At 41.7% G+C, this 139,603-nt stretch overlaps 3 protein-coding genes across 5 annotated transcripts in view; all 3 read left to right on the forward strand.

Annotated features, from left to right (window-relative positions):
* The window catches only part of SMU1 (SMU1 DNA replication regulator and spliceosomal factor), a 13,999-nt gene extending 2,139 nt beyond the window's left edge, over positions 1–11,860 (forward strand). Inside the window, exons 4-12 of the mRNA XM_061558009.1 lie at positions 10–120; positions 1,369–1,497; positions 2,693–2,812; positions 3,814–3,930; positions 5,114–5,241; positions 7,572–7,698; positions 8,506–8,673; positions 10,448–10,600; positions 11,116–11,860. Of these exons, the coding sequence (XP_061413993.1) occupies positions 10–120; positions 1,369–1,497; positions 2,693–2,812; positions 3,814–3,930; positions 5,114–5,241; positions 7,572–7,698; positions 8,506–8,673; positions 10,448–10,600; positions 11,116–11,214 (1,152 nt within the window). The 3' untranslated portion in view covers positions 11,215–11,860. The remainder of the gene's footprint in view (positions 1–9; positions 121–1,368; positions 1,498–2,692; positions 2,813–3,813; positions 3,931–5,113; positions 5,242–7,571; positions 7,699–8,505; positions 8,674–10,447; positions 10,601–11,115) is intronic.
* Positions 11,861–16,367: 4,507 nt separating this feature from the next.
* On the forward strand, positions 16,368–42,737 carry LOC133346441 (TBC1 domain family member 2B-like). Of its 3 annotated transcripts, none has more exons than XM_061558010.1 (16): positions 16,368–16,586; positions 17,665–17,945; positions 19,529–19,742; positions 20,210–20,327; positions 20,847–20,938; positions 22,939–23,162; positions 23,946–24,098; positions 26,030–26,302; positions 26,711–26,821; positions 27,310–27,494; positions 29,004–29,141; positions 30,861–31,214; positions 33,118–33,235; positions 37,843–38,028; positions 40,258–40,379; positions 41,096–42,737. In XM_061558010.1, exons 1-16 carry the CDS (start codon positions 16,577–16,579, stop codon positions 41,301–41,303), a joined length of 2,787 nt encoding a protein of 928 aa, XP_061413994.1. In that variant the 5' UTR covers positions 16,368–16,576; the 3' UTR covers positions 41,304–42,737. The 3 variants fall into 3 exon arrangements, with proteins under 3 accessions (XP_061413994.1, XP_061413995.1, XP_061413996.1); XM_061558011.1 differs by having other exon boundaries at positions 22,942–23,162; XM_061558012.1 differs by lacking the exons at positions 40,258–40,379; positions 41,096–42,737 and adding an exon at positions 39,050–39,997.
* A 17,180-nt stretch (positions 42,738–59,917) lies between these two features.
* On the forward strand, positions 59,918–120,226 carry LOC133346443 (death-associated protein kinase 2-like). Its single transcript, XM_061558013.1, has 12 exons — positions 59,918–60,152; positions 65,512–65,662; positions 85,467–85,688; positions 100,280–100,418; positions 102,219–102,348; positions 104,309–104,357; positions 104,863–104,889; positions 106,264–106,416; positions 108,037–108,082; positions 114,036–114,125; positions 115,296–115,394; positions 115,808–120,226. Exons 2-12 carry the CDS (start codon positions 65,550–65,552, stop codon positions 115,943–115,945), a joined length of 1,206 nt encoding a protein of 401 aa, XP_061413997.1. The 5' UTR covers positions 59,918–60,152; positions 65,512–65,549; the 3' UTR covers positions 115,946–120,226.
* The last annotated feature ends 19,377 nt before the right edge of the window (positions 120,227–139,603 follow it).

The raw sequence follows: 139,603 nt of genomic DNA on the forward strand, positions 1-139,603 counted from the left end.
TGCTTCTAGGCATATCCGGATGGTAGCAGTAAGGAGAAGAGGAGGGCAGCCATCGCTCTGGCCCTCGCCGGGGAAGTCAGCGTGGTGCCTCCTGCTCGTCTCATGGCTTTGCTTGGACAGGTATGAACTTACAGCTGCTGCATGTACGTGTTTGTATTTATCTAGTCTTATGACTGATGTAGATGCAGAGCAAGTGCTCTCGTAGCATCAATCAAATAGATTTATACAATTCTACATATAAGCTTTACAAAATAAGAATAAGCAAGCATGCAGTGCATGTGATCTTATATTGTTCCTCACCACACAAAGCATGCATTAAATGTAGTAGAATATGAGAACAGTGTTTATCAAATAAAAAAGTAGCATTGTTGCCATGTTTAAAAGCTATGGATTGCCAAGAGGAACCTAAAACTACATAAAGTAATATTTTGAGCCTATCCTTATCAACATTCCGATCATGTCACTGGCAGACATGATAACATGTCCCAGCGTCTCAATTAGATTATCTATTGGCACGACAATCACACTTCACTTCCCAAGTGATCCCAAGCTGGCAGGCAATGAAAGTTGTCCCAAGTGGGAGAGAAGCATTGAAAGATGCTTTCTTTATTGAGCGAGTTGGATGAGTTGATTTTATTGCTGGGCACAGTTTCTGCACAACTCAAGTTGTGAAGTCCTCGTCATACTCGCAATACGATAATGTGTGAGTTTTTAACAAAACACTGAGTAGTTAGGAATTTTGGAAGTTTTCAAAGAACAAGAGGGACAATAAAGCAAACTGTCAGGGCATATTCAATGTCGTTTAAAATTACAAAATCGGTTTCCTTCCATTCATGCAAAAATACCTCTTATGGGTGAGGTAATCTTGTGTAACATCACAAAATTATCTCTGTTTAGCTGCAATTGTCACGTATCCAAGATTACAGAATTGATTGGCCACAAAATCGATGTTTGAATTGTTATGTTTATGCTTTATTTGTATTACATCTGCTTTATGTATTGCATTTCTCTGTTATGTCTAGCGTATGCATAAGTCTTGAGTAACATTTTTCTATTATTTTTTACACATGCTTCTAATTGATGTTTTCATATCTAAATTAGATGACTGCTAATTTTTGTTTTACAATATATCTGGACAATGAGATATTTTATGCTTATTGCGTGAATATATTCGATCCCAAGATATTATGATAAATTATAAATTAATTCATTGAAATGTTCACCCTGTTGTAACACCATCCAAAGTTATTTTATTGTGTTCTGCATGGTGGACTGGTGTTGTAGACCACTTGATCTTCTGCATAATCTGAAATATCATCACGTAGCTCAGCTTATAACAGCTATATTTTGTGTTGATTGTCTAAACAGGCACTGAAGTGGCAGCAGCACCAGGGCTTGCTCCCACCTGGCACTACAATCGATTTGTTCAGAGGAAAAGCAGCTGTCAAGGATGAGGAGGAAGAGAAGTTCCCTACACAGCTCAGTCGTCACATAAAGGTATTGATACGTTTTGATTGGCTCTCCTTGAATAAATACATTAATGACCTTATAGTCTAGATTATAATTATAGTGTACTAGTTTTAGCCTACCAAATATGTTATCACAATTGCATAAAAATGTGTTTTTTCTTAATGTCAGAATATAATGTTATTGCAATAGCAATAACATTATTTGTGAAATAGCTGTGAATTATCGGTGCTTAATGAAGCTGGCATGTGCAAATGTAAATGCTTAAAATGTGGTTAAAGGGAGTTGCAATCAAATAACAAATATATGGATGAGCTATCAGATTTTACCTTGGAACCCATGAGCTTGGCAAACATTTTTATGTGGATCCACCTTGATGCTAATGTAAAAATTGTCATATTCGACTCACTACAAAGGGCTTTTCTGTATAAACTAAGCATAACAAAAAAATGTACCTCCGGTTCGTTGTTGATCTGTGGTAGTCACCTTTGGTTTAATTTGAGCATGGTGATCCCCTGCACCATGTCTTGTGTGCTCTGCATGGTGTGAGATGCATAATGTCCAGAAAAAAATACCAGTTCATTTTATGTTGCATATAAAACCAAAGAACAGTGGGGCATGGCCATCTTGAGAAAAGAAGGCATCTGTGTTTAGTTACAAAATATATATCAATACAAACATATGCAGAGCAAAAGTTAATGATCTTGAACCTGGACTTAATCAGCATCAGGAAGTCTGGCATAGATGGCTGGTGGAAGCGATTTTGACATCAGGTCTTGGTTGTTGGAATGAAGAGAGCCTGAAAAGTTTTATCATTTTATCTACTGCAGAGGTGAGCCATTGAGTTAATGTAAATAAGGGTCCTGCCCAAACAGCATAATCACACCTATAATATTTCCTCCCACATCCAGACACTCATAAGTGCCTCTTCAAAAATCTTGAGACTCGTTAAGGCTTTTCTAGCTAATTAAACGTTTGTATTCTAGAATCTTGAGGGTTCCTATCATTGTGTAAGCAGTTCATTTTGGCTGTAATAATACATAATAATAGACTCCGTTTTCTATTACAAAATTGACAACCTTATTCACTTTTACATTTTTAACAATTTTAGTTGATTAAGTGAATACATATTTGTGATTAACGTCTTTTGCTGATATGATGTATTGATGTCATACGTTTGACCCCATATCCTGTGTAAATTATATGGTTTATTCGATGTTTGCAGTTTGGACAAAAATCACATGTGGAATGTGGGAGATTTTCACCTGATGGACAGTACCTCATCACTGGCTCTGTGGATGGCTTCATCGAAGTCTGGAACTTCACCACTGGAAAGATCAGAAAGGTAATAACCGTCAGAATATGTATCCCATTGCATTATGGGTATGGAAGTAACTGGAAAGGTTAAATAAAAATAGGATTCCGCTTTTTATTTAAATCCCACCTTTTATGTTTAATGTTGTTAGCGCATTTTTTAAGTTAGTGCTGCTTGAATACCTGGCAATTGTTTGATTATGTAGTACAATGTATAGTCGCCCTCTGATGTTCTTGCAAGGTAGTATTTTTTTTTCCATAATTAAATATTGCTTAAATATGTTCATCCTAATATTTTTACAATTATAACTATCTATGTAAAGCATGTTATATTGACCAGTGAAGTCCAGCCAATAATAGTGAAGTTGGGCCTATTTGATATTTTTTGTGGTTTAGTGCAGTGCCCTGTACAAGCAATTCTTTCATGGCACTGCAATAGTCTCTTGTGCTGGAGGTTCAGTAGGGAGTTGACATTGTCATGTGCTATAGCTCATTAACTCAACATGTAGCAGGTTTCGATTTAAAGCTTTCGTGACTGCAGGGATTCATCTTCTTGGTTCTTTCGGTAAAGTCACGTAGAAGGGAAGTAATAAAATAATAAAAATAAAACATAATAATAAAATAATAATATAATAAAATAATTCTCACTGAAGGGAGGTAATAAAATAATAATAAAATAAAAAAAATAAAACAATTAAATAATTTTTTTATTTTATTATGTTTTATTTTTATTATTTTATTACTTCCCTTCTACGTGACTTTACCGAAAGAACCAAGAAGATGTAGCAGGTTATATATGAACACACTTGGACGAACAGGAGTCATTTCAAGCCCTTTGTATAATCACCCTGCAAACATGAATCGGTGTGCCATGCATTCTTAACGAGTACATAAAATAAGATTTCAACTATATAACACTTGCTTAAAGGGTCCTGAAAAATATAAAAAAATGAATTTCCACTTTTTGGAAATAGTTGCAAACAATTTTGTTTTCATATCACTTGACTTTGAATTGTATCATTGTGTGCGCAGGACTTGAAGTACCAAGCACAGGACAACTTTATGATGATGGATGATGCCGTACTGTGCTTGGCTTTTAGCCGTGACAGTGAAATGCTGGCATCTGGTGGTCAAGATGGCAAGATCAAGGTACTATGTTGTGCTGATATGTTGAGACAAGCTTAAAACCCATGAATAACAAGACGTCTGTCCCAGGATGGAAAAATTAACCCGTAGAAAAAAGTTTTTCACTATAAATCCTTTATATGCGTGGCGGCTAGAGTCCTCTCGTCCTCTGGCTTGAGATGGCTGCCACCTATGGGTCAGATGATTGTCTGCCAGTATTAAGCAATTGGTAATTAAATATTTAATTTGTTTTCCCTAAACAGTGTAAAATTTGGGAAAAAATTTTTCACGAACATTAATTGTCTCGCACAACTAGTCTGTGTGCAAAATGTCAGCTCGATTGGATCACGGGAAGTGGGTTAAAAAACGACCGAAAGATTTGCACGGTCGTAAGCAAGCAAGCACGCAAGCACGCAAGCAAGCAAACTTAATATAAAGGATTTAAAAATAAATATTATCTTCTAATTGACTTAACATTGTTGTACTAGGAAGGAAAGTAGTTTTTTTGATTTTCAAATACATTTATTCGATCTTTCTGGTTACAATGTGACTGTTTGCAGTTTTCTATTGTTTCTGTTAAATTATTTCGTGATACTGTGTTGGCAGTGGTACACAAGCACAAAGAGTAACTCTGCCCTTATAGAAAAATATAATTGGCAATATATCTGGCAATGGCCGCTCTTCGTAGCACACAATGTAATGGAGTGAGGAGGATTTCATCCAGCAGTCAAAAAATGCAGTGATTTATTGCTCAAATGAGCATTGATGCAGTGCCCATCTACATTTACAGCACTGAGATATTCGCGAAAGTTGCACATACCTATGGCATGGGTGTGTCTTCATAGGAAAACTACTTTTGGCTTCCCCACAAAGAAGTTCTTATTTTGTCTACCCCAGAGGAATGATGGGCTAAATCAGCAACCTTCTAATTATGAGCTACTTGCTCTACCACTGAGCCACCTGGCAGGGGATAGAACCTAGCTTTTGACGATTTACAAAGACACCTGGTGACTTAATTGAATACTCCAAATTGTTTGAAATCCTTTGGGATTCATTCCTGTTCCTTGATAATAGTAACATGAATGGATTATAAGATGACGGATAAGACTGCTGTTAAATTATATTTTTTGTACAGATGTTTGCACATTAATTATGTTGATATAAGGTATGTTATTTAGGTACATGCTTTGTGTGTTTGTTGCTGTAGGTGTGGAAGATACAGAGTGGGCAGTGTTTGCGCCGTTTCGAGCGAGCACACAGCAAAGGAGTGACGTGTGTGAGCTTTTCCAAAGACAGCAGCCAGATTCTCAGTGCTGCTTTTGATCAAATCATAAGGTAACAAGGAAAATAATAAATCCTGCATACGCATATATTCTATAACACTTTCCAACATTCTTCTGCTCACAAAAGTATTTGCGGTGTAACAGTAGTACTCATGCAAGGCGTGCAGGAAGGAGTTGCATCCATAGGCAGTGATGAGACAACGGGTTCGGACAGAGAGCTGGGGGGAGGGCATGCCTTGGCTAGCAGGGCTGGAATGCTGAGGCAGGTCATATTAGCCCTTGTTTCTCAATTATTATGCAACCCCTTGATCAATTTGGCCAGTTTTCTTTTCGGTTTTATATTTCCCGCACCTCCAATTAGCACGGTTGGCGAGGTATGGTGCGAAAGAAATTAATACATACAAGTCCCGAGTAGCAACACAACTATAGAGTAAAGTTTCATTCATAACTCTCAAGACGAGTCCTTGGACTCGAGGCTGGCTCAAGCACGATAACTCTCGTATAGATGATTCCATAAGCAAGACATTTGAACATCATCTTGTGTTCCTGTTTGGGACTTGCCGGGAGACTATTTGCCAATTGGATCAAAGCAAAGGGTTATCCAAAACTTTGCGATTTAAGCAGCGCTAAAAGGAGGAGCCTTTTCGACCAAGACGATAACATAATTGCGTGTGGTCACCTTTGTACATCAGGCCAAAAGCCAGAAGGCTCAGGTCATACGGCTTCTTGAAATATCATAGCTCATAACTCCCCTAGGCACTACCTTGACATAAAGGGCTCCTGACCTCGCCTTGCAGCTTTTGTCTTCGACCTTGACCTCGTCATTGCCAGCCTTGAAAATGACTGGTTATTGCGTTACCTGTTGCAGTGTGGGAGTATTAATGCATACTTTTTCAATCTTAATTGGAAAGCCTTAAAATATTAAAACATACATTGTTTACATCTATGAGCATGCTGCTATCTATAATATGCTTGAAGTGTTTGCTTTGAATGAAAACAACATCTTCAATGGATTTAGCATGCTTATTTTGGGATTTATTCATTAACTTTATCGGTTACTTTCCTTTGAAATTAATATCAAGATGTGAACCTATACATTGTATAGGAGTATATTGAACGTATTTGCTTTTAAGATTTCAGCAAACAATGTTGATTAGCTTTGTTCATTCCAAGCAATAGATGCTACCCTTGATACTCCCCAGTGTTAAAGGCACAAAGTAGCGATAGCGTTCACTTTTTTGTCCGAGTAAATAGGTATATGTATTCTTTGGTTTTTTCGGTAAAGTCACGTATAAAGATAAAATATTAAATTAAATAATAGCATACGACGTTTCGATTGCAACACAAGCAATCATCATCAGGTATAATGAAATAGCGACATAGAATCTAACCAGAAAACTATAGACAGACATATAAGCAGACAGATATCACCAAGATACATAGAGAGAGCAACCCAGGTACAAAGAGGGGTGATCGTCTCTGTGGGGTGGCCTTAAATAGACAGAGGGGGGGCGGAGGCAGAGAGAGGGAGGGGGTAGGGAAAAAATTTACATGTCAATGAGTACGAAGGGAGGCGTAGTAAAGTAAGCAGGCTTAGAGGGAGACAGAACACACTAAATTAAATAACCTAGCAAAGTATCGAAATGTTATGTGCCGTACATAGCCAACCGTGCTAATCGGAGGTGCGAAACAGAATCTGTTTCCAGTTCACCCTCTGCAAAATAAAGACAACAACTCGTTGTTTAAAGCCTGGCCTATTGGAAAAAAAATCAACAGTAGCTTCTAAAGGTTATCTTTATTCAAATAACCATTAGCTTCTTTGTGGCGAATATCAATAACAAAACAAATAAGCAGACTGATCTTCACATGTCTGTCTCCACATGTATTAAAAGTATTTCTTTCACAAATCATCAACCGTCTGGGATTGCATAACTTCACCAGCATTGTTTAAACACAAGCAGACTGAACTAGTTTCAACCCACAGTGTACCATCAGCAGTTAGGCTTGCGCAAATTAGACAAAATACTGTTGTTTGTATGTGGAGAGACAGCTATTTGAAGGACACATTGCTTATTTATGTTGTGAGCCTTTTTCATATCACGTTCACTTTGAAAGCATATATACATTGGCAATAAGAAATTAAATAGAAATGTTTGCCTTGAAGCAGAAGCCTATTGTTGATATCGGTCCCTATTTATCTTTTTTGTACAAGTTAACTTTTTCCATTATTTAGCTTAAAACCCTAATTCTCTACTATTTAATGCCTAAATGTTCGCGTTGTGTTGAAAACCGGAATAAATGCAGTTTCTTCCAATGCTTGCATTAGGCACATTGTATTTGTTTTGAAGTACCTTGGACTGAAATCAATGTGTTTTGTTTCAGGGTGCATGGCCTTAAGTCTGGTAAGACTTTGAAGGAGTTCAGAGGTCACACATCATTTGTGAACGAAGCCATTTTCACCCAGGATGGACACCATGTTATCAGTGCCTCTTCTGATGGGACTGTCAAGGTACAAAATTTAACCTCGATTCTTTATAAATGTGGCAATGTTATGATGCTTCACACATTTTTACAGGTGATTTAACTTAAATGAATACATTGTACATTCACAAATAATTCGGTAATTGTTAAAATAATAGCATTACTGGTGACCTGTATTAAAGAAGTAAATAAGTTGTTTGGTAAAAAAAATACCCAATTTGGTGTAGCATTTATTATTGTGATTCATGCATGAAATTATGCAAAAAATCACAAATAAGGTCGCAACTAACTTGGGCACATTAGTTAATTCATGCAGATCACGATTGTAATGTTTAAAGTAAAAATTACAGTTGTCAGTCTAGATTACTGAGTACCTCTCTGGGCAGTTAATGTGTAATTTCCATCTGGCTCAGGGTTTTAATCATGTATTGAGCACTGCTGAATGCTCATGTTACTTGGAATTATTTGAGAAAACTAGATTAAATAATTGTGATCTGAAATCAATGTTTATACTTATCAAGTTTCTACTTTCGTGCAATGCATATAATTAAATTTAAAAATACGTTTTAATCAACTCAATGCGAGTAAAGGAATGTCGTGGAGTTTCAATCTGCAAAACTCGGCAGGCTTTACCCATTTAAGACTCCCTCGTTGTAAAACTCAATATTTTGCGGTTGTGAGATATTGCTGTTTTGTATGAACCTGTATTGTGTTTTGCGTGAAGATTGTGTCCACTTTGAGCATATTTCAATGCTGAAATAGGAGTGTACAAATAAATGTTCATGAGTGCTTTTTCACAAGTGATTATGCTGCATCATTTTAATTTTCATGACAGGTGTGGAGTGTCAAGACAACTGAATGTGTCAACACGTTCAAGTCTTTGGGTGGTACAACAGGTTCTGACATCACGGTGAACAGTGTGCATGCTGTCCCCAAGAATGCCGAGCACTTTGTTGTATGCAATCGCTCCAACACTGTGGTCATCATGAACATGCAGGGACAGGTATGTGCTGCTATAAATGTATTTTGCTTAATTCGTCCCGTGTGCCACTTGGCATTTGTAGTCTGATCTATTTGATTGAGGAAGTTCAAATGTGTACAAGATTTGTGACATTGTGTCATTTTGATGCTCGACTTTGGGGGGGCTGTGATACAAAAATCATGCAGTAGTCTGTTAATATGCAGGAAGATATTTGTAAATGTGTACATGTGGGATATGCAGAAGTCAACATAAGCTCTTGAGCTTTACAAAACTCCCTTGGGCTGTATAAGGCTCCTTCATTTACACTAGGATAACCTCTTATTCGTTTTTTTCCACTTATAAAACCTTTTGGTTGTGTAAATACTTAGGTCATAAATAAAACAATTTGTCGTCCCGTAATCTTAAATTTAAATATTGTTTTCTGGGGGCTATAGGATCAGCAATTTCTTTCTTTTGTGTGCAGACCGTTAAAGATTCAGATAAGTTGGACATTTGGAAAATTAATAGTGATGGAAATATGCACATGATTCAGTTTATGCTATGGTAGTGAATGGTTCCCATTATATTTTATGTATTTAGCTACTATCGCGGGTTACAAACTTTATGACGCAGAGCATAACAGGGCATCCCTGTGTGTCTAACAATACAGGAAAACGTAGCCAAACATGGCTTATCAAACACGTATTTCGGCTATACAGTAGGTCCTCGTTTAACGCAGTAGATGCATTCCTGAAAAGTACCGCGTTAAGAGAAATACGCATTAAGCGAAAATATTTTTTTTTATAAATAATATAACGATGAAATTTGGTGAGATAAGATGTACGTACACATAGTTAGATGGCAGGACAAATAACGGTGCTGCTGTTACTGTATCATTCCACGTATTGTATCATAACGCTCAGCCACGCAGCTCAAAAAGGTAGTTGCCCGTTCAGAAATGGCGTTATAACGCGCATTCCGCGTTATAACGGTGCACTTTCCACGTTGGCCGAAAAGTGTTCCCTCATGTAAGAAAATGTATTGTTTGAACATGCGTTAAGTGAGGACTTATCGTACACAGTTTACCTAACGAGGTCTGTTTTTGCGGAACACTGGGGTCATGTTCAGTTATACGCAATTTGACGCTGCTAAGATTCTCATTGAAAAAGTAGTGCTGTGAAAGTGCTGCATCCGTTGGATGCTGTGAATGAATCGACTCTGATTTTTTTAAGTGTTTTGTGTGATAATGTAACAATGGACACGCACATCTGCTTATCACAAATGTTTCACATTGCCGCATGCATCTAGCCATCATTGACATCAGGCATACGGACACCTAGATGGTGAATCATTAAAGTTCAAGTGACTGTGTCGGGGGCGAGCTTCGTGCTGGTAAATTAGTGTCGGGGGCGACCCTTGGGTGTGAGTGCCGTGGTGCGGGAAGAGTAATGGAGACGGGAGTTTTGTGTTGAAGTGAAAGCGACAAATAGTGTACACATGCAGGAAATAGAGAGCGTCTCGGCATTCATAAGTACAATAACAAGGGTGGAAACCATGTAGAATGAAACCGAGGGAATGGTTAATAATTTCAGACCCAGGAACTTAACCCAATTTTTCCCATGAGGTGCATTTGTTGAACGTGGTTTTACCCAACACAATTTCCCAGGAACGAAACCCCCGCGTTTGGCGAGGTATGCCTATATTAAGTAATATAGCCTGGACAAGAGGGTGAATTAGCTTTATCACTTCAGCTTATCTAGTATTTTTTTTTTAATCTCCCTTTTAAAATCTCATTGGACTGGCACCTGTGTTTCAGATTGTGAGGAGTTTCAGTTCTGGTAAGAGGGAGGGTGGTGACTTCGTATGCTGCTGCCTGTCACCCCGTGGAGAGTGGATCTACTGCGTGGGAGAAGACTTTGTGCTTTACTGCTTCAGTGTTGTCACAGGAAAGCTGGAGAGGACACTGACTGTGAGTATATACACATGGTCAGGAAATATAAATTGGGAGTTTTAACAACCAAAATTTATATCGTCAACAAACACATTTTGCAGCCTTTTATTTCATACATGTTTAAGACGAGGTTAACTTGTTAGGAAAACCAAAAGGATGGATATTGATAAAAATGTTATGGTTTTCTGGTAATGTTTTTTTTCTTTCTTTACCTACACAATACCTGAGGAACAATTACCTATCATTTAAACGATAGTAAGAGGAACCTCTTAGGGAAAATCAAAAGGTGACTTAATGACAACATAATGTATACCATTTTATAGAAATGATTGGATATTATGGAGAGCTTACTGATAGACTCTATAAACTGTAAATTTTCTTTGACACCTATTATGTTACTCGCTACATGGTTTTATATCCTTAAGTTTTAACCTGCTACTCGTAAAGCCTGTGCACGAGTGTTACACAAACACTTATAAACCAATGTTTGTATATTACCCGCATGTCTGACTTTCATGTGTGTTGCATTTTAGGTGCACGAGAAAGATGTTATTGGAATCACTCACCACCCACACCAGAACCTCATCGGCACCTACAGTGAGGATGGTCTTCTGAAGCTATGGAAGCCTTGAACATTTGGTTGTTTTAATGGTCATAGCATTCCCATTGTAATTATGATGCATACGGTAGTTCTTGTATTTACCATGTTGGTTAAAAAAAAGGTTTTCATTAACTCAACATGGGAAGTATTTTGTTTTGGAAGTAATATTTTGTCCACTATAAATACAATTGACCTTACTGGAACAGCTTAACAGGATTATTTCAATAAAATAATACAAACCAAGATTATCGTTAGTGATCCATTGCTGATGCAGATGTTTTCTATCGATGTTTTAGATTTTTCTGTAATGTGGAACACGTAAAGGATTTGTTTTATTCTTTGAAGATGTAATAAAACCAATTGGAATGTTGCGTTATGAAGCATTATTATTCATAAATGTTCTTTGCTGTAAAAAAACAAAAACTTTTTTACAAACGTGGTGTTATTTGCCATTAAAAACATACCAATTTTAAAAATGTATTTAAGAAGCAAAAAGAGACCCATACATGTATCTTAAAGTAACATGTTATTTTGTTTGTGGGAGTTGGTGTAATTATATTACAAAACTGACATGTTACTTTGCTCATACAGTAATAACATTCATGTCACCTAACACATTCATTTGGTGTGCAAAAAATATTGCCATTTCAGAGAAAAAATAAAGTTTTAAATATTCACTGTGTTGTGGCATTTGACGGTTTAGGTACCATGTGTAATGCTTCAATATTTTTTCTGAAAACTTGTGTTCATAATAGTATTAATGCAAGTTATAGCAATGCCTACTGAGTGCACACATGTAGAGACATTTCTTTGAATGCAATGATTATGTAACATCGCTGTAAACATGTCACCACTTATGGTACAGGTTTTACATTGTGCATCAAATGTTTGAACATATATGGCTACGTTATTGTTGACCCCATAAGCTCATACCTGCAAACCATTTAAAATGATGGCAACATTTAGGTTATACATTGCTAGTTACATATCAGGCCTACGGGGGATAAATTGGTTTAAAGAGCCACAATTAAACCAAAATCTGGTTAAGGAATATATACAGGACCTGCATTTACAGTACAGTATTTCAGGGGTTACATATATAGCTTTACGTTTGGCATGTATTTTCAACTAAAAATACAGGTGTGTCAAGAGGGGAAAAAAGTAGTAAGCCTACCAATTTTGTATATGGAGTCCTGTACTGGATATAAAGAGTCATTGTAGGCGCTCTATATTAAATTGCATTAAAATAGCGAAAAATGTTCATCACTGAATGCATTGTTGGTGAAGACATCTCCACCCCCTGTCGGTGATGGAGGTTGTACGATACATCGCCCACGCCGAATGGTACACGTTATGTACGGACTGTTTCGGATCACTGGTCAGTGATGTTATCCGTGATCACCGCTCCACACATTGGCATTTACACCAGTGTTAGACACGATGCAGTAACATGATACGTATGTTAACCTGAGTTCAACCAGGCACGTCCAGTATAAATACAATAAATGCCGTACCCTAACGCCACCTGAGTCATCAACACGAGTTTACAATCCACCCACTCTTGGTGCAAATCGTTTACGGACGTATACCGCACGCGATATAACGCCGGGTTGTGTTCAATAAATATGCAATAATCCTGTTGCGGTATCAAATCTAGACTTCACGCCCAACTCCGTCCGCACTTTGCCCCTTTGAGATGAGTGACTATTCACATAAAACTCAACACATGCGTCAGTCACACTGGCTTCAAAAGGAAACGTGTATAATAGGCGACATTTTGATCAATGGCCCAGTAACGAAGGATCGCAGTGTTATTGACGGATGCGTTGAGTGTTCGATGAATATGAAAGATTGGCACTGTCATCTCAAAAAGGAGAACTGGATTTGAGACGGCTGCGGCAAGAGACGTGTATGTTCAAAGCAAAGTCGAGTTCTGTATCGCGGACAGTATTGTCGGCGTTATTTGTGCCCAAGGACAATTACCCACGCAGCATCACCAAACAATGTTTCTATTCATACGCGCATGAAACCACTGCACGCACCCGATGTTTGGTAAACTGACGGAAAGCACACGTGGAGTAGAATAAGCCCCTCCCCCTTAACTTGTATTTAAGAGCTTGTCTCTTGGATTTTTCCTCACTTGATACAGTAAATTTAGCTGTGACGGTCCCACCTGATGACGGAGACTTGTGTTGCCTCCGAAACATCGTGATTTATGATTCTATTACTATTTCTATTTTAATTTTTACCTACGTGACTTTACCGAAACAACCTAAGAGTATGAATCCTTGCAGTCACGAAAGCTTCAAATCTAGAATTAATGTAGGTGAGCGGTCCACGTGTAGTGAGTGGTGGTGAGTGCGAGTTGTTGGTGAGCAATCCCCCTGGTGGTGAGTGGTGCACGTGGTGGTGAGTGGTGGTGAGCGCGAGTTGTTGGTGAGCGGTGCACGTGGTGGTGGTGAGTGCGAGTTGTTGGTGAGCGGTCCACGTGTAGTGAGTGGTGGTGAGCGCGAGTTGTTGGTGAGCGGTGCACGTGGTGGTGAGTGGTGGTGAGTGCGAGTTGTAGGCGAGTGGTCCACGTGTAGTGAGTGGTGGTGAGTGCAAGTTGTTGGTGAGCGGTGCACGTGGTGGTGAGTGGTGGTGAGCACGAGTTGTAGGTGAGCGGTGCACGTGGTGGTGAGTGGTGGTGAGTGCGAGTTGTTGGTGAGCGGTTCACGTGTAGTGAGTGGTGGTGAGTGCGAGTTGTTGGTGAGCGGTGCACGTGGTGGTGAGTGGTGGTGAGTGCGAGTTGTAGGTGAGCGGTGCACGTGGTGGTGAGTGCGAGTTGTTGGTGAGCGGTGCACGTGGTGGTGAGTGGTGGTGAGTGCGAGTTGTTGGTGAGCGGTTCACGTGTAGTGAGTGGTGGTGAGTGCGAGTTGTTGGTGAGCGGTGCACGTGGTGGTGAGTGGTGGTGAGTGCGAGTTGTAGGTGAGCGGTGCACGTGGTGGTGAGTGCGAGTTGTTGGTGAGCGGTGCACGTGGTGGTGAGTGGTGGTGAGTGCGAGTTGTTGGTGAGCGGTTCACGTGTAGTGAGTGGTGGTGAGTGCGAGTTGTTGGTGAGCGGTGCACGTGGTGGTGAGTGGTGGTGAGTGCGAGTTGTTGGTGAGCGGTCCACGTGGTGGTGAGTGCGAGTTGTTGGTGAGCGGTTCACGTGTAGTGAGTGGTGATGAGTGCAAGTTGTTGGTTAGCGGTCCACGTGGTGGTGAGTGGTGGTGAGTGCAAGTTGTAGGTGAGCGGTGCACGTGGTGGTGAGTGGTGGTGAGTGCGAGTTGTTGGTTAGCGGTCCACGTGGTGGTGAGCGCACTGCGCTGTGAGACCGGCGCAGACCCGCGTTGGATTCCCGGCCCCGGCTAACATTGGTGGAGTCCGGCAGCGATATCTGAACCAGTTTCAGCAATCGATTCCCGCTGGTGACGAATATCTGAGCCGGTCCTGCATCTCCCCTAGGTCGACTCGGCCTCAAATGAGTACGGTGCCCGGTGCTGATGTCTAGAGACAAAGGCGGTCGGGCGTGGTGCTGCGTGCGCCGACCTTAATCGGTGCTACTCGCTAACAACAGCACTTGCCCCAAATGTCTGCTTAAAAGGCTACACGGGGGATCTTTGTTCCAATGGGGGGGGGGGGGGGGGTAATCATCGCACGCACACGTGTTCAACAGGCACGTCGTATGACTCACAGGTACTAAACTCAAATATCTACCAGGTAAAGCCCCCTCTCAAGCAATTCGCTCTGTTTCGGAGGCGACCCGGCCCACGCACGACATGGCGAATCGAAGTGGCTTCATAATCGTACGGACAGGGGAATAGTTATCGGAGCAGCCAAATAATTTAAAGGTAGCGGGCAAACCCCGAAGGAACCGAAGGAAAAATCCACAGACATCGTCAGGGTTCGGGATCGAACCCATTGGGCGAGGGTGATGACATCTCGTCGGCCACTTTTCGGGCACACGTGAAATAGAATAAGCTAGGTGGGTGGTGGTGGATGGAGATGGGTTGGAGATGGGTGATGATTGGTGGTGGATGGAGGTTGGTGGGTGGAGATGGGTTGGAGGTGGGTTGAGGTTGGTGGGTGGAGATGGGTGATGATTGGTGGTGGATGAAGGTGGGTGGAGGTTGGTGGGTGGAGATGGGTTGGAGGTGGGTTGAGGTTGGTGGGTGGAGATGGGTGATGATTGGTGGTGGATGGAGGTGGGTGGAGGTTGGTGGGTGGAGATGGGTTGGAGGTGGGTTGAGGTTGGTGGGTGGAGATGGGTGATGATTGGTGGTGGATGAAGGTGGGTGGAGGTTGGTGGGTGGAGATGGGTTGGAGGTGGGTTGAGGTTGGTGGGTGGAGATGGGTGATGATTGGTGGTGGATGGAGGTGGGTGGAGGTTGGTGGGTGGAGATGGGTTGGAGGTGGGTTGAGGTTGATGACACCCCGGTCCTGCATCTCCCTTTCTGGTGTCATCTGGTCCAACACCAATGGGGACTAGGCTCTAAAGAAAGCCGTCTCGGGTGTGGACCAATCAACTTCAAGGACAGTGCATATTATTATCATTATCAGAGTTGCTTTTTTTTGTTTGCTTTTTTGACTACTTGTGTTGTGGTTATTGAAAACATGATGCCTTGAATAAAGGTGTCGGTTTTGTACCAGTTTAAAAGGGTAAAAACCTACTACTAACGTTAAGATTTTTAAGGGGCACGGGGGTGACCAATAAGGTCTGAATTGGTTTGTAACAAGGTAGGGCACTACTGATAAGGGGTCGACAGGTATGAGTACACACACACAAAAACGATTAGCTGATACAAAAAACAAGATTTGTTCGTGCCTATTCTGTTTGCGTATCTCCCTTGCGATGAGACTTTACAGGATGAACGTTGAGATGTATAAGGGGCACGGGTGGTGATCAACGCGCTCTGTATTGCTCTGTAACAAGGTAGGGGGGCACGACTGATACGGGCTGGGACAGGTATGTGTGGGTGTGTGTGGGGGAGGAGTGGCCGACACGTGTGAAGACTTGCGAGGATCAGTGCCAAAAAGTCACCGCAGTGACGACGACGACGCAGGAAGAGGAAGCGACACGGGGAGAGGAACGCGACCAGAAAGTGGCGACTCCCTCCTCGCCCGCCTCTTAGACGAGAGGCGGAGCGCGTCCAGGTACAGAGAACATCACTCGGAGGGTTCTTCACGCACGCAAGTCGCGCAACGACAGCGAGCTAATGACTTAATCGCACTCGCTGTGTAGGCATTCGCTTGAACTACCGGCGTAATTTGTGATTTTTTTGTAAATTAAAATTTAATGTACGTTGTTCACATCGCTTTATTGTCATCAACATCGCGCGTGCACAGCAGTCTGTCGCGTGTCTACGACTGGACATGGAACTAGGTTCGTATCGCCCCGCGCGCGCGTGCGCGTGACCGTGCAAATCCAACACTTTGTGTACACGCCGCGCGCACGGTACGTCAGACGCACACACACAGAGACACACACAGAGACACACATACAGAGACACATACAGAGACACACACACAGAGACACACACACATACAGAGACACATACAGAGACACATACAGAGACACACACAGAGACACACACACATACAGAGACACACACAGAGACACACACACATACAGAGACACACATACAGACACACACATACAGAGACACATACAGACACATACAGAGACACACACACATACAGAGACACACACACACAGAGACACATACAGACACATACAGAGACACACACACATACAGACACATACAGAGACACACACATACAGAGACACACACACAGAGACACATACACATACAGACACATACAGAGACACACACACATACAGAGACACATACACACAGAGACACACACACATACAGACACATACAGAGACACATACAGACACATACAGAGACACACACACATACAGAGACACATACAGAGACACATATACAGAGACACACACACATACAGAGACACATACAGAGACACACACATACAGAGACACATACAGAGACACATACAGAGACACACACAGAGACACACACAGAGACACACACACATACAGAGACACATACAGAGACACACATATACAGAGACACACACATACAGAGACACATACAGAGAGACACACATACAGAGACACACATACAGAGACACACACATACAGACACATACATACAGAGCCACACACACATACAGAGACGCACAACATACAGAGACACAGACACATACAGAGACACAGACATACAGACACACAACATACAGAGACACACAACACAAAGACACACAATATACAAAAAACACACATACAAAGACACACACACATACAAAACCACACACAACACAAAGACACACACATACCAAGACACAAAACATACCTGCGTCTATTGAATCGCCCTCCCTCGTCGCGCGCGTTCACAACAACTCACCTGGCTGACCCGCACGCATTGACACAAACGCAGGTCAACAACAACAACAGCAGCAGCAGCTTCCAGCGAGCCGTGAAGACTGCCAGCCTCGTCAATCTGCGGGCTACCTCTACAAGCTGGGCAAGGGGAGGCTCCGCGGCTTCCAGCTGCGTTGGTTCTCGTACGAGGAGGCGACCGCCGAGTTGGTTTACTCTCGAGGACCCGGGGGGGAGCCCCTCGGAGCCATCCCCCTGGCCGGAGTGTCTCTCATCCCGGCGGTGCAGGACGAGAAGACGTTCAGCGTGCGGACACCCTGGAGGGAGTACACCCTGAAGGTGAGATTCTTTGTGGTTTTTTGTGTGTGCGTGCTTTTAGTTTGGTGTACACGTCCGGGCACATCCGATTAGCACGGTTGGCTACGTATGTCCCATCTTTGGCCGTCTGGAACGCTCTTTCGTCTGATGTTTGGAAGCCACTGGAGCTTATGTACTTTTAAATTTGGATTGAACACGAATTTCTTTAGAACTGTTTCTTTAGAACTGTTTTGTGTGTTTAGTTTGGTGTCCTCGCCCAGCACTTCCAATTAGCACGGTTGGCTACGTACTGTGCGGATGTCCCATCTTTGGCCGTCTGGAACGCTCTTTCTTTTGATGTTAGGAAGCCACTGGAGCTTATGTACTTTTAAATTGGGATTGAAAACTAATTTCTTTAGAACTGTTTTTTGTGTTTAGTTTGGTGTACTTGTCCAGCACATCCGATTAGCACGGTTGGCTACGTACGGTGCGGATGTCCCATCTTTGGCCGTCTGGAACGTTCTTTCTTCTGATGTTTGGAAGCCACTGGAGCATATGCACTTTTAAATCTGGATTGAAAACTCATTTCTTTAGAACTGTTTTGTGTGTTTAGTTTGTTGTATTCGCCCAGCACATCCCATATGCTGGGTTGGCTTCGGACGGGGTGAAAGAAGTTAACATACATACATAGAAGTTCAACAGTTCAGCAGTTCCATTATCCGCTGTTAATTAACGCCGGTTAAAGAAAGTGGCGGGCAAGTTTAAGAACTGGCCAGGAGGTGGCTGTCGTGATAGATTGTTGTTTGTGTCATCAAATAAATACAGTAATGGTAATATCAAATACGCACTCAACCCACTCGTCAACAGCACTGCCTTTAAAATAAGAAATGTATCATCGGTGACGTTTCGAGCAATGGCCCTTCATAGCACTTCATGATAGAAGCACCAATAGAAGCCATAGCACAACGCATTAACACTATGTAACACGATTTTTGTTCTTGAGTAGTGTTATTTTCTAATTGCTTATGCCTCCAAATGTATAGAAAATGGAATAATAGCCATTTTCTGTACTTTAGAGCCATAAGCAATTACAAAATAACACTTACTTACCCAAGAGCAATTTTTTGTTACACAGTGAATTATCACCAAATAATTTGTCAATTAAAAAATATATATTTATACAAATATATTTACACGTGGTTTTAACAGCATGAGTTTAGTCGTTCGCGAAAAAATCAATTTGGAGTTCTTTACTTATATAGTACAGTACAATGAGATGTTTCATCATTATCTTGCAGGAAAAATGGAAAAAAATCCCCTTTGTTATTGAAGCCAAGTTTCATGGTCCTCCAAGTAGGCTCTAGCAAGACACTGTTAAGATAAAATAAAAACACAATGGCGGGTCTGAACCAAAACGAAAAATAAACTGTATTACAGTGTCCAACTACAAACGTGTTTACCCAGAAAACACATTTAGCGTAGGGCACGTCGCTATGGAGAATAGAGAAACAAGCCCGCCCTTACTATGCTTGAAAGTTACAATGATGCTCAAACTCTGGACTTTGAAAAACATGATGGAACCTGACCACACTATATGCATGTTACGTGTGTACTTTCTTTGTCAGGCAACAAGCAGCAAAGAGATGATGTCTTGGCTAAATTGGTTAAAAGAAAAACGAGATGAGATTCCTAGTGATATTGCGAGAAAATCGCTTCAAGAGCCAGCGTCTGATTCGGTGACAACTTTGGCCTCTAAACCTTTCATTGAAGAGCCATCGGAGGAGACAGAAACTGCTGAAACAATTACCGCATTGCCAGCGGACAATGCTGAATCTCTCGGTAAAGTATTTTTTGTTAATTTGTTTTACAACAATAAATGAATATAGTACATATGTATGTTGTGTCATAAAATCACTTTTGGCCCTGTATTGTTTCATATAACAATGAAGGGGAAACCAAAATGTTTAATCCACAATTGCCTGTGATGTTAGTTTTTGGCCAATAATCCTTCCAGGAATGTTAATCCTTATAATAGATACCAAGTTGTATTACAATCCTTATCCTGCTCTGTTTGAAAGTATGGCCCATTTGAATGAATACAAAAAAAACTGCCTTTTTTGGATCAGATTAGAGGTAATGTTAGCTTTTTTCTCTTGTCATGGAGACCATTGTTGTTGTACCTTTCTGACCCCACCCCTACTGGACATTTGTGAAAAAGAGCTTCATAGCTCATCGGATTTCTGCAGGATAAATACAGACTTTAATTCTAAGAAATCTTGTCAACTGTATGTATCTTCTCATTTCAGTTCGACCTGAGATTCACAGAATGCATCAGTGCTCAGATGATGAACAGACGGTCTCTATACCCGATATTTTCCTTCCAGCTGCAAGTGAAAATCAGGAAGAACCTGTTGTGGACGTCACGTGAGTTTAGTCACAGCTCATCGGATTCCTCAAGGATAAATACACATTCCGATTCTGGGTTCAGTTAGTCGATTGCCAGATTTTACGTGGTAGAATAAAGCGTACGTCCAGCATACGTACGTGAGTTAGCGTACGTGAGTGCTCCAACCGTACTCCAACCTCTTCCAAGATGTCTGACCTGCATAGAAGAGTAGGCCAAATACCCTCTAGAGGGCCGCTCGAAATGGACTTTTGAGGCCATTCTGGCAGCAGTGACATGAGCGATTAGTTGCAGGGCTGCATATTTAACTTACACCCTTTTATAGTGTTTGCTTTTTAATGAATCATACTCATTTACAACTATTTAAAGTTAAATAGACGTATGGTGCGAAACAAGTTCTACATACATGCTTAGTGATTGATATATAATTATATGACTAAGCTTGTGTTGGAGTAGAATAAGTATTGTAAAAATGTGGGGTTCTTTATTTAATAATGCATACTTTAATAATGTTTTTACACGTTTTTTTTTCCTATTAGGAATTCCAATGTTACAAAAACAACGTCCGAGAGTGACTTAGGAAATGCAGCTCTAGATGGAGCTGACAAGCGAACAGACAACAAAGCCCCAGGTACATTTCAAGAGCCATCCTGTCTCATCCTCGCAGCAGCTTTTGGCTAACCATCGAACGAAGATGGTCACTGCGTCGCGCGCTTTAAGATGCGTTTATGCGGCTTTCTGAAAAGCCATTTTAAAATCTAGATTGAAAACAAATTTTTTAAGAACTGTTTTTCGTGTTAAGTTTGTTGTCCTTCCCGCACCTCCGCGATTAGCACGGTTGCCTATGTAAGTTGTGAAAGAAGTTCAACATACATACATACTATTGGCAAAAGGCTCGCATGTATATATATTTATTTCTCTACTGTGGTTTACATAAAAAATAATTTTCTTATTTATGCGTATATGTAACTCTATAAAATGTGTTTGTAGTACACAATGAGAAAACATTTAATGTGTTGCTGCTAGCCTTCTCACATGCATATGGTTCATGTTTCGTCTCTATTTTATTTAAAACAGGCACACATATTGCCAAAGTAAAAATAAGGGTGTGAGAATTAGTGAGCCAAGGAAACTTAAGTGCTGATTACTATAATCATGCATTTTATAGAATGTTGAAAAAATTATTGCTGTGGTTTTTTCACCTGATGATGATTGCTTGTGTTGAAATCGAAACGTCGTGATTTGTTTTATTTATGAGTACTGACTGTCGAACCTTAAATGCAATAAAACTGCGTCATTGCATTTAAGTATTCGCTAACAATTTTGGGGGGTTTTACCTTACATATATGTGCATCTCAAGATACAGTTTTTGGCAATAGCTTGATTTGGGCTGTGAGAGGTGGCCAGGAAATTGTTGTAGGGAAACGGATTTTTGGATCTATTTGTGTAGAGCTTAGAGGTAGCGTTCTCCAGTATCTCCCGCGTGCCAAACACTCCGCTGCAGGACTGTTGTCAAAAAAAGTCTTCACACTCACCGAGGCATTATTTTACATATGAAGGGCAATATTATTGTCGGCTGTGTGGAACCTTTCTGTAAACGTGTTATGAGATGTAATCATGTAGCCCCAAATATTAACTATAAAACAACCTCGTTTTCATGCATAGGCTTTCACGACCAATATTATGATTTGTAATTACTTTCCTTCGTGTTAGATCATTTACGTATAATGCCAATTTGTTAAAATCTAAAAAAATTGTTTAAAATTGTAAAAATTTTGCTTGCTTTTCAACGTTTCGGTTTTATTAATAACCAAATGAATTGCCATATTTGCTCACGTGTCAACTTGATTTGATTGGCTCTAAATCACATTATACCTACACGATCTAAAACAAATTACTTCATTATGATGTACATTAGCATCACTGTACATTACAAATTGAAACGGCATATTGAAACAGGTGGACAGTTGTTTTATGAACATATCTGTTCTTGATAATTGGTTCTTTACCCTTCTATCTGGCAACAAAACTGACACCTTTTTACAAGGAGTCATGTTTGCATAGACCGCAATACCTGCAGTCATAAATACAAACAAAAGACATAACTCTGATAATGTGCACTGTCCTTGAAGTTGATTGGTCCACACCCGAGACAGCTTTCCTTCGAGCCTAGTCTCACATGGGTTGGACCAGAAGACGCCAAAAGGCGTCTTCTGGTCCAAACATGACTCCTTGTAAAAAGGTGTCAGTTTTGTTGCCAGATAGAAGGGTAAAGAACCAATTATCATATTTTTACTGGCAAATGAGGTCCCCATAGTATATCTGTTCTTGCTAGGGGTTGGTTTCATCTTGAAATGAATAACACTGTGAACTTAGCCTGCTCTCCACGCCCACGGAGACATTTTTATTATAAAATTCATGATGGGAATTGAATCTTGTTGTCACATTTTGATGACTGCTATTTACCACAAATGTGGCTTTCATGAGGAACTGCGAACAAGTGTCAGAGGATGCAAAATTGTTCTCAGGTCTAAGAAAAACAAATAAATAACACATGCCATTCTGAGACAAGTTATCCACACGTTTCACTTGTTATTCATTTAATTTCCCTTCCTTCTATCTGTGGCCCAGCAGTGGGAAACAAGAACGCTTCCCGTTGGACAACAATCAAAAAGGTGGTGTCTCCAGTGCCTTTGGCGACTCATCGCCCACAAGATATACAGGTGTCTGTTCCAGAAGGGCTGAGGCCAGCCTTTACCAAACTCCGCCTCGGAAAAGATTCAGATACACACAGCACTATCTCAGATCTGCAGATGCGAGTGGTGTTCCAAGAACAGGAACTCAAAGCTCAGCAGGTGAGATACTCACTTGGGTTATTGTTGCTCTGGCAGTGTTTTATAGTCTGACTAGCGAGAAGTACCCGGCGTTGCCCGGGAGAAAAAGACACACACACACATCGACTTACCCACACACAGACATCGACCACACACACAAACACATCGAATTACACATGGACTTACACACAGACATGGACTCACACACACACACGTAGACTAACTGATAACTGCTGTGACTGGCAGTCCCACGGTCCCTTCCTCCCCAGGTCCGTGTCTTATCCACTGTCCATATGACACTGAAAATAACTTCAGAGTGAATGAAATCAAGCATTCATAGCTTCTCATCAAGTTCACAAACTTTGCAACGAAATTGCTCGTACAATTTTAGTCATTTAAACATAATCTAGTTGCCTAGTTGATGGCCAGTTTACATTAAAGGCCTTCAGGGCTTTGCTGAGCAAATGCTATTAAAAAAAACATAGAGGGTTAATTTCTATATAGGGTTAACTTTTACTTAAGCTCAAAATTCGGGCTACTTTTATAAGTAGTTTTGTGGAATTGCTCATGTGGACAATATATGCACCTCTGATTCACATGTTTGGCTCTGCACAGTGCAAAATAAGTTCAATATACATACATGCACCATTGTTGATTGAAAAATATAACGGCCAGTCCAATGGCTCGGACTAACAGAGCTTGAGTTTTTTGCACGACAGACCATCCGCCGAGCAGGAGTGAATTCATCCCAATGTTGAGGCACTCTTGTCAAGCAGCATCTTAACCTTGGATTGTGCTGCACAGGAGCTCGTGCGGCTCCTTCACCACACTCTCCAACAAGCCCAGCAGGAGAAGAGGGCATCCCTCGCCTTCCAGGTGGCCTCGACCGAGATTGAGAGGCTGGAGATACTCCGGCATCGTGAACGGCAGATTACAGATCTCAGCAATCGGCTTCAGGCAAGCTGCGGCTGTTTTGCAGTCTGAAGATGAAGGGTCATCTCCAGCCTCTACCATTTGGCTTGCTTTATCCTTTGAATTGGTTTATGATCTGCTTTTGAAATCAACAGGCAATCCCTATCCACTGTTGGATGGAGGCTTTCTATGTTTGTGGAAATTTCCTTCAGGTCTTTGCGGCTGGAATCTGTTTCAATCTTGCATGTGTGGTGATTTAACAGCTTAAGCATGATATATCGCTTGGCTGCCATCAATAGCTAGTTCGGTAAATTGATTTTCATCGCTTCCACCAGTTTGTCCTGTGGAAATAAATCTGCTTGCTTTTATTAACAGTGAAGGTGTCTGTAAATGCACGTGCAGTATATACGCCCATGCCACTATCTTTCATCAGCATGTATGGCTTCTCTCCTCCGCATGCTCACCATAGAGATATCCTGCAAAAAGCACTCTTGTTTTTACATTCAGCAGCGAACCACCACGTGATTTTCTTTTCAAGCTGATTTTCACATCAGCACAATGAAGGTCAACCTTTATATATATAAATATATATGTCACGATGTCATGTATATGAGGGGGTTTTTGCCTATGGTACATAGTAGAGTTTAGGTAATCAACATGCTGCGTGGGTCGTGGGAGTTATTTGACCATACATCATCACGCTGGTCGGTGCGTGTTAGGTGATATTGCGGTGCATAGACAGGGGAGCATAGACGCAGTGTACAACAATAGATTTTGCTGCACTGCCATCTGCTGCCGACTATCTAGCCCTTTACAGCCCTGTGGCAACCTATTTATGTATGTGGTCAGCGATCCAAGCACTATGCAGGCCCAATTGTTCAGCTTAAATACCTCAAGCATTTGGGCACATTCCAGGTGATTTAGTCACAGATGGATATTAAGCATATATTTATTACGATAATAGAAGATCTGAAAATCATCCAGGTGTTGTAAGGGGTCCACAAAGCTGAAAAGGGTACATAGTTGATCTAAACAGCAGGGTCTATACACTCGCACTGGGTTGCCTTCATTCACTGCTGTAGCTGTGATTCCGTCATTCATTATGCAATTGTTCTGGGCATGACGTTAAACTGCATCCAGTGATGGTGTTATCTAAAATATACCAAGGAAGGCAAGAGGGGACCACCGCAATTCCCCTTTCTCGTTATGGCTCTACGATCCTCAATATGTAAGCTATGTTATGAGCTGTGCAGAGGGGGTGGAATGGTGATCAGATGGGATGAAGGGATCTTCAGCCATCGACATGCCCACTTATGAAGATGATTTCTGCATTTACAGTCAAATATGCCATGTCTACCAGGGCAAAAAGTTGACAACCACTCATCACTGCTGATATGAGGAGGAGCCTCATGGCTCCTGAGTGTGGCCATGTCTCCTGCCCTGCATTTTGACTATTGTAATGCGTTTCTTCAGTGCCTCTCGGCTGAGCAATCAAACAGTAGCAGTGTGTAAAACCTAGAAAAATCAGCATTAATGTATATTATATATTGGTAGTGCATGTTTGGCTGAATGGTGCTATGGTTCGAGCACTCTTCACAATTCCAAGCCTCCAACTTAAAATTCCCGGTAAGGGGTTGAGTCAATTCACCAGAAAAAAAACTATCTCTTTTTGGCAAGTCAATAGTGGTCATGTCTTGGAGAGAATGATTACTGCAATGGGGATGTGGAATATTTATCTCTGGCTCAGGACCACCAACAGTTATCAGCACAGACACACTTTGAGGAAAACACTTTGACTCATCGTGTTGGATTACAGTACTTTGCAGCAAGGTGAAACAGCCCGCTGTTTAGAGACCCCAAGACAATTAAAACCTGTTAAATCAATCAAGGTCGGAGAATATGTTGATCACAGCCAAGGTCGTAAAAAAAATCTATCATGGTAATTTAACATATTTTTGTGATGGCATGGATTTCAGATATCACAGCAACAGAATGAGAAACTGGAAGTGAATGTATCATCGCTGCAAAAGAAGGTGTCGAGCTTCAACGAACAGATGGGGGCCTTCACAGAGATGGTGCGGGCCAAGAATGAAGTGATCCTCAACCTGTCCAGCCGTTTGACCGAGATGGAGGGATCCCAGAAGACCGCCTCCGAGTCGAGCCCCCCCTCTGCCACCTCCACTACCACTACCATCACCACGGTCGACGCTGCTTCGGGGGAAGCGCGCCGAAATGTTGAAAGGCTTAAGGTTATTATCGCCATAATTTCCATCAAATTATTTTATTTTACTTCGATGAAGCCCCTCAAATTAGTTTTATTTAATAGAATTTTCATTATGTGGTTTTATTTTGTAGTGAACTAGCCTGCGCATTTGCGCGGGAAACGTAACCAGGATGAGGGGTAGGAGGTGTGATGTCAGCGTGACACACGAACCCTGGCTCAAAGCCAGACAGCAAAACTCTTTTTAAATAACATAGTATAAGACACCGTTTCCTGTTTCTCACATTGCCAAACAACTTTTGCGTTTGAAATTAGTTTGGTAAGGGTTGCACAAATACATATTTATCTCTACGATGTATTTTATTGAAACGGGATATTTTTTTTACGCAAAATTGAATGATTTATTCGGTTTTGTTTATAACCTGTTTATGTTTAGGGAGAGATTGATACTTGCAAGTCAATCATAAAATTTTTGGTGGAAGAAGTCACAGCACAGGAGAAACTGCGGATGTCAACCACTAACCAATTCATATTGATGCAAGAAAAGGTGAGACGTTAGTCAGATTTCCATTAATAGCTATTATATATTTTTTGTATAAAATGTATTGTTTACTGTACGTCTGGATATATTTCAATGAAAAAATATGGTCTTTTCAAACCTGACATGCATTTTGTAACATGGTTGTAAGGTGTAATAAGTAAAAAGTTTCGTGTTATATCTCGAATCGTAAAAGGAAGCATAGAAAAGCTGATTTGGATATTAGCCTTTGTAAAAGTTTGACCACAAATCATGTTTGCATTTGTCATTGCACAGCCACCGACCAGCAGTTTTGAATAATATGAAAATCTATACCTTGAAAACATTTATGGCACCTCATCCTGTTTATTCATTTGCATGGGAGATTTTTCTCTGATTGGATTTTCAGGAACCTGGTTCTTGTTTCTGAACACCGGAATACCTTCCAATCTGAGAACTTCTCAGCCTCAGTCCAATTGACCCTCTGTGATTTTCTTTGTCATATTTCACACGTTTAGTACATGGGGCTGAATGGCCTCTATGCGCAACTGGAGAGCAAGCTGCTGGTGCTGTTGCATCTGCTGCAGTCGCCAAGCAGTTCAGGTGGCGTTGGTGATGAACAGTTTTTGGCAATGCTCAAGGCAGATGTCTTGAATGCCAGGTTGAAGATCCAAGATGAGCCTATATCTCCGTCTATTAAAAAGTGAGCTACGCTTAACTTTGTACCGTTATAAAATATGCTTTTTTTTCAAATGCACAATTCACATTAAACCTTCAGGCTCATTTGGTTGACACATTTAGTTGTCAGTAAGTGGTTAAACAAAGTCGCTTCACCCATTCATTGTGTAATGTATTGTGATATTTTATACGGCGTTATACGTGCAAATTGCATCTTGCAACGCTGTACAATTTGAAATGTGCGAAGGTTTAAAAGTGAGGTGTCGGAAACCGGAGACTAACCAGAAGGCAGGCAGCACTGGTGCCAGCAACAGCTCAAGCTCATGATTACTCCCCAAAATTTGCCATGGTAGTCTATAATGTACGATTATGCACTATATGAGTATTTAACATCTCGACAGGTTCCATGCGGATGGAAATTTTGTATTTGCCATTTCATCACGAGTGGACAAGTATCATTTGCGGCCAATAAATTATGAAAAACTTTAGAACTGATAGATTTTATTTTTTTGTAAGTTAAATTGTGCAAAGCATTCACGACCGAATGATTGAAGGCTTTTTTTTGCAAAAATCTGTTTTGTAGTCTATTTATCTCCTTGTCCTGATCTTTAAAATAGGGGGGGGGGATGTTACATTGATTCCTCATTTAATATCAGTTCTTAAGCTTATGATACGTACATTAAATTACGTGCTTAAGAATGTTTTTCAAGTTGTGTATTTGTATGTAAGGGATTCATTTGTGTATAGTTTGGTGTCATTACCTCGCTTATCCAATTAGTGTGGTTGGCTACATATGGCGTGAAATAATTTCAACATACTTACATTTGATCCCTGAAGCAGCTAGAAGCGAGATACATTCATCAACAGGGTGAGAATATTTCGATTTAAAGCTTTCGTGACTGCAGGGATTCATCTTCTTGGTTCTTTCGGTAAAGTCACGTAGAAGGGAAGTAATAAAATAATAAAAATAAAACATAATAAAATAAAATATTTTATTTTATTATGTTTTATTTTTATAAATACCGAAAGAACCAAGAAGAGGGTGAGAATAATAACGATGCCCTTTATTTTTAGAGGAAAGCCTTACCTAGTCTCAAGACGTTTTCAGGAGGGTCCTGCAGTGTAATGAGGCAGGGGTGGTTTTGCGACGTGTAAACCCATTTGAATAAATGGCAAGTAATTTTTCACCAAAAGAATGTTTCAACGATTCTAGTCACATTGTACCTTTCTTTGGCTATGGGAGGAAACCGGAGGACCTGGAAGAAACTCCTGTAGAACAGGGGGGAAACATACAAACTCCACACAGAAAGGGGGCCCTGTCGGGAATCGAATGCAGGCCACTTCTTTGTTGTGAGACACAAGTGTTACCACTGTTACCACTACGCCATCTTGAAAGCTGTCCTTGAAAGTTGCCCTCTTAAGGAGAGCAGGACAAGTACATGAGCATATTCCACATCACTGATATTTTGCAACAACAACAAAAATGTGGGCTAGAGGCGTGATAGCACACGTTTCATTAATTTTTTCCACCCAGGAATGTCGACATATATGGATTTAAGCTGGAACAGAAAGGCGATGATCCAATGACCATCCTGGAACGAGCTCAGCTACTGCAGGAGATGTCTGCTGAAGTTGTCAGCAGCACAGCAACCAACCGAGTCGTCCTGGACAGGTGGGAGGGCACCCCTATTGGTTAATAGGGCGCCGCGGTGGCGAAATGTTAACTACCTTATCAGATATGCAAGAGGTTGTGGGTTCGATCCCAACCCTGACACCTGTATATTTGGAGTTTGCATGTTTATTCCCCATCGTCGCACGGATTTTTATCCCGGGTTCTCCGGGTTTTCCCTCCACATTGAGAATCAACATGCGTTTAGAGTATTTGGCTACTATACATTTCCACATAAGCCACTTCATTGAGCTATCATCTGTGTCCAGGTCGCTTCTGAAAAAAAGCTGTACAGTTCAGTGGGACTTGGTAAGGCAACATAGTTTCGTTTTAGTAAAGTAGAAAAACATTTTTATTCAATTGTCTGTTTTGCATGTGGTCTGATCATTTAGGAAGTAACCTTTTGAATTGGGCCTCATAACAATATTTGCATGCTTGGATTTGATTGTTCGTTCACCCCTAGTACACATTACGGTAGTAACATGTGCCAAGGTGAAAAACACTTAATGGGGAAAACCCCAAAATATTTCACGACCTCTGCACCTCTGTAGAGGATTGAAACTTAAACAATGTTGTTATTAGTCACCATTAAAATGGTAAAGCACCTCACTGCTGCTTGTTTGTATAACTCATCATTTGGGTATTTAAATAATTTCCAACCGTCTAGTAACTTATTAAAATCAAACGATTAGCAGCATTTTAACATACTATATGTAGCATACAGTCCTACCACTCCTGTGTTCTTTGATTGTGAGTTTATTTCTTAGCAACATTTTCACGATAATTTATTGCCAGATGGTTTATTTGGTCAGGGCTGACCACAGAGCTAATTCTCATAAACTCATTAGGCTGTAGTAGCACAGCCACCTAGGAATTTATTCAGAATATTATTATTATGTTCTTAGGGATAGATCAGAGTGTGCTAGTATCATAGTCCAGTTACTGAATTTATTTTTAATTAACATTTTCCAATTATTTGTTGCCTTAACACTGACATTTGTACCAATACTCTTTGGTTCTTTCGGTAAAGTCGCATAGGAAGAAAAATAATAGATCACGACATTTCGATCACAACACAAGCAATCGTCATCAGGTGGGACAACCACAGCAAGAAAAAACTGCTGAAGTAGGCGAGAGATCTGCCGTGGCACGAGGTTATATAGGCCTCGGCAGTAGGGGGGGGGGAGAGGGGGGGGAAGGAGGCAGGGCAGAAAGTAGCACCCGGGTCACTGGTGGACTTTACTCCAGTGACCCGGGTGCTACTGCGGGTGCTACTGCGGGTGCTGCTGCGGGGTCCACTTTCTGCCCTGCCTCCTGCCCCCCCTTCTCTCTCCTCCCCTGCAGCCGAGGCCTATATAACCTCGTGCCACGGCAGATCTCTCGCCTACTTCAGCAGTTTTTTCTTGCTGTGGTTGTTTCACACCTGATGACGATTGCTTGTGTTATGTGTGGTGGGGTAAAGTGTGGGTAATCCCACCTTTTCCAAGACACCTGGTCTGCATGGCAGAGTAGAGGCTATCCGGAGCTTTCTCGCAGTGGAAGTGAGGTAGGCAATTGCAGGGCTGCTCCTTTATGTTGTCATTCCCCCGCACCTCCGATTATATGATCACGGTTGGCTACGTAGGATGCGAAAGAAGTTCTACAAACAAACAATACCATTTATTATTACTATCATCATCATTGGCACTTTGAGAAACTGCATTTGTGCATTGTGTGAAGCAGATGGGAGACCTTCCTGTCGAGCCACGACCTTTGCGTGTCGCCGGAGCTAAAGCAGCTGGTGCGCGGCGGCGTGCCGCACACGCTGCGACCCCGTGTGTGGGCCTGGTGCGCGGGCCGGCGAGTGAGTGAGGAGCGGCGCCATCAGCCGCCCGGCTACTACCACGCGCTCGTGAGCCACGCGCAGAACGAGCGTACCAACCCCGACGCTCGGCACATCGAGCTCGACCTGGCGCGCACTCTGCCCAACAATTGCCACTTCGAGGCGTTGAGTCCCAAGGTCGGGCAGCTCCGCAACGTGCTGCTCGCGTTCGCGTGGCGCAATCCGGACATCGGCTACTGCCAAGGGCTCAACAGGTGAGGGTGACAGCACACGGCCCTTCTCGATCACGTGAACTAGCTGTCGAGACACTGAATGAATGGGTTGGTACCTATCGTCTACTCGCTTGGGTAAAGTCCACAAGCATGTACAAGTGTAGTGATATCTGGGATGTCACTGTATGGTGCCGGCCCGAGAGGGCCGTGGCGCGCAATGCACTGTCTGCGACTCAGTTGGACTCGCTACACAAGTATGCCCTGTAAATGCAGGTTCCACTTCGAGTTTCAGGTTATGGATCATCACTGTAGGTCACAGCAATGTTTTTCCCCACTGTACTGCCTTCATAGTACCAACGCGCAGACCTATATATGAACTGTGTCAGATTCATTGTTGCTTTGACCTTTACATCTGGTCTCACAGCAACTATAATAGTTCACAGCCTATAAAAAATTGCACAAGGGTGAGTCAACGTTTTTACCCTGATCATCAAGGAATTGTCATGCATCATTGAAAACTCGCCGCAGATGCGAGTCTTGTTTTTTGTACTTTCCAGACCAAACGGCACACATTTCTTCTAGAGGTGAATACATTTTCCGATTTCGTTGGAACAGTAGTCATATTGTTGGCTCTGGAACCAACATTTGACTGCAGTAATACCCTCTTGATCACTTAAAAATCTCTCTCTGTAAACATGCGGCTTCAATGCTTCACATCGTCATGCGTGGGGTGTCATCGCCAGGAACTGCATGCATTTCTGAATGGAATTCCAATATTTTATTTATCTGCAAATGCAACTCCCTGTAAGGAAGAGAAACAAACGTTTAATCTCACGTGAATACTTCAGAAAAACGATGCCACACATATACCAAGTTGTAGTTCCTTCACAGTGAGGAGAAAAACATATTTTAACTCCTCTTCGTAGTGAAATCTGTAGGTCAATTTGCCTCCCGGTCGTCTTGGTAGCTCGTGCGATCTTGCCGATCTGCTGGTTTGTACTCCACGTATTACCATGGTTCCCCGAATATAAACTCTGGTCCAGGTCCTCTCAAAAGAGATGTGCGTTGCCTTCTTGCTCATTTGGCCAATTGATTGGCTTATACTGGTAGGAACCTCCTGGTTACACCAGCCCACAGGGGATTATTGTGTCCGTCCGTCGTGCATCCGAAAAATGGGAGGGGTGGGGCTGGGTGGAGAGGGGAGGGGCTGGGTGGGGAGGGTGGGGCTGGGTGGGGGGTGGGAGGGGGGCTGAGTGGGGAGGGGCTGGTCACCCCGTGGTGCCCTTATAAAACTCAACGTTTAACCTACTCACGCTGGCTTGTGCCCGCCCTCACAGTCGGCCATATTTGCGGAATACACCACGCCGCTGTTGACCCTGGCCATTGACCGAGCAACCCAACGTTCCTACCAACTCCCTCCACAGGAATGTGTTCTCACGTCACCCTGCACGTGTGTTGGGAGGAAATAAAGGATGCTGGGCTGCCATTTGCGGTGCTCGTTGTGCCTGCAATGACAGAGTCGGTACAACAAGCAGGGTTCATACCTATATCTACCGATTTGAGTATTTTCATCTCGGGTGTGATATCATTGACTTCTACGACAAAGAATACTTAAACAATTATAAACATGCCAAAGGGGATGCTTCTGTTAAAAAAATACACTTTAAGAATATCACGATGCATTCAGAAGTCAAGATTAAATTATGTATATTTCACATTCAAAACTTGTATTCTTTTATGGAGTGGAGATTAATAGGGGGCAACAACCCTCCATCTTACAGAGATTGATTATATTTATTGTTGTTCACCTGTTTGTACGGAAAAATTGAATTAAACCTGCTCCATTCCCTTGCCTCGTGAAATTGAAAATCCTCAGCTCATGCAACAGTTGATGGAATGCGGCCTTATTGGTGACGTTGCCAACTGGGATTTGTGTTCTCTCCAGATTGACTGCCATCTTGTTGCTGTGCCTGGAGGAAGAGGAAGCGTTCTGGTGTCTGGTAGCACTTATTGAGTTCATCATGCCCGCCGACTACTACAGCAAGAAACTGATTGCTTCACAGGTATCCCAACACGCGCGCACACACACACACACACCCTTTGTAAATCTCTGATTAGCAGGGTTTCCTAGTCCGGTAACAGCAGTGTGCTAAGGAAGACGTGCAGGATTGCTTAGTTTGTGTAACATATGTGTACATATATAAACAAAGACACAGATCCCCCGTATAGCCTTCACAGACTATTGGGGCAAGTGCCATTAGCGAGCACTGATGAAGGCTGACATTGCACATGAGGGGGTGGGTGGTCAGCACCTCGCCCAGCTGCCTTTGTCTCCACAGCGACGATATTTACACACTTCACCAGGTACTCATTTGAAGCTGAGTCGACCTAGGGAAGGCCCATAACCGGTTCAGGTAATCGTCACTGGTATTGGCCATGAGTGGGAATCGAACCTGGGTCACCAGGTTCATAGCGCAATGCACTAACTGCTACACTATATACATATATATGTACACACACAGCTGGGGTTGAAGCTATGGTGCAGTGATGATTGCATTGCGCTATGAACCCGGCAACCTGAGTTGGATTCCAAAACATGGCTAATGTCAGTGGCGAGTGATATCTGAACTGGTCCCCAACCCGCAGTGACCTTGTGTGCTCAAGTCTGGTTACACAACTCCCGCGACTGACATGGCATAAAGAAGCCTTGATCCAGCAGTGGATTGACGGAAGGGCATTATATTACATACTATTTTATATAAAGCTGATTGCAGGTGGATGAATGATTGATGTTCATTATAATTTTGTTTCTTAACCCAAACATAATGTCCCTGTCTGTGGTATTTGTAGTTCTTTGTTAAAACATTCATAATCAACGTTTTTGGGTTTAGATCGCGTTATTTATAAATGTGTCGTAACCCTCCACCACCCGACATGGCCAATCAGTAAAAATGTGTCACGTTGACAAAGACAAATAGTTCACTGCTTTAGTTAAAACATGTTTTAAGTTCATCTTCATATTTGGAGTAAATTACAAGGTGGACAGAACCAAAAGGTAAAATCCTAAGTTGCTATACATGACCTTGGAGCCTTATATTTTGAGATGCTTGTGATACCATTTTCCAACATCAATTAAGTGTTCCTGTTTTGACATTATCTTCAGGGTAAAATGCAGGGAAACCCTGTGGTATTTTCACACGGCTCAACAGTATAACCATACTCCTAGAAATATTGGGGATAAATTTGAGATTGTTGACCCAAAAAAATTAGGTTGGCGAATGGATGATCTAAATTTGCATAATTATTTGTCGAAAACTTATGGTAGGCATGCCTTTAATTTTAACAATGAGCGTCTCAACGCACACCACAAGCGACTAACCTTAAAGTTAATCAAACATAAATATAGGGCATCATAAATAAAATAAAAATGCTGCTTCGGTAAACTAAAGAGGAAAACCTATTCTCAGATGTAGTAACAACAACATTTGTGAATTCGAAGAGTTTGTAACCATGATACGATTAAAATACACATATATATCTTCCTGATGACGAACGCTTGTGTTGCGATCGAAACGTCGTAGTTTTTTTGTTATGTTTTGTTATTTTCTTTGAACCTATCTACGTGACTTTACCGAAAGACCCAAAGAATAATACATATATCTGCGAGCCAAATTGCCTGAACGGCAAAGTCCCGAAGTCGCTATGCCCCATGCCAGACGCCACAATATGCAGGGCTGCCAACAGTTATACATTACATGCGAGAGGGAAAACTCGAGGGCCCTGTCTTTGGTTTGTTTGATTTAGTAGTGTTTACTGCATCAGGTGATGTAAAACAGGGGCAGTGGAATAAGGCTTTATTATGCAAGTGGTCTAACTGGCTTAAACAAATTTTGTAACACACGAATCTCTCTTTGTTTGTGGGCTGCACTTTACTATTATTGACCCTTGAACTAATTTTAAGATGCAAGGAGTCATGCCTCACTTGCTACGCAGCCATTACAAAGTCTCTTATCTATCAGTCTAAGCAAATCGCTGTGGGAATATAGATAAAATAAGTACATTTTTATACCCTGGCCTCAAGAATAACAAGATTTTCAGATAAGCGGACAGAGGATAAAGATAGGCTATTCTGGATTGCTGTTTTAGTCTTGCATGTGCGAGACAACATACGTTGTTTGTGATTTTTGTTTTTGTAACTCGGAAAGCTTGAGTTCAATAACCTTATTTAGGGTCATGAAGTAGCCCAGCAGTCGCACTGCCCATTTGCTGCTTCTTGCAGAAGGTTCACAGCTCGAATCTAGTGGCCGCCCTCATTAATAGTCTGCTTCACAGTGGATGTTCTCGATCCCGGGACGTCATTTGGTTAATCTCTCCGCGGTGGCAAGATGTTAACTCCCTCGCCTGGTATGCAAGAGGTTGTGGGTTCGATCCTGACCCTGACTCCTCGATGTCTGGAGTTTTCATGGTCACATGGGTTTTTCTCCGGGTCCTCTGGTTTTTCTCTCCACAATTAAGAATCAATGTGCGTTTAGAGTATTTGGCTGCGATAAATGTACATTGTGATGAGCCACTTCGTTGAGCTATGATTTGTGGCCAGGTCGCTTCTGAAAAAGAGCTACATAGCTCAGTGGGCCTTCTGCCATGTTTCAGATCTGTCTTGTGTTCGTGAACACGGTCCGAGACATGTCGTTTCATTTCTCCAATGTAACTGCTACCGCAGGTACAACGCAGTTTGTAGACTCCAGGATATTGCATGTCAGGAATGACTTCCTTCACAGATGGGATTAGATCACGGATTTTGTGTACTGTATTGAATCGGACCTGGATCTTGTGTTTGTTTAAGATTTTGGAAATATTTTTGGTAACACCTGCTATGTATGGTAACGTGATGGTTTTGATTGGATTCTCAGGAGATTGTTTCTCCATGGCTGGAGAAACAGCTTTGCGAATAATGTGGTCCGAGTACCCATTCATTTTGAGGGCTTGGTGTACGTTTTCCAGTTCACTGGCTAGGTGGTGTTGGTCGGAGATGCAGTGGGCCCTATGGTGTAGTGTTTTGATGAGGGAATTCTTCTGTGCCCGATGGGGGTGGGAATCAGGTTTTAGGTAGGAATCTGTGTGGGTGGCTTTCCTTTGGACAGTGTCCCAACGAGCCGTCAGACCTCTTCTCAAACAGAACCCCCAGGAATGGTAGCTTATCATCCTTCTACATGTAGAATGAGTGTCGATCTACTGCTGGATGAGGGTCTCCCAAGCCAATTGGCGCAGGTAGTTGAAGGCGGAAGCACCCACTTATACATAACAGCTCTGTGTCCAACACAACTGTCAGATTGCGTTGAAGGATTACTGCGTGTTATACTGTTCTTGGTGCTGTCAAACACGTTCAACAATCCTTGCAAATATTGTGGTCAGACTGACCAAGACAGATATGTAAATAAATACATGTTGTTATCTCCTTATGGTAGATATCCTGTACGACAAAGCCATCTAGAATGAGAGAGACTTTTCTGGTCAATGTGTGAAACAAATTTTCAACTGTAAGAACAGGGAGTGTTTAAACGAATTAACAATAGCGAACTTGCACGTGAGTAGTCCTCTGGTCCTCGTGGACATACACATACAGCCAAAATCACGTGCTTTGTTGTATGCAATCTTCCAACATGGTTGTTTAACCGCAAATCTATTTTATTTGTTTAGTTTACATCGAATCAATTTAGGTATCCCAACATTTTGTGATTTTTTAAAAAATGTAATATTATTACCACTCAAATATTGCATGTACAGCCCTTGGACAGTCCACTGCTGGATGAAGCCTCCCCATGCTGCGTCCATCATAAGGGTTGTTTGACCATACTTACCAATGCTGGTCAGTGTGGATTGGTGAAGAGACAGAACCAGCACGGTAATATATCACTCACCACTGATGCTGGCCGTGGCCAGGAGTTGGACTTGAGTTTCCAGGCTGATAGCATAATGCCCTTATATAGAACGAACAATTGTGGCATATTATAATTTATTCTCTGCAACCTGGCCTAACTGGCAAATGTTCTAACCGCCAGTGATATAAATAACTTCGATTAATGTTTGGAGTGGAGCCACAATGGTTAGCACATTGCATTGTGAATCCATTATTAATAATTTTTAAAGCTATTGCTGGCCATGTATAAGATTAGTGGAGAGTGATTTTTGAATGGGTCCTTGATCCCACCCCTAATTTTTCCAACCCACACTCACCAATTTGGTGAAGTATAAACTGTTTTTTATTTTACCAGGTAAAGCCCACTGAGCTATATAGCTATTTTTCAGAAGTGACCTGGCCACAAATGATAGCTCAAGGAAGTGGCTTATCATGTGGAAATTTATAGCAGCCAAATACTCAAAACACGCTTCTATATATACAGGCATCGGGGTCCAAATCGAACCCACGACCTACTGCATACCAGGCGAGGTAGTTAACATCTCACCACTATGGTATGATCAACAATCTTTGCGTGGAGGTGCTTTGATCATTCGGTTTATTGATAAAGGGCTGTAAATAATTAGTGTAGTTATTGGTCATAGACGAATTATGACAACGTACGAGCACTTGTCTGCTGTATGTCCTTTTGGCAAGTTGACGATCTCGAGGGGAAATACTCAAGTCGGTGTCGTTCTGCCCACTCCCGTGCAGGCTGACCAGCGCGTGCTACGCGAGCTGGTGGCCGAGAAACTGCCTCGCATGCACGAGCATCTGGAATCACTGGGCGTTGACCTCACGCTCGCCTCCATCAACTGGTTCCTGGTGCTGTTTGTGGACAGCCTGCAGAGCGACGTGCTGTTCCGCGTGTGGGACGCCGTGCTCTTCGAAGGGAGCAAGGTGTGACGCTCGCTCGCACGCCCCGTCAGTTTGATGCACCGGTGTACAGGGTGGTCCAGATGTCTTGTGAACCCCATTCAATTCTCGAAAACGTAATGTTTTTTTAAGGAAGGTTTATGTAAAACTAGAAATTAATATGCAAAGGGTGAAAAAAAAAATAAGGACTTAATTCATTGGGGATGGGGGGGGGGTCACAAGACATCTGGATCACCCTGTACATGGACACCTTATCACGTTCGTGTTTTCTGCTCACACAAAAGGGGTCCTTTACATGGATTCCCATTCACTGATTGAAGAGACGCGTCTAACCGGTCTTGCGTGCATTGCTGGGCGTTCTGAAGTATGAATCACGGTCAAGGAGACATAGGCATATTTCGTCCCGTGTCATTTGTGGTAATTGAGGCAAGGGCAAGGATATAAACTACAGTTTGACTCGTCTGCGATTAAATGTGGATTAATGGTTATCGGGCAGCTGCTGTGCTGTAACAGTTGGCATGCTGGACTTGCAATCCAGGGGTTGCGGTTACCACTCCATCGGCACAGCAGCTGAAAGGATATGGGCAGGTTTTTTTTTTAAACCCTCCCAGTTCTGTCCACCCAGCAGTATAAATGGGTACAGCACAGTTAATAATTGATTGACAGGTCGTATGTGGTCGGGTAAAGTGGAGGTGTTCCAAACCTCGTCAAGCACGAATGGTCGGCGTGGAAGAGTAGATGAAATACCCTCTTCAGGTCCCAGCATTTGGCATGTCTTTCCCCCCACACCTGATTAGCACTGTTGGCTAGGCACGGTGCGAAAGAAGTTCAACATGCATACATGCAAGCGATGTCAACGTCTGGACCTTCACCTTTGAAATGGTTATGGATAAATCATTTGCAACACTGTCCATGGTCCGTGCGATGCTCATTACAGATGGGTGTTGTCACCGATGAATGAGTATTAGGACACCATAACTCAATTTTTGTTTTGTAAACAGCAGTTTGTTGTCAATGGTTACATATTTTCTTTGTTTTCCCACAGATGCAGAGCATTTATTTGCAATTCATGTTATCGTATTTCTTTTTCGATACATGTGTTTATTTTTTAAAGGTATTAAGACTAAAAGGTATCTTAACAGTGCATTCTACCAAACTTCATGTACACATTCCACCCACAACAGCATCATTCCCGATTCCACTTCATCACTAACCACACTATTGCATAGCTCTGCACAATGTCCATCTGTGTTGTATTGTGTGAAGCAACGGGTAGAGCTGGGATAGTCCTTGTGTTCCCATTGTGTGTGTTTTAAAAATATAGGCTTCAATAAAACTTTTTTTACCATTGGCACACGACATGCAGGGAAGTAGAAGCAAGGATATGTTTGGGAAAATAAAAAGGAACGGGAATAAGAGAGCAGAGAGAGAATGAGAAATCAGAGGAATAGGATGGAAAAGGAACAGGAACATGGGACTGAATGGAAGAAAGAGGGAATGACTGAGCCGAGATGTTGTGGATAATAATCTCATTATATTGGAGGGATGAATGGTAGAAAGATGGAGTAAGCTGAAGTGAACTGCATGGAATAGCGTCTGGGGTGCTGCAGTGGTGAGATGTTAACTCCCTTGCCTGATATGCAGGAGGTTCGTGGGTTCGATCCTAACCCCCCACATCCTCTATATATGGAGTTTACATGTCTCTCTCCCCATGGTCACATGGGTTTTTCTCCGGCTCCTTTGGTTTTCCCTCCACATTTGTAAACATGCGTTTAGAGTATTTGACTGCTAGACATTTCCACATGATGAGGCACTTTGTTAAGCTATCATTTGTGGCCAGTTCGCTTCTGAAAAAGAACTATATATTTCAGTGGGCCTTACCTGGTAAAATAAAAAATAGTTTCGTTTTTCGTTTTTCATTTTCTCAGGGGACAGTGAGGGGAGGGATTCAGAGTGAGAGTGACTAACGAGAAGTCACGTGACTTACGGGATGCTTGAGCTGATCTATAGTATAGATTTATAATAAATAAAATATCAATTAAATTAATGTATTTGTGCATGCAATGGTTTATGTTGGTGTTCCTGACAACACAAAATGCATCTCATTCACTTGGAATATTTTGAAGGTTTCGTTTTTGTAACGGTCCTAAAGAATGCATTTTAAAATAGGGTTGGCTAAACTTCTTGAAAAGGATCTTCCTCAAAAAGCAGGTGCAAAGGAATGTAATTGTTATTGAATTTGAAACTCCACAGGTCATCTTTCGCTATGCCCTCGCAATTCTCAAGTTTAAAGAGGAGGAAGTACTCCAACTTCAAGACTACACATCTGCATTCAAATACCTCTGCTACTTCCCACGAAACATATACGACTTTAAGTACGTATGACTTTATTATAGTTTCGTGTTGACATGCAAAAATTCAAGTCTTAGTATATCATGAATGTCACAATTGGAATATAATAGAGCGAGATGCTTTCTTGGCTACAATTTTTGCCAACTAAATAACCTTGTTGAAGCTTCAGCAAATGTTTAAGCACCCTAAACTCTTATCTCCATCACACTTATCCTTGTAAAAAATAAACGTGGTATCTTAAGCAATGGTGTCAAAAGCTTGTCCTGCAAAAGGACTAAAGAGAGAATGAGTTTCTCAAGAATTGCAGGAATGCCCACGTTCTGAGCCTCATCTCATTGTGTCGGTGAAGCCCTGATCAGATGGGGTGCCACATTGGCGAGATGTTAACTACCTCGCCTGGTATACAGGAGGTTATGGATTCTATCCCGACCCTGACGCCAGTATATTTGGAGTTTGCATGTTCTCCCCGTGGTCGCGTGAATTTTTTCTCCCGGTCCTCCAGTTTTTCCCTTCACATTCAGAAACGTGCGTTTAAGAGCATATAGCTGCTATAAATGTCCACACAATAAGCCACTTCATTAATCTATCATTTGTGACGAGGTCGCTTCTATAGCTCAGTGGGCCTTACCTGGTATAAAAATTAAGAGTTGTTAAATAGCTTGTATGTCTGCTGGTATGTGACTGTGCCTGCGCTGCCCTTGTTTTATCCGCACCTGCTGGAACGTCTGTCCCTCGGCAGGAAATTGTCCCACCTGGCCTTCCAGGAGATGAACCCGCTGAGGAAGAGGAACATTGACAATCGTCGCGCCGTGCACATCGAGCGCCTGCGCGAGGAGCTGGGAGAGCTGCTGCGCATCCAGGGCGAGACTGTGCGATTCCGCAACAGCTACGTCCCCTCAAGGCCTGCCGCTGTCAGTCCCAGCACAGATGATGAGAAGCCAACGTGATCCCGAGGCCTTGTTGAGGAGGTGTCGTCCGAGCATTGCGTGGTGCCTGTGTCAGTGTTAAGGAGGCATCCTTAAACTGCGATAACCTCTTTCAGTGTTGTGCATGCAGTGCGATAGCAGTCACATACGGGTGTAACATGTTACGTGTTCAGAAACGAATTTTAAAAGACTCAACAATTGATCTAAATGATTCTGGAAAAGCCTTTTATAAGAGAGCACAAAGTGGACCATATGTAGTATCTAATGTGTTAAGCATACAGTCGCGTCGTAAGACTGAATAGCATGTAAACATATGGTGTTAATAAGAAATGTTGGTATTCATATTGGTGAACCAAACAAGGCGCCGTAACAGTTTGGTTCACGGATTTTTTTGTATGCAGACTTTTCAATAGGTAAGTCAGAAAAAAAAAACATCTTTTGTGCACATTTTACCATAAATATAAGTTGGAAGGCATTTTTATCAAATTTTTCATTAATTTAATTTAATAAAGCAACATAAAACTAAACTCACACAATTTAACTCGGACAATTTTAGTTTTTCTGTTTGTAATGAAAAAAAGTACACAATTATTGATGTGTACAGTTCTGCATACTTTTGTAAAATGTTACTATAAGTCATAGTTTATAATAAAGGGCATCCGTTAACTAAATACATTCTGATTATTTTCCAAAAATACACTCCACATGCGCACATGCGCAAACACAAACCGTTTCCATTTACCACGATAAGGGGTGATCGCGAAGCATCTTGGAAGACAGATGGCTGTCGAAACCTTTCTATCCCTCGATCATTGTAAATTTTAACAAAAGGGGCAGAGGGAGAGAAGTTAAGCGGAATTAACCAACGTAATAAACCAGTTACAGTAAACCCTTAGATTGCGAGTAACTTGGTCTGCGAGTGTTTTGCAAGACGAGCAATTTTTTTAAATAAATATTAATTTGATAAACGAGCGAGGTCTTGCAATACGAGTAGTACGTGTATACGCTTTGTCTGCCGAGCGTCACGTGATCACAACTGATATACGAGTGCTTTGGATTACAAGCACGTTTCCGGAACGAATTATGCTCGCAATCCAAGGTTTTACTATATATTTAAACAGGCGCATGTTGAGTGAGTACTCATTTAAACTGTTGCTGTGTCATTACGCACTGCTGCCAGAGCGGCAACGAACGGTGCCCCACGAAACAAGATAAAATCTCCGCAGGAAACGCGGCGCTGGGACACAATGGCCCTGCCACTCGTCGGCTGTGGGAAAGCACTATGGTTAACGTGATATCGTTTTTTTTCGCGGTACGATATATCACATTTTATTCCATGACTATAGCCGCGAAATCATTTTCCCACAACTTTGCAATTGTATTTCACGCTTTTATTATTTAGTTTCTGTGCTCTGCTGTACTTTTGTCGTGTGAATAAAGACTAATTTAACATTACTTAACTGCATTTCACTCAACATAAGCCTGCCCCGTCTTCAATTTATATTACAAATTTACAATGCACAATGCTCATAACGCACAAGCTATAAACTAACCTTGGTGAATCGCACAAATGTTGTCAAACTCCGTGGGCGTTGAAGTGTCATGCCCTGGCGTGCCAAGATAAGGCAGGACAGCAAATGTGGACACCATCTGTTCCATCTGTATTGGAGAGTGTTGTCCCTTCACATGCGTGGGATTTCTCTGGGTGCTCGGGTTTCCACCGACGTGGAAACATTCATCCATTGACAAATAACACCCACATATACAGAGGACTCCAGAGCTTGGGAGGCATTTGGCACCAGTTCACCGCCTGGCCACCTTTCCCACTCGTCCGTAGTTCCTCCTCGCGCCTCCAAGTCATTCTCTCCCTCTGTCTTCGAGAGTGAGTGAATACTGCATGACGCGTTACAAGTTTATTATTGTTAGAAACAAATAAATTCGCCAACTATCAATTGACATTCCTAGAATTTCCATGGTGTAATTTACTCTGAAAATCGTTTCTCAAAGCATCAATATGATGAATGCAGTTACTTATTTGCAAATTGAATGACTGAGGTTTGTTAGTCATACCATTTAGATTATTGGGAAATAGATTATTTTTCTAAAATAAAATGAGCAGTGAAAAATACGATATCTAACCATTTTGTGTAAAATAATAGGCTTATTAAAACGATAATCGTGGATCTTATATCTTGCGATATATCAGAGTATCACCATAAAATACATATCCGATTTTTAATTTAATATCGTATCGTTAATGCTAATTTAATCTCACAATCGCTGAGGAACCACAGACAAGCTGGAAGGCTGCCAGGCACTGAGCCAGTGTCAACAATTGCTCTGCAGTTTTCGCTCTAAGGTAAGAAGATGTGCTGAGCCAATGAGTGTTTATGCAAGTCGGAGGAAACCGGACCACCCCGAGAAACCCCCACGCACAATCGTATCACTAACAGAAGCGACAGATGATATCAATGCCCACTTTGCTACCACTGCATTCTGCTGACCAAGCCAGGGTTATTGCGTGTCGATGCTCACGGGAAGAGTCAGGACATTTTGTTGTCCATCTCTGATCAACGAACCCTCGGCTCCACGGTGCTGGATTACTGGCAACCATCGTAGACACGCGGTTGTCAGCGCGGTTGTCATCACATTGACGATGACCAACATGGTGACGTCACACTGCAGGTGCGCCCGTCTCGCCGTGCAGGTTCAGTGTCGTCAAGGTTCACAGCTGCACCTCCCACCCGAGGGTCGATGTCACGCTCGGCAAACGTGGTGAAGGCTTGCTGTGGGAAGGCTAAAGAATGGACTTGTTCGGGTTTAGAGGGCCGGCGTGGCAATAGTATCCACCAATCTCGCGCCTCCTGTTGGCTACGTACGGTGCGAAAGAAGTTCAACATACATTCAATCGCAAATTAAAACACTTGTTGTTGAGCTGTCGTAATGTAAGAATTGCACAGGCAGTGTGGCAGGTTCTCTACTTCCAAGTCCTCGCTGTTCCCAAACGGTGCTAATTTGTTCCCCTTTAATGAGTTTCGTAAAGTTTCTGACACTGGTACAAGCAATAGCTTGGTTATGCGTGCAATACAACACGCGTAACAAATGGCCGTGTTACACTTTACATAATCCGTAAACTTAAATTAAATCCTAGCATGATATTTTAGCCATGATCAATCCACTGCTGGATGAACACCACCAAGCGGTCGCCACCTCTCACGGTCCTGCAATGCAACACTCGGCAGCTCTGGAGCCGCATGCCGCTCTCTAAGGGCTGCATTGCGGCTCTTGAAATATTGAGAGGTGGGGGGGGGGTGCATTTACCGAATTCAGAAAAAATGGCCCTTCTTGAGCCATGGGAGTCCAGTTTACAGTGAGAGTGAGAGGCCAGTTTACAATGGAAGTCCAGTTTACCATGCAGGTCCAGTTTACAATGAGAGGCCAGTTTATCATGGAAGTCCAATTTAACCATGGAAAGCCAGTTTACAATGAGAAGCCAGTTTATCATGGAAGTCCAGTTTACAATTAGAGGCAATGTCATCATGGAAGCCCATTTTACCATGGAAGTCCATTTTACCATGGAAGTCCAGTTTACCATGGGAAGCCAGTTTACCATGTGCAGGAGTCTTTAACCTGCGGCTCTTTAAGGACTGTTCCGTGGCGTTATTTAATAAGGGCCACCGTCTCCTATTGACTTGTATTGCAGCGGCTCTTGAAAGGTTGAGGTTTTTTTCCACCGAATTCGATTTTGTTTTTACTCCTTTTGTTATTTTGGTTGCCGACCCCTGGTCGAGCACAACAACATACACGTGACCTCTGTGGTATGTTCCGTTCGTGGTTGCTACCAATCCATCATTATTCTTGACCATCGGCCATCACTCATTGAAGTGAGATTTGTCCTCTGCCCTAGCATATTTACTTATCTTAGCAGTCCATACGTCTCTAACTTGAATGATGTATATAATTATTTAATTCTTTCCATTTCGATATTTGCCTCTCAATGCACTTTAAAGATGTTTTGATTATGCGGGGTGTTGGTGATATTGCAAAACAATGCCTGTGGGGGTTTTTTTTTATACATTCAAAGCCACTTCTGCAACATTTTATCCAAATGCAACATTTTATCCAAAAGCCTCAAAGGCCACATGTATGTACTGTACTGCATTGGAGGAATGTAGTACCGTACATTTGTACAGTGAAGACCTCCCAGCAAGTCGTGTTTGCTTGACGTTGTTTTGCATTGACTTAGACACGTTTTTGATTTGATCCCTGTACATATATGAACATTCGCATTGCACTGAATATTTAGTACGTTAATTTTTATCGTCTCATGCATTGGCTTAATCTCACGTAAAACAACACCTTCGCGTGTTCTCCCCCAACAGAGCATCATCACATTTCCAATTGCCACGACCCTCCTCCTCCTCAATAGGGCATCAACATCATTGGCAACACAAGCAATTATTTTATTATTTCCCTTCTACGTGACTTTACCGAAAGAACCAATAATATGAATCCTTGCAGTCACGAAAGCTTGAAATGGAAAAATACAAAAAGTGTATCACTGGTTCTCAGGGCCCGCGCATCCATTGTGGGCATCTTGGTTTGTCCAGACACCACCAACATTATTTTGTATACGTACAGTATATTGTAAAGAAATACCTAAAGCAGTCTGTGACCTTGATCAGCACTAGGTTGACACACACATGCACAGTCGGCACACATTCACAGTCAGCACCCATTCAGAGCACACATTGACACAGTAGGGAGAGGCGTTGCGAGTAGGATACTCCCAATTATAATCCATTTAGTTAGTGCCCTCTGCTGGTGCCGGAACACCAACAGAGCTGAGCACTTGGCCAACCTTAATACAGGAATAATTAATTGTATGTATTGTCGTTCATGCAAAACTGCATCTCACAACGCTGCACAAGAAAACAAAAAGAAAGAAATAAAACATCGCAAGACACACAATTCACCTAAACCAAGGTGGCGAGATGTTAACTCCCTTGCCTGGTATACAAGACTTCGTGGGTTTGATACCGACCCTGACGCCTATTTGTAGTTGCATGTTTTTCCTGTGGTCGCGTGGATTTTTCTCCAGGTCGTTTGGTTTTTCGATCCGCATTTTAAAAAATGCGTTTAGAATATTTGGCTGCTATACATGTTCACACGAAAGCCACTTCGTTGAGTTATCATTTGTGGCCAGGTCGCTTCTGATAAAGAGCTCTATAATAGCTCAGTGAGCCTTACCTGGAAAAATAATAATGGTTTTGTTTTTAGTTTAAAGGCCGTAGCAAACAAAAAGGGTTTGCATTGGGACTTAAATCGTGGAAGGGACTTCATTCATGTCAATGGCTCCAAAATCCAAATTGCAAACTTTCACGAGTGAATATTGAACACGGTTAAAATGTATATCAGTCACGCAGCCATGTGCACCTGTGCAGTATTAATGTCCACGTGGTCATCATGATATGCATAAATAAATGAAAACTGAAACTGAATGTTATTGGCCTCCTGTTTACTTCTGTCCACAGCTGAGAACCTCACCACATTCTGCATACGCTCTCGTCTTGACCACTGCAATTGCTTTTGCTTCTCTAAAAGTACCTTTTCTGTGAGATATGCAAACCCAAAAGAGGAACGCAAGCTGGTGGATATATTTCTCAGATCCTTAAAGACACTCCCGCATAACTGCATACAAATTTGCCCTGGTACTTTTCAGGGTTCTTCGTGGATTAGGCCCTTATGGAGCCTTCCGGTCATCCTTTTGCATCACCCTGGTCGCCTATATCCCTGTAATGAATATCTTCCCATGGGGACGGAGGTCACCCTCTTCCTCTATGGAGCTCAACAATTTGAAACTGGCGACGTACGGTGCATAAGAAGTTCAACATGCATATCACATAAGTCAAGAATACTGCTCCCACAATTCAAGGCCAAACTCTTAGGCAGTACTCAAAGCTAACTATCTCTATATTCAAATTAAGTCGTATGATAAAAACAATAATCCATAAAGGTAATCGCTTTACAGGCTCTTTTTGGACTTATGTTGTCACTTAATGGCCTCTTTCCAGACATTATAAGTTTAATTAAAAACTCCGTACATGTGAATGTAACGTAACACATATCATATTCGTTCCATTATTTATAAGTTACGCTGTCATGAAATTCCACGCGTTGAGTTGCCGTATAACGAGGGATGACGATTAGCATGACGCTGAATACTTATTAAATTATTTCCATCTTTTTATGCATTTGATTAACGTCACCTATAAAGCCTCCTTTAAAAAAGTTGTTTTTCTTGTACTTCATGAGGAGCCCGGTTAGAGAGCACAAACCGTGACGCAGAGGTGTGGGGGGAGTACACAACATCCACGGACCTCAGTCCCGAGCACGATGCATCTGGGTTTAAAGCAGGGGGTAGGGAGGAAGTGGGCTCGCTGCTCCCATAAAGCCTCCTTTAAGAAGTGTTGATTAAGCAACGCAGCCGTCGCTGCTGTAGCAACTGCAGGAGGAACAGTTCATAACGAAATGCTCTTGTTTCCTGGTTGCGTCATATTCGTTTGCTTTAATAAACAAATCCCACGACTCGGTGTTCAACGCTGTACCAGGTTTATTTTAAACACAGTAAAAACAATTAAGCAACACTGAACACCCACTCAGTGGGAAGTTTTGTTTCTCTCCTCTGCCGAGTCAGGGGGGGTCAGACATTTGTGACGATGTGTGACGAGGGGGGGGGGGAGAAATGTGACGTCACATCAAAACGCGCAGCTTTAAATAAATTTAGACAACACGTTCTACTTAATTAAATAGACTTTTTAATAAATGTTTTCTCCTACAACATCAGAGTGCAGCGGCACATAAAATACGCACTACAATGACAATAGTTTATAGCGATTTTAAGCATGTTTTATTTGGGGGGGGGGGCAGAGCTTTGTGACGTAATATTTGAGGGGGGGGGGTCTGATTTTTTTGTGACGCCGTGTAACGAGGGGGGGGGGGGTCAAAAATCGTCCAAAATCGCGTGACGTCATTTATGGACGGCCCCCTATACGTTTAACGGTGGTATCGGTTATTATTCAAGTAAATAGTCAAAATTAAATTAACGTTGAGTTTTAACGTTTAAAACAAAAGTAAAAAAAATGCAATCGACTGTCTATCCAGTGCTGAATGAAGGCTTCCTCCGGCCATGAGGGTTGTTTGACCATACTTCATCAAATTGGTGAATTCGGGTTGATAAAGGTGGCAAAGTTCATACATCACTCGTCACTGACGTCAGCCGTGATTAACTCCGGCCGTTGGGTGAACTGTGCAGTGCGCTAACCACTGCGCCACCTCTCCATCCCCTTTAATCGTATGCCCTTTCGTAATAATTTTAATAAAGTTGTCGCTTCTTTCATGGATTAATTAAATGTGAATTGGAAAGATCTGATACGGTTAGCACTTCCTGATTAAATCTACAAAATGAATAAGCAAACAATATGCTTTCTTAATTCAAATATCTGTCTCAAAAATTCAAATTCTAAAAGCATTCTCCACACATATATGGGAAGGGGACGAATTGTCTGATTATTTATTTTGTTACTTATATTCTCCACGACGACATTAACGCATATTTTGAGTTACTGATTAATATACGTCATCTAACCAAACCAATTTCGTTAATGTATAACAGTATTTCAGGCAACTCCTTCATACAGTTGTAAAGGAGAGCTGACACAAGATTGCAGGGGTTTCGTCTTTTAATCCTTTTTAAATCCTTTATATTAAGTTCACTTGCTTGCTTGCTTGCGCGCTTACGACCGTGCAAATCTTTCGGTCGTTTTTTAACCCACTTCCCGTGATCCAATCGAGCTGACATTTTGCACACAGACTCGTTGTGCGTGACAATTTATTTTCGTGACAATTTTTTTTCCTAAATTTTCCACTTTTTAGGAATTTTTTTATATTTAATTACCAATTGCTTAATGGTGGCAGGCAATCATCTGACCCATAGGTGGCAGCCATCTCAAGCCAGAGGACGAGAGGACTCTAGCCGCCACGCATATAAAGGATTTATAGTGAAAAACTTTGTTTTTACGGGTTACTTTTTCTCCCATCCACACCTGTCCCCAGCCGTCCCAATCTCGTTCCCGCCAAAGGCCCCTCATATCTCCTCGATTACCCCTCCCACTAACCCTCCTATTGGTGGGAATCCTTCCCCTGACACCCCTACACAGTAATGCGGTGTAAGAGACCTAATTTATATACGACCAGCAGATGGAGACATCGTCTTGATAATGCGAACAGATGGCTGATAAAATTGTGGTTCTGCATCCAGCAGTCGTTTTAAAATGCAGGATGGCCCAAAAGTCAGGACACATAGGGGGGTTATTTAATTTATTTTAATATTGGCATTAAAACATTTATATTGTTTATTATTTAATTTAATTCTTTTCCCATTATCATTTTTATATCTATTTTTCTTCTTTCATCTCAAATACGTCGTTTACAAAACTCAACGGAGAACCCTCAATGAATTGAGACAAGCGATCATTGATGAATGTTATCTTAAAAGAATAATAATTTCAAAATAGAATGCATGCATTATGTTCATGAAGTTAGTTTGAACATTTGTTTAAATACATTAAATTACCCTTTGTGATTTGTAAACATTATATAAAAAGCCTGTGTGACCTGACTTTTGAGCCACCCTATATAGTTTTTTGCTGTTAGAAAACGCACTTGTAGAATTTAGCAGGTAACCAAATTTAACTGGGATTTATTGTGCAGTCATTGGTGATTAGGCTGTGAGCATTCACTTACTACTACATGGGCAACTGCCCATATTTTAACCCAGCATCTCAGTGGTGCTGGGCACTCTGCCAACTCAGCCACCTGTGACACGTAGCCACTGCAGTTTGTTTAAATGATACTGTAATGTTATAAAAGCCTGAGTATTTGGAGTTTACATATTCTCCCCGCATGTTCGCGTGGATTGTTCTCTGGGTCATCTGGTTTTTCACTTCACATTAACAAAAAACATGCATTTAGATTATTTGGCTACTATATATTCCCAAATGTGATGACAACCTACTTCGATGAGATTTCATGTGTGGCCAGGTCACATCTGAAAAATAGCTAATAGCTCAGTCTACTTTACTCGGTATAATAAAATCGTAATGAAGGAAATTATTACTGTAATGTTTGGGCTATCCCTTGCATCTGGAAGGATGATGGAGGATCACTGAGGCAGATGCATCCCCTTCTGCCTGTTTAGCCATGCCACCAAACCACACGTGTGCCTGCCCAGGCGACCCTCTCGGATGGCAGGTACCATTTCCAGCGAGGCCTGTGACATCACGCTCACCGCATGTGGCAGGATCATTCTTCTAATTGTCCGAACCAGGCCATAGCATCATCGTCCACAGCAGTGGTTCTCAATCTATGGTGTGGCAAGGCATTCGTGGCAAATTGTCTGTGGAACTATTGCAGATGCTACTGCATCAGCCGTTTCATTTATGCGAATAGATAAAAAGCAAGTTAATCGTTTTTAATGTTTCTAAATGTATAATTTTACAGCCCATTTGGAGTAGCGTTAATTCAGAAAATTGTGCTATTGGTGCCTGGTGGTCTGCAATCAAACTGAGGGTTGACATTGGACAACGGATCCATAAATATTGGGAACCACTGCTCTACAGTGTGGTCAGAGGGTAATCCTGCAAAATATGTTATACTCTGCGTCAGCGAATACTGATTCCAGTTCTGCTAGGATCAGAAGCTGCGGCTCCAACAGCTGTGGTATGGGCTATAATCCAATTCCATTCCTGCCCATTCAAAGGGCCCTAATCTCGTTCCCACCTGTTCCCTATGGGCTATAATACCATCCCCACCCATTTCCTTTTGCTCCAATTCCCATCCCACCTTTTCCCCTTGGGGTCTAATCTCATTCCTGTGAGCTTCTGTCCCATTCCCAATTACTTTTTATGTTTGTTCCCATTACCATTACAATGTCACTCTCCAGTCTATACAAAGTGGTGTCTCTACAGACCTTGTGTCTGCAAAGTATATATGCCGGTATCGCATTACACATCGTATGTCATCTTGGAATCAGACAATAACACGTATTATTATCGCTGTAGCAACTGCTAGAGGTACCACTTTAATATTCATAAAAAGGCAGGTGTCATTTACTTCATTAAGGCTCTTGATGAGAGCATCAGAAATTCAGAACTTCCATCCCAGAGTGATCCATCAGCCTGACCTCTTGAGTTTTAGCTGTGACAACGTTCAGCATTGATGCCACACGTATCTCTTTAATGTTTTGACCCTCGCCTCAACTATTTTTTATTACAGTAAAAAAACAGAGACTTTAGCAGATGCGGAGACTTGATAAAGCACAAATATAAAATATAAAAACTCTCCGGTGTGTGACTGTGGTCACCCAGCACAGTTCATGGAATGTAGAACGACTAAATGACCGATTCACAAATACGATGGAGGCATCATCACAGCGATGCACGACTCCACTATTCCTGACACAATCATCTGGCTCAACCAGGTAAGGAGGAGGGGGGTGATTTTAAAGTCGGTAAAAAACAATGCTCACGAAATTAAACGTACACTCGTAGCCTGCTGCTTTTATTCGCACCATACATAGCCAAACGTGCTATGTATGGTGCGAAAGAAGTTCAACAGACATACATATAGCTTTTGCTCTTCATCAACATCAGCCATACGAAGAAGAATAGAGATATTGTACTGCACCAAATAAGGCTATTGGTTTATTTAACACTACGGTCCTCATAAAAGTCTAAAATATAAATTTTAATCAGCAAATCTATTCATCAGTTTTTAATTGGCCCAGTCGCCAAGTTTGATGCGATTTTGAAGGTTTATTCAGTCGACTGAAACTTGATAAAAAAAAGGTCAATATTGACCCTTGATTTGGGTCCGTTGAATCGAGAAACCGTCCGACCAAGTTTAGGGCACGAGTCAAATTTGCCATTTGGAACTCGGAGCAGCCAATCGTCATCAGGCTGGCTGCTATACGGCAACAGACTGTGAAGCTTCGTGTTCAGCTGCTCGTAACATTTCGTCTTCTGACTGCTTCGATATCATGATAACTGATTTTGACGCACCTAGTAAGATTTTCTGATCGGGATTGCGAATCGCAGGAAAATAAATATATTGCTTTTATTTTTTGACCCAGCACCGGTGTACCGCCAATAAGTTCAAATGCTGATTCATGCAACAACAACAAAAACAAGAAAGGCTCCAGAAAGAGCGTTGCAAATACAAATTTGAAGTTCGCTGGTCGTGCGCCGATTGCACTAGATCTATTAGCACCGCATGACCAGCTCCCAACACGCGCTGCACATCGAAGTGCCAAGCTCCCACCTTGAGGATTGTCGGAGAGGTGGAGGCTGTGGGTTAGCTGACACGATCCACTTGACGCACTCACCGCTCAACAGACACTGAGCACTCACCACACACTCACCAGTCACCTGAAACTATTCACAAGACATCCACTGGACATTCACCACTCACGAGAAATTCGCCAGACACACTCCCCAGATGCTATTCAGTAACTAAAAAGACAAAGATCCCCTTTACAGCGAACACCTATAAAGGCCAGCACAGGGACATTAGGAGCCGTCCTATAAATGACTGTCACGCGATTTTGGACGATTTTTGACCCCCCCCCCCCCCCAATCGTCACACGGCGTCACAAATGTCTGACCCCCCCCCCCTCCCAGGTGCGTGACGTCATTTATGGACGGCCCCTTAGGGGTGTGTGTCCATCACCACGACCGGCCGCCTTTGTATCCCTAGTGTCAATGTTTACACATCGCACAATGTGCTCATTTGAGGGTGAGTCGACCTAGGGGAGGTGTTGGCAGTGAGCGGAAATCGAACCACTCACGTAACAATGCAATCATCTGAGAAGTCCCCTGGCTGCAGGGTTTTAGTCGTACATGCCATTTATTATGAAAATTCCGTCACTTCCTATGATTGCTTTTTCATTGCTTTCATGGCTTTATTTTGGCGATTTCGAAAAGTGTATTGGTTTAGCCATGTTTGTTTGTTGTAGTACAGAGTTAGACTGATGGCCTTAATCTAAGTTGTCTTGCGGTTGTTGTTGTTGTTTGACTTGCATCCCACTGGGATTTTTGCACACAGCGTTGGTGTACGGTGTTTTTTTCTGCAATATTTTGCTGTCTTTGCTTGGATTTTCTGTTTGCACTTAGTCACATATTCACTTTAAGATGTTTTTTGTTCATGTTTTAGTTTTTTGTTTGTTGTGGTTGCACCCGATTCAAGAGCCGATGGCTCACAGGGCTATACCTAATAAATGAACTTGAACTTAACACCACGCGCTTAGGCAGTCACCACTAAGAAGACACTCACCCAGCCCACTGCAGATACTCAGCAGACACCACCCACACACACAACGCACGTGTTCATCAGTCACACATCACCTGTTCCCCCGCGCGTGGGCTGTTTGCAAGAAGCTTGGGGCCCTCGAACGCCGGCATGCGATAGCGTTCGATAGACAGCAGGTGACGCACCGCTCACTGCGATTAGCACGTGGCAGCCCTGAGTCAACGTACAAATGTCTCCGATTCGTATTGAATTGCTTTCCCAATTTAACTGAAGTTAAATTTCATCTGACAACATTGCTGCTGCAATTGTAATCATATTTGTCCACGGCTTTGAATATATAAGATGCTGCCAGCAGCCTCGAGCGTGGACGTGTTAGCACTGGAGGCCTGGGGAGAGGTGTGTTGTGAAATCCACGAAGTCCAAAATACACCACGCAGAGGGATATGTATCAACCTATACTGAAACAGGCAAGAGCACTCCATTAGTTTGGCTTGGTATGTACGTATGCACCTCCGATTAGCACGGTCGGCTACATATTAATTCATTTATTTAACTTCTTTCGTCACCGTGCGTAGCCAACCCTGCTCATCGGAGGTGTGGGTGTGAAAGAAGTTCAATATCCATACGTACATGTTGAACTTCGTTCGCACCGTACGTAACCAACCGTGCTAATCGACGGTGCGGGGCGGGAATGATCATACTTATTTCAACTTGTAAGGCTCCACACGGTATTTGTCCGCTCTCGAAGACAGAGGAGGAAACACAGACAAGTGGGATTAGGTGGAGGGATTAGGAGAGAGCCCAGCAGAGAGCCGACTTCCCAGTTCCATGGCATCAGTGGAAGTATGCAGCACTGAAAATTACAATGAAGGGAAGACATATCCGTCGACATGATTGACATTTTCTACATATTCATGTTACTCACGGTGACACATGTATCAGAAACACGGACACTACCAAAGCAAATGGATCAAACCTTAAATATATATTTTTCAAACTTGATTTGGAGCTTTCGTGACTGCAGGAATTACTCTTGGTTCTTTCGGTAAAGTCACGTAAACAAAATATATATTTTTTTACTTGAGGGGATGTAATTACACTGAAACAAAAGAGCAGCAATAGGTTTATACTTTCACATGAAATATGAGGCCATGTGTACCACGATTAATATGGTGTACAGCACTACGTCTCGTGCAGACAATTGTCTTTGCGTGCACATTCGTAAAACTCAGAGAAGGCTGACAAACACATTCAAGAAACAACTGAGATGTGTAGCCGATTCCCAGATGTGTGGCAAAGCTATTTTTAAAAATAGCAGTTAGTATTCCACATAGCCCCATTCACCCATGCAGGAATGCAGAATGCATTCACCCATGCAGGAATGTCCAGGCTGTTAAAAAAATGGCTATATAATTTTTCACAATCCACTTAATTAATGTCACATTGGGTAAACTGTTAAGCCCCGAGGTGTCTTTTGATAGACTTAGAACACTCAATGCACTTCGGTCAGATAATCTGCACATTAACGCCTGGACTGCATTTTAAAGTGTTCAAAAGTCAGAATCAGATTATGTATATATACTGGAGGAATCCGATGAGCTATAAAGATCCTTTATAGAGATGTCCAGCCAATGGCTCAATGCACATCATGAGTCCACCATCTACAAACGACCACCAAACCTCACCTCCCAAGACTACTTCGTATTCTCTATGAACTTCAATCTTTCCAGAATGTCAGTCGGCGATAGTTTAAAACAATATAATAAATGTGTCCTTTTCGTTGAACGAACCCCTGATTGTATGTACGTGTGTATGGATTTATGGGTTGGTGTGTTAAACCTGGATACGTGGGCATCACGTGCACCGCTCACACCCCCGGTAACTCCTCACTCTGCAACCTGTACGAGCCACACGCTTGTTTGTGTTTTCATATTGTAGGTATTGGAACGTTTTGCTCGCTGGCTGGCTGGAGGAGGGAATGACGAGCTGTCATGTCCAATGGACGTGCAGTAATATCAAAAGTTTTGCTGGCTGACTGTCTGGAGGAACGTACAGACGGTCACGTCCAAATGATGTTTGGGCTGCTGAGTTACAGAATAAAACACATATCCTACATATAACCTTTAAGAGGCTGCTACTTACGCCCAAAGGTGTTGCTCACAGTGGGCGAGAAAGTTTTTAAATATCCATCAGCCACGATCAATCGACTCCTGGTGAAGGCCTCCCCCCCCCCCCCCCGATCCACCCAGTGCGGCACACGAGCTGATTTCATCGCTTCATCTTGGCGGTCGACGACATCTCTTCGACGCACTCACTTTCCTCGGCTGCCACTCTGCCACTATTCGTGACCAAAGGCCCTTCATCCCTTCTCACGACGTGTCCTATCCGAGCCCACTTAATTTAGGATTACTCCATATTTCAATTGTGCATATTCGCTAATTAAACCTCGTGAGTAAAAAAAAAACCCCACTAACATTTGATGGACCTAATGTAAAAACAGTTCTCATGGAGGGTTATAAAACGAGACAAAGTGCATAACCGTTACATGAATCAATCTAAAAATATTAGGGTGTACAAACGGGGAAATACAATGTGCGTGTGGGGTTTCGCGGTGGCACGGTGGTTAGCATATTTCCCTTTGAACGCCATTACCTTGAGTTCAATTTCCGGGCAGCCGCGGCTAAAACAACACCAAGGGATTATGAGAAATTAACCAGCCTTGGGAACCAACCCCCTTCACCCACACTCACCAGCATGGCTGATGTATGGTCGAACAAATCCTGCGTTACTGAAAGACGTGGGAACGCTTTCATTCGGCAATGGATTCACAAAAGCGCCATGCATAATACAACTGTGCGGAGAAACGAAGATTGTGGCGTTTAAGTTTGAGATTCTCTCTTGAAATTGCCCGTTCATCCCTATTGCACGCACTCATGCGGCTGCGTGCCAGGGCGGTGCGTCACATGCTGCTTGTTCATATGCAACGTAGAGGATGAAGGTGCAGCCCTGCAATTTCTTTGCTGGCGGAAGGGGCCTCCAGTAGAGAGCATCGAATCACTCGTCATTCGATGCCATTTTAAATGAATTCATGATCACCCAATCACTTGCGTATCCAAGAGCAACCGCAATCCTAACGCATGGAACTTTAAACACGTTAAATACAAAACACATCTCCTCCGTGAATGGGAAATTAAAGGCAAGCGCCACAGTAATGAGATTTGTCGCACACATTACACACAAAGTGCTTGCCACAAATGAGCCACAATACCTTTCTGATCTCGTCAAGGAGCAGAAACGAAGGCGCAAACTCTGGTCATCCTCGCAGCGGCTTTTGGCTGACCATCGAACAAAGACGGTCACTGCATCGCGCGCTTTCAGATGCGATTCTGCGGCCGTCTGGAATGCTCTTCCTTCCGAGATTATAAAGCCACTGGAGCTATGCGCTATTAAATCTAGTTCGAAAACTAATTTCATTAGAACTGTGTTCTGTGTTTACTTCGTTGTCCCTTCCCCCCCCCCGCCTCCGATTGGCGCGGTTGGCTACGTACGGTGCGAAAGAAGTTCAACGTACAGTGCATATATTGTGGCCATGCAATCCAAGTTATGGACTATAAACCGCTGCAGTCTGTGCTCCTTCAATGGATCAGGAGGAATAACACAACTCTAGCAACCGCTGAAGCCCTCTCATCGTGACTAAAGCAGACCTCGGATTGGCATTTAACTCCTGAACATGTTTGCCATATGCAAGAACATAAACACGACAGATATCACAGGGCGCAGACTGCACAATGTTTTCTTGTTTAGAATCTTAGAGGTGTTTTTCCGTGTGCTAAGAGTTATTGACCAAAATGACGTTTGTTTATCTGTTTAAGGTCCCTCTTTCTGGGGGGGAAAAATTACGATTGCTTCACGGAAACGCGTTGTTAGTCACAGGCTAACCTCCGATTGGCGCGGTTGGCTATGTACGGTGCGAAAGAAGTTCAACGTACGTACAGAGACGGGGTTACATCTTCGTGCACCTGGAGGTGATGGCGAAGCAGGTGTGAGGATTTCGAACGTGAGCACACTTACCTGACTGGCTCTAAACGTTGCATCTCTCCTGTCAAAGTGTGCAGTGCATTAGCATTTCCAAGCGTATGTGTTATATACTAACCGTGGATTGTTACAACATCTCTGCAGTTTGAAATATCGCCAAGGTGACGTGACTTGTTTGCTAAAAGGACCCCCCCCCCTCCCCCAGCAATCCGTGACAGCTGGAGGAGAGCGTGTGTCTTTGTTTTGTCACCGTAACTTGCCACAAAAGTATGTTAAGGCTACACGGGGGGGTCTTTGTCTGTGGGTTGTCACTCTTAAATGTGGGGAGCGGGAGTGCAACGGCCAACGCGTTGCCCTACGAACCTGGCGGCCTGAGTTCGATTCCCGCTCGCGGCCAACATCAGCGGCGATTATCCCGAACCGGTTCGAGACCTCCGATAGGTCGCCTCATCTTTAATCGTGATACACCAGTACTTGTGCGGTGTGTGTGTGTGTGTACATCAGCACCGGTGAGACAAAGGCGGCCTGGCGTGATGTTGTACCACACCAACCCCTCGTGTGCCGTGTCGGTCTTCATAGGTGCTTGCTAACAGCAATTGCCCCAACAGTCAAAATAGGCTATAACGGGGCTGTAGACCTGAACTCAATGTTCGTCATGTTTTCTGTCATCACAGATTACAATGCACGTATGTTGAACTTCGTTCGCACCGCACGTAGGCAACCACACTCATCGGAGGTGCGGGAGAAGGACAAATTAAACACACAAAAACGCAGTTCGAAAAAATTGAGTTTTCAATCTCCATTTAAAAGTGCATAGCTCCAGTGGCTTCTTGATATCGGAAGGAGGAGCGTTCCAGACGGCCGCAGAAGCGCATCCGAAAGCGCGCGACGCGGCGACCACCGTCTCTGTTCGACGGTTCGCCAAAAGCAGTCGCTGCGAGGATGACCGGAGTTCGCACGATGGGTTATGCTCCTTGCGGAGAGATCAGCAAGCGATTGTGGGCCATGTTTGTGGCAAGCAACGAGTGCGACTTTAACACATTCCTGCGGAGGGAGCTGGTAGGAACGTTGGGTTGCTCGGTCAATGGGCAGGGTCAACGGCGGCGTGGTGTATTCTGCAAATATGCCCGACTGTAAGGGCGGGCACAAGCCGGCGTGAGTAGGTTAAACGTTGAGTTTTATAAGGGAACCACGGGATGACCAGCCCCTCCCCACCCAGCCCCACCCCTCCCTCCCACCCTCCCCACCCAGCCCCACCCAGCCCCTCCCCACCCAGCCCCTCCCTCCTCACCCAGCCCCTCCCTGCACGACGGACGGACGGACACAATAATCCCCTGTGGGCTGGTGTAACCAGGAGGTTCCTACCAGTATTACAATTTTACATTGAAGTGCTTGAGCCAGAGGATTGCATCAGGAGTAGTGGAGTGACTTACCTGTCAGTGCCTACCTTACTACAGACCAATTCAGATCGTATTGGTCACCCCATACCCTCATCAACCTCAAAGTTCATCCTACAATGTCCCATCACAAGGGAGAAACACACAGAAAAATAGAAAACATATTTTAAAAAAATGCCCGTATTGAAACGGATGTACGCCGTATGGACCCGAAAACTAAATTCCCCTCTTCAAGAGTACGGCTAAACCGTATCGGTTGACAGCTTTGCTGCGACGATGCCTCCATCGTATTTGCGAATCGGGAATTGAGTCGTTATACGTTCCATTCGCTGTGCTGGATGACCACAGAAATTGATATGGTTGGGGAGGGGGGAGGGGTTGGTAGGTGGTATCTCTGTGTGTGTGTGCAGTCGCCCTCCAACAACAACGGAGGGCGGAGGAGCGACGCTCACAACAACGAGCGGAGCGCCGGATAGATAAAGCACAGCAAGTTGGTACAGTAGGGGGCACAGGTGGTGCATCAGCCAGTCATCTCGGTCATCTCGGTCAGTCGACCCGTGGCACCTGGGTCTGCCCTGTGACCTCTTGCCAGCGGGCGTTCGACACTTCACGTGGCCTCAAGGTGCACATGGCCTGGCACAAGCGTCGTGGTGACGTCACCGCCACTTAGTGGCGAATGGCGGTTGTTGTTGTTGTTGTTGTGTGTTTCTGTCACGACGTCGGCCCGGCAAGATGATTGTTACCTGTGGTGTTGGCAGCCACCTCCACGTGTCCGGTCTATGGGGGGGGGGGGGCGTGCAGGGAGCCGCTGTGACGTCACTGAAGCGGAGCTGCAGCTCAACGCAACGCGCACGGGGAACGCTCCCAACGCTCACTCAACTCTCCTCTCTCTCTCTCTACGCCGCTCCGTACACACACACACGCACACAGGCGCGGGGAGAGAGAGAGAGACGGCGAACAAACTCGCCCCGAAGTTAGCCGCATCACAGCAGCGCGGACGAGAAGCGAGTTCCCTGAAACTTCGGACCCGCAGAGGTGCGACACTCAACGCGCAAGTGTGCCCCACGTTCCGGTAAGGGGTGAGTCGGACGAACGGATGGTATTGCTCTGTGCCTGGGTTATCTTTTTTTTTATCGTGTTTCACCGCCCGCTCTAAAGTGCCTCTGTGTCAAATCCCGCATGGACCGGGGTGGTGAAGTATGGTCACGTAAACCACCACCACCACCACCAGGCTTGGAAGAGGACCTCTCGTCCAGCCAGGGAATTGTGACACAATGACTCGTGCCTGATGCAGTGGATACGCGTACGCAGACGGTCTTGCACAAAGACAAAGATCCCCCGTGTAGCCTGTAACAGACTGTTGGGGCAAGCGCTGTTCACGAGGGGGTGGGTGGCCAGCACCACGCCCGGCCGCCTTTGTCCCCCCAGCGGCGATGATTTGACACACCGCACCAGGTACTCATTTGAGACTGAGTCGACCTAAGGGATGCCCAGGACCCGGTTCAGATGATCATCAGTGGTGGTGGTGGCCGTGAGCGGCAGTCGAGCTGGGGTCGCCAGGTTCGCAGCGCAGCGTTGCGCTAACCGCTACACCACCACTCCCCACGTGCAGTCACACACATAGACAAAGATCCCCCGTATAGCCTTAACAGACTATAGGGGCAAGTGCTGTTAGCGAGCACCTATGAAGGCCGGAAAGGTACACGAGGGGGTGGGTGGACCAGCACCACGCCCGACCGTCTTTGTCTCCCCAGTGACGATGTTTACACACCGCACCAGGTACTCATTTCAGGCTGAGTCGACCTAGGGCAGGCCCAGGACCGGTTTAGATAATCGTCACTGGGTGTTGGCCGTGAGCCGGAATCGAACCCGGGTCCCTGGGTTCATAGCGCAGCGCGCTAACCGCTACACACAGACACACACACAGAGACACACACAGACACACAGAGACACAGACACACACAGAGACACACAGACACACACACAGAGACACACACAGAGACACACCACACAGAGACACACACAAACACAGACACACACACAGACACACACACAGAGACACCCACACAAACACACACAGAGACACACACAGAGACACACCACACAGAGACACACACAAATACAGACACACACACACATACAGAGGCACACACACACAGAGACACACACAGATAGACAGACACACAAACACACACACAGAGACACATCACAGACACACACACAGAAACACACACACAGAGACACATCACAGACACACACACAGAAACACACACACAAACACACACACAGACACACCACAGACACACACACAGAGACACACACAGACACACACAGAGACACACACAGACACAGATAGACAGACACACATACAGAGGCACACACACACAGAGACACACACAGACACACACAGTCCCGCAGCAGCACAGCGACGCTTACGCTGTTGAATGTCAGGCAATGTGACATGTGGGAGTCGTCTCGTGGCAATACAACCGATGAAGCAAGGGCGGTTTCTGCGTAACGCAGCGTGCTGCGCGTTGTAGTGGTATGCGCATGATGCGCACCAATTCATGTAAAGTCAACGCAATTACACAGGTTGCTCCCCCGCAAGCAATAAGCCCTTCGTCCCAGTCCGGGTCTTCTTCACAAGCCGGAGGGAGGAAGAGGCAAGGAGGTAAAGGGAATTGAGAAACAGCGCAGACGCCTGCTCATGGCTGAGAGCGCACGGGTTTAAGACGGGGAAACTCAACACGTTCGTGAAAGAGCATCGCTACTGGTATATGAACAAGGGCAATTACCCGAAACGTCGCCGTCCACTGTTTATTCTTCTCTCCCGGAAGCGTTCGAGTGACGAATGTATTGAGAGTTTTTGTTTGTTTGTATGTTAGTGGTGCACCACTGCCCAATGCAGTGTCTCAAAACAACAACAACATTTTGATTTAAAGCTTTCGTGGCTGCAGGGATTCATATTCTTGGTTGTTTCAGTAAAGTCACGTAGAAGGAAAATAATAAAATAATATACATATAAAACAATAAAAATCCTCACGACGTTTCGACTGCAACACAAGCAATTATCATCAGGTGTGAAATCCACAGCCAAGAATAACAACAACATTGTTTAAAAGTTGTGAAGCCACGTTGGTGTGGCACGTGCGTGCGTTGTGAGTGAGCCTGCAACTCCATCCCGTTGGGCTGTAAGATGATTGTCTGCTTCGCTAAAAGGGTATTCAACACGGGTATTCATCGCCGCAGGGAGGCTGCAGGTCTTTACGTTGTACTTGATGCAAAAATGCTTTAACAATAAAATAATTACGTGGTTAAATAAACTTGTCACCGCACCCTCAGACTTTGACATTGCAGTTCAAATAGAGCACCAGCCCTGAAACGTGAACGTCATGTTTGCCTCTAATGATGTTGCCGTACGTAATCGGGCAGTACGACGCGTTCTCATGAATCGCATGTGATGAGCAATGCAATGATTGTGATAATTGAGTTACGAATAGAGCAGTGCTGTTCGTGTAAACAGGGCACGTGTAAACAGGGCACGTGTACACAGGGCACGTGTACACAGGGCACGTGTACACAGGGCACGTGTACACAGGGCACGTGTACACAGGGCACGTGTACACAGGGCACGTGTACACGCACAAATCACCGCTGGATGACGCCGTGCGCTTGCTGGGGGTATGTTTGACCAAACTTCCCCGTTGCCCCGGGTCATGTGTGTCATAACTAACAAAAAAGTATTCGCTTACAAAATAGTAAAATGACCAAGTTGATCTTCTTGGTTCTTTCGGTAAAGTCACGTAGAAGGGAAGCAATAAAATAATAAAAATAAAACATAATAAAATAAAATAATTGAGAGAATTATAATAATTGAGAGAATTATTTTATTTTATCATGTTTTATTTTTATTATTTTATTGCTTCCCTTCTACGTGACTTTACCGAAAGAACCAAGAAGATGGATCCCTGCAGTCACGAAAGCTTTAAATCGAAATTTGACCAAGTTGAGTTATTCGCTCTTCAAAGTCCTACCATGGTGTTGGTGGTGACGAAAGGTCGACCTTTGTACTTTTGGGTCTTTGGGTCAGGGGGATTTGGGTGAGTTGAGTTATTCATGTTGAGTCACAATTGTTGGCAATGCAGTGACGTGCAAGGTGCATGTTTTAGTTGTCATTAATGGGAAATAAAGAACAGTCTGCAATGTAAATTCTGCGGTTACCAGAGGCAGACTACCGATCCAACACTTCCCCATCCGGCCGATCCGTTGGCTATATCACAAACATCCACCAAGCCTCCACAGAAGCTACTCAATGGCTCAGTAACCTCGAAATCCACACACGTATGACGTTGCTAATTTCAGCTTTCCATATTAACGAAGAAGAAGATTCCAGCTTCCTCTAAACATAACAAAAACGACTTGCTAGTACAAATTATCTCTCGTGGAATTTTGTTGTCTGTACGATAGTCTTGATTTTGTGCAGAGTGTATCCAAATAACTGTACTGGGTGCTTCAAAAAAACGTTAACACTTAGATGGGACTTGTTTTTAATGTGACAAAGAATGGATAATACACTGCAACATGATAGCAAATGTATGTTAATAGCTTCAAAAGGTCTCCACTTGTTCGCCATCATTGTCAACACGTGCCTGGAATCTTCTCCAGGTGGTCTACCAGAGCCCGGAGGCACATTTATTGTGGTATTGTTGCAAATTCTGAGAAGTGTTAAAACAAATGTAAGCACGTGAAAAAAAAACAAGAAACAATACGAACTAAAAGAATCAGAATTGTGACCTCGGATCGTGACAAATGAATCACTGGGTGGGTGTTGAACGCTTGACAAATGGTCGTGCTTTTTGTTCGCTCCAGTTTGTTTCTCTGATGCTAATGCACTTACGGTCTGCACAACAGCCGCCTATACAATCCCGCAGAAAGTACGATCAATGTTTGTGCCAACTTCCCCATGACTACAAAATTCAACACATTTTTTGGAATAAGGTGCATAATATAATACTGTGTACTTTGTCTAAAAAAGATGCGTATGAACGATATTTGACACTTAATTTTTCATCAAAGATGACTATCCTCCGCTTAAAATATTTTCAGTAAACTCACAACAGTTCCGCGGCAGTGAATAGGCATGGTTGACGAGTGTGTCATTAAGTTAACGGGACATTTAAATTGACATATGTATTATTCAACTTCACGTAAATGCGTACTTATACAAATATATAGTATTTAGAGGACGGTTTTCTTTAAAGAAAGACACGTCAAACTTTATTTTAGGGTTGTTGGTGTATTAATGGGGGCGGTAGTACATTCTTTAAAGCCTGCAATTGTTTTGCAATTGTATTCGTTTTACTAGTAGAAACAATGATAATACCACACATTTCGGCAGCAGAAAAATAAAACATTTTGATTAGGATGTCATTAATGTTGAACATTAATGTTAAATATTAATGTTGAACAATAATGATGTTAAATATTAATGTTGAACATTAATGTTAAACATTAATAATCTGCTGAAACATCATTACTTATTTATAATTTTTCTCAATTCAAAAGTCCTAGTTAACTCGAAGATAAGTTGTGCTGCCTTGATGTATAAAGAAATGGGCCACTCATCTCCTACAAATTGTAAATAAGTAAACGCTAAGAATTATGAGGTTGCACACATCTCTCTAGGATTCATAAACATCTTATTGAATTCGAGGCCATGGACTCAGAGATAAATTTTGCTCCGTACATATTTAGTCGTGAAATGTGATTGCCCTTTATGTTTTACTTAGCGTTGATTCTTCTGCGTGATACGGAAAGGTGTGCACACCATTTAAAAGGGGAAGTTTTAACTCTTGCGGTTGGCTGCAAAAGCAGTTTTAGTGGCTGTTATTTCATTTTATACTACTGTACGCATTTGCATTGTTTGGCATTGTTTGGCAATGCAAATGGAGCTTGCGAATACAGTAAATAATTGCAATTCATTAATCCATCAAACCATTGTTTAATTCTAGTACCCAGCGTCAAGCAAACCAGTGTCAGAGGGTGGTTGGCTACGTACGGTGCGAAATAAGTTCAACATACACACATACAACATACACACACACACAACATACACACACAACTTACACACATGCAACTAACAGTTAGTGAACTTTAGGGAGGTTGGTGGCTTGGGGTGAAGGGTGGGCAACACGTGGGTGGGTAGGTAGGAGGAGGGGTCTGATTGTAAACTGTGTGGTTGTTTAAAGCCCTCCTACACACAAGTCTCAGCTCCATGTTATTCTGTTCATGAAAAAACTGAAATGGGTCAGCGTGTGCTTCGGAACTGATCAAACTTTTCTTAGTTATGTTTGCATTTTCATTTAATTGTATTTTTCAAAGCATGTAGAAATGTTTTCCCCTTATGAATGATAACACGTTGTTTCTTTCAGTTTCAGAGTTAAACAAAATACGATGGAAATGCCGTGACATGGGCTGCAGAGTTCCCATATCAGCAGACGACAGTGAAGCCGGAAATGCGATGGCCGAATTCTGCCGTTTGAAAGTGGAGGACTTCTATGACATCCACGGGGTTCTTGGGAGGTAAGTTATTGTTTTTGAATTACCGTATATATATATATTTTTTACATTTCTTGTCTGATGCACATTTTTGCATGAGCTGTACGTGGCCCTGAGGGAGGCAAAGGTTTGAGAGCTGGACAATGAAATGTGTAAACTCACTGAATGGATTATTTTGACACAGGTTTACTTGTCATTCGCGTGTGATGACACACTAAATTAGGGGCGGAGTGGCGTGTTTAAATTCTGGCGATCTCAGTCTGATTCCCAGCTTTGGTTAATTTCAATTGGCGAGCGGTACGTGAACCAGTCCTGTGTCTCCCGTTCACCAACCCGCACTGATCAGCACGGTGAAGTATCATTCAACAGCCCTCATGAGCGCCACAGCATGCCATAAAAGGACCGTGTATTATTATTACTCCACCCGTATCGAAATACTGCTCCTGATGTGTAACGCTATGTACGAGTTACTGCTTTAATCTGGATTTTTCATGTGATTGTGACATCACCGATGCGATCAATGGTGCACCCTGTGTGACCTCTTTGGTCCGTGCAAACCATCGGCTGTATAGGCACGCAGTATCTGGGCATACGAACACGTATCATCCACCACAGCCTAGCATGCATGGCCAGCCATATCTTTCTAAAATCTGTCATCTTTCTTTAGTCTGGACAAATGTAGAACGGAATGCAGACGGGCCAGCTGAAAGGCTGAAGCTGGCAGAGATGTTCATGCAATTCGCATAAATGTAACGTCTCAAGGATTACCCGTGAGAAGGTTTTTTTTTCACCGCAATAGAATCTCACGCTGTGTGTTGTTTACCCGAAACTAAGTCACTCGGCACAAATTTTTTTTCCGAGCCTCGCCGGTAGCTGCTGCCAATTGTTTGTGCAGGCCTTATGAAATCGTCATCTTAAAAAGTTTCGTTTTTGCTTATGGCGGCCTTCCTATGAGAAACAAGTGGAAAACTAATTCCAACTCTCCAAGATGATGATGATTATTACGGGGTGTTCACTAAGTGGCGGACATTAGCCCCTGGCTGCTGGGCAAACCCATTTAGCCACCCGCCCTCCCATATTTTCTCCAACACAGTAGACTCACCCTTGCCTGCATGACAGTTACATATGTTCGTGCCTAAGTTTCTTGGGTTCTGTCTTAAGTTTCTTGGTGGTTTTCCTCAGGTTTTCAGGAGGTATTTTATTGATGTGACTCCTTTGTGGTTGACATGTATGCAATGGGATCCTGCACCTCCGATTAGCACGGTTGGCTACTTACGGTGCGAACGAAGTTCAACAAACATTACAATTGTAGACGGTTGTTGTCAAGACAGTTGGCCATGAACACTCAGAGTTTTGTGCGCAGTGACAGACCAGGTAGCTTGTCCATAGCAATGCAGGTAGCTTGCACATAGCCGGTCGATACATTAATTGCTGTAACCCGTCCAATACAAGCAGAGATGTCTGCTGCTTGCCCAGTCAGATATGATCAATAATCACTGTTCATTACTAAACAGTGGTGGCAATCACGCCAGTGACTGTGGAAAGTTTGGCGCATGGCAAATCCGTGTCCAGTGTTAAACATAAGAGAATGACCGGAATGTAATCCACTTTTGACAATCGTACTTTGCGTGCATTTGCACACACACACACTGATGCATACATACAGTGCTATGTATTACTGTCAACACAGCTATTCTCCCACGACTTTTAGCCAAAGATCCCTCCGTGTTGGTCTCATTTGTTTTGCACAGCCAAAATTCATCTCCCAACAGAATGTAGTCCTTGCGGGCTCGTCGGTTGTTCCAGCAGGGTACCCACCCAGTTTTACTGGTTCTTGGGGCACCGTTCATTTAATGCGAGGTTTCGCAGTGGACAAAGTGCATGTGCAGTTACTTTGTTGCACGGCGTAAGAAAAAAAAGTGAATGGCAGCGTGGAACCGTATTCACGCAGCATGCTTGAGTCATGCTCACTTGCTTCGCAACAGCCGACCCATTCTGGTTGTGGGTGTCCTACCCACATTGCATGACCCACACACTACTGGTACTGGTGACAGGCGATGTCCAATGCCTGTATGTGAGCCTTGTACAGAAAACAGTTCCAAAAAGCCGTTTGATCGATACTTGTAGCATGATTTAGGAGTAGAACATTGTTGGTGGCAAAATGTTTACATCTCAACAATTTAGGAATTCTGTGCTATGCAACAGAAAATTGCCCGCGTTAAGGAGGGTTGTGATATTTCTCTAAAACTGTGTTTGGGTTGATATATTTATTTTGGTAATCATTGTTCCTTTTGCAAGGATAATTTAATCATACAAATAAAAAAATACATAACTAAATACATCAAAGACGTACGTTTGGTATTCATGCCATTATTACGGCACAAAGGGTTTCATGAAGGCACTATCGTTATACTGAATATATCTCAAGACGGATAGACACAAAACACGGACAGTGACTCGCGATGAGTTCCACGTAGACAGGTGAGTGGCTGGGTAAATGAGTTGGTGAGTGAGTCGGCGAATGTGTAGATAGGTGATGCCGTAATACTGCAGGGGTGGGGGTGGCGTATCTTGATGTCTTGGTGCGTGGGATGATCAGGTGACCGTTTCCTGCTGTCTGGAAATGATGGCGTCCGGCATTTGGGGAAACTGGTGCTGTGCTCATATCAGCCAGATCGGGCAGTGCAGATTGTGTAGATGAGCATGCACAGTTTGTCATTGATCCTCTGCAGTCCGTCAACAAATGTTACTGTGCTGTAATCATACTTCTGCTTCTGTACTCATATAACAGAAGAATATATATAATGGAAATTCACGAAAATTTGTCATGGCCCATATAAATAGAGATAAAAAAAATGTGATAAGCGTATAAATGGAGATTAAAACCTTCCCATTGTGGTGCTATATATATATAAAACGTTGAAGATTACAAATAAACATATCTTAACCGGTCCACTAATATGTGGATGGAGTGGTGGCACAATTAATGGCACACTGCCCCATGCATCTGGCGCCTTGAGTTCAATTCCTGGTCAAGCCGACCATCATTGGCGGGTGATATCCAAGCTGGTCCTGGGCCACTTGTTCACCAGAATCTGAATATTTATTTATACTGGAGGAATCTGATGAGCTGTGAAGCTCTTTTTCTCCAGTAGTTTTCACAGATGTCCAGAAGCCATCCCACACTGACCAGCACGGCAGAGTATAATCAAATGACCCCCTTGACTAACACAGAATAAGTGGCCGTTATCCAGCAGTGGATTGACAAAAATGTATAAAGCACAAGTATTAAAGTACTGTATAAAATATGTTCATATAAGCAGTGTTAATGATGGGCGTGGTGTTTTTTTCTGAAAGAAAAATAGGGTAGACAGAGTTCATGAATTACGGCCCATTTTAATAAATGAGACATGCATGACACTGGCACGGAGTGCCCTGGATACTGTCACACGGCCTTTGACATACATTTTACAGCAGATGCCAGATTTGTGTTTATCGTTCCTCGGAAAAAAAAATACCTGATGGCTGCCTGATGGCTGCCTGATGGCTGCAAAATCTACTGCATACAAGGTTTTTCTACCTTTGTGGATGATACGCTAATCACTGAGCTTCCCAACAGCCATAAACCCCCAATCCTGCTCTCTCAGTTAAACATTTCCCCTTTTGAAGTATCTCTTGTAAATGTAGCAACATAGTACGCAGACAACTGCTCCACTTACAGCCATTTTAATTGCAGTTTCTGAGGAGTTAATCCACACCAGCCTCTAAAAATGCACTTTGCAATGCAATACAATATTGTATACCAGGAGTGACTGTCCTTAATGCTCGTGACGTCACGCCACATCAACCAGCCCCCCTGATTAATATTCATGAGCAGGTGACGTCCTCCATATGGACACTCCCCCCCCCCATTCATAATAATTAGCAGCTGACGTCACTCGACATGGGGGGCCGAGGCGCCTCCTCCTCCCTCCTCGGCGTCAACTCACAACCCTCACTACAAAGGCAGAAGCCTCACGTCACGCCATCTCCGTGACGCTACTGAGACATCGAAGTAAAAAGGACGTCATGATGAACAAGGGATTATAACTTTGAAATGAAATAAGTCTGTGTCACCGCGCCCTTACAAATGTAATGAATATCACGTCGCGGTCTGCTTTTCGCTTGCAAGTTTCCGATTTACTGCAATACACCCGTCCTTGGACGGGCAAAAGGCTAGTTTATTATATTAATATCGAAATGTAATCACATCTGAAGACACTGGTCAAAATAGTGCGACAGAAGGCATGTTTATTCAGATATTTATTCTATAGAGATAAAGAGACATCCAAATATAGGCAGAGGTAAAGCAAAAAGTCTTGAGCCTGAACCTGAACAGGGCCATGGAGTTGACAGCACTATTCGCCTGAGGAAGGGATACACAGACAATGCGAAAAGAGCAACCTCCCCTTGAGCAAACGGTGCAAATTTGGGTATTTATAATTGAGAGTTCATGGAAGGGAGTAGAGTGATATGAGAGGAGATAGGTAGGCACAACAACTTTATTTTAAGCATTTCAAGGTTACATTCCAGTTGCTTATGTATGTCCAACTTCGTTCACACCGTACGTAGCCAACCGTGATAATCGGAGGTGCGGGGGAAGGATAACAACCTAAACACAAAAAGCAGTTCTAAAGAAATGAGTTTTAAATCTAGATTTAAAAGTGCATCGCTACAGTGGCTTCCTAATATCGGGAAGGAAGAACATTCCAGACGGCCGCTGAAGCCCATCTGAAAGCGTGCGATGCAGTGACCGTGTTTGTTCGATAGACAGCCAAAAGCCGCTGCGAAGATAACCGTAGTTCACATGGTGGTTTATGCTCCTTGACAAGATCCGCAAGGTGCTTAATTTGAGAGAGGATTTATGTATGTTGAACTTTCATTAGCACAGTGCGTAGCCAACTGCGACATTATTTGTTAGTCCCGCCAGATGGTCCTCAGGCAGTCGTACTCAATCGGGTATTATAGTGATATTATTATTGATCATCTGGAGTTTTGGAGATGAGTGATATGTGGAGGCCATGGCTATATTGTGTAAACACACGCACTTCAACAACCACCCCTTGCATACAGCATATGCATCACAGTTCACACATTATGTTTCGTTTGTTGTCCTTCCCCCGCACCTCCGATTAGCACAGTTGCCTGCGTACGGTGCCAAAGAAGTTCAACACACACATAGATTACATCAGGGGTGGGGAACCTTTTTTCTGCCAAGGGCCATTTGGATATTTAAAACATCATTCGCGGGCCATACAAAATTATCAACTTAAAATTAGCCTATTATATTTGGTCAAACATTTTATTAACTCTCCCCTAATGTGATGGCTGGAACTGCTTCTCTTTGGCGAGGCGTGTGATGTTAGCTGGTAGTGATGAATGTTGCTACTCGCAACTGCTTTTCCAGGTTTGCTCCTAGATTTATTGAATTTCGAATCCCGCCTGCGGTTGCCTTGGCAGGGCGAGACTCAAATGATTTTGCGGGCCTTATACGGCCCGCGGGCCAGACGTTCCCTACCCCTGGCATTACATGAACGTGGTAGATGGCAAGAGGTTCAGGGGGTGTGAGTGGCTGGCGGGTGGTGTTAGATTTACTTGTGTTGGAACGAAATTGGAGGAAGGTGCTGATAGGGAAGCGGGAAAAGTGTACATGCGCAACTCCCCATGCCTCCGCACACTCCACCACGGGGGTTTGGGGAGGTTGCGAATGAACACGGGAAGCCGATGTTGTCTCAATGCTCACTCGTGAAGGTGTGAGACCAACGTTGGGGGGCAGAGGTCACTTTGTTCTCTGTATGAAATGTGCCGATTCCCACGCCCATGAAATAGAAGCGGTGCCTCTGCTGTGAGAACGGAGACGCGTGCCAAATGAATATCACTCGGGCAGGGCTGCTACATCCCACATGGAAACGTAAAGAGGACGTAATATTGTTCCTACAAGAGTATTTGTTTCGTATTCACACGTGGTTTATTGACTTGGAATCGCATTCCCAAGAACTGATTTAGAGTTATATCAGGACACGATTTTCACTGAATGTGATCGCCATTTGCTTATACTGTGTGGTGTCGTAACACTTAGAACCGTTCAAATGAATAAAACCACAAGCTTGAATTGTAATGTTTTCCCATCATTTGTATAACTTTTGTAAAAATTACTACTTAAATCTTTAACTTATCTCTGCATTTTTAAGCGTGAAAGTGTCTTATTTCTCGCGTGAAAACGTCCGGCGATAATGTATTTGCTCTCGAGTACAAACACTGCACAATGCTTCCCTATTATGGCTGCATTCTTCATTGCCATGTATTATATATTGTGCATTGTTTGCGGTTGCACTTCTCATGTGTCCCAAATTTGGACGAAATGTTCCTTTGTATAAAAAAATAATAATAACAACCGCAACGTAACATTCGCCAAACTCACAAAGATAAACTAAGCTCTTCTGGCATTCATCGACCACCATTACTAATCTTAATGATTGTCATTCTTTCAGCTTCACGTCACTTTCATAGTCGCTGAACCCATTATACTAACATTTTCATTTTAGTATATTATCCATTACCCTTTTAACTACTGAAAATTTTCGGGTATACTTTTTTTTATTTAATGTGATATTGTGCGTGCTAGTAAAACATTTTAAAGAAAATTTGCACGATTATTGAAAGCACATTTTACCCACAAATTGTACGCACACTTAAGACTGCTACATGGCCATTAGAATGACCGCACTTTCACAAAGGCATTTCACTCCGCCGCCGTAATATTTTGACAGTTCTTATCACGTCGCCAGATGTTTAAATTGTCACGTGAATTAAGTTCGACGGGGGGGGGGGGGGGGGTGTGCACGGAGCACTGTGCCATACATAGGCCGTGCATTAGGCTGTCTCTTTAACAAAAAATGGAAATGAGGTCATACCTTGAAATTTCAGGAAATGTCTGCAGAAGAATATCAAAACAATGGATAATTAAGGCGGGGGGGGGGGAAACACGTCTTCAACAATGTATTCACGTCGTATTTTTGGAACATTGTCCACAACTTGTGGCTTATTGTTTATCATTGAGCGGACCCATTCAGTTGTTTTGTGATTTGTCACCCAATGCACGGTTTCTCTAGATATTAAATAAAAGCATTAATTCAGTTGCCCCAAGAGTGAAATGGAAACATACCAGGCTGTTGGCCACCAACGATAATTGTACTCACAGTACTTGATTTGAGGGGGGGAAAAGAGCTGCGATAATCGAGATAAAACATTTGAACAAATATGATATGTTTGCAATGCTTTGTTACGTCACAAACCGGATTCTTTGGTTGATAAATTCTGCATGTAGTTCAACTTACGTCGCAATAATATCCGTGGACATATCCCACGTTTATCAAGAAATGTTGGAAAGTATGCAACGTTCCCTGAAGATTTGTGAGAACAAAAATGTTTTAATTAAATTCCACGACATTCAAAGCTTGGTCTTCATCGAAGTGTTAAGGAGCTTACACAAGTATGTTTAGTCGGCCACGACTTTTGGAATCACTTTGCCCTTCATTGGCCTCCGTGATATCACGTGCTTACACACCTCACCATTAAGGCTTGTAAAATTGATTTATACATGTGGATATAGCTGTGTCGGTAGCGTTATAAAATGTGCCGTAGAATAAGCAAACATTTGTAATTCGGTACAACGTTATTTGCTTTCGTTCATGTAAACATTAAATAACCATAACTTAGAAGTCCATACATCTGTTTCAAAACAGGCGGTGCTAAGCAGCAGTCAGTTTTACAATCGACAAAGGATAATAATAATATCGTCAAAAGATCTCCACATTGTCCAAACAGTTAACTAAACACATAATGTTAGTAATGGTGCATTTTATAACCGAGTCTCATTTGTCTGCAAATTTGATTTATCCACAATTTTGTCACGGCTGCAGAACATAAACAAACAGCATGCTGAGTGTAACCATATGCCTGTGTGATCTTTGATCAATTCTTGTGCAACCCGAGTAATTGATTCATTGGAATTCCGTGCCATTGGACTCGATGCAGTTGTTTATAAAATTGTAGACAACTTGACAGTCAACAAAAACGCAATTGACGTGGAAAAAATGTTAAAGTGTACAGTTATGGATCACAATTACACGTGTTTATTCACTACACGTGTTTATTTATAGATACTCTTCTTAATTATAATGGCTCAGTTTATTTCTTCTCAATGGGGGATTGTGAACATTGTGAAATCGATGGCTCCATACCTTGCACAGGGGAGTATTAATAGATATATAATACCTGTCTTGAGACTTGTGCGAGACGCGTAGAAGTTTCAAAAGTAAATATTGCTTACGCAAATGTAATTTCTCCCTGTCCTTTTTTGGTGAGATCAATTTGTGCAAATACTACCAACATCCAAGATTTCAAATGTTATACACTCTCTCTGTGGAGACAACAGTTTTGAAAGAAGCGGTGTGTGATTGAGTGAACTTGTGACAAGACTTGGGAGTTATGAATGTTACGAAAACGTAATAATATAACGTGAGCGTCTGAAACAGTTTGTTTTTAAGCACACTGGTAAATTGAGTTTGGAAGAGTATGAGTTTGGAAGAGTATGAGTTTGGAAGGTTTATGACGTTCCTAGTAATGCAGCAACGGCAGTTGTATGTGAGTTCCACATTGCATCCAGACATTAATAGCGTTTTTGAATGTTATTGCGAGATAAATATTTAAATCCCTTCAAGGACTGGCCTTTTATGAGTACGTGGTTTCCAATGTAATGTTTAACATTGGACTGCACATCGTTGAATCACTTATTTGCAGTGAATTCCTGCTTAGTTGCCATTGTATAAATAATTGAACGATGTGTGCACATCGTTTGCCTGTAAGTGACCTCTTTTGTCTTCTTGTGTGTAGTCTGCACTATTGATCGGGTGCAATGCATTGTTGGTGATGTATATTTACATTTTTATTGGACATTTTTATTGAGTGTTTCTTGGGAAACAGTGTGTTTTACCACTGACCCTTTTCATGGCGAATCTTTGACTTTTTGTGATTCCTTACTTGGCTCAAAACTATGAAAACATACAATTTTATATTGATGAAACCCGACTTAAGAGCTTGTTGGCGCACAGGGTACTTCAAAATGAGGTGAACTCAAGTGTGAACATCCCAGCAGCCTCTTGGAGCGAGGACGAGCATGATGGACGAGTTAAAATGTACCATTCCGGGGAAATCTGACCAACTCTGTTCATGATTATACCGTCTCGTTTGTATTGTGTGTGTGTCTCATGTCGTATCCTCTATCTGCATTCTTTTAGCCTAAATGTTTACAAAAAAAAACTGTGCATGTAATTTACACAAATCGTAAACGATCGATTAAATTGCATCTCGTTCGATGCGTGTATCCTTAAAGTAATTATCAGTTTTCTCAATTAATTGCTGAATCGCTGCATGTTAGAAACTGCAACGGCAGATAATCTTTGGCACCAAGTAGAGCAATATGTCTTTAAAGCACTAATAATGTATGTTCTGTTTATATAATTACATTATTGTGTTAGCCTTATGATTAGGTTCTGTTTATATAATTACATTATTGTGCTAGCCTTATGATTAAGTTGTTATGCAGTTATAGTATTAAATAGTTATGGTTAAAACTTAATTATAGTTAATATTCTAGCAATATCATGCATGTGGCATGAAGCATATAGAATAGTGGATAATGTATCGGTAACATCTTTAACTGTATAACGACAATTGTGTATTTGCCGAGCTAATCAGTACAGCCATATTATTAAGTATCTTCTCAAAGCAAAGGAACACCACTAAACGTCGGTACATTTTATTCCAATGAAAGCTAAATAAAACACGCATGGTGTTTCCTGTATTATGGACAAATTTATTAAATAGGATGTACATTTTTCCAAGAAAAGCTTACAGATGAAATTATCCTTGACTTTAATGTGATTAGGTAGCTAATGTCAGAATATGAAACATTCCAACATCGGGCCAACATGAAATCCCGTGGAATCATCATTCCTAGGTAGAGTAGCGCAACACGCAATGTTGCGAATAAGAGTGAAGACACTCAACCTGGCCACGTCGTTTGAGACCTCTCTTTTCAAGCGGTGTCTCATAAGGGTGGCACCTGATTCATTGACTCTATTTTTTTACGTAGAACGACGTCTATTTAAACGTCTGTCACTCTCGAATAGATGTGCGTGCATATTCGATGCAGTGCTTTGACACTGCGCGACAAAATCTATACAAGAAGCATACAGCAAATGAATCACAAGCACAATTAACAAATTTACTCAACACAATCGTCAACATCGCTGCCTTTAAAAAAACATATATAGAACACCAAACATCTGTTTCCTTCACTTCTCTGCTGTCATATTCTGATAAATTGATCCATGCTTCATGGATGCCAAAATCCTACGATTAGGCACTTGAGTGACACCATGCCTACGTCTGCAAATGATCTCACCCCACTGAAGACTCAGGGCTTAATTTCAGCCCTGATCATACCTCTTCAACAACAGCTTAATCTACTATATGAGCAAAACTATCATTGATCCTAGACTTGAGAGAAAGTGAAAGAAATATGGCCTTAAAATATACGACCAGATCTGGAATGGATATATGTTGAACTTCTTTTGCACAGTACATAGCCAACCATGCGCATCAGAGATACGGGGGAAGGAAAACATAGTAAACACAAAAAGCAGTTCTTAAAGAAATTGTTTTCAATCTAGATTTCAAAGTGCATAGCTCCACTGGCTTCCTAATATCAGAACGAAGAGCATTCCAGACATCCACAGAAGCGCATCGGAAAGCGCGATGCAGTGACCGTCTTTGTTCGATGGTTGGCCAAAAGCCGCGGCGAGGATGACCGGAGTTTGCGTGATAGTACATGTTCCTCGATGGGAACACATCAAGGGTCAAATCAGTCAGCTCTGGCAAGGTCTAACTAAATCAGACTTCTACTCTGCCATGGCTGCACCGGGTGCAGGGAACTCTATCTCCCTTCTTGGCTCGGTAAACTCCCTCGTGCGTCACCAGAAGCCGGCTTTATACACTACGTCGTCAGTTGCCAAATGTGAACAACTCACCTCCTATTTCCCTCAAAATATCAATGGGCTTTTGAAACCTTATCACAAGTGAGAGCAGGGGGTGAGAATGTAATTTGTACGTTTAGGTCGTAATGTTGCATAAGGATATTGTGAGAATTCGTTTTAGAAGACACATTGTTTTAGCAGAGCCCGTCGCTACTGACTGCATACTTTTGTCTTGAAAAGTAGAGAGGTCAAGTTTGGTGTTAAGAGACCGGTATTCGAGGCAGGAACAATGTTTTTGTTACTCTACAGGGCACAGACTTAACAAAACACACAAAATTAAGACTTCTGTCCTTTTAAGTAAAGGTGCATGCTGAAAATTGAGAGAGATAAAACATAGACACGGACACACAGACAGACACTCACTCAAGTTTAGCAATCTTTGGAAGAACGTAATCAACCAGGTGGGGTGTTGACTGTTTTGTTGGCCGACTCTCTGTGTTGTATTGCATTATATTTCCAAGTTTACTATGTTTGTTTTCTCATTCATTTGTACCTGATGATGGTTGTTTGTGTTGCAATCGAAACGTCGTATTCTATTATTATTTTATTTATTTCTACGTGACTTTACCGAAAGAACCAAAGAGTATAGTGTGGTTATTACACTCACAGTAATAACCAAGGTAGCCACCAGACCCGAACCGCTAACGTCTACAACATAACGTCGAACACCTTACCCCTCGGTCATGTCCACCACCTTGTGACTACTACATTTGGTATTCACATGGTCTTTAAACAAAAAAATCTGCAATGCCATACTTCTGAACTGCAAAATTAATTCTTGTACAAGCCTTTGTAAACTGTTAATAGACAAAGCCAGTTGTTTTCTTATACAAACTGGACCTGGTAGTATATTTTAGGATTTAAACCAGTGGGGGGAATGTTTGGCTGCAGATAAAAAACAAGTTTCCTGTGTGCTTGGCCTTGGAATGCAACAGTTGTTTCTTATTAATGCATGTCCTAGAGCCACATGCCCTTCCGTGGGGTATGTGTCTGGACTTGCATGTAAGTGCTAAGCCGTATTTTATTTGCCATTCAAAAAACAATCCTCAAAACGCTGGTGAATGTGCTTCTCCTTATTGTAGTTACCTGGTTTATTTTACACAAACACATGCCGTAGTGGCTTGCTGCTGCACTCATTATAGTATTATCTGAAACAATTGGTGTACATTTTCAAGAGCACTGGTGGCTCACGGAGGGTACATTTTTTGGTGATGCTGCTTACTTATTGACAATGGTACAGCCAACAGCCATGCTACTCTGGGGGGCCTCACACCATGTCGGAGCACTGAGCCAGTACAGCTGAGATCCTAAACCAAAATCCTGGTCACCAATAATTGAACACAATAAACCTCTTATATTTGGTTTGTCTCTTAATGCAGTAAATTGCAGCTCAAAGGACCAAAACATTTATTTTAATTGCCATGAAGGAATAGACTTTTTATGGCATGTAAAGAATGGGTTCCACATGGTGTGGACAATTGACATCGTATTTTTAAAATGTTCTGAAACATTTCCAAGGGATGTTCTCTGACAAAGGTCACTGGGATAATTCCAAAGATTTCAGTTTTTTTCATCTCATGACATAACACCAGTCTAGAAAACGCATTTCAAGCAGAATTATAATGAAATAAAATTATGCAGCCAGCCATATTTGCTTCATAGAAATGTATTGATCAATATATGTTCTGCTCGTTTGTCATGTCACATCTTATCCATGGAAATTGTTACGCCCATGAAGATAGCAACCAGCAAATGTACCCATCAGCACATCACTGGACTTGAATAAATGTGCAAATAATATTTTATTGTAAAAAAACCTTCCAAACAATTGTAATGTGATAGGAATCTACGGCCCATTTCCATTTAGCATTTCGTAATATGATCTTGCATATCATGGGACCTCCTTTGCCAGTACGAAAATATGCGAATAGGTTTTCTCCTTTGTTCTGGCAACAAAACAGGTGTTAAGATGTTAAAACACCAAACTGAAACCTTTCATAAGGAATCATGTCTGCATTAACCACAATACTTTTGGTCAGAATGCAAACAAACAAAAAACATACTCTGATAATATATGCATTGTCTTTGAAACTGATTGGTCCACACCCAGAGGCAGCTTTCTTCAAAACAGCTTTCTTCAAAACAGCTTTCTTCAAAACAGCTTTCTTCAAAACAGCTTTCTTCAAAACAGCTTTCTTCAAAACGGTGTGAGACCAGAGGACGACATTGGCGCCCTCTGGTCTAACACCATTTTTAGACGAGGTGCAAAAGAAAGCTGTCTCTGGTGTGGACCAATCAGTTTCAAAGACAATGCATATATTATCAGAGTATGTTTTTTGTTTGTTTGCATTCTGTCCACAAGTATTGTGGTTAATGCAGACATGATTCCTTGTAAAATGTTTCATTTTGGTGTTTTAACATCGTAACACCTGTTTTGCCAGAAAAAAGGGGAAAACCTATTCTCATGATCTTGCATGTCGTGTGATGTACTGTACCAAATAAATATGGCAATTGAGTTTTGGGAAGGATAATTTAATGTGCCTTATATTATACAGCTTTCCTATTGTGTCTTGCATTAGTTCCATGATTCTAGCCTCTAATGAATGCCCAACAAAAAACCTCTAACCGTTTTATTGTAAATGGACATGAAATTTAAACTTGGATTTACACATATATGAAAGTCCAAAAGACTTAAAGCATGTTTTGACATTCTATTTTTGCAGTTTGTGAGATGGGGAGGATATATTAATTACAATAGCTGCCTGTGCTTTTCGTGCCGGAAGGAAGACAACATCTGTTGTGCTAAGAACTTTGGCCTTGGCACTGGCAGCCAATGCACAAATAAATGGACGTTACGTGTGAGGCGTAGGCTGTCCCATCCTTCATCAGTTGACAAAGTGTAGGATGTTTATCAATGAATATTCACATGTACCCTGGCTACGACCCTACCAGTACATATATATATATATCATCCGGTTCTCAGGTTAATAGAGCAGATTTTTGTTTGTATTTGCATAAACCTATTTTTAATATTATGTTTATATCAATCTACAATATAAAAAAAAATCACTGAATAATAATACTAACAATTCCCCTTATTGAGCCAAATAAAGCCTCTGATTTTCAATACTTTTTTTCTGGAGGGTTCTGCATTGGACGATTTGGCCAATTTTATTAATGAGTGTTTAGCATGTGGACGGAAACCGGAGTACCCAGAGAAAACCAATGCGAACGAGGGGGTAACACTCAAATCTCCACACAAATCTCGTGAAAAATAACCATTTACATGCTGCTACATCCTGGTCACCTTACAATTCAAGTGTATGACACCTGGTGTTCTCAAGCAGTCTCCCAAAATGCCGATCAGGTTCAGCCGAGATTAAATCAAAATCACTCTTTCCATTCTCTGTCTATAGAGAAATAAGATTTCTTTCAAATCTGCCTCTAGATTTGTCTCAATCAGCAACATGTTATTTAACACGCAACCTCTGGAGTGGGTTTTTACCCTTCTGGGGCTCATCAGCAGTGTCAGGCATGCTAAACAAATACTGCAGCTTTACCAGATGTTCTTGGCAAGTCCCCCTTTAATAATAGGGTTTTTCCCTTTTTTCTGGCCACAAAACTGAAACCTTTTTACAAGGATTCATGTTTGCATTAACCACAATATTTGCAGTCAAAATGCAAACAAAAAACACACTATGATAATATATGCATTGTCCTTGAAACTGATTGGTCCACACCAAGGGACGGCTTTCTTTTGAGCCTCGACCCAATTGGTGCTCGACCAGAGGACGCCTTGTAAAAAGGTTTCAGTTTTGTTGCCAGAAAAAAGGGGAAAACCCCTATTATTATATTTTGGTACAGGCAAAGGAGGTCTAATGGTGTACGTCCCCCTTTCTTCACCATGGATCATCTGTACAAAAACATAGTTTAAATCGAAACCATAAATATTGTATAAAACCTCGCCAAGATCAGCTGAGCGGAGTCAGCACACTGACAACCACCTTTGCGTTGATAGACGCGTTTGTTTTCTTTCATGAAAATTAAAATAAAAGGTTAAGCAATAACATGCTGACAGAAATAGCACCATACTATATCTCAAGTTTTTCCCCGATCCATAGACACAAAACTTATCAAGCTGTTTGCGTACCAGGGTTAAACCTAAAAGATTATCGTAAATATTGTCCAATGACAGGAAATGAGAGCCATATGTGCGACAAGATCCTTTCCCTCGAGTAGATTTTTTCGTATCGTTTTAATTTAAATAGCTTACATATCTTCTTTATAGTCTTGCGAGATGCGATTATCGTTTACTTGGGTGTCAGTGCACTGAAATGACATTGCCAAATGAACACACACGCGCACACAACCCTTTATGGCCAAAGGCACTGGAGCAAACATTGCGTTGGAATAGGAAAGGTTGTGCCTTTGTACAACATGTGCTGGCATCCGCTGTTGTGGCAGCTGTCCGAGTGCTGGGTGAGATTGGCCAGTGGGTGTGCACCAGGCACCGTACTGGCTCCAATCCCTCGGTCCCAAAGGACAACGAGACTCCCACATGGGAGCCACTCCTATCTCTCTCTTTCTCTCGTTTGGCTGCTGTCGATTGAGAGCAACAACTACGATTTCACGTTCAGGTGGTCAAGCCAGACAAACGTGTCAGGAGCAGCAGAAGTGGATCGCTGCGATGTCTCCTTGTCCCAGGGCCTATCTGGCGTTTTGTTTGGCCCTGAAGATGGTCATTGGCGTGGCTTGTGTTGTTGTTGTTGCTCTGGAGACCGGGAGATCGCTGATCGATGTTCGGTATTCGTCGTGATTTCGCACTTAACAGTGGGGTGCTTGAAGGCTGCCATCTTCCACTCCCATGACCCAGCAAGATGCTCGGAGACCTTAGCACCTTCCACGCCACCACTCCCATGAGCCAGCAAGATGCTCGGAGATCTTAGCACCTACCACACCACCACTCCCATGAGCCAGCAAGATGCTCGGAGATCTTAGCACCTTCCACACCACCACTCCCATGACCCAACATGATGCTCGGATAACCTTAGCACCCATGCACACCAGGGGACACACTGGCACGGTTACAAATGGTGCAGTTAGAACACAAATTGTAAGTATTTTTTCACTAAACTGCGGTAACCCCTGAGAGTAACGTGGATTTATTTCCCCCCCTCAGGGCTGCGTGTTGTTTTTACAACGACGCTTTAAGGGAGAGTTTTGTGCTCCTGTTTTGAGTCACACTGAGTTGGGCTTTTGCACCACCTTGCACCGGACTTCAAAAGAGGCCACTGACATTTAAGGGTAGCTCGTTTGGATCATTAATTTTCAATAAAGATTTACTGTCATGATTTTATTATATGATCAATAAATAGGAAAACCCATGTAATCTTAAAGCACGATGCAATCACTTCAGGGTAAATGCTGAAGTTGTACAAAACAACTTTTCTATCTGGATTTTTTTATAATTAACAAAGCGAAACATTTAACGACGTCTTCAGTTATCTTTAATGCGACATGCAGAGACATGAGCAAATGATATGCGTGCTTAGCGAGTACAATAGAGGTTTTTTTGTAACTCATTTATATGAGTGGACTCCATGTTATGATCTGATAAATGCTATCTGTGGTACATTCTACCCATATTTGTGTTCTCACACTATGGAAACCACAGTTATACTTTAGTAAAATTAAATATTTCTCTTCTTGGTTCTTTCGGTAAAGTCACGTAGAAAGGAAATAATAAAATAATAAAAATAAAACATAATAAAATACAATTCTCACGACGTTTCGGCCACAACGCAAGTGGCCGAAACGTCGTGAGAATTATTTTATTATGTTTTATTATTATTATTTCCCTTCTACGTGACTTTACCGAAAGAACCAAGAAGATGAATCCCTGCAGTCACGAAAGCTTTAAATCGAAATTAAAATTTTCTCTCTCTTATTTATTCTACATGTTTTTTTCATCCTGGTCATGCTCTTGGCATCATGTCTCACAGAGCAGCACAATCCTTCATGTCAGAGAATAACCCACAGAAGTGGACACCACAGAGCTGTCTCTGAATTATCTTCAAGTCATCTCCCTTCCACAGGGTTGGGTAGCAGTACTTACCCACTCCTCTTGTCACTGTGAGTAATCTAGACTCTAATTGTATGTGATGGGTTCTTGTGTGCCTTTATTGGTGACCCTAGACCATAATAAGCATGTTATATCTTGAGAACCCGATTTAAACATTGAGCACTGCCTCGAATCAAAGCCCGGATTCCAACGGGGCCAGCTGAGCAACTCTGAAGTTTGACATCAGCTGACATGCTTCTGCGATGTTGTCTTTAACTTTCAGTGGGCTTTGCATGCACATGTTAAATTTGCACATCATTGAGGGGAGTTCTAGAAAAACATGAAAAGTCACATATACGTTGTAAGAAAACGAAAGATAATTTCAATGGAAGACTTACAATACACCTTTGATAGCTGTTTTTGTATCATGTCCCCTTAGTTGGCTACACAATTAACTTAATAATTCACTTTTTTTCCATCCACTTAACCCCCACCGTACTCTCATCATAAGCCTCCTTTCTGGATAATGAGAGTTTGTGGGTATGACCGGTTTTAAAAGACACCCCTAAATTATAGGTTGTCATCTATTTAACAATTAAGCACTGCATTAATTTTCTTCACTTTCTTCTTTTGTGTGGTGTTTGAAAAGAGCAGCAGTCTAGAAATCGTATGCTTAAATGTTGTGAGACATTCCACGGCATCCGAGGTGTTGGCTGAGTGGAGTCTGCGTGCTCCACCAGAATACGTGTGTTGTATTAAAAGTATTTTTGTTATATTACCAGGTAGGGCCCACTGAGATATATAGCTATTTTTCAGAAGTGACCTGGCCACAAATGATAGCCCTATGATGTGGCTTATCATGTGGAAATGTATTGCAGCCATATACTCTCAACACATATTTATAAATAAATGTGAAGGGAAAACCCGGAGCTCCCGGAGAAAAATACACGCGACCATAGAGAGAACATGCAAACTCCAAATATACAAGCATCAGGGTCGGGGATCAAACCCATGACCTCCCGTATACCAGGCGCAGTAGTCAATATCTCGCCACACCGCGGCACCCCAGAGTGGAGTCCGCTTGTTCTACCTGAACACGCGGGGCAGTCATCAGTGATGGTTTGCATCTCACCACATTTGCAGTTTGGTAAGTCCTCGATCTTCCATTTATGGAGGCAAAATCCAGATATTTAATTTGTTGTTGGACACGGTTGAGATTGGTCCCCACTGTCGTCAGGGCAAAGATAAAGCAGGTTGTTCACACACACTGTAATACTGTGATATATTGGAAGATTTACGATTTTATCTTACATGGCTACTACTGCTCAGCAAGGCCTCAAGCTATTTTTTGAGCAAATCGGTCTGGGAACATTTCTTTGTTTGGTGTCACATTACAACCTGCAAAAAAAACAACAGTTGGAATTCCAAGTATTTTATCGAATTGGCCAAATGGTAAAGAAACTGATGCACACATAGACGTCTGCAAGCTGTCAGACATGTTCACGACTGAATTAAATGTAAGGTTACACCTAAATCCACAACGGTGTACAATATCATTAGCTTCTTTGCAGCTGAACAATGATTGTCATATAAATAAATAAAAATATTCAGCGACTGCATTGGCAGTGGTACATGATTGACGTTAAAAAAAACCTCACCACACTCATTACCCCACTGCCTTACAACAGAAAAAATATATAATAGGATGACAATGTGGACAGCTGCCCTTTCTAAAGGGGTATTGTCCATTCTTTAATTGAAGGGAGATTGCCTGAAACATTTACCTATTTACATCGTTCTGCCTAAGGCGGTGCTAATAATTGTTATTACACTTGTTTACCCAGGAAAGCCTCATTGAGTCGCATTACTCGTTTTCAGAATAGTCCTGCCAATTTTATTTTGCAGTCGGGGGCGACGATTGCGATGTAGATTCCAATTGAGTCGTTTACGGGTCGTGTACATTTTTTTGCGTTTGGAAACATTTTTATGAACTATAAAAAAAAAAATCAGCCAAGGCCCACTGAGCTACATAGCTGCTTTTCAAAAGCGACTTGGCCACAAATGATAGCTCAACGAAGTGACATCATGTGGAAATGTATAGCAGTCAAATACTCGAAAATCATGCCTCTAAATGTGGAGGGAAAACCGAAGGACCAGGAGAAAAGTCCCCCGACAACGGGGAGAACATGCAAACTCCAAATATGTAGGCGTCAGGGTATTCATATCATAAATCAAGGCATTAGATGCTAAATTGTATACAATCCAACTAAGCTATTTTTAAAAAAACGTTACAATGGTATGTGCTATATATGTCCTAACCATATTAAGCGCTCATGAAAATGTGTTGGATTTAATAAGTAAAACCTCCTAAAATATAAATTATAAATCTAATTTTTTTAAATGTTTTATGAGCATAGGAATTCATATGAGTTGTACTTTACTTTTAGCCACTTTTCCTATCACCCTTTTCATCCATTCCCACAACTTGTATTCGCTCACTACTTATCTTAAATGTAAACATTTGTATAATGTGTTCTGAACTGCACTTTTACGTGGTGGTTCAGCTTTGAGCTCAAAACGTGTTTCCGTCACCTCCTGATCTTCGCGCAAACGCCTCCTCCCTTCCCAGCGGGCAGTTTGCAGTCGTGAAGAAATGCTGCGAGAAAAAGTCCGGCCTGGAGTTCGCTGCCAAGTTCATCAAGAAGCGACGGTCACGCAGCTCTCGACGGGGAGTGGTGCCCGAGGACATTAAGCGGGAAGTGAGCATCCTGAGCGAGCTGCGGCACCCCAACATCATCAGCCTGCACGAGGTGTACGAGAACGACACCGACGTGACCCTCATCCTCGAGCTGTGAGTCATCTGATTCTGTGTTTATGTCTCATACCGTTGTTGTAGGAGTAACCCGTGGGGCCCTGCCAGCGTTCGCAGTGGCCGTGCAGCGGGTTACACTCCCATTACTGTGTATACGGGGCGACGCAGAGGGTCATAAGCCTTAGTCGAGATTTCCAATCTCACCGCTGTCACAAGACAGAAGCCTCAATGTCAAGTGTAATGGCTGGGAGTCGGCCATTATCTGCCTTGGCATGGTAATCACAGCAGACCTATGGTATCCTTTGACGGCAAGGCGCAGTCCTGCATTAAAAACGAAAACTATTTTATTTTTTATTTTGGTTTAACACGTAGGCTTTCATGACCAACATTATTCATAATAAAGGTTTGGGGGTTTTGTTTACGTAACAAACCGTACTAGCTGTGTCGAGTGGTGAGGGTTACGACACATTTATACTTACACGATCTAACCCTAAAACCTTTATTATGAAGATTTGTTATTTTACTGGGTAAGGCCCTCTGAGCTATATAGCTATTTTTCTGAAGCCACCAGGCCACAAATGCTAGCTCAGCGAAGTGGCTTAAAAATGTGGCAATTTATAGCAGCCAAATGCTCTGAACACATGTTTCTAAATGTGGAGGGAAAAACCAGAGGACCTGGAGGAAAATCCACGTGACCACGGAAAGAACATGCACACTCCAAACATACAGGCATCAAGGTGGGGATCGAACCCACGACCTCCTGCATACCAGGCGAGGGAGTTAACATCTCGCCACTGTAGCAAGATGCCAATTTCTTGCCAATTGCTTGCTCATGCCACTGCTGGTGGAAGGGACTCCACTTGAGGAATCTCTCAAGGGTATCTTGGCCTACTCTTTCATGCTCATCATTTTAATTTGAGTTTAATTCTCATGCTGTTGGTGCATGTGAAATTTTACAAGTGCCCTTCAATTTTTTCTCAGAATGTGAAACACTAAAGTGCACTGATGATGTGGATACACCCACGGTATCTACTTGAAATGCCTTTAAATGCCAACTGGAGTTGCATTTTCCATTTTGCCAGACATTATCTGTTTTCAGACATTTTCTTGCATAGACAGTATACAATATATTTTATTCTATATGCCAAATTACATATGAGACTGGCATTTAGGAAATGACTTTTAATAAAGTCTATACTGTGTTTTCAGACTGGAATTTAGGAAATGACTTTTCATAAAGTTCACAGAAACATGGGTTTGCAGCATTCTTAATTGCTTTATGTGATTATATAAAATCGACACATGTAGCTGTAGCCTATTGTAAATCAAACTTTACCAGAGGGGAATTTGTTGTTTCGTGTCAGCTCATTGGTCCTCAGTACCCATAGCTACCCCAAGTAAAACAGAGCATATGTTTCAGGCGCTTTCATTTGTTACTGATGACATTAATTATTAACCTCGACAACATTTATTGAGCCTCATTGGCTTTGGGAATTTTAATTACATGGATAAATGAACAAAATACTTTTTTTCTTGGCATCCAAATGATAGTGTTGCAGGGCATCTAGACTGGACATACTACAACAAAAAACCTCCCTTGGGGTGCTTCGATGTATCTTATGCAACGACAAGGAATAGCAGCTGATATCTGGAGCATCATATGCTACTAAGTAGGCAATTCCCAACAGGCATAACATGCAGAATATAACATAAATAATCGCAATTCAATGAAATAAGTATAAATACATAAATTATGTTTTATAGCCTCACATTTTTCCCATTGAAGCATTGAACTCACCTTTGTGAGGACAGATGGCTTTGCCTGTTCATGTAACAGGGTTTTAACAGCACTAAAATATTGATAGAATACAATAAACCCATTGTCATTAAAAATCCTTTTTGGACGTGTTACTTAATGATACAATTTTCTTAAATGCTCCAGTTGGTAAACTGCAGCGCTTGTATAATAATTTCAGTATTGTTATAATTATTATCGTAACCCTTACAATTATTTAGAGTCCTTTGTTCAGTCGACTGCTGGATGATGGTTATCCCACATCACTTCTGACATGTGGATTGTATGACCATGCTTCATCATGCCGGTCGGTGCTGGTTGGTAAAGTTTGGTGGGTGGCAGTGGCAGGGCAAATTCAGATATCACTCACCACTGACGTATCTGCAAATACACAACGCCGATGAAGTATAATGTATTTGTTTTAGCACAGTGTTGATGAAGGAACAGTCATCTCTTGCGACCGCCTGCTCATCTGGCCATCGTGTATCGAGCATTTCAGTGTTTGTCACCGGCACCAGTTTACTAGATCCACTGTCATCTCACTTACAGGAATCGCGTAGAACAAACACATTTTCAATATCGCTTCTAAAAAAAATTAATCTATGATTTTGCCTTAATTTTTTTGTAAAAAAAAAATTCTGGCATGAATATTTCACAAATGTTTAGCATGTGCCTCTAAATGGCATGGGCATACACTCAATGAAAATGTGTCTTCCATAGTCCTGATTTCCTTGCACGCATTTGTTGGTCAACATTGCTGAAGCAGCTTAAGCATGAATTACTTTTGGTTGTTACAAATGTCAGGTGTTCTGTTATTTATCTGCGGCTTCTTAATACGTATTGACATTCTGGGCACTCATAGATATGCATGGCATACTGATGAGCCTGAATGAGAGTGAGGACACATCCATACACATCCATGTCTCTCACGCAGGCAACTGTTTAATGTGTTTCTCGAAGGCCTGCTGGAGGAATGATTGTGCAGTATTTCTGTCGGCGAGTGAACCTCATCTTTATTTGTTTATTTTAATCCTTTATATTAAGTTCGCTTGCTTGCGTGCTTGCGTGCTTGCTTGCTTGCTTACGACCGTGCAAATCTTTTGGTCGTTTTTTAACCCACTTCCCGTGATCCAATCGAGCTGACATTTTGCACACAGACTCGTTGTGCGTAACAATTTATTTTCGTGAAATTTTTTTTCAAAAATGTTCCACTTTTTAGGAATTTTTTTTTCATATTTAATTTAAAATACTAATGTGATAAAAATGAAACTCTTACTCAAGAAAAACGGAAATCAATAATAAAATAAAACCGATGCCACGCATATAAAGGATTTATAGTGAAAAACTTTGTTTTTACGGGTTAATTTTTTTTTATACTTTTGTAAACCTCACTGGAGCATTGATGGCATAATAGAATGTAACTTACATTTAAGTGTCCATCACTTCATTCACTTCGAAGTCGGATTTGAACTGGCGTGTCTTCTTGTCTATGAACACTGCCATAATCACGAGCCACAGGTGCAAAATCTCCAGTTGTCATGAACTCACAATGGGTGTATGGGCTGAAACGCCTTCACTGCATGTGGGTACATGTGCGGTCTTGCTCCCTGCTACATTGATCCACCCAGCAATTAGAAGGCAATGGGATGCAGAAAGCCACACTCCTCTTCTTCTATTACAGTGTCTGTTTTGCCAAGGGGTGTACTGCGGCCACTCATGCTGTAATGGCTCTTGAAATAAATTCACTCACTACCATGATCCTAATATTATTTCGCCTACTTAATTTTTTTGAGTGAAAACAAAGTGTGTGTTTATACCACACTGTAAGACGCTACCTCGTTTCAACCAACAATGTAATCGCACACGCATACATCCGATAACTGTGTTTAAATGATGGTGCAAACATTTTGATAAACCGAGCCCTTTTCTCACACATGCACAGTGTAAAGAGTTGTGGCCATCTGGACACCGGGGATGTGAAGGCTTGGAATTAAACCTCCCTGCGAATTATAGCTTTCTCCACAGTTTAATTCGCCCTCTATTCAAAATAGGCTCTTAAAAGGCCGCACAACAACAGCTGCCCTTTGCCTGTAAGTGGCGGTGACCTCACCGGAGTGTGTGCCAAGATAAATGTGCCTTGCGACCATGTGAAGTGGCGAAGGTTTGTTGGCAGGTAGTAAAAGCTCGATTACGGGACAGACCCCAGTTTTTTTAATCCTTTATATTAAGTTCGCTTGCTTGCTTGCTTGCGTGCTTGCGTGCTTGCTTGCTTGCTTACGACCGTGCAAATCTTTCGGTCGTTTTTTAACCCACTTCCCGTGATCCAATCGAGCTGACATTTTGCACACAGACTCGTTGTGCGAGACAATTAATGTTCGTGAAATTTTTTCCCAAAAATGTTACACTGTTTAGGGAAAACAAAATAATTATTTAATTACCAATTGCTTAATACTGGCAGACAATCATCTGACCCATAGGTGGCAGCCATCTCAAGCCAGAGGACGAGAGGACTCTAGCCGCCACGAATATAAAGGATTTATAGTGACAAACTTTGTTTTTACGGGTTTACTTGTTTATATATAGGCAAACAAGCTACGTTAACTGGAAGATGTACTATCTGTGCCACCTACTATGCCACCTTCCCAAATGAATTATCATCATGATCAGCCATGATCCATCCACTGCCAGATGAATGCCTTCCCAAGCTGTTACGCCATCTCAACAATCCATCTCGCTCCTGCACATGAGCTGATTTCATCACTGTCACCTCTGCTGTGGACGTTCTCTCAGGCACGCTACCTCCTTTGGTGACATTCCATTGTTGGTCTCAACCACCAGCCATCGTCCCTTACAGCGACATGTCCTGCCTAAGCCAGTTAATGTCATATCTCTAATTTGCTTTTGTTCTCAATTCTATCTCTTCCCGTTTTTGTCTTTCAGTATAAATCATTGCGTGAACCTTTCAGATTATTTTACTTTGTTAGTAATCAACGCCTGTATGTATAATCATTATGTCACAACAGGTAATATACATGGATTTAATTAGTTCTTATTTTGGCACATTGGTGCATTGCTTTTGATTCGTTTTTTTTTTTAAACGGCACTCCAACCTGCTCTCATCTGCTTCTGTATTTCACCATTTTGATCCTGGACTGCCTTCAATAACTGCCCTAGGTATACACACTCTGATATGTTTTAGCAGTTGTGTCCCGTCGACAGGAAATACATTCAGTTGCTCAGCGAACTTGTTGTACCTGACTTTTCTTGCTTCAACTCCCACGTGAATATGCCTTGCATTACCTTTTGAGTACTGACTTGAGAAGGTGTTTTTGATTTTTTTTAACGTAAACTTTTTGTGAACATTGCTCTGTGAATCTCTCCCGTTTGTAAACGTGTCCAATACACGAGGGAGCAACGCAGTTGGCACGACACCCAGCTTTCTCTGTCTTCCAGTTGCAAATGCTTTGACACCACCCCAAGTATTCTTTTTTTCCCTCCCCTGAATAAATCTAGAAAAGGCCAACTACGGGTTCATTTGCCAATTTCCAAATGCGTAAATGGTCAGCATTTGGAAGCTTGTGACTGGAATCGAGTTTCATGTGCACTGATACAAAAATCCCATACTGTAAAATGTTACACTGCGTGCCATAGTGCAAACATGCCCAGCTACTTTATGAAGAAATTTATCTTTTGTAATAAACTACATTTTACACCTACACACAGGTCCAGACTAGCCATAGGGCAGTCCGGGCAAATGCCCAGTGGGCCAGTCCATTCCGAGGGCCGGTGGGCCGGACGATGTGGCGAAATTGTGAATGTGATCAGAGTTAAATATTTAATTACCTATAATGTGTATGCTTCATTGCTTATTTATGCTTTCAGTTGGCATTCGGTCCCATATTTGGCAGCCCCAAAGATTCTTCCTCACCGGCCCATTTGTTTTCTGTACCAGCCCAAATGGGCCAATGAGATCACCTGGCAAAATCACACTAATACGTCACATCGCAAAACTAGTGCATGGTATCAAGTTTGTCATAGAACCCATTAAAAGAATATATAATTACCCATAGCCCGAATTTGGGCCCTTGTGTTTACAAATGCCTGGGCCGTTTTTTTGTCCCAGTCCGTCACTGCCTTTCTGCTTCCACCACTCTGGTGCTTGGTAACAACATGCAGCATCGTGTGCATGGCGTTTTCGTGCCCTTCTGTGTAATTGTATTCATTGGTGTGTATTCATGGCCTCGATGATAGAGCGACTCAGCTCTGTGAGATTTAGGGCCTTGCTATAACATTGTTGTGTCAGTTACATTTACAATCCTCCCTGTTCATCCTTTAGTTCCTTCACTTTACCAATCGTCACCAGTATCTCCAGGTTTTATCCATCACACTTGGCTATGTGTCCAAAATAATATAATTTCCATCTTGCTGTTATGTATGGTGCACTCGTTTTGTTTCAAACAACAATCTTTTGTAGGAGTACAATTGGTTCATCTTGCTGTCCATTGAATGCACAACGGCCTTCTCGAGTACCGTAATTCAAAGGCAGTGTGATCTTCTTCTTTGTCTGCTGCAGCTATTTGTAATTTGAAAGAAAAAAAGCATCTCGTTACCGTTTTATATGTGAAGGCTGAATATTCTCTGGAGTGCGGGTGCTCTGCACATGTTCGCTGTGTGATAGAGCAACAGCTGAAGTCATCTGTTGGGATCGTGGCCGTGGTTTTAACAATACAGTTCAAGGAGAACGGCAGCTCAAAGGCAGCTTCAAATGCACCACGTGAGCCACCCGGCCCACCCCTGACTTTCTGGCCAGTAGCTAGTATTGTGTCACAACAAAGGACAACACCTTTAAGCTGTGTTCACAACAGGTCTGTTATACATTGAAGTGGCCTGATCCTGACACACTGGATATTGTTACAATACATAAAGGCAATCCCTGCCCCCCCCCACACACACACATGGAGCCAACTGGTGGTAGCGAGTGCTGTTAGCGAATGCCTATTACAACAGCTTTATGGCCACCACATGTTGAAACACTCTTTGTGTTAACACACAAACTGTTCATGTAAGACTATAATATGAACATTTCTACGCTTTAACACGTGTCATTATTGAGTTGGCCAAATACACGTTGTTTTTTAGCATTGCCCAGCACTTATTACATGCTTAAAGTATAACTTTAAATTATATTTGAATTGCGTTTCCAAATTTGAATGACAACATAACCATCGCACAATTAAATTGTTAAATATCTCTAGAGATTATGTGGTGCCACCCTGGGTAAATCCATCTGAGCTTGTTGTGCGAGTCCACTGCTCACGATGACATCTGCAATACGACACGGTATCAACATTTTTGTTGCGGTTTTCTCGAGCTCGTGCCAACTTGTCCCACGCTAGTTTGAGTGTAATGACTCTTAAAATTAGTTTTATTTTAGGTCCGATCCAGGAACCTCCCCGAGCAGAACATGAAACAGCAGCACCGGTTGTGGAAAAGAGCCTTGTTGAAGAGGCACTGTGAGTAGCAGTTGTGTGATGCGATGCCGTGCGGTAACTATGGTGTCATCTTCTGAGTGCGGCGATACTGAGGAGGTCTGTTTGACATTACCGTGGTGTTATTCCACTGCACGGTCACTGTAACCAATTCCATCATCGTCAATCATGGTCCAATTTAGATGCCGACCAACCACATTAGCAAATTTCATTCAGAAAACTTGTTCCTGTCGTTGACCACATACGTTCGAACATTCGGATTCAGTGCAAGACAAGTTAACATCAAATACCACTGTGACTTGCGTTTTGGAGACCATAATAAGGATAGTGAAATGCATTTTTTGTTACAACGCTTAAATGCAAAACGTCGTGATTTATTTTATTTTATACCTACGTGACTTTACCGAAAGAACCAAAGAGTATGGATTCCTGCAGTCACGAAAGCTTCAAATCAAGATTCATCTCAAAGGGTTCATGGGGAAGAGCACTTGGCCATGGACCAGAAACAGAGCAATGAACAGATTAAAATACTGGTCAAAAATAAAAGTGAGTGACACGGTCTGCTTTTACTTGTTTAATATCACGATTGATCTCATTCGTCTGTTTATATATTAAAGAAAACAAGGTGGAATAAGAATTATTCCACTTTGCGGCATCTCAAATGAGGAGTTCAGGAGGATGACTCCTTGGGAAATGCAGGTGTTTGACAACAACGCCGCACGGTTGTTATCATTTTAGCACTCTGGGGAGCACTCGCCTCACTACTTTCCCCGATTGCATTCGCGTTCTTTTTAATGGACCTCACAGTCGACTCATTTGTTCCAAAATGTATAAACGAGACAACCGCAAGTACGTATGAAGTAAAAATGTACAATAGCGATTTCCGAACGGGATTACTTCGAGACTTGAGGACTGAGCGGGCAGCCGATGTCGCGTGCCTCGTCTTCGCAGACGGTTTCAAATGTAACAACATTCTGTGCGCATCTCCCCAGTGTCGTTCGTCTGGCACTACGTACACTCGTGGACACTGGAGTCCGGCGGGTCGCGAACAGGAAATTAGTATAAATTGAGTGACTCGCAAATACGCGAAACTCGCAACTCCAGAACTCGCACATAGCGATGGGCTCCTGCATTATATTACCATTGGGTCGAATTTGTAAAGATAAAGGTGCAGCCCTGCAATAGCTTGTTCACACGACTGAAGGGCCTCCACGAGAGGCAGCTCTAGAGCTCCTCTCTTTGGGGTATTTTTTGTCCTACTTTTCCATGTTGGCCAGAAACTTTGTAAGACGTAGGAGTACCCACACCTTAACCCACCATACGCGACCTACCGTTCAAGTAACTATTGTGTACCCCTGTTTTTTACTGCTAATTTTTACTACACTCTTTGGTTCTTTCGGTAAAGTCACGTAGGTGAAAAAAATAATATAAAAAGGTGAAAACTAATTAAAACATTTAATTTAGTTGTTTTCACTTTTTATTCTTTTATTTTATTGTTATTTTTTGTAATTTAATTTTATTATTATTTTCACCTACGTGACTTTACCCAAAGAACCAAAGAGTATGGATCCTTGCAGTCACGAAAACTTCAAATCTAGAAGTAATTTTTACTGTTGGGTGGAGAGGGGCAGGATTTAATAAACGCTCCGACTGTTCAAGCCGCCACGCCAGGAGTTTAAATTACCAATCTCTACTCTTTGGTTTTTTCGGTAAAGTCACGTAGTTAGAAATAAAACAAATCACGACGTTTCGATGGCAACACAAGCGACCTTCATCAGGTGGCACCGATACAGCAGGACAACCGCTGACATAAACTCTTGTTGTCAGCAGCTTATTTCTAACTATGTGACTTTACAGAAAGAAGCAAAGAGTATGGATTCCTGCAGTCACGAAAGCTTCAAATCCAGATTTACCAACCTCTGATTGCAAGTCTAGTGTGCTAACCATTTACACTGTAGCAGCGTCCTCGGTGGCATGACCGAAATGTCTACAAGAGACAACTTATGCTACGGGGAATGTATAACCTCACATTGATTTATATTTGTGCAATATTTATTATTTTTCATGTGACACTGTTCTTTTTGTGGTGATTTCCATTTGCTTCATTGCTGCACTTTGTTTTTCTTGTTGTCTAATTGGCAACCCGGGGTCGTTCTTGCGATTGAGACTCATGCAGGTCTCTTGAGTTCTCACCTGGTTCATCAAATATCAGAATCAGAATTGGTATTCATACTGGGGGAATCCGATGAGCTATAATGCTCTTTTCCAGTAGGAGCGGGTCAGAACGCTACATCAATAAACAATACAAAAACACGATTGGAGTGCAAAGTATAGGAAAGGCAAGTAAATCACACCAAAATATACCAATAAAGCTTAAACTATTTAATTTTACCAGGTAAAGCCACTGAGCTATTGTGTTTTTGTATTACTTGTTGTAACGTTCTTAACCGCCCCCACTGGACATCTGTGAAAAAGAGCTTCATAGCTCATCAGATTCCTCCTGCAGTATAAATAAATATTCTGATTCTGATCCTGAGCTATGAGCTTATTTTTCGGAAGCGACCTGCCCACAAATGATAGCTCAACGAAGTGGCTTATCATGTGGAAATGTATAGCAGCTAAATAATCTCAATAATCTAAACGCACGTTTATAAATTAACTTGACTTGACTTTTATGTTATTTGTTACATTGCTTGGCTCGCTATCGTCATCTCTAGCCAGTGGGAACACGGGAGGGCAGTCTGCTGGTGTAAGGGGCCTTTGGGGTGGTTTTACTTCATGATATTTCACAGGCGGTTTCAAGTTTATTCTTAAAATAACAATACAAGAATGCAGCACAATGTTCTACGTTTTGAATACACAAGGATAGACGACAATTTATCGATGATAAATCATTTGCCTTACAATAGGTTTTATATTAAAATCCATTGTAACAACATGAAACGAGTGTTTCCATGCATAACCCATGAAGGACGATTGAAAGAAAGGGGAGCAGTGGTGCAGTGGGTATCGCACAGTGATATGAACTCAACAATATGACTTTGATTCTGGATTTGACTTTTATTCCCGGCTACAGCTGCTAGAGCCATTGTCATTGCCAAGTGATATCTGAACTGGTCCTGGTCACCCCTGACTTTCTCCATCAAGATCTAACCAGTGTGGTGAAGTAAGGTCAAACAAGCCCTGTGATTTACATAACATGGGTAAGGCTTTTCTCCAGCAGTGGATGAACGAAGGAGCAGTTTATTTTACGGTATATTTATTGAATAAGTAATATTTGCCTGCTAAACAAAGTAAGAATGCGCAGATTCGGATGTACCTTCTGATTTAATATCACAGTATAATGAGATAAACGGGTCTCATGAGACCTCTGGTCCGAGGGGTGTGTGGTGCGTGTCAGATCATGTATGTATGGATGCTGAACGTCTTTCACACCGTACGTAGCCAACCGTGCTAATTGGAAGTGCGAGATGAGACAAGTGGTTCCTACTGATTTCGATTTAAAGCTTTCGTGACTGCAGGGATTCATCTTCTTGGTTCTTTCGGTAAAGTCACGTAGAAGGGAAATAATAAAAGAATTAAAATAAAACATAATAAAATTATTCTCACAAATGAGAATTATTTTATTATTTATATGGCTTCTTTTTATTATTTTCCTTCTACGTGACTTTACCGAAAGAACCAAGAAGATGATTCCTACTGCATCAGCAAAAGAAAAGAGCCGAGTTCTAACTGGGTCTAATGAAATTTACAATTTATGAATGTGTCTTGTGGATCTTTTGTTCATTTTTATGATTGTATTGTTTTTTCTGCACCAACACATGTATATAGAACATTAAAAGTTCCGTGTCAAATATTAACACCAAATTATTATTATGAATCGTATTAATACAATGCAGATTTTATTTTGGACCTGAGGTACTGGACGTATGATGTGACACGGAGTGGCATCGAAACACGGGGATTATTTCATGTGATCCGATTTCAACTCCCTTTATCCATAAATTGTCCTTGCTGCAACCCTATCCCCCCTTAAGAATGCTTCCTGTCTTGACCAGGTTAAACAGTTCAAATTGTTTGACTTGGACCGTGGGTTCGATCCCGACCCTCATGCCGGTATATTTGGAGTTTGCATGTCTCTCTACCCATGGTCACGTAGATTTTTCTCCAGGTCCTCCGTTTTTTTTCCTCCAAATTTAGAAACTTGAATTTAGACTATTTGGGTGCTATAAATGTCCGACGTGATAAGCCACTTCGTTGAGCTATCATTTGTTGCCAGGTCGCTTCTGGAAAAAGAGCTATGTAGCTCAGTGGGCCTTACCTGGTAAAATTTAAATAGTTTATAGTTTTTAGTAGTTTTTAAGTGCATTGTGCTTTAAAGAATAAATTATGCATATTAAAGACAATCTTACATAACAGGAAAAACGAACTATGATTGGCTCATCGTTCGGAGAGAAAAAAAGCCGTAGTTTAAGGAAATTGTTTACAACAAGATTTTTCTAGATGGCTTCCTTGGGAAGCCTCTGCCTGGATGGAGAGGAGGTTTGGCATATGCATTGTTTTCCTTGGGTGGAGGACTTGTTTTTACTGCTTGGCAATGTTATGATTGGTGTATTATTGCAGTTCAGCATAAGATTGTTCTTGCAATCGCAAAAAATTTTAATATACATTTGGCAGGGATTCACTGTTTTTTTTCTAGCTGTGCTGAATTGAAAACCTATTGCAAAGTAAATAATTTATTGTGTTAAATGTTGCTTTGAGGGCATTGTTATCTCATCCGTGTGCATTCAAGAGATACGCGGTGGGCAATAATGTGTCATTATTTGAGCAATTTGGTTGAAACTGTGAAATTTGTCCAGTGTATTCGGTGTAAGCATCCCCCACCCCCAAAGGCTCATGTACCAGCATGGAGTCTTTGAGCGTGATTTGTAATCCCAGGGCTGCCAGATATGTTTGGATAAACATGGGTCAAAACCCCTGGACAGAAGAGCCTAAAAGCAACCCTTTTTGCCACAGTGAAGCCCTGAAAAGAACATATTTTCGTTAAATATATTTTTTCTGAATTCCCCTGTAACTGTGGACAAATTTCCCAATCTGGGATTTCCTGTGGTTCAGACCTCACGCCGCCCGTTGCAATGATTCTCATGCAATTGGCCCACTACCCAACCACCTACCCCGGCTGTCGACCCCAGCCTCATGGAAAAACAAACCAAGCTCACAGAAATCATTCGGGTCAGGAATGGTCTATTGTATGGGTGTCACGGTTCCACACCCGTGAGCGATTTAACGAACTCGTGATTTTATTGAGGAGTCGGTTCTCCTTGTAAATACTGGTGGTTGTAGCAGCCTCTCTCGGTTGCATGGGTCACACGAACCCATTCCACCATCGATTATTACACAAGTGATTTAATGCATGCGTTGTGAGCTTAAGCATCGATGAATTAATGCATTGTTGGATTATTAATAATCAATGTTTATTTATTACACTATGTAAAGTAAAAATATGATGGAGAATGTAAAGTTTTCGTTGGCAATGATAGTCACCATTATCAAGCAGAATGTTAAAGTGTGTGTGGCAGCTGTGACTGACATGAGGTGATATGGCCTTGGCCTCTATTATCTCATGTCAGTCAATCAAAGACAGCTGATGATGCACGTGCACTCAATTATAATAACGATGCCAATTATGAACCCAATGGAAGCCTTCCTGACTCTCAAGTCTCTTTCAGGAGGGGTCCTGTCATTGGGACCGTTGGCCAGTGAGAAAGAGCTGCAGAGTTCATTGGATTCCTCCAGAATAAATAATGATTCTGAGTTCTGAGTGAGTGCTTGACTCCCATGTAGAGAAAACCCATGCAATACGGTGGTGTTGCAGCCCCACACAGACAACACCGGAGAAGCCCTCTGCTAGTCACTCATCCAAGTGCTCACCAGCCTCGACTTTGGCTGAGCTGAGACCTGCCAAGGTCGGGCACATTTGTGGGTGATTTCGTGAAAGGCAGTCGTGTAAAACAGCCATTACGTTTTATTTTTTATTGATAACATATCTTAAAATATATTGCTTGAATAAATATGAAATCTACGAATTGAAAATGTGTTGATAGTTTGATTGCAATTTCTTGAAACTTAATATTTCAATTCGCTGTACAGGCTAATTGTGGGAAATCATCTGAATGGTCAGCACCGTAGGTAAGGGAATAATGAAAGGTGTAGAGTTGACATCCACCAGTTGGATGGGCATGCGGATGGATGACTACTTATGACAAATGTAAGGACACATAAAACCATAATGAACCAATAAAGTAAGTTAATTTAGTGTTTGTGCCATTCTTATAGCACAGACGCTTTCACAAATGTGCTTTGGTTATGTAGTGTAAGCTTTACAGAACATTTTCATCTTGACGCTACCTAGAACTGGTTGAATTAGTGACAATACAAAATCATCCATTCATTCAACTGTCTGAGAGAAAAAACTCCAACCACTTAACAACAACCTTTTATTTAGGCATTACATTCTTATTTCATGATGTAAATAATGTTTCTAATTTATTATGTTAATAATTCACAGTCATGCCCGTGATGCTATCATTCGTTTCAACATTCGCATTGCAATGTTTTATTTTTAAATGTTGTACGTAACAGGCATTTGAAGACTAACATATGCAGTGTTATTGGCAGTCGTGGCCAGTCCACTGGTGGGGAATGGGGTAAACAAAGAGCAGCAATAGTCAAGTTTGCAATTCGATTATCGCTACAGCCATATGATTTAGTGTGATTTAGTGTTACTCAAATCTGATTCTTGCTGTTTCAGCATTCCTACAAAATATGTAGCAAGTAAAAAAAACAGGAGTTGTTTTCTTTCCGTGGGGGGGAAACGATATTTCAACAAAACCATTTAGTGGGAGTTTATGGATTGCACGAATATTTTTAAGATTTAGTATATAACAGTCGCATTAGAATACATTTTTTAAACTAACATTTTTTGACCGTCGGATGTTTTATCACAGTTTTATTTTCCTGCAAACTTCGAATTGATTCCCATAACATGTACCCCATGCAGTGTTGCATAAGACCAACGAAAGCCATATCACTCGCTGCTTGTGCCATGTAATACATGTGTTATGCATTGACTTTCTCACGTGTCACAATGATTAAACGCGTATCCTGCCATGAGCAAGTCAAACATTCTCACAATGCCCAAATCAGTGATGTTGTCTGACTGCGCCTACCCATGTGTACTGTGATGAGGGGTAAAGAGGGCCACAAGTAGGATTCGTTGTGGGTCATAACAACGGGCGGCTATATTTTTCTCACGCTGAGCTGCTCATGTCCTGAATGCCTTGCAGGGTATCTGGCGGGGAGCTGTTTGATTTCCTAGCTCACAAGGAGTCGCTGTCAGAGGATGAAGCCACAGAGTTCCTGAAGCAAATTCTGGACGGTGTGAGTTACCTGCACTGCAGGCGCATAGCCCACTTTGATCTCAAGGTGAGAGAAACGCACCGGAAATTAATTCTCAGTCGAGAACATTCGCCCATTCTTACTTGGCATGCAAGGATGTATCGATTAATCGAGTAAAATTGATTCCTACACTTATGATATACACATGGAATCATGCTTGCGAGAATCGGTTATTTATGCACAATGCAAGCGGTGTGCTCATGTTACATGTAGACTAACAGAGCAAATAAACCTGTAGAACAAGACGTATTTATTATTTAGTTGAACCCAGATTGTGTATGGGAGGTGTGGTGCAACTGTATATATCTCGATTTGAAGCTGTTGTGACTGCAAGGATTCATATTCTTAGGTTTTTTCGGTAAAGTCACGTAGGTAAAACATTAAAATTAATAAAAGTTAAATAAAATAAAAATCACGACGTTTCGGAGGCAACACAAGCTTCCGTCTTCAGGTGGAACCGTCACAGCCACGACAGCTGTATCAAGTAAATGAGAGATTGCAGGAGCTACCACTCCGTTTATATAATGGTATATAATATAATGGTATATAAACGGAGTGGTAGCTCCTGCACTCTCTCATTTACTTGATACAGCTGTCGTGGCTGTGACGGTTCCACCTGAAGACGGAAGCTTGTGTTGCCTCCGAAACGTCGTGATTTTTATTTTATTTTACTTTTATTAATTTTAATGTTTTACCTACGTGACTTTACCGAAAAAACCCAAGAATATGTACATATCTCGCTATTACCGAATCTCTTTGCAAAGCGAGGGAACTGCAATACACCCGGATATGTAAACCAGGCTTTCTTGTTAACCGCACATTCCACAAGATATTGGCCTTTGCAAAGACATTTTTAGACGTGAACTTATCATCATATGTTTACGTTATTATCAGTTTTCTATTCAATAGGACATTGATGTTATATCACTTACAATTCTCGATATTAAAATAGCAGGAATGTATCGCCCTTTGCCAATTCATTGCTGGATGAAGGCATCACTGTGCTAGGAGTGGGGGGGGGGGGGTTTGCCTTGGCCGGGAACTGAACTCACGTGGCTGGACTCACAGTACAGGGTGCAAACCATTGTGCCACCACTCTACCCCATGTTTCAAATTCTGTTAATCAAGTTAAGGTGTCACGGTTACGAGATGTTATCTTCCTTGTCTGGTATACAAGAGGTTGTGGGTTCGATCCTGAGCCTGACGCCTGTATAGTTTGGAGTTTGACTCAGCCAATCATTCCTTTGGAGTCGATTAAATAGTGAAACAATAGTGTAAGAGTGTATGATGCAGTTTAGTTAAATCATGGGAAAAAATATATGGACAGATCTCTTCTCAGCAAATCCCATACATTAACCCTATTACATGACTCGACTTGATGTCAAACCATATCACATTTTAAAATGCATTACAAACTCATTTGTCCAGTGTATTAAGAAAACATCGCCATGATTTTGTTATGCTATGGAGTTTATGTCTCTTTTGAAGAAGAAGAAAAAAAACTACACGTCTTGTGAGCCTTATAGCCCTGCACATGGGCCTTCAAAAATGCAGTTAATTGTATGGATATCAAGCATGTTACATATAGTCACTATGTTACACATAGTCACTATAAGATGTATTCTTGTTCATGTTTTTGTTTTTTGTTTGTTGCGGTTGCACCCGATTCAAGAGCCGAATGGCTCACAGGGCTATACCTAATAAATGAACTTGAACTTGTTACACTGTATAACACTGTGACTGAGTCGATTGATTTTAGTATAAGTAGGTGTGCTTTTGAAATAGTATTCATCACAGGACTGTGTGCTCCTTCTATCCTGTGTTAAGCCTGAGAACATAATGCTGCTGGAAAACCGTGCACCTAAAGCCAATGTCAAGATCATTGACTTCGGACTGGCGCAGAGCATTGTGGATGGTGTGGAGTTTAGACATATTTTCGGGACACCTGAATTTGTAGGTAAGGGTTTTAAGGATAAGGATTTACATGGCACTGAATGTTGCAGAATTTCAAAGTGCTGAAATGATGCACAAATATGCCATGCATATACTGCCCCTTGTATTGCATGTATGTTGAACTTCTTTCGCAGCATACGTAGCCAGCTGTGATAATCGTGCGGGGAATCGGAGGCGCGCATCCAGAGATTCCGATCTGACACTTTTGCCAATAAAATATTACAATTATGGATAAACCGCATGTATTCTCTAAAGCTGTACCTAAGTAAAAAAACAAAACCCTGGAATTATAATTTAATAGTATTAATAGGAATAAAACATGAATATAACATATCCAATGCAATGCTAACTAAAAGTAGAGTGGAACAAAGGCAACTGCAAAGTCAATGAAAGACGATTGCAGCCACGGCAAAGTTTTTAACTTGTTCAAAGTCATCAATGCAGTATCTTAGAAGCCTAACTTCAGTTGTGACTTTGCACACAGTTTAAGTTTTTTCAGATGTTGTCTTAAATACAAATAATATAAATACAATTGACTTATCACAGGCAACGCTTACTATAGAGTATAAGTACAATATCAGCACGAAGCATAATTCTAAGATATTTCAGAACATGATACGGAAAACACAAAGTCACACATTATCTGTAAGATAGTCACAGCAAAGAGCATGACCTCATTTCTAGTAACATTGAAATACAAGTAGATTTACGAATGTTCGGTTTTACAAAATGTCACGTTAATGCAATTGACAAATTCTGGACACTTTTCAATTTACGAAATCGAATTTCCACGTGAACGAAATTTCACACGGCACGCAAACAACGAGATCAAATGAACCACCCGGGAGGCTGCGTCATCCATCCACGACGGCGTCACGGTATCCCTGCAGTGCGACAGTAACGCCGCCATATCACCTTTCCAGTCATTCCAAAATGCAGATCTTTTGGTGAGGTCGCTGAAAACGTTGATATTTTTTTGTTTCAGTTAACTATTATTCAATCGTTTTAATATCTATGTTCTTTCTTATTATTTTTGTATTGTGAAAAGTGATATAGGTGTTATCTTTTTTTAGGTTAAGAGTAGTTGGAATGACTGTCCTATACACATCCCTGATTTTTCATATTAAATTAATGGGAAAAGCCAATTCGATGTACAAAATGTAGTTTTACAAGCGTGTTTTTTGAGGAACGCATCCCTATCGTGAATCGAGGGATATCTGTATACAGAAACGTAACTCAAGACAGACATTAGATATTCTTGTTTTTGTGCCTTGTTTGTAAAACGCTTTAAGAAATACTCATACATGCAGTGCCACTCTGATATTGCTGTAGGCTTTAATAATTATCCTGAATAAACTCGATGAGCTATGAAGCTCTTTTTCACAGATATCCAGGTCAGAGAGTTGCAACAAAAAACATTACATACAACGATAGCAATGCAAAGTTTCGGAAAGGTAAGCAAATCACTAAAAATAAATAAATAAATTAGTAAAGTATATAAGTTCAAATTGCACAAGTACACCAATTCTCAAGCTTGGGTAAGGCAGCAAAACAACAGCAAAGACAGTCCCAAACTATTTTGGCCCATGCCAGAATAACTGGGAAACTCCACCACTGGCTGAGGGCCATCGATAGAAATGAGCATGACCTGTGCCTGTTTGATGATGTTGACACTTTGACAAAATATCAAAATATATTTGGTCCTCACCAAAAATCCATTCCCTGGACATAATTCACCAGCACTCAGATGAGGAATACTAGAACAGCAGAGACGTTTCGTATGCATCTAATGCATTGCACTCGATGTGTAAACATGGCCACCAGGAAGACAAAGGCGGTCGGGCGTGGTGCATGCCTCCCACCCCTTCGTGTGCCATTCCGCCCTTCATAGGTGCTTGGTAACAGCACTTGCCCCAACAGTCTGTTAAGGCTATAAGGGGGATCTTTGTCTTTGTCTGTTACAGCACCAGAGATTGTCAACTACGAGCCTCTCGGAGTGCAAGCTGATATGTGGTGGGTTAAGATGGACAAAGTTCTACTTGTTAATACAACTATAATAATAGTTATTATTCTTTGGTTCTTTCGGTAAAGTCACGTATAAAGATAAAATAATAAATTAAATAATTGCATTGAATAATAGTTATGTTTTATACCTACGTGACTTTACCGAAAGAACCAAAGAGTATGTGGATCCCTGCAGTCACGAAAACTTCAAATCTATAATAGTTATAGACTTGCATAAATGTTAAAAAGCTAAAAACACGTTAAATGTAACATCCCAAAATTCCAATATTGAAAAATACCTTAAATTTCTCGGTAATTATACTACTATTGCAAAAATGTGGCAGGACCATCCTGAAAATTATTGAGATTCAGTGCGGCTTTCCTGGGTATATCATATTAATAATAAAAATAAGCACAACATTTGCAATATGAATCCAAATAGTTTTTACTGTACAGTTTTGTGTTCTATTGTGTTTGTCAATTTTAAAACCAACCAAACGTATTTTTTTTTCAGGAGCATTGGAGTAATGACATACATTCTGTAAGTATATATGGTCAACTGTGACTCTTCACAGTATTATTTTTAGATTATATCATGTGTTTATGAATGCACTTTTTGACAAAGAATCTGAATATTTATTTATACTGGAGGAATCCGATGAGCTATAAAGCTCTTTTTCACAGATGTCCAGTACAGTCGGTGCGGTGAAGAACGTTTCAACAATGTGAAGTGTATTTATTCGTATATCTTCCGAGTTTGTTGTCCCACTTTGCAGACAGTGCAGCTACGGCATGACAGCCCGAGACATAATGTTGGCGTACTGAACAGGACGACCCTGTAAAGTCCTCGATCTGGAATAAACTGCCGCTTAGTTTCCCATATTGCGTTACCGGTAAAAAGAATGAAGAGAACAACACACTGGCAGCGATTCCATTTTATTTAAAGCGAGTTGCTGTGCACAAGCACAGCCCATTTGTCAATCCACTGCTGGATGTGGGGATGTCTCCACGCCGTGCAGGCTGTGAGGGTTATTGCACCATACTTCACCACTATCCAATGTGCGGGGTGGGTAAAGGTGGCAGGGAGTGCAGAACGACAGTGGAGTTTGCTGCACTGCCCTCTACGCCTGTCCGCGAACATGTTGGTCACCCATCCGAGAGCTAGCCAGGCTCACCTCCGTTTTGACTTCCGAGGTCTGATGGGATTTGCGGCATTCTGGGTGATTTGGTCATAGAACTACTTTGCATATGTCGTACAATATTTATGTTGTCTTCAGTATCGTGTTTTTTTGCATAGACGCATCAGAGCATGGACATGTTTTAGCTTAGCATGCGCGTTTTATCAACAGTGGTTGCGGTGTGGAGGACTGAACCTTGTCATCAGAATTTCGATTTTTCTCGACTAACTTCTAAGTGACATGCCATAGATTTTAGTATAGGAGTACATTTACATTAATCAATGAGAACATTACAGTACTGTTCTAAGTACACTTGGTTAAACGCGTTCGCTCAAGCCTCAAGGTGAATTCATGACTTTTTTCTTTCGTTTGCAAATCGAGAGAGACTTAAGAGTGTGGATTGGTTAGTGGCAGGGAGATTTGCATACATGTTTTTTTAAAGTTACTTTATAACATTCCAATGGAACCTACGACTTTTCCAGCAAGAGGTTTGGCGAATTTGTCAAGTCATTGCACATCAGGGAGGCTTCAAGATCACATTAAGATTGCAGACCCTAGACAGTATAAACCATATCGTCAGGGTTCATCTCAGGCTGGTTACAGACACCCGTTTGGTGTCCCGGTGTGACTTATCTCATGTGACCCAACCCCCCTCCTCGTGTGACCCTGTCCTCGTGTTCACCCTCCCACACCTTCACCCCCCGTACCTGCATCGTTTCTCCCTTTCATCCACGCAGGCTGAGTGGGGCCTCCCCATTCCTGGGTGACACCAAGGAGGAGACCCTGAGCAACATCTCAGCCGTGGAATACCAGTTCGACGAGGAGTATTTCAAGCAGACCAGCGCTCTTGCCAAAAATTTCATTCAAAGGCTGCTTTTAAAAAGCCCCAAGTAAGGACTGAAACTCATGGTTGTTCGTATACGTTCTGCCCATACTTGCTGGTTGGTGGGAAGCATAGACACTGAAGCACAGGACAGTACAACAATGGATTTTGTCACACTGTGGTGACAATGTAGTCCAGCAGCAGTCTATAACGCCTTTTGTATGCACTGCAGTCACACATCCAAGCACTAGTTAACTCAGCTTAGCTTCTGATTCCGTCATGGGCAAATACAATATGTCCAATTCTGATTGCTACAAGCATTGGCCTGGGATTAGTTAGAGCTTGGTACACAAAGGTCCACCGTATAGCCTTAACAGACTGTTGGGGCAAGTGCTGTTAGCGAGCATCACCTATGAAGGCTGGCACGGCACACGAGGGGGTGGGTGACCAGCACCACACCGGTCACCTTTGTCTCCCCAGTGGCGTACCAGGTACCCATTTGAGGCTGAGTCGACCTAGTGGAGGCCCAGGACCAGTTCAGATAATCGTCACTTGGTGTTGGCCATAAGAGTGAAACATCATGTTTGTTATATATGTGGATATTAAGAATTTGTTCCTGAACAAATACATGTGTTAAATATTATACAGGGCTTGTAAAAGTTAAACTCACATTTTAGGTTTATAACATTGTTTTATTGTGGAAAATGTTGGAATGAATGTTTTTAATGCTAATAATTGAAAAAGTCACTAAATGCCTCAGTTATGTAATTATTCATTTACATCCAATTGGAGATAATTAAATCATTAAAAGATTAGTCGTGTGATTATATAATCACACGACTAATCTTTTAATGATTTAATTGTGAAATTTTGAATAGTTTTAGACGTTTAGCACATGCGTTGCATAGACAACTGATGTGTTTTCAATTATTAATCAATGTATAATTACTTGATAACAAAAAAGAGTAATACTCTCAAGGAATGTTATATTATTAACTCTGCTGTTACATTAAACAGCAGTTGTGCAGTTACCAAAATTATCAAAGGTGCATTCTATTTTCTTTATTTGAAATGCAATGTTTTTGCATTTAACAATATTTCCTTTCACGTAATAAGGCAAATTAGTTCATGAGTTAAATTTCGATTTAAAGCTTTCGTGACTGCAGGGATTCATCTTCTTGGTTCTTTCGGTAAAGTCACGTGACTTTACCGAAAGAACCAAGAAGATAGTTTATGAGTGTCATTTCAATTTGCTCATTGCTGCCTGGTGAGCAAGTAAAATAAACATTGTGATCTGCCAAGTGACTTCGAGCATGCTAGGCATCTGCTGTTGTCACCAGAGAGGGATGTGTAACCGTCAGACAGTGCCAAAATAATGGCTGGAAAATGAAGGTGCGAAAGGAGAGGATGTGCAACAGTGTGGATCAAACCATGTTGAAAGGGCACACAGCAATATCACAACAGCATGGCAAGTCCGTCATTAGATGCAAAATCAAAGTCTAGATGGTAATTTAGAATAGCAAAGGTGACATGCAAGCTTAAGAGCGGCCGACAACTGATAAGCATGCCTTCCAGAAATTAATAACAATCATCAGGGCCAGCTGCCACCTTATTGGAATATACAATAATCATAATGAGGTTCTGTATAGGTTAAGTGTGCACGGTAATGTATGATTTTCTTTCATAGAGAGAGAATGAATATTGAAGAGGCCATACACCATCCTTGGATTAAGGTATGCTTTTACGTCATGTATCCATGAGCGAACTGATCAAACATTTACGCTTTTGTTGTATGCACTCGTGCTCTCATGATGTACACGGCACCTAGTAATTAAAGTTACATGTCATATTGTTAATTTTAAAAATGTTGATAAACTTACTGTGTGTATACTTACGGCAAAAAACATGATCCTAGGGTGGGTACAGTGGTGCAATAGTCTGGGCACTCAGCTATGAACCCGACGACCTCTGGTGTTATCTCAACCTGACCTCGCCAAATCACCGTAGTGAAATATGACCAAACAACCCCAATGACCTGCACGGCATGAGGAGGCCTAGGGCCACTAGTGGATTGACAGAGGGCTCTCTCCATCTCTTCAGCAGCGATCTTCCTCTTGGGCATGTTCCCTTGGGAAAAGTCCGCCATCTCTAAAATGTTCATTACCTTCATGACATTTTCATAAATGAGTATATAGAAACACTCTTTGTTTTTTTTCGGTAAAGTCACGTAGGTGAAAATAAATAAATTAAATAAATGAAAAACAACTAAATTAAAGCACGACGTTTCGGGCGCAACACAAGCATCCGTCATCAGGTGGGAAAGCATGGCCTGTTGCTGATGCAGACTGTTTTAAATGGACTATATATAAAGTCATATTAAATAAATAGAAAATTATTGATAAAAATAGGACAAACACATTTAGGGTATTCGTCATATTCGTCATATATTTAACATATTGATTCATATGCATGGCTTTTCTTCCATCAAGCCTGTTTATTGTTAGCCAAGTCTGTTACACATTAAGGCTTTGGCTGCTAACAGATGTATTGGCTCCCTCTAATCCACGTATGCTTTGTGTTTTCTGGTCATTTATTCTTAAACATCTTCTTCCACTAAAAATGCTGTCATAACTAATCCCATCACTCTGCAACCATGTGTAGTTAAAGCTTATGTTACAGACTCCATGTACTTTACTCAATGTTCCCAGGGTTTGTTTTTTCACTTTATAAAATGATCAATGTCTATTGGTTGGAATTGTATTTTCCTTTCTTCAACTCTTTAAGGGAGTATTCTTACATTAGTTTTTGACGATGTGGGCGATGTGTAATGTTATGATAACTATACAGGGGTTTTTTATGACGATTTTAAAATTGACAATATATATACAAAGAAAACACTGAATACAATAGCGGCTTTTGTAGTTGTACATCACACAATACGGTAATTCATAGTAATGTACCAAACAATGTCTAAATGCTTATTACATAATTAGATGTTTGTCATTTGATATGCCATTTTTTGGCAAATATTATTTCATTATTTAAGTCTATGCAAGACACATCAATTGCAAATATGAGCTGCTATCGTGCATGTCTACTCAATTGTGAATATGTACGGATTAAAAGCTGCAATGTATTACACTGCAATATACTATAAGTGCAGAAACTTATTTAAGCGTAAATCCAATCACAGACAAACACAAAACATTTTTTTGTTAAAATGCATATGTTTGCTTGTTCGCAATCATATGCAGAAGCAAACACAACGAAAACTCAAAACATCCGTCAATAGCAATGCCATAAATGGGAAAAACGATCAATATACAGACAAAATCATGAAACTTTAACGAAAATATATATTGCCTTTTATGGTAATGCTAGAGACGAACGTGAAACTCTTCATATTTAGACAGGAATAGTGAGATTATAGCTGTAACATATTTACTCATGTTTTCTTAGATTGATAACTTTTACATTGCCAATAAATACATTTAAACCGTTTTAATGTAATTTTTTCCCTTAGATTTGAATGTGGCTCTTCGGTATATCTTTAACATGATATTTTTCTGTGGCCACCGTTATAAACCATCAAAGCCCAATGCACTCGAGTTAACATTTTGGGTGCTGACCTCAGCAATTACAGTGTTCGGCAGTTGATTGCAGGTTAGGGTAGGCTATCGAACAGGCCCTGTTGTACGAATAGAGAACATGAACAGTCACACCAGCTGGGGATGTAAAACAGTGATTGCAAGCTACCGGAGCTGTCAGCAAATCTGTCACTGTAACATTCCGTGTAGCAGGTGGGCACAACCTGTGCTTTCCATAGCTCCACATATTCGCTGGTATGTGCACCTGCATTAAGAAATGCTGCAATTTTCATATGCCTCCAAGAATATCTGTCTTTGCTTTCAAAGTCTATAAATTAAGAACTAACCTTTGCTTACCGCTGAACTATGGCATTTCCACTTGAATGTGAAGCTGTGTTAACATAAATATCATTTAACAAGCCACATATGCCTTGTGTGAAATCCAAACTTCATTATTCAGAGCAATATCAGTCGGCTGCATAATTCAGAATGCAGCTTGTAGTGCTCTCGCGAGCACATCATAGCTGATGTCTTGTCTTTGCATTGGCTACCAGTCATGTATCGAGTGGACTCTAAGATCCTGCTGCTGACCTACAAGGCCCCCAATGAGTTAGCCCCGCAATATTTACAGGAACTGATCAAATGTTTACTCTCCAACGAGGTCCTTGAGAGCTCTGGATCTCCTCCTTCTGAGTACTCAGAGGTCACGGATTATTTCCCGAGGTGATCGGGCTTATGCCAATGCAGCTCCCAAACTTTAGAACGCTTTGCCTTTGCTAATAAGACAATCAGAATAGTTATAAATGTTAAGTCTGTCTTAAAAAAAAGACAACTTTAAACTGGCCTTCATTCCTTAGTTCTGGTCGTTTACCCGGATTTGTTTATTTCATGCTTTCCGTACATGGCGCATTGGGATATACGGATGAATTGAGCCTTACTAATGGAAATTATTATTAAGGTAAAAGCCTAAATGTTAGGTAAATTTTATGGAAATATTGTATATCTCAATGGATTAGACCTAACTTACCCAAGCATTCCGTGAAGAAAATTTTCAGCTGTGTTCATACCTGCGTGCGAAAGCATTGAAACTGCATTTTTCTCGTAATTTTTCTTGACAGTGCGGTAGATGTTTCACAACCATAAATTGTTGCGTGTGTGCTTGTTACTGCCTGGGTTTGCCAAGTCCACACCTGACCGAATCTTGCCTGCTGGCACGATAGTGCATGTTCCTTCAAAAATGTGACGTGGTCAGAGAACAAAATGTCTTGAATGAAATTAATGTTGGTCCTGCAGATGAAATGCAAAGTAATTTGCGAAAGATGTTTGGAAATGTATTTTTTTGTGTGTTTCAGTGGAATCTGTTACGTGGCTTATTGCAAAAAAACATTAGCTGCTGACATGGAATGTTTTGCAAATCTTTAGAAGTCCTGTTACAATTTTTTAAGTAGTCCAAAAATATCACGTTGTGTTTGAAATATTTTTGCATTGATTGAATCATCCATGGACAATTATTGCATTCTTACATTATTGATAGTGACAATTTTTGTGAAACTAAATAAAGTAAAACAAAATAACTCCACTAACAATAGTGAATCAATGTTAAAAAGTACGGTATATTATTGAGAAATGCTCTTAAAAGCTGCCCTTTTGGGATAGCCGTGGCAAGCGCTGCTCCTTACTGCTTCGTGACGTTTCCCCTCCGTCGTTAGAGGCACTTTCTGCCTGAACATGGAGGCATCATACTGCCTGGAGATGGAGGCATCACACTGCCTGACAAAAGCGTGCGATACAGTTGCTCACATATCTCTGTACTGGAGAGCAATGTGCAGAGGAATGTATGATCTGGCGATTAAAGGGCAGAGGGCAGACACTAGAGATGGATTCCGTGCCTTCACAAGTATAAAACTAAGTCATACTCTCCCCGAACACCAAGCAAGGTGACTGTGTATTACTCATGTTTATTAGCAAACCTGGCAGAAACGAAATAATTTCTGGCCACATTGAGACTGCTTCCAAGAAGTTCATAATGCGACTTTCTGTATCAGAAGCAGCTCATGGAAGGCAGGCAGACAGAGAGGAACCAGCAAGGGCCACCACAGATGTGCTATGGCCAGCGAAAGCTGGATACTGCAGTGGAATGCTTTGAAGGAACTGGAGAGCAGAATGGCTGAGCAAAATGTTGTGCTGGGTTCAAAGTTCAGCTCCCAACTGAGCAGATATCTGTGCAGCTGGTTGCAGGAGTGTGTGCATTCAAGCGGATAGGGTGCTCAAGTAACACATGGCCTTTGGGTCAATAGAGCATTTATTATCCTGAGCATCTGTTGCTTTTCAACAACTACTTTTAAATAATGTAGGATAGTGCGAAGACGCAGAATGTTTAAGTGTGACAGTTATGCATTTTGGTTCACTATCAAGTTTTGACTAAAACGTAAGTCCACATTTGAGTTGTTTCAGTCCTTCATGTTTGAGATGTGGGCTGCTCCACCGAGCAGGGATGTAGCTTTCATTACGGGGTGATTCTTGGATTCCTCCACCGCGCATAATGAGTGATAGAGATGAGCAGGCATGCAATGATTCGCCCACCTCCTGATTTTTTGAATTGTCACGATTCGGTTCAACAATGACTTTTCGTCTGGTTTGTAAGTGTTGTGTTGTAATTTGACTTGCGCGCACGCTGTCTCGCTGCATTCGCCGCAAGGTAACGTTTTGTCATAATTTGCACAAACTCTGCAGGGATTGTAAATAATTAAGTCTTACAAGAACAACTCAAGGCATATATCATGAGTGTATAATTCAGTTTAAATTCTTGAATTGGTGGATTGCATCACACCTACAAACAAGATCAAGAAACAAGATTTGAAAAAATTTAAGATTACTGAACTTTAATCCTGAATTGTGGCAATTCACTGAATGGCGTGGCAGTAGAGGGGTTGGAGGGCCAGGATAGGGCCGAGTGACTCATTACATTCCTATAAAGTTACCCAAACAATGCAACATATATATTGGATTAGCACTGCAGCCTCACATTTTCACTCTCTTGAGCATAGACCTTGACTGCAGACATCAAAGTCCACACATTTTCTTTTATCACCCAGGGCTAACATACTTCGTGTAAATAACTGTCAGCTCTTTATCATTCTCTGGCTGGAATAGGGCCTCCCCACACTGTATTGGTCATGGGTGATATGTATTTGTCAATACATCCGCCATGCGATTCAGTATGGATGTATTAAAGGGGGGCCTTGGACAAACCTAGATGTCACTGATGTTAGCCATGACCGGGAATCTCAATCAACTCACGAGGCTCGTAATGCTACCCACTGTGTCACCACTCTATATGCAGCACATATGTGAAAGCAAATTTAAATACAGTAATCTCGAATAGAGCATACGTTTAATTTCTCATTACTAATAACTTCCTCTTGCTTACCTAATCTGTCATTTTAATACTTTTTGCATACCTCCTTATGTATTCTTCATCTTTGATGAAATGTAAATTAAAATATTATATTTGAGAATATGTAATTATGTACACTTGAATACACGTTTTTAAATACAAAAATCGCATTAATAAATCATTTGGAAAAAGTATACACGAAGCTAAGATTATTTCAACAGTAACTTTCATTGAAAATAATATATTTTGAATTATTTGACCTTTTCATGAAGCCAATTGATATCAACGTGTCTTTTGGGAAGGTACTGCATCGATACTTTAAGGCAACCTCGCTTAAATTCATGATGATCATCAAAATAATAACAAAAACATAGTTGAAACTCTCAATGTAGATTGCATTAAAGACCTGAAGATACACAAAGTTCAGTTATAACTGTGAATGTGCTTTAAATACAATATATTTTACTTGAACTTATTTTAACAGTCCAAATCATTGGTCCCAAGAAACACCAAACCATAACAACAACAAAAATCCCTCCCTGGCACCGGGTGTTGAGTCTCAAATATTTATCCTGTATGATTTAAAAGTCAATCATTGGAATTCTGCAACGTGCAATGTATTAAAAAAAAGTGGATTGTTGCTGCTTCGTGTCAATTTGACCTGTTTCATAATTCCTACCTCATTCTGATTTCATTTTCCAGCCAAAGGACAAACATCAACTGCTGCACAGAAAATTGTCCTTCATTAACCTGGAGAATCTCAAGAGCTTCAATGCACGCAGGAAGTGGAGGGTATGCGATTCATCACCTTCTGAAAGCTCTTCTTAAAATGACAAAAGCTGTTCTATATTTCACATTATTGCCTTGTAAACTATTGCATGTATGCATGCATGTTCACCTTCTTTTGCACCGTACACAGACAACCGTGCTAATCGGAGTAGCAGGCTATTCTTTAAATATAGCATGTGGGTTGATGTTTATACTCTTGCACATACAGGATAGCAACCTATTGCCATCATCATGTGGAATTTCCACAACTGACAAAGGATCTCCAATGGATATGGGCACCGTCACAATGCATGAGATGCATTGACTTGACTCTGAGGATGTGATGATGAAGCCATTCCTGTTTATTATCATTGGGAACTACTTTCATGCAAGAGAGTCACCTTGTGAAAATGTTTTATTTGTGTCAGCCCACATATTTTAAATGTAAAATATCCTCACAATTAATTTTATGTAATGACAACTAGATTTATTTGAAGCTGTCGTGACTGCAGGAATCCATACTCTTTGGTTCTTTCGGTAAAGTATTTAATACCTACGTGACTTTACCGAAAGAACCAAAGAGTATGAAAACTAGATTATTCATAATGAGGGAGAACATTATTGTTGTTGGGGACAAATATTCGTGGATAACGCTGATAATTTTCAATATTCATATCGCATTATGTCAAGTATAAACACTCATTGTAATGTGAATCAAATATTCAGAATCATCAGTGTAAATATTACTTTAGTCATAGAAAGGCTGTCTTGGTTAAAGACGGAATGATAAAGGGGTGTTCCGGTTTTTTTACAAATTGAAGTGGTAAGTGTAGCTCGCATTAAACATTATAATACAACAAGTAACCGTTTCTTGGATGTATAGATTTTCTAGGTAAGTAGCTCCCGGCCCTATGTCCCTTCTTTGCTAATTTACAAGTAGGGATAACCAATGTTATTTATCAACAAATTTGCACCACTCGTTGTTAACCGAATGAGTTCAATGTCCACGGAAACTGTGCTGTCTTCTGTAATGGGACATCATCTTTGTGATATTTAATAAGTCAAGCAATGCACAACAATTTACATGGTGTGGCTGGAGTTCCCCGGCGCAACATATAACATTTCACCGACTATCCAGTTTTAAATAGCAATGAACGTATTGAAAATGCGGTTTCCCCTTTTTTTCTCTCCCAGCTCTCATTGCGAGTGGTGCGGTTGTGCAACCAGCTCTCACGTGCACACATGCCCAAAGCTGGAACTGAGCAGAACCATGCTTCCTGCACTACCCACATGGTGAGCACACACACATACCACATACACACCCTAGATCAGTGCAGGCAGAATGTGTGACAGCCTCATTTACATGCGTCGTCGCCATCATTCCACAAACATTTTCAGATGGTACAATAAAATGGTTTAAGAAGTTACCTTTCTGAATTACAAACTTAGTTCCCCCCCCCCCCGCCCCATATAAACTTTAATTTCTCTGCTATAGGTTCCCCACCTGGGTGGGACATTGAGCCCAATCTACCCCTCTTCACCAAGCCCTCCCTCATCAATCTCAAACTTTTGCTTGTGTGACCTCTGCCCTCCACCTTCTTGTTCTGTGATCGGTCCTACGTACCGAGCTCGCATTGAGTTGAAATACATTTTTTAAAAAGTTTATTTCCTTTCTGTTTTCGGCGTTTGACATTTTTGTTTTGCAGGTGGACTCTGACTGCGGGAGTGGGGACGAGGACGGTTTGACAATGGCGCTGGACCGACTGCCCAGGGAGGCTCGTGCCGTCCACATGGACGCGTGCGACGAAGCCGTGGCCCAGCCGAGCCTGAACGGGGCTCACTAGACATTAACGGCTCACGCGGCCCCGGATTCGTGAATGTCTGAATTCTTTCATGCCTTATTTTTGAATGTCGGTTAGGAATAATTTAATAGTTGTATTATTTTTTTTATATTGTTGTTCATGCAAATACACATGTTTTTTTTTCTCTGAAGAAAGATATCTTTACTTGGTGTTGGCTTAGTATGTAGGCACTTTCATGCATTGGCAATAATTTTGATACCTCTTCATTAAATACAACAAACCTTCAAATTTGTCATACAGTTGACATCGAATTACTACGGTGATTGCAATTTGAGCTCAGTCGATTGTGCTTGAACGGTATCGTATAGAAGGCCACCACATGCCTGACTTTGTCCTGGACAGAGGATAAATTGTCTATCACATGTGGATGGCAGAAATGATGCAACTCGGATAATATATGATCCATCTGTAGGACTTCAGAAAAGTCACTTGCTTGGTTTATTGCCTGGACAACATCACTCCATCCCTTGGCACTCTTCCCCTCCACGCTGTTTGCAATAACAACAACAGCACCCGCCATTCGCCACTAAGTGACGGTGATGTCACCACGTCGCCTGTGCCAGGCCAGGTGCACTTTGAGGCCACATGAAGTCACATGATAGCAATACATCCAGTCGCACCCACGTACCCCCGAGGTGGCACGCTAACTTGAATGGTTTTGATTTAAAGCTTTCGTGACTGCAGGGATTCATCTTCTTGGTTTTTTCGGTAAGTCACGTAGAAGGGAAATAATAAAATAATAAAAATAAAACATAATAAAATAATTCTCACGACGTTTCGGCCACAACGTAAGCAGCCGTCCTCAGGTGAAGACCAGGTCTGTCGGGGAGACATGTTTTATTTTTCTTATTTTATTATTTCCGTTCTACGTGACTTTACCGAAAGAACCAAGAAGATGAACTTGAATGATATTCAAACATAAATGCACTCTATTTGTATTTATACTTTCAATCGAAGCCTAAGGCTAGCTTTTACTTGATCGGTTATTATGATTGGCCCACAGTGAGTAAGCAGCCTCTGGCGGGATTGTCTTTGCCTGGAAATTAAATGTACATGAGAAGAAGTTCGTTATTGTGCGCACGTTTGCCTTTGGAATTGTTAACGCCCCCGTATCCCAAGGTACATGAGACTTGCATAGCAACATTCTATTTTGGTTTAGTAGCATGATTTATATTTCTAATTCTCTCACTTAATTATCAAATTGCATTTACAAGCAATATAGATGCGTGTCTTCACCTGTGTGCTTTGGATACCAGCACTGTATATGCCTCTGTTGCCAGGGCAACAAACAGCAAATATTTACACCGTGGATGAAATTATTTAAAAAAGGATCTTCATGCTTCATCGGAATTTGTTTATATTCTTGGTTCTTTCGGTAAAGTCACGTAGATAGAAAATAAAAATAACATTACAAAAAAAATTAAAATTACAATTATTAATTTAAAATAATAATACCAGTTTTGTTCTAACACACCATAGCTTCTTGGCGCCTGCTGTACTGCATTATCATGATGCTGCTTTTTCAAAGAAAATTGCTAAGTTAAAACTAACATTTATACCGAGCGTTTAGTGACCCAAAAAGATAGCTTACGTTTGGGAAACGCAGAAAAAGTATTTACATTTTTCCTTTTATATTTTACCAACACTTTCTTAAAATAAAAAATGTTGTACAGTGTGGTTTATTTATAGGGATTTTATCCATTTCCTTCTGCTAATATTTTAACCAGCAGTGAGAATTTATTTTTAGAAGAAAAAAACGTTATCTGGTCATCTGCCAAAACATATGATCCACATCCAACTTCATGATGGTCAAGTGGAAGTAACCTCTACTTTTTGTATTGAAATGTACTTTATACAGTATCTTCAAAAGGTCTGTTTAATAAGTATGAAATCCAGAAGTTTATTTCTGTCGACTAAAAGTGCAAAAGTAGCATCAATGAATGTACGACCCTTTTTCAATTAACTGCTGGATGAAAGTCTTACCACACCTTTTCGGTCATGGGGGTTGGTTAACCAGACTGCACCACGTGATCATTTGCGGGTTGGTGAAGAAAGGTGAGCAGGACATCTTTAGATTAGGAGCTTTAAAATTGTGGCATCTTTGCATTTCAGGCAGCCGTGTGAAAAAAAGCTGGCAAATAATGGTTATCGGTTTTCCGCATGTACAGAAATCTCTAGCAATAAGCATAACATTGTTACCTTTTTAACTGAGACACAAAGGCAGCTGCCACAGTGAATTTTTTAGAACTTCTTTCGCACCGTACATAGCTAGCCTTGCTAATCGGAGGTGATGTTGCGTCATTGTTAGAACACTGGCCTTGAAATGTACAGGTGGCCGGTTCAATTCCATCTGCTGAAGCAGCAGTTGTGGAAATTGGACAAGTTTCTTAAATCCCCTACCCCCTCTCCTCTGTCCGCCAAGCAATATACATTTAGTACACCACTATATATCGGAAGGTCACCTGTGGTGGGGTAAAACGTGGGTACTCCAACCTCTTCCAAGACGTCTGGTCAGCGTGGAAGTGTAGGCCAAAATAGACGCAATCTCTAGAACTCTCTCTAGTGGAGGTCCGTCTGCCACCAGTGGAGTGAGCAAGCAATTGTGGAGTTGCGCCTTCACCTTTTAACTGAGAAACGAGGGGGGAAAATGTACGCGCGGTGACTTAAACCAGCGTGCCATTTGTAGGTCCGCGCATGCCGATCGGTGCATTAACTACGAAGGTTTCCACTGGAATCGGTAACCGGTTCCTGACTTTCGGAACTGGTGGTTAATTCTGGAAACAATCATCGGTTTGCCGATGGTTGAACAACGCTCATTCAGATATAAACCTAATGATTTGGTGATTCTTCTGCGTTGACAGTGGTGCACAAGAAGAATTGGCAACAACCAAAAACTCAACACACCTGTAAATGACACTGCCTTAAAAGAAAACATATAATTGGTGAGGTTATGGGCAGTGGTGTATCATCATTTTTGTGCTTTGAAGAAGGGCCAGCCATTTTTTAAATACACATTGTCTTCTTTTTTTGCATTGTTATTGAGGAATGTGTTGAGTTTTCTCGTTCAGGTATCACTCGCCACTGGTGTTAGCCGTGGCCGAGAATCAAACTCACCGGGTTCATTGCACCATTCACTATGCCCCCCCCCCCCCAAAAAAAAAAGCAACTATTTTAGCTATGCGTTCACTTATGCAACGATTGTAAACTGCTATTTCAGTATAACACTTCCAAATGGGACTTAAAATTAAGTAATATGTAATATTTAAAAAAACCTTTTTTTTAAACACGCTTTTGTGAAATGTACTAGTAATGGCAGAACTCCACGACTCCAGTAAGTGACCCCGAAGCTTGCCATAACGTAAGGGGGACCATGGCTAATTACAGCCAACGTCAGTTGATCGTGGACAATTAGACCCAAGCCGAAACATAACATGCAAAAAATATGTTTCAAAAAATATATATATGTTTTATATGATAAAATATAGTATTGTCATCAGTATGACATAAGTATACCAAGTTTGCAGTCGATACCACTTTGGGAAGTGGGTTAAAATTGAGTTACAAGATTTGAGGATACAACAACGACAACAACAGACAGAGTTAATAAAAGCATGTAAAAAAGCTTGAATGAGTGTTTTGGGGTGTTTATTGTATGTACATGTATAGGCACTCTTTTTTTTTGCTTTGTAAATGCTCACATTTTTTTTATTCACTGCTGTATTATGCCTTGTGTGTGTATATATATATAGTAAAATAATAAATTACGTGTCGACGTTTTATCGCAGTCTGTTGTTTATAAATCTGTAATGAACAATTTTATTTTATGGTCATATATCTTGGAAGCATTGTACGTGAATCATGCTTGCTATTGCTTTCACAGCTATCGTTTGTATCGCTTTAAAGACTTACATAATTCTGAAACGTACGATATCATTTGTCTGGAATGAGTGCCTTTAAGCCTTACTGATAGTGTACTTACACGCATAAGTCGCTGTTACGTCACGGTGTGCCTTATGACTGCGTGTCAAAAACATAAGAACAAATCCTTTCAAAGTTCATGACAGCCGCTGTTTACCGCACACAATTGGTATGTTATGCACATGCATGGAATGGACCATTTGTGGAAAACACTAAAATCTTGTTTAAGGATCGATGTATTTACTAACTTGAGTATATGTGTGTAAACATCATTATAGTGACATAATACAGATCCTGTGTAATGCACACAAAGGCTTTCTAATAAAACTTACACGTGTTAAAAAATGTGTTTGATGTGTCTTTTGAGTTGTATACAACTTTACATGACCTCTCCATCTCGTGCAAGGTAAATAGTGTATTGTTTGGTCACATTCATGGTCTAACTTGCACATGAAATATTAGCTAATGGCACGCGGATTTAGAATTAGATTATTTGGTGTGAGATCGTGTAGTGTATAATGTCCATTTTTCTAACTATAACCCTCCACCACCTGACAGCCAATCAAATCAGGTTGCCACGCTGACAAATATGCTAATTGAATTGTGTTTTCAGCAAATCATGATTTTGGAAAGCAAGCAAAATGTTTGACAATTTTAAACGACGGTTCGCTGGAGATCACATCTAGCATCATCAGGCGTACATGCAAGCTCAGCTCTCGGGTCATTGCATACTTATTCACTTTTGTAATATTTTATTTGTCAGTTTCAATAACATAGCAGGTAAAACTTTCTTATTCAGGCACACTGGTGTATATTTTTTTCTTTATAAATTCCAGTTTTTTCATTCACCTCTCGACAGTATTTCATGATTTTGATTTGGATTCACCTTAAATAATTGCCCTGGGTAAACATCTGTTTAACAATTGTGCCCCTCCAACAATTATTTATCTTAATAATTCCGACTTAGAAAGCACCCTTGTCATCCACGGATCATAGAATGCTCTACACAATGATCATACAAGAACACAATTAGCATAATCTTTGGAACACGTGTACATTATTTTTTATTTTGCTCAATCATCTTGAACGCAACTGTGTGATAAATGATTTTGTCTTAATGAAATCCATGATTGTTATTCGGTTCTCAATCTATGTTGATACATTTATTTTCCACCCCAATTTAGAGAGCAAAAAACTAGCATTGCTTTGTATAGCTTTCGGGATAGCGTAACTCGTTCTCTGACTCTTTTCGTGCTGTATATTTTCTTGCTTTCTTCATAAAAATCTATTTATCACTTATCGCATGCTGTCGTGGAATGTTCTGCCTTTGTTCCTCTCACAGACCCATGAGTATTTGTCTTTGTTACCCGCAGCATGAACAGGAAAGGCAGTTTGCAATGCTTCTGGTGATGAATTTCGTAAAAACGAAACAAAATAGCAACATACTCGTTAGAATATCTATATAATAAAACATGGATTCTCAGGACATTTCAAATAAATGTGTTATTTTTTCACGGCATGCAATATTAATTTGTTTTTTAATGACTCCTGTATTAAATGGGGATGTTTGATATAAAATAATTGGCTTTGCAAACATTCTTTACAATACTGCTGTCAACCCTAATATATCTATCAACGTCATCAGCCATGATCTATCCACTGCTGGATGAATATCATCGCTCCATCTTCATTGTTTCCTCCTTTGGTTACCAAAGGAGGAGGAGGAATCAATGAAGATTGTTTTGAGTTGTTATACAACTCTGAAGGCTAATAGTCTCAACTATTAGCCTTAAACCCTTCTAGAGATGTCCTTCCCAAGCCCACTTTTCTAAACTTTGTATATATCACGACATTTTATGTCAGTATTTTTCATTCCAAGGCCCACGCGCCCCTGGCAGCCCCTGGTGACCTTTAGTGCGGCCCCTGACACACGCCATTGTGCTGTCAAACGCAATGGTTTCAAATGTGTGGCGGCCCTTATCGGCGAAAGTGCCCCTCCTCTGAAAATGAGTGAATAACACTGGTGCAGGTTCTCTTATCCACGTGTTCCTCTTCCTGTCTCATGCACCTCTCTTTCAGCTTTGTTCAGTTTTCTGCCAGTTTACACATTTATGCGATGATTGCAAATACACTTCAATCTTCACACTGATATGTTTGATGAAACAACGCTTAAAGAAAATGTTTTCGCTACACATATAGCAGCAATACTGGCCATGGGCATAATATGGATTTTAAATTTTACATCAAAATTGCAGCTAATGATTACAAAAAAATGGTCCCGTTCACAGGAACATTCTTTTACAAATAGCAAAGGCATATGAACCGCATGCTCTAATTGCCATTAAAGGAGGCTGATTGTGTGTTTCTCTGTACTGTCGAGTGGAGATGAGTGGGGCAAGTAGAACATGCATTCCACGTTGTGCATGCTCATTAACCACACATGCCTGTCTTCCACAGCCTTCTCAAAATGTTTACATTTTGAAAGCAAGGACATTTGTTTAAAAATTACCCCAGATCCGTTGGCATCACACCGATGTGCTGTACTAGTGACGAATTGCCATGTTCTGTTTACGTGACAACCCTTACTAGTTGGCTGTGTCGGGTGGTGGTGGGTTTTAACGACACATTTATATATTTACGTGATCTAACCCAAAAACCTCTATCATGGATATACATCAGATTGTCTGAACAATCATTTATGTGGAGTTTTATTTGATATGAGAACATAGTATGTTTTTCTCGCAATGATATCACCACCCAAACATTGCACATACATGCACACAATACATTGCAGGCATTTGGCTCCTTGAAAAGCTTAAGAATTTGTCAAGGTCGTACGTCCAGGAAAAAACAAGTATCTTGGGATATGGTTTGTCGATTTCTCTGTGTCTGCACTGTCCCGCATTTGATGTTTCTTTCATGTCTTTTCCATCCTCTTTTTCTTAACTATTGCAACTTCTTCTGAAATGGCCTTACAAAACACAGAACAACATTACAAAACATCACCAGGGCAAACAAATGGGAGAAGATAGAGGGGCAAAAGAGAATGTAAAATAAATAAAAATGTAAATGACATGTAAATAAACTACGTCCAATATGAAAAAAAGCATTTGATGATGCTGCAGATTTGTAATAGCTATCATGCTTAGTTCAGTTATAAAGTGTAACCTATTACATTATCTACACAAGGCAACCCCTTGATTTGCGACATGTTACTGTGACTACAGCAACTATTATGTAATCCTGAGCTGAGCTTCCTGTTTAGTATTATGTCCGTATATATCACAATGAATATACTTCATTGCTTTTCTTAAGATTTTGTGGAGAAGTTATTTACAAGAATACTTTGCAATGACTATGCTCTATTTTCTATTCACCTGCATGGAAATAACAAAATATACTATATAGTGAAGTACTACTTGGTGATTCGCTTGACCTGAATGCATGTTCAAATGATAAGCAGGCCATTTACTGTTGATGTTGTGCTACGCTCATACGTCCAGAATAATTGGAGGGCTAATACAATATGCCTACTGTACGTGAACGTCTTTCACACCATACGTAGCCAACCGTGATAATCATAGTGATATAATTGTCTTTTCCATGCTGTATTTATCATGGGAGTTATTCGACCATACTTAACCACGTTGGACACTATGGGTTGGTGAAGGTGGGGGTGGGGCCGGTTTAGATATCATTCCCTGCTGTTAACTGCGGTAGGGAATCAGATTAATATTTCTGGGCTCATGATACATGGTGCTATCCACTGTGTCACCACTATTACAGTCACATACTAGGTATGTCCTCTGATTTTCGGGTTAATCTGTCAAATAGGACTGGAAATTACATTTCGGGTCATCTGAAAACGTATTGTGACCTCAATAATTCGGTGTAATTTCCACACTTTCCCTACCAAAATTGGCCATGTGGCATCAGCTGACATCACTTTGTAAGCACAAATACATTTTAATTTGATGCATTATGGAAATTATAATTTTGTATCCAAAACTGATCCCTATTACACAGTATTTAGTGTAATATTTTACTTTAAAATACTTAATTGCTGCCCAATGCATTATTGACACATAAAGTTAAATGTTTCCATAATTGATACCAGTTGCTCCTTCAAATTCACATCTCTCTTTACTTTATTGTCCACTACCATTCTCTTCCTTACAAGTAAGTTTAAGTACATATTCCATATTTAGACATTGGATAATTCTCATCTAACACCCTGCATGTGTAATGTTTTATTTTGCACTGTTTTTTAAAACTGTTTAGTTTCCATTTAATATCTAATTTTATTGCTTGTCACCGTATGTTTATATATACGTATACCACGTTTGGGCATTAGATTTTCTCCGAAGTGGTGAAGCTTGATGATGTTTTTTATGCCTTGCTTGGTCATAGCTCAGTTAAGTACACAAAACCTTGAATGTATTAGAGACAAACAAACATTTCCAGAATAATCTCCAAATGGAGTATTCTGATGTTGATTCACTTTTTTTGTTAGTAATATATATCATGTTCAATAACATTTGTTTCAAGACTGTGCTTGACACAATTTTAGCTCTCAAAATAAAAAAAATTACTGTGTTGGCCAACATTCCAGAAGGAAACACGTAATGCACCAAATAAAAAAAAACTTTTTGTTTAGGATTTCTAACAGTTGAGCAATGCAGTATCATTTTTAAATAATGAAACAAAAATACAATTAAATAATTAAACTGTTTAAAAAACATATTTTTAAACATTTTAAAACACGTTTCTAAATGTGGAGGGAAAACCGGGAGGACCTAGAGAAAAATCCACGTGCCCACGGGGAGAACGTTCAAACGACCTCCTGTACACAAAGCGAGGTCATTAACATCTCGCCACCATGGCATTCCAATATAAGTCTGAAATGCAAGTTCAAGTTAATGTATTAGGTATAGCCCTGTGAGCCATTCGGCTCTTGAATCGGGTGCAACCGCAACAAACCAAAAACTAAAACATGAACAAGAAAACATCTTAAAGTCACTATGTGACTACGTGCAAACTGAAAATCCAGGAAAAAACACAGCAAAAATTCCAGAAAAAAGCACCGTACACCAACGCTGTGTGCAAAAATCCCAGTGGGATGCAAGTCAAACAACAACAACCACAAGACAACTTAGATTAAGGCCATCAGTCTAACTCCGTACTACAACAAACAAACATGGCCAAACCAAAAAAAACTAGTGACTGCAAGTGCACACAACTACCGGGTCATAACAATCACAATTTACGGCCATTTCCGTTGCTGAATGAAGGTCTCCCCACGCCATGTCAATCATAGTTGTTTTGTATCATACTTCCCGATGCTGGTTCGTGTGGGTTTAAGGTTGAAGTAGGTAGTGCAGTGCACCAACCACTGTTCCTCCACCCACTGATGTATTGTACAGTGTCACGCACATCCCTGACGACAATACTTGTAAACCATGTGCATTGTGGAATCTTTTTGCTGTTAAACAAAACCATTATTGTATTGTGTCTGCAGATCAGAAGTTGCTGTGCTGCTAAACATCAAATTTGCAAACCATTAAGAGTCTACGAAGAGAGTGCCTTTTTGAAAGATTCAGATAAGGGGTCGTCCATAAATGACGTTAAGCGATTTTGGACGATTTTTGACCCCCCCCCCACCTCATCACACGGCGTCACAAAAAGTCAGACCCCCCTCGAATATGACGTAACAAAGCTCTGCCCCATCCCCCCAACCATATTTCCATTTTTAAAATAAAACATGCTTTAAATCGCTTTCAACTATTGTCATTGTAGTGCGTATTTAATGTGGCGCTATACTCCGACGTAGGAGAAAACACGTATTAAAATATTCGACGGCTAACTAAAACTGCAGATGTTCAGAATATTATATTGAAATTATCTTCTAATTATAAAATATGAAAAGTAATTATAGCTATAATTTGTTTTTACTTTATAGTAGAACGAAGCAAAATGGAGAGTACAATTATAACAACCATCAGAATGAAAAGCCCTGGTAGTATTATTAAAATAAAAATGTTTAATAACAATCATTCAAATTTTTTTCAAAATTTATGCTTCTCGATTCTCCCATGGAGAAGCTAAATGCTCCTTCATGGAATAAATAAAGGGTGACCTTAGTAAATTTAAATAATCAAATAGTTAATAATTAAAATTCATCAAAATTAGTGTTGTTATAACAATTCTATTTAATAAACTATATTTAAAGTTGCGCATTTTGATGTGACGTCACATTTCTCACCCCCCCCCCCTCCCCCGCTCGTCACACATAGTCACAAATGTCTGACCCCCCTCTCCCCCTCCTAGGTGCGTGACGTCATTTATGGACGGCCCTTAAGAGAATCGTGAATGATTGTAGCTTTCCTGGTCCAGCCTTTTTTGCAGTGCACCAGCTCCCCCTAGTGTTTCTGGAAACGCGGTTTATGATACTTGTGCATTGTATTGCGGCATACTCTCCATGTGCCGTATTACTCTATACCAGTGCAGTCGTGTAAACTTTCCACGTGAATTCAAGTGCCAGTTGGATCACATTTCCTCCTCCTTCAGAGTGACTTGTTCGTCACAGGAATGTTGGTAACAGGGTAGTCAACCCGTGTTAATTTTCAGGCAATTTATCGACATTGACTAAACTAACTAAATTAAATGTGATGGCTTTTTTTGCGCAGTCGCTGAAATGCATGAGACCATCAACTGACGATGTGTGACAGCTCGGTTGAATCACAGCTGACTCCGTTTGAAGCCGTAATCTCAGCTGTGCTCTGAGCCCCCAGCCACCTGAACAAACCAACGTTTTTAATTCAAGCCATATTCATGCCATTGTTAGTGAACCCAATAGTCCAAACCAGTGACTGGGATAAAATCCAAGTGAAGGAATGTCTATGGGGAACCATTCCGAATGAGGAGCAGCACCATCATTGTAGATGGGAGACGTCAAAAGCAGATTGAGATTGGACAGGGCTGGTGATTGTAAAAACAAAACATGGATTTTGGTGATTCAATTAAATACTAGCAGCCCGCACGTCCTATGGACGTTACCGTAATTCTATCCTTCCCTCCAGTCAGCCAGCGAGAAAGTAAAACTTTGTTTTGCGCGGGATACGCGACCAGAGTAGAGCGTGGGCATGGACGTCGACGTGACGCACGAACCCGGCTCAACACTGTCAGATGAGTGTGACGTCATAATGCAGATATGGGACGTGCCCGCTTGCCTGGAATCCAGCCAGCCACGAATCCAGCCAGGCATACACAAATCCAGCAAGCAAAAGTAATTTGGTGCGATTGCTGCCTATAAAATATGCATTATTTCCGAAGTCATTACTCTTTTAGTAACGCGTGATTTAAAGGGGCTGTTAAGGTGGCTGCTGGGTCGTTCAGGTTTGAGGGATCGGAGCTCACGGCGCTGACGCTGGCAAGGTTGAGTGTGATTGAACTGAGCTGTCACGCAGAGTGAGTCGCTGGTCTCGAGAATATCACTGACTGCATGAAAAAATGTAACTCTTAAAAAATGTTATTTAATTTCGATAAATTGCAGATCAGAAAATAAGCACGGTTTAACGAAATCAAAAGTATTTTTCAGATTTCACTCTACCTCCGATGAACACGGTTGGCTATGTACGGTGCGAAAGAAGTTCAACATGAATACAGGTGCCACGGTGGCGAAATGTTAACTACCTCGGCTGGTATACAGGAAATCTTGGGTTCGACCCCGACCCTGTCGCCTGTATATTGTGGGTTTGCATGTCTCTCTCCTCGTGGCCATGTGGATTTTTCTCCTGGTCTTTCGGTTTTTCCCTCCACATTTAGCACCAACACGCGTTTAGATTATTTGGCTGCAATAAATGTCCACCTGATCAAGTTCAAGTTCATTTATTAGGTATAGCCCTGTGAGCCATTCGGCTCTTTAATCGGGTGCAACCGCAACAAACAAAAACATGAACAAGAAAACATCTTAAAATGAATATGTGACTAAGTGCAAACAGAAAATCCAAGAAAAGACAGCAAAATATTGCAGAAAAAACACCGTACACCAACGCTGTGTGCAAAAATCCCAGTGGGATGCAAGTCAAACAACAACAACAACCACAAGACAACTTAGAATCTTAGATTAAGGCCATCAGTCTTACTCCATACTACAACAAACAAACATGGCTAAACCAATAAACTTTTAGAAATCACCAAAATAAAGCCATGAAAGCAATGAAACTGTGATCATAGGAACTGTGACAGAATTTTCACAATAAATGACATAAACAACATGTACCACCAAAACCCTGCATTCATATCTGGCTGCATGAGTCACTCCACAACAGCAGGAGCATCAATCGGAGTATTATAATTTTTTAATGCACCTTTAAGATCAGCACACTAAGCCACTTCGTTGAGCTATCATTTGTGGCCAGGTCGCTTCTGAAAAAGAGCTAACTGTACGCAGTAGTTAAGTGAGCCTGACCTGGTAAAATAAAAAAAATAGTTATATTCGTTCCAGGATGTGTGGAAAGTTCGCCCCCTATTGGGATAATAAGAGAATGCCACTTGAAAGGAAATCAGAAGTGGTGTGAAATATTCCGCAGGACTTTCTTTAACTCCACGAGGATGCACACACACTACTCTGCAAGCTTCGAATGTTATCTATCTCTTGACAATGACACCGATGGAGACACTTGGGATACAATCGGGAAAGTTGCAAACACTGTAAAACATGTTGGACTAATTCATACTTTAATTTGGGTTGGATTTAATTTTGTTTTAACTATAACCCTCCATTACCCGACAGAGACAATCAAATTAATTTGTCACGTGGGCAAACATGGCAAGTGATTTGGTTTTTCAGCACAAGGTTGGACTACAACTATGTTGTAGCATGTGAAACTTGATATGAACAGTGCAGTAAAGCAGTACAGGGCGGGCCGGTTACCGTGGCATGGCAAGGATGTGATTAAGACTAAACATCATGGCAAGTTGTAAAAAAAAAGAAATCCATATTACTTACTGTTATGGAATCTCTACATATTACTGTGATTAATTATTCACGGGATAGTAAAACATTTAACGGGTAAGCTCTTTAAACATAATCCTGCACTGTAGTGGGTTTTGTGTATGGCTCTCGTGAGAGGCGATACTGGACCGCAATGTATTTTAAACTTGTGCTTCCATCATCGCAACTTGTCAACAAGAATGGTTTTGGAGCCGCATGCTGCAACTCGAGACCTGCATTCTCCAAACACGCGCGTTATCTCAGTGTCCCGGGGTAAACACCTTTCTTCCTCCGCCCTACAACCCCGTTCACAGCCACACGTGAATTTGCCAAATCAGCCACCCGTCTCGTGCGTCGAACTTATTCCGCGTAAATCGAAGGTGCGAGATGATTGCACAGCGCGGAATTCTATCCGGAGTGACGTATTTAGGTCGGACGAATGTGTCTGTGTTTTTTGTATGTTTTAGCTCGGAACGTATATTTAGTAATATCTGGCGCAAACTAATGTTGAGAAAGCAAGTTAGGATTTATTATGTCAATGGAGCAGCACGTCTGATTTCAAAGCAACTAAAAAGCAATAGGGATATCTTCCCTTTGATTCACCTTGGTGGTGTTTATAGCACATTACATGCACGCCGTCGAATTTACTGACTGTGTGGAACAACTCCACAACGTATGAACACAACACTAGGGGCACTAATGATATAATCGCGGGGCTTACGAGTGCAGCACACAGCACGATACAACCACCAAAAGCTCCAATTATATCTCTCCCCAGTTGCGGTTACAGCACCGCCACTTTGAGATACGATTTCCACCCCCCCATGCCCACTCGTTGTTGATTCGCCAGGAGGTGAATACCATGCACCTCACTGCTCACACATCTACACGGCCAGGGCCACCGCTATTCGTGCTAGCTCTTGTGTTTGGGCTGTTCTGGGACGTGCTCTGCCCAAGGGCACAGCTGGCCCCGAAACGAACAGAACCAGGAGGTGTGTGTGTGTGTGTGCACCTGTGGGGTGTGGCGCCCCCTTCTCCAACACCTAATCTAGTAAAGTTCTAACTATCCACATGCTCTACGTACGTTACGTTTAATAGAGCCATGCCCACCCCCCAGCACCTACCCCACCGTTCAATAATCCCCATGAAGTCGTATTGCCCAATTCCGCTCAACAAGCAGAATCAATCACGTTCCTTCTACGTATTCCCTGCTCGTCTCTTCTTAACATCTTAGCGAACCAGCCTGCAGGCAACCATAAATACGGCAATACCCCGATCTACGTCTCCACGTTTTACGTCGTTTCGCAAATACGTCGTCACTTTATTAACACCACGACCTGTTTTGCGTCGCCTCAACCCCCACACTTAACGTCGCTGACAGGAGCCATCATCTCTCGTATCCGTCGCCTCGGCCTTCGCCTCCACCTTGCCCAGTAAACCGCTTTAGATTTACGTTGTTTCGATATTCGTCGTCGCACTTTCAGGAACGCATCCCCGACGTAAAACGGGGTATTCCTGTAACAACACCGGTGCGTCGAGTACAATCATCTTACACCACGCATGCCATGCCATGTGTCAAGAACAATATCTCAGTGGATTAAATAGCTCCGGTGCCATTGAATACGTCCACAGTCTCATAAGTCAAATGGGCCAGGTGGCCCCCTGAACAGGGGCGCAGCGACCTATTAACAAACGGGGGTATGCAGGGCACGACCGTGGGCCGCCTTTCTTTCTCCCCACTCACTTTGACTGAAATAGCTACGGATGTTTAAAACCCGCATACAATACGTAGGCTATAATCTTGATTTGAAGCTTTCGTGACTGCAGGAATCCATACTCTTTGGTTCTTTCGGTAAAGTCACGTAGGTATAAAATAAATTAATTTTTGTGATTTATTTTATTTTATACCTACGTGACTTTACCGAAAGAACCAAAGAGTATGTAGGCTACAACTACAGGGTGCTTAATTTTTCTTTTAAACTTCTGAGATTTTGCAACAATACCACGAGAAATGTCCCTCCGGGCTCTGAAGACCACCTGGAGAAGATTCCAGGCATGTGCTGACAATGATGGTGAACAAGTGGGGATGCTTTGACTTTTAGAAGCTACTGTATTAAGGTACGTTTATTATCATGTTACAGTGTATTATCCGATCTTTTCATTAAAAACGACAGTCCCATTAAAGTGTTAAAACATTTGAAGCACCCTCTATAAATTATTTTAGTTGCGCCGTGTATTGCGTTTAGAGGAAGACAGCCTCACAGTGACAGTATTAATTAAACGATTTAAAGGTACAATACTCGCAATTAAGTTACCACGCGTCTTGCGTCCATGCCGGCCCATCGGTCGAGGATGTCCTCAAAGGGAGTGGATCGTGCCACGCTATGCTCTATTGACACGATAGCCAGATGCGTTAATCGGGGTTGGTCCATGGTAGACAGCAGACAACTTTTAATGAAAACTTTATTTTTGCAATAAAATTTCCTAGCATGTTTTACTTGAGAATAGGAGTTCCCCATTTTATCTGGCAACTAAACAGGTGTTAAGTTGTTAAAAATCCAAATTGAAACCGTTTTCTTTTACAAGAAAAAGATTTATTTTACAAGCGAGCAGGGCCGGCTGCTGCTGATGGCTCACATTTACGGTGGGCGGTGCTGGCACCGCAGGTGGAAAGGGTTGTGCATCCCCAGTGCGGACGATGGTGTTTACACGACATGCATAGCGCGTGTCAGGCAATAAACATGGTACAAGTTTTGGAAACGCAAATTTGTGCAACGGTCATGACACATTTTTGACTTGCCGTTAGTGGGCGTAACACCAGCAGCACAAGGTTACGAACTGGGACATGTATAATGAACAGTTAAGAACATGGTACATTGGCATTTTCCAGTTCGCATTTGACTACATGTTATACGTACACTCTAGTTTTATAAGTATGACGATTCACAGTGTATTTTGGGTTAGATCGTGTAGGTATAATGTCAATTGTTTTACTATAAACCTCCATCACTCAACAGAGCCAATGAAATCAAGATCTTCACTTGGGCAAAAAATATATGCCAACATTATTTTTTTCAGCAAAACCGAAATGTTGAAAAGCAAGCGAAATGTTGACAATTTTGCAATGCCGAATTCGCTGGAGATGAATTACATCCAGCAGCATCGGGTGTTGTGGCAAAAGCTCCAGCTCTCCTTGAGCACAATGAAAAAAAATAGCGGTGAGAGGCGAATCTGAGAAGCGACTCGGGGCGACGTGAGCACCTGTAGTTTGGTGCCGGGGCAATTGTGACGCTCAGTGCGAGCGAACACGTGCGCACGGATAAGTGGAAAGCGTTGGCAACTACAGGCACGGCGCATCACGGTGATTTATATCGTAATAATAACAACGTATACAGGTTTATATTCTTGGTTTTTTCGCTAAAGTCACGTAGAAGGAAAATAATAAAATAATAAAAATATTAAAACAATACAATTCTCACGATGTTTCGACTGCAACACAAGCAATAATCATCAGGTGCTGTGGATTTCACACCTGATGATGATTGCTTGTGTTGCAGTCGAAACGTCGTGAGAATTTTATTGTTTTAATATTTATTATTATTTTATTATTTCCCTTCTACGTGACTTTTGTTATCTAGATATAATGCTGCACATCATACCAAATCCAGTACAACGCTGTGATTGCAGTAAAATACTTTACATAATTACATTTGACCAACAATGACACACACTCATGCAGTATTACTGTCACGTTTGTTGAAGTAAGCAGATGTTTCTTGTCTACTACTGTATGCTGAGCCATTGCTTAAAGTGAACGTCCATTGCCCTTGGTAACCCTTTTGCTGATGTGTGCACAGAACCTTAAGTGCATGTTGCCAGGATTAGCCCAGCTTACTGTCCAGCTAAATTTACAATTCACCATCGTTGAAGCAGAAGTTAACTTTTTTATACTGTACATAAAGAGACGTAACTACAGTGACAGTGGTGAAATAAAAAAAACCGGTATGATACTGCATATACTGTCGTATGCTTGTTAAGAGTGCTGTATTGCAGGTCAGACTAATTTTTTAAACATAACGGTTACATGAAACAATGTTTGTACAAGCATACTATGATGTAAACATCTATAAAGTAGCAATATAACATTTCTCGAAACTGCCCTTCAAATAACCAATCAAATACTAACATGCTCGTTTGGATTATCTGAAATCTTCAATTTGACTTTCAAAATGTGACTCTTTACCCATGTAAAAATGTGTGTATGGTCGATACACTTTCTTAAGAGCATTTATCATTGCCTTTGTTTAAAATCTGTAATGCTCTCATCGTCGTCGTCCTCGTTAATTGTCTTCCTAAGTAGACTACCTGAATTAGTTGGTAGACATCTTTGCATGCCTTACCTTCCCAACTTCTATCCCCATCACTCTGAGGTCTTGTAATCTCTTAATCATGACCTCTACGATTATGTATTTCCACCTTTTCGTTGGCCTGTCTCCTTGTCTTCTTCGTTCCATCTCCAACTGAACGAACATGTCGGAGATAAGTTTTCCTCCATCTGCTCATGTGACCGTACCACTTCAATCTTGCAAGTCCTCTGATCGTGTCTGATCTGTCCCGCACCCTACCCAGTGCCATTTTCTTCACCGTGCGGAGACAGACCTCTAATGTGCGTATAAAATATATAGAACTGTATTGTTTTGTTTCAGTTTACTTTTCTAGATCTAAAGTACAGTAGTTCCATTAAAATTATGTCAAGCTGGAAATATATTTTGAGTATTATCACAGACACGTCAAGGACAAACGAGATACTGTATTGTCTTCTTGGTTGTAATAACACTACATTCCTACGTGATGCTTTTACATTCTTCATGGTGCAATGACAGCCATTCATAATGTAACACATCCATAAATGATATGGTCATGGGTAATGGTGGTGTTGTGGTTCAGAGGTGATGTAGTGGGTGGCGGTGGTGCACGCCTGTAATCCAACACTGAGGAGGCAGCAAGGCTTGGTGGATCACACAAATGTTATGAAGCTCCCGTCCCATGGGCCTCGAGGTGCATTGCCCTGGCTCGCCAGGAGCAGCAACAATGTGGACGCCACCTGTTCCATCTGTATGGGATAGAATGTTGCCCCCTCGCATGTGTGGGTTTTCTCCGAGTGGTGTGGGTTTTTGTCGCCAATTTCTGCGATAACACCTTTGTGTATATTTAGGACCACTGAGTTTGGGTAATTGTTGATAGCGCCAGCTCACCGCCTGCCCGTCTTCCCACTTGTCGGTGGTTCCTCTTCGCGCCTCTGAGCCGCTCTCTCTCTCTCTCTTTATCCTTCTCTTCGCAAGTGAGCGAATACTGTGTGCGTTTCAAGTTGAAATTACTGTATTATAAAGTGGTAGAGAGAAAGAGAGCAAAGAATAGGTTGAGAGGTAACAAGTGGTTAAAGTGAGGGCAAGGGGGGTATGGGAGAATTGTAGATTCCATTAGATTCAGAAAAGTTCCTGAATGAGGGTAGAGGTAGGAGAGTGGTAGGAATTGTCACAGAGACAGAGTGTAATGGTTGAGTAAGGACAGGGAAGGTTCTTGAAGAAAGGTAGAGTCAGCAGATACATCTAACAGAGACAGGAGAAATTGGGGCTGGGCTCTGGGTCACATTGTTGAAGACAACCAGGATGTTTGTCCTAGTTGAGCAGTTTAAAGGCTGCCTGCCAGGTAGTAATGATGTATCAGAGGAGATATGGAAGCTAGATGAAGTGTGTGTATAGATTAGCAAAGGTGTGCCTGCTAGATGACCCATGGAGAAAGGTCGTCTCAGTTTAAGTGTGTGTGAGTAGATAACGGGTATGGGTTTAGGGTACAGCCAAATAAGTATACATGTGTTAAATTTATGTGGGTAAGGTTATTTAATTGAAAATGCATTTTGTTTTATGTTTTGTAACTTTATGGTAATAAAGATGTCGCTTTTAAGTTTAGTGTCGACCTCAGTCACAACATACATACAAATATTGCAGATAATTTAATTTACAAAGTATGGTACACATTCGCGGCGAGGCTCCTGCTGGAGAGGCACAGAGAGAAGAACAAAGCTGTGCACGTGTCGTTCCTCGACCTTGAAAAGGCATTTGACAGGGTCCCCCACGACCTCATCTGGCACTCGCTTCGATCCCATGGAGTCCCTGAAACCTACGTGCATTGGGTGCAACTCCTATACAAGAACGTCACCAGTGCAGTCAGGTGTGCAGTGGGCATATCACCGCCATTTCCCATCAGCGTTGGAGTGCACCAAGGATCGGCCCTGTCACCACTCCTGTTTATCCTGTGCATGGACACGATCACTGCCGACCTGCACACGCCCCTTCCATGGTCAATTCTCTACGCGGATGACGTCCTCCTCTCAGATGAAGAGAGAGGAGAAGTGGAAAGACAAACGCGCCTGTGGAAGGAACGTTTGGACGAAAACGGGATGAGGTTCAACATCAAAAAGACGGAGTATATGGAGTGTGGCCCCCAAACCGACGGCACCATCAGTATTGACGGAGAAGATCTGAAGAAAGTGACGGACTTTAAGTACCTGGGCTCCACCATCAGCTCAGATGGTAGCATCACGACTGATGTGAGGTCACGAGTCAATGCGGCGTGGATGAAATGGAGGCAAGTCACCGGAGTCCTCTGTGATCGGAAAATGCCGGATAGGCTGAAGGGAAAAATATACAAGACCATCGTCCGACCGGTGGCACTCTATGGATCCGAGTGCTGGCCAGCCACAACTGTACACGAACAAGCTCTCCACACCATGGAGATGAGGATGCTCAGATGGAGCCTCGGGCTCACTCGATGGGATCGTGTCAGGAACGAAGACGTTCGGAAGCGACTTGGTGTGGCCCCCATTGCGGACAAGATGCTTGAGGCAAGGCTTCGGTGGTACGGCCATGTGATGCGAAGTGAAGAGTCATCAGTGGCCAAGACTGCCGTGCGTATTGAGCCAGAGGGCCGCCGTCCACGCGGACGTCCGAAGAAGCGATGGATGGACCGAATAAAGGAAGACATGAAGACGGTCAACGCATCCCCTGAAGATGCCCTGGACCGAGCCAAATGGAGAAGACAATGCCGAAAAGCGGACCCTGCGCCACAGCGGGAACAACGCTAGGACGAAGAAGAAGGTACACTCCTGTAGATACAGAAAGAATACTGTACTGATTTAACATAATTAACCTTTGAACACATACAGTACGTTACATATATGTTCTGTGCATGTACAGAATTGTGAAACTTACGGAGACAAATGTGTACAGTGTTCACTGCTCATACGATTAATCAGTAAGAGCAGCATGCAGGACTGTATTGTTAAAATAATGGATAACATAGTGGTAAATTTGACTTTGAATATGCATGTGGTTAAACATGTGAATAGCAATGACAATACTGTACGTACATATCTTGATAAGTAAATCTAGAAATTACCATAATTCATAGTTCCTAATGTTAAATACCATACTGCACTCATTGATATGGTTTTGAAGGACAGTCAGTCTTCTATTGTGTCATCTCAAACGTAGGGTGTGAAATAAGTTCAACATACATATTAGAGGGCACTGCTGACCAATCACACAGGTGTGGAAAGAATGGTAATGAGTAACTGCCATTAGAGCTCGAAGTGAAAACATTGGCTGCATTACAAGGTTTTAAAACACTGTTTGGCCATCCCATCAAATGCTTTTCAAGGATAAGCCTGTTTGGTATTTTTAACCTCCACATTAAGTACATACACTATCGCATTACTAACAGGTAAAGCGAGGTCAAAGGCTTTTGTGGAGAATGAACAACAAAATACAACTGGATATTGAACATAATGCGCCTGAGCCAGCGTCTGTGTCGAGTTGGAGTCAAGATATTATCATCATCATCATCATCATTGTTGTACGCTTGTCTTGCAAAGCCAAACCGTCTCTGGGGCCCCCAGAGATCACTGTCATGTCCAGTTAGGGGGCACTCGTCGACGGTGCGCGACATCGTCTGTCTCTGACCACAACCACAGAGTGGTTTGTGGTCACGTTGGCCTCAGGTGTAGAGGTTGGTAGACCGTGGCACGGCAGCTTGAAGCCAGGAAGACGACGAACGGTGGTGGAGTCGGCACTGAGAGTGGTTCTTAATGCCTTGTGTGGACCATTCATCACGCCACCTTGATTCCAGGGGCGAATCCCAGTGTGGCTTGTTTGTCCACCCGGGTTGTCTCGATGAAAAGCGAGCCCCGTGGAGGGTTGAATGTGTCCGTGTGTAGAGGGAGACGTGCATTTGTAACAATCTTCTCCGTCATCTTGGCTGTTGCCTCCTCACGACGAATGCCAAGGGGAAGCGATGTTGCTCAGCGCCGGCAGCCAATGCGGTGGCGTGGGTCGTAGCTTCGTCCCTGTGACGATCATCGTGGTTGAATAACGTTGGACATCAACCAGCTTTGTGTGCGACGACCTAGCACCATATTGGTGTCGCTATTCAACCGCACGTTACTCGGTGATTGAATAGCGGAGTGCAATAGCAGCTGTGCGAAACGACTGCCCGCCACCTGCACCCCAGGTTGCGTTTTTTGAGGAGGTTGTTCCTTATGCTGATGTTGGCTGCCATCTTCTTCAAGTGATTGTGGAACGTCAAGAGACCTGTTCTGGCATGCCAGCATTCAGGGCATTCTCAAGCTCTGAATGTGCATGCCTGTGTGCCGCAGCAAATGTCCTCGATTATATTTTAACATTCGTGACTGGGTGGCAGGGTGGGTGGTGTAAAAGTGGACCACAGTCGACATAGGCACAAAGCCTGTTGGTGTGCCGTTAACTTGCCGTTTCCACGTGCTTCCTCTGTCGCTGTTAAGTGGTGTCAACTGCCCACCGTGGCAAGATAGGAAACATTGGATCAGCATTCTCATTGCGCTCCCTATCAGAACCCGATCCAGCCGAGCATTCAGAAAATCTCGGTCACTTGCCAAACCGATAACCCTGGTGGAGTGCCACTAGAATTTCGAGCTATTGGGCTGCCACTACAAGTTCTTCAACTCAACATTTTCTGATATCTGCCAAGCACAGCCTTTACAGCGGCATTAATTTCACTCTCAATTTGATTCCTTGCCATGATTTGGGATCATGATTTGATTCCAGAGTAGATTTGTTTTCTTTTGTTCTGTCTACACTGCCCACCTCTGGTGTGTCTAATCTTCTTTTTACTACAAGATCTCATTTGTAATGTCTCATCCATCCATTACCATCAGCCATGCTCTATCAACTGCTAGATTGGGATTTACCAAGTAATTACTATCTCTAAAGATGACCATGATGCAACAATCTTTTCCTTACACGCAAACTTATTTCATGGTTCTACATATATTCTCTTCTTTGGTTTCCACTGTCATTTGTCTGAACTACTGACCTTCATCCCTTCGAATAATACTATATCATGCCCAGACCCACTTAATTTCTTAACGAGCAATACGATGTTCTATGATTTGTGTTTGTTTATTGATCCAAGCATTTTTAGTTGTCAGTGTAATTCCAAACATGCACAGTCCTTTGTTCTTTGTGCACTTTTTAATTCGCATAAAGGGAAAAAACTTCAAACTTGCATATGGTAAATGGAACACAAATTATTATTTTGGGTACGATTTAATGGCTGTTTCTTGAACATGAAATTAAAATACAATCATCGAATTGTTACATGCCTTTTGAAAACCATCTGTCAAATCCCACAAGCAAAAGATGGCGTGAAATTAGCATATTAAAAGAAAAGGCCACTGAAAAGGAGGTTTAATAAGCTACCACATCAGCTGTGGCACACACATGTCATCCAGTGCTTCAGAGATACAGTATTGTTAAATCCACGTACAGATGTGTGAAACTTTCACACCCTCTGCACTGCGTGGTCAGACGGCATAAAAGGTTAATGGGCCCATTTAAACAGACCTTTTTAGTGTTATCTCACATATAAAACACTTGTAAGCTATGAATTGGCCATACACCTCAAGGTATGACCCTCCTGAAAAAATATTCCCGTTAATTATAACCCAATTAGAGCTAATTGAGACCATAAACATCCCTTTTTTGGAAGATCTGGGTTTAATGGTAACATTGTACTGGAGGTATAGAAAACAGCAAATCCCAACACAATACACAAAATAGCAATATTTACATGATTTATAGCCATTTGTCAATCCACTGCCAGATGAAGCCCTCACACCATGCCTTGTCAGTCATGGGGGTTGTTTGACCATACTTCACACTGGTCAGTGAGCGTTGGTGAATTGGTGGGGTTAGGCGGCTGTACTATGAAATAGCTATTGAACAATAAACCTCACTAAATGTAACAAAATACAAAACATATCATTGAATATAAAATATGATACAAATATAAAAAATATAATTTCTTAGAAAATCAGTGCTTAATTTCAGCTGGAGCAGCCCGGAACACTGGTCCAGCTATTATTTTGGCACACCACATCCATTTCTCCTTAGTTTGTACTTAAACATTTATAAATACCTATTCATACGATTATAGGGATAAAGGATACACCAGTATGGATAATGGGTAAGAGTATCTGTTACTTTACTGTTTCTTACGCCAAACTTTACAGAAAATATTAAGTTAGAAATGACGTCCTGATTATGAATATTTACAAAATACAGAAACCTTGAACGTCTCAAAAGCTGTCCTGGATGAATATGAAATGGGTATTTGATCCTTATAGCGGTACC

This window comes from Lethenteron reissneri, chromosome 24, assembly GCF_015708825.2.
Source record: "Lethenteron reissneri isolate LAM-NWPU_2019-01 chromosome 24, ASM1570882v1, whole genome shotgun sequence".
Lineage (NCBI taxonomy): Eukaryota > Metazoa > Chordata > Hyperoartia > Petromyzontiformes > Petromyzontidae > Lethenteron > Lethenteron reissneri.

What these genes read in the sequence shown, in the direction of transcription:
- LOC133346441 (XM_061558010.1), top strand. An exon ending in AGAAACTGATTGCTTCACAG is followed by an intron (nt 33,236 to 37,842) that starts GTATCCCAACAC and finishes ACTCCCGTGCAG; the next exon opens with GCTGACCAGCGCGTGCTACG. An exon ending in CGAAACATATACGACTTTAA is followed by an intron (nt 40,380 to 41,095) that starts GTACGTATGACT and finishes GTCCCTCGGCAG; the next exon opens with GAAATTGTCCCACCTGGCCT.
- LOC133346443 (XM_061558013.1), top strand. Translation starts at nt 65,550, where the DNA reads ATGGGCTGCAGAGTTCCCATATCAGCAGACGACAGTGAAGCCGGAAAT. An exon ending in GTGACCCTCATCCTCGAGCT is followed by an intron (nt 85,689 to 100,279) that starts GTGAGTCATCTG and finishes AATGCCTTGCAG; the next exon opens with GGTATCTGGCGGGGAGCTGT. An exon ending in GGAGTAATGACATACATTCT is followed by an intron (nt 104,890 to 106,263) that starts GTAAGTATATAT and finishes TCATCCACGCAG; the next exon opens with GCTGAGTGGGGCCTCCCCAT.